Source organism: Hyperolius riggenbachi, chromosome 6 (assembly GCF_040937935.1).
Source record: "Hyperolius riggenbachi isolate aHypRig1 chromosome 6, aHypRig1.pri, whole genome shotgun sequence".
NCBI classification, from domain to species: Eukaryota; Metazoa; Chordata; class Amphibia; order Anura; family Hyperoliidae; genus Hyperolius; species Hyperolius riggenbachi.
The window spans coordinates 89,908,350-90,052,528 of NC_090651.1; positions in this window are offsets into that span (position 1 = coordinate 89,908,350).

The following is a 144,179-nucleotide window of genomic DNA, read 5'->3' on the forward strand; positions in this document are numbered from 1 at the left end:
ATGCTCACCATTTTACATTACCATATCTTTACTGAAAACAGTGGTTTGAACCTTCAAGGTCACTGGTATAAAAATGTGTTCCAAGCAATTTTGGCGTTACAGTCACTGGATAGAAGCCAATGTCTGGATTCAATTCACCGCCATGTCCGTCTCTATTCCGTGTCCATTCCACCTTATTCTATTTTTTGAATGCCTGCCTCTCTCACACTCTGTCTGCAGCCTCTTCACACCAGAGATCCAAATGACATCAGTTGTGTATATAGCTTTCACATTATGCATTATACCAATAATGTTTCAATTTTGTTGGTGAGACTGTTCCATGCCCATTCTTCTCAGTTTCCTAAGCATCATGAGAGTGCCTATCATCCTAGGTCTTAAAGTGGATCCGAGGTGAACTTTTACACATTGCATAATTGTGTTCCTTTCCTATATTTTATAGGGCATTACTCAAGCCAAATAATTCTTTGTTTTTGTTTTAATACTCTAATTCCCTATAAACTAAAAAAAGACACGCCCACAGGTTTTCAGAGAGCCTTGGCAGTAGCAAGGGCTCATGGGAGCTCAGTCTGGGTAGGAGGAGGGGGAGGTGTTACTAGCCATTGATTTCAGAGGCAGAGGGGAGGAGGAGAGGGGATTAGGCTGATGGCTCAAGATACAGATAAGCCTGCCTCTGTGTAATGTTTACAAACAACATGGCTGCTGTCATTGTATCACAGGAATAAATAATCATATTCTATTAAAACTGTTTGCAGCTAGATTTGCTGTGTAAACCATCTACTGTAAACTTTAGATAAGATATATACTGTAGACAAGTTACTTGTTATAGTTAGTTTTTCATCCCGGATCCGCTTTAATTCCATTGCATGATTATCCTTATCCGGATCTTGTGCCTTTCCCATTCTTCAGATCTAAATCTTCAGTGCTATGAATTCTGTTTGCATTTAGGAGTCCTGCTTTGACTTTGACCCTTTTCCTGACTGTCTGCAGCTTGCCCTTCACTCTGAATTGTTTACAGACTTGTCTATGACTTCTGATTTGGTTCCTCACCTAACTTTAGACGTGTCTGTGAGTTTGTTATATGTGACTATCAATTGGCAACCCTATACTGGATTATTGCTGATCCGTAACTCCATTATGCACAAGTCTCTGGGATGTACACCCTTTAGAGTCAGCCCTGTCCACAGCTCCATGGAAACCTCCACCTGCATTGCCATGGCCCGCCCCAGCTTGGAAGCCACCAATAAAGCAGCTGTTGCTGAGCTGGGGGTGGGCGTTGGCAATGCAGATGGGGAGGCAAAGCCTGAACTGTGACTTTGAAAAAAATATCAAGTGCAGCATCTCAGAGGGGAGGCGGAGTTATCACCTGCCTGGGGGGATTAGAAGTAGAGTAGGGACCATTTATATGGAGGAAACCTCAATGCTGGTGGAATGGTTTAGTACATGTTCTTGCATGCAATCCATTTTGAAGGCTAATAGCCTTCATTTTTGCAACTGAATACAATGTTGCAACCTATGTTTTTTTTTTTTTTTAAATACGTTAAACATATTTTTTAGTGTCTCGATAGTGTAATGATTAAGGGTTCTGCCTCTAACACAGGAGACCTAGGTTTGAATCTTGGCTCTACATGTTCAGTAAGCCAGCACCTATTCAGGCAAGACTCACTAACACTGCTACTGCCTATAGTAGAGCATGTCCTAGTGGCTGCAGCTCCGGTGCTTTGAGTCCCCTAGGAGCAAAGTGTGATATAAATGTTATTAGTATTGTCTTGTCTTAACATTTACTTCTATTAATAATTTCACTCAGGAATGTTATGTGCTTGTTATTTTATTATTTTTTTTATTGTACATTTCTTTATTAACCTTTCTTTATTAAAAGTCTTCTGTACACTAGTAGTGTACAGTAACCAAATGTAAAACTATTTTCTTTTTGTTTGTGGATAGTTTCAAATGCTTTGTAGACTTAAAGAAAAGAAAGAAAAAAATGAATTGCACTAAGTGATCAATACTACACAAATAAACATCAAACCATAACTTTTTTCTTTATTTTAGGCATGATTTTAACTTTACTTTGCAACAGGAAAAAAAATCATTATTTAAAAACACAATGTTAGAACTTTGTTTTTTCAAAAAAATTTACTTTCAACCCCTACTTATTAATCATGATTTAAGACATTTCTAAGTTGATCTGCTTATGCTTGATTCGGGCAAAATACTGTGAACTATGAAATTTCTAGCATCATTTAATTCATCCTCATTAAAGAAAAAAATAGCCTCAGTGCATTACATAATCTTCCTCTTGTGTTGGGTAAATTGTTTGTCTCTTTTTGATAGAATTATATTATTTTTGTAATGAATGTGCTTAATGTTCTGGTATGAAAAAATTCCACTGTGAGTATCAGTTTTGTTATTTGCAAGACGCCCGACGCTCAAAACTAATTACAGTTTTCTTGAGTGAATCTATTAAAGTTCTGCATAAGATTGCGCGTTGATTGAAAATGATGGTGCTATATTAAAGTGCATGTTAGTGCTGACACATAAATAAGAAGGTGAACAGCTTTTTACATGATTATAACAAATGTGTCCTGGAAGATTTTCGCTAAATTGTCTCTCACTGCAACCTAACCTTTTGGAGAAAAGGGTGAAGAGCACAAAATATACACTCACAGGCCACTTTACTAGGTACAACTGTTCATTTGTTTGTTAACACAAATACCTAATCAGCCAGTCAAATGGCAGAACTCAGAGTGCATTTAGGTACTTAGACGTGGTGGAGAAAAACCGCTGCGGTTCAGACAGAGCATCAGAATGGGAATGAAGGAATTTAAGTGTCTTTAAAGGGGCACTATTGCAAAAAATTTTAAAATTTAAAATATGTACAAACATAGACAAATAAGAAGTGCATTTTTTTCCAGAGTAAAATGAGCTATAAATTACTTTTCTCCTTTGTTGCTGTCACTTACAGTAAGTGTGACAGAAGCTACATATTTTACATTTTACAATTTGTCGCCATAGTGCCTCTTTAAATGTGGCATAGTAATTGGTGCCAGGAGGGCTGGTCTGAAAATTTCAGAGCTTGCTCATCTCCTGAGATTTTCACATATGACCTTCTCTAATTTTTCAAGAGAACGATGCAGAAAAGAGAAAATATCCAATGACCAGCAGATGCGTGGAAGAAAATGCCTTGTTGATGTCAGAGGTCAGAGGAAAATTAGCAGTCTGTTTTGAGAAGTTGGAAAAGCAACAGTACTTCAAATAATCACTCATTTTCAGTGCTGCTCGGATACCCCTTTTCAAAATCCGAATTGAATTCGGATCCGGATACCAAGATATCCAGATCCGAATCGGATATCCGAATCGGATATCCGAATCCGAATTTTTGGTATCTGAATAGAATCGGATATCCGAACCTAGTATCCGAGATATCCGCCCGGGTTTGTATATCAGGATAGAAAACCGAAAGTGGCCTTTAAATTGCTTCTAAAACTTTTTTTTAGGGTAAATGAGGCATGTAGCATCATGTTTTTTTTTTAAAGGGAAACACTAATTGATTATGTGGGGACTTAAAATCCCCCCCCCCAAAATGGCTGTAAATTAACATCAGGACTAGGGTCCAGACAGCGGTCATGCAGCCCACATTGTGTCCAAAGTCCAACCACACAACTGGGACAGCACTGTTATCAGCCCAGACACCTCCCAAAAATTACAAAGCAATTGTGTTTAGATAATCACCATGGCACCTAGTGTTGGTACCACGGCACAGGTAAAACATTAAAAAGGAGAGGTTCCAGGAAGCGGTCGTACTGCCGCAGTTGGGGCCTCCCCACAACTGGGACAACACAGTTATCAGCCCAGACACCTCCAAAAAATTACACAGCAATTGTGTTTAGATAATAACCATGGCACCTAGTGTTGGTACCACAGCACAGGTAAAACATAAAAAAAGGAGAGGTTCCAGGAAGCGGTCGTACTGCCACAGTTGGGGCCTCCCCACAACTAGGACAGCAGTTATCAGCCCAGACACCTCCAAAAAATTACACTGCAATTGTGTTTAGATAATCACTATGGCACCTAGTGTTGGTACTATAGCTGTAAAAAAAATTGGAACCAGGCTTATTACTGAAGACGGAGCCAGGAGGTTGTGGTGGTAAAGGGTGGTGGTAAGGCAGGCATAGTGATTCCCACTTAACCACTTCATTTCCCCTCTTGCCAACAACAGGGGCCAGGAACTCACCAACCACCCAAGACTGGTTCACTTTCAGAAATGTCAGTCTGTACACAGACTGGCTAGACAGAAAAGAGTGCTTCTTGGTGACCACGCCACCGGCCACACTGAAGCACCTTTCTGACAGCACGCTGAAAGGCGGGCAGTACAGCACTTCCAGGGCGTACTGTGCCAGCTCGCTCCAGATATCCAGGTGCTTGTCCCAGTAATCCAAGGGGTCCATAGGGGTGTCGGAGTCAAGCCCCCTGTAGGAACCCATGTAGTCTGCCACCATCTGGGTCAGGTGCTGGTTCTGGCTTTGAGAGCCAGATGCTGCTGCAGGCACCTTCTCTGTAGGCAGTGGTACTGGTGTGGCGTAGAGCGCCTTTGTAAGAGACAGCAGGTTTGTTGGGTGCCTGCTGCTGCTGAATGCAGGCACCTGCTGCTGTGCTGCCTGGACTGTGACAGCAGGGGGGGTGGGAGACTGGGGAAGGCTTCCTCCAAGCGCTAAACCAGAATCCGCTGCAAGTCCCTCATTCGGCGCACAGGGTCTCCTCCTACAGGCAGGAACTGAGCCAGCTTCCCCTTCAGCTATAGGTCTAACATCAGGGTGATCCAGATGTCCTCCTGAGCATGCATCTGCTTCACCTTTGGGTTACTGCGCAGGCACTGCAACATGTGCGCTGCCATCGGGAAGAGGGATGCCATCTGTGCTGACACATCATCTTCGGCACCCCCCGAGATAACAGTGCTGTCCTCCTCCTCTGACTCCTGGGCCTCCTCCTGCTCTCTCCACCCCTGCACCACTGCAGCTGCACTCCAGCTGTGCCCTCTCCATTGCAGTCCACTCACGCTGGGACAGCGCTGGGAGCATCTCTTTTCACTTACTTCAGATCGTGTTGGTGTTTTTTACGTCCGTGACTTGGGATGTGTTGTTTATGATGTGCCTCTGAGGAAGTGGCTTATGGCCACGAAACACGTGTCAGGCATTTTTATGTGAAGTGAAGGTCTGATGTTGTATCTACACTTATCATCCACTGTCTGAAGGATTTTGGAAGAATAAAAGAGAACTTTGGTTCATGAAAAAACACCGTTGTGCATGTATATATTGGATTGTGGGGTGTAAAACACATTCCCAGAAACGGTCAAAACTAGAACATTGAAAACAAAAATTGCACTATATTATATTTTTTCCCAGAAATACATTTTTAATAATTTATTTCATACCTAATTTATAACCAGCCTTCTGCAACAATTTTAAATTACTTGAAACGATTGTTTTCTCTAAGCTCAATTTTGTGAACTGTAGTTATTTTTTCTCTCTCTGGCTTTTTAATTTGTTATTTATTTATTTTTTTGTGGGGAAGAAGGTAATAGTCTTATGTAGACTGTGCAACCAAGAAATTTGTATGCACAGCAGGAGGAGAATATATCTTCATTATTGAGAGACTCAGAAGAAAAACACCAGCCAAGACCTTAATCTGCATATCAGACATAAGTGTTGTGAATATATGCAGTACTCAGTGTGTTTGTCCTTATTAGAGAGCAATTCCAGGCAACAAATAAAATTAATCAGTGTTCTACTGGTATTATTTAGGAAACACTGCAACTATGCTGAGGCCAGAAAGTTCACTTCATCTGCCTTTAATCTGAGTTTTCCGTTAAATTGTTGAACAGTGCAGGCCAAAGCAACATGCTTAAAACTCCAGCCAAAAGTTTTATTTAAGTTTAGTATTTTGTAAAAAGAACTTTATATCTCTTTAGGGTTTTTACTAGCGTCTATCCTTCTTGGAGATTCACCTTGACTCTAGTCCTAAAAGAAGTGGGTTGATCTCTCCAAGAAGAGGGTTAAGGTAGCCATACATTTGGTGATGATGGGCAAATTGGACCAAGAGACAAATCTCTCTCTAATCGAATCTGATTATAGAGAGATTTATCGGCTTCTATATACCGCAGGCTGATTCCCGATCAGGTAGTGTATAGTGCACTGGGCACATTACACATTAGGAGGGGACAGCGTCAGAGGTTTCTTCGCGTTCGTCGCTCGTCACAATATCGCTCACCGTTACTGCTGCATTCCCGACCAAGCAAGGCAACCCTACATCTTGCGGCATGTCTGACCAATTAACGCAACCAATTCCGGCCTGAAATAGGTCACATAGTCAATCGGGCATGCACTTGGCGGCCACAATTTCAATTTGATTATAATAATTGAATCGGATGGTAGATTAGCCACCATCTGATGTATGGTCACCTTTAGAGATAAAAATAAAAAACAACCTCACACATACTGCTGCAGTTTTAATTGAAGGCATTTGCTGAATAGTCATTCAGTTATTTTTGGTCCAACAAGAATAAAATTGAGACTGACAGTAATTTCTTTAAAAATGTAAAATATATTTGTGTAACCTTGAGGGTTGAGATAAGGTTACAATGTACCTTCAAAAAAAAAAAAAAAAAAAGCACACAGGAGACAAATGTAGTGTAGAAGCTCAGTAAAACAGCGGATTTAAATATTAGCGAATATTGTACTCACAAACCTGGTTTGAGTAATGTAACCCCCATCAGCAGGTGTCGGGAATGCCCGTCGCCACTCGGGTTCATAAATGATTCATGGATAGTGGTCACTCTCACCCAAAACAATCAGCGACTGAGCTCCATGTGGTTGTTAAACAAGCAAATTATTGACCTGAAGAAGTAGAATTGGTGTCCACGATAAATGTTGGCATTTGCTCTGCTAAAATTTTTTATATTTTTTGAAATTGTCAACAGACTTCTGTCTTAGGTAAGCCTAAACTTACTTTATCTTTTAAATAGTTTGAGGTATATATATATATATATATATATATATATATATATATATATAGCCATCCCCACCCCCCTTTATTTGTGTAACCTGTATTTTAACAGAAAGGGCAGGAATGGTAAGAGAGGGAGTGTTAAGGAAGAGGGCAAATAGGCTCTTCAATCAGCTTCAGCAAAACTAAGCTGTAATAGAGCTGCACACATTGCAAGAGGCCTGCCTTTGTTAAACTTGGTGTTGGCCGTCCCTTGCGACTGCAGCATGATGACGAAGTACTATACTGCATGATCTGGCACTATCTCTATTTCCTTCCACGTGAAATCTCTAAGAAACTTTGAAGAAGTCAACAACGAACAGTCAAAGTAACTGTGTGGATTTTGATGGCTGAGAGCATCCAGAGAAACCAAATATTATTAGTGATGATGATGAGATACGTTACCCACCATTTCTTGAATCCAGGTTACAGTAGAATACTGGGAGGGAGAGGATAAAGCAGAGAGGCTGGCAGTCTTATATGATAATAAGATGCATGACCCAACAATGTTAGTTGATACTAGGAACCTACAGAGCAATAAGCAGGGGAAGGAGCAGGGGCATAACTAGGCCCCACCGGGCCCCCCTGCAGAATTTCAGAGCGCCCCCCTCCTTGGGCCCGCTCGGGGCCATTTTGGGGGGCTGGAGGGGTCGCAGCATGAGGGGAAAGCCGTGGCCACAGTCGGCGGGGAGGGGGGACGTTCCCCTCTCCCTCACCTCGGGGCTCTTCCCTCTGCGCTCCCCTCCAGCTTAAAGAAGTGTCCGTGGGCAGCGGTGAGCAGCAAACAGATACATACCTTCCATGCGCTCCAGCCTGCGTTCCTCTCGCTAGCCTCTGACGCGACTTTCTGTTATACCGGAAGTCGCGTCAGAGGCTAGCGAGATGAACGCAGGCTGGAGCACATGAAAGGTATGTATCTGTTTGCTGCCCGCCGCTGCTCGCCGCTGTACGCCGCTACCCACGGACACTTCTTTAAGCTGGAGGGGAGCGCAGAGGGGAGAGCCCCAAGGTGAGGGCCACGGCTTTCCCCTCACGCTGCGACCCCTCCGGCCCCCAAAATGGCCCCAAGCGGGCCCCAGGGGGCCTAGCCCCTCCCCCCCCCCCCGCGGGATCAGGGGCTGCAGGCACTATTGTTACGCCAGTGGGAAGGAGGATCCCGGGAAGCAGGGTGCTCAGCAAGAACAGGACAGTCTTGTTAACAACAAAGACACTATGTGCATGATTGCTCATATGACGTTCCAGCAGCTACGGAGGCCAGAGTAGCTAACTCACACATCTCTCTCTTCCACTGTGGTACCTGAAATTTATTCTATTATGTTATTTTGTGGGATATGCCTGTCATAGTTAATACCTGCATGCCATTGATAGCTGCATTCCATCAATACTTTTCTGCATATCAGTGTCATCTGCCTGTCATATGCCTTTCATGCATCTCTTTGAACTATGCCTGTATTGATTTTTAACAAACAATGTTTGCTTATTCAATCACTGTGTAATTTCATTTGTTTCCTTAAAATTTTATAAATATTTTTCATTACAAGAGGTAGATAAATATGAAAAATAAGAAATACAAATGAAAAAGAAGGAAACAGAAGAATACAGATGAAAAATTAGAGAAAACATTTTTAAAATGTATTTATCTATTTATTTACTTTATATTTTGTTTAGACCAGGGCCAGATTGACCATAAGGCACTCTAGGCACATGCCTACAGGCGCCTGATTGGACAAGGGGTGGGTTTAAATCATGTACCTTTAAAATGAGAAGCCTGAAAAAGCAACACTAATGCCAGCGCCGCCCGCCTCCTTCGCTTTGCATCATGATCCAGCGGCTGCAACTACAGTGAGGGGCGGGCAGCTAGTGACAGTGTTGCTCGGATACCTCATTATCCTATTCGAGTTTGGTCGAATTCGGATAGTAAACTATCCGAATTCACTCGAAGTTTGATATTCGAGTTAATGGAATATCCGATTCGACCTCAGATATCCGACGTCACTATCCGAGTCTGTATTAGAGTAAAATATTCAAGCTGGCCTTAAATAGCTTGTAAAACTTGTATTGGAGGTCAATGATGCATGAAACCACCTTTTTTATGAAGAAAAACATCAAGTGATTATGTGGTGATGTAGTAGTTATAAAAAAGGTATCAAAAATAGTAAATTAACTTCATGAAAAGTGTTGGCATGAGAAGTTGTGTCCAAAATGGTTGTTGGAAGTCTTCATTTACGTCGTCTTCATCTTCTTCTTCTATATCTTCTTCTTCTTCTATATCTTCTTCTTCTTCTATATCTTCTTCTTCTATATCTTCTTCTTCTTCTATATCTTCTTCTTCTTTTATATCTTCTTCTTCTTCTATATCTTCTTCTTCTTCTTCTATATCATCTTCTTCTTCTATATCTTCTTCTTCTTCTATATCTTCTTCTTCTATATCTTCTTCTTCTTCTATATCTTCTTCTTCTTCTATATCTTCTTCTTCTTCTAGATCTTCTTCTATATCTTCTTCTTCTTCTAGATCTTCTTCTATATATTGCGCCAGCAGGATAAAAGATTCTAAAAGGCTTAAAATCCCTCAGGAGGTGGTGGTGGACTCGCCTTCCCGAAGCAGACAAGATACCGTCAGTTTTATGACAACAGGTTTATTAATATACTCCAAAACAAACAGTGCAACGCGTTTCACGGGTATGTTCCCGCTTCCTCAGGCAATAAACAGATAGGAGTACACAGTATAGTCTCAAGGTCACGAATAGCGCCTGACGGTATCTTGTCTGCTTCGGGAAGGCGAGTCCACCACCATCTCCTGAGGGATTTTAAGCCTTTTAGAACCTTTTATCCTGCTGGCGCCTCTGTTCACTCTTACATTATCAATATTCACCTCTGGTGGAGGGGTGTTGCCCCTTATTTCCTTATCTACAGAGAGCGACTTTTAATCCTGAGTGAGGACAGGTCTAATCTCCTCACCTGCCTATACAGTGGTTACCTAGGAGGTAACCCACGTTTGTGAGTATATACATTATATACTTTTCATTTCCAACCCTTTGTTTTGCATACTACACTATATTGGGCTCTCGGTATTTCTTTTGTCTTCTTCTATATCTTTTTCTTCTTCTATATCTTCTTCTTCTTCTATATCTTCTTCTTCTTCTTCTAGATCTTCTTCTATATCTTCTTCTTCTTCTTCTTCTTCTTCTAGATCTTCTTCTATATCTTCTTCTTCTTCTAGATCTTCTTCTATATCTTCTTCTTCTTCTTCTTCTAGATCTTCTTCTATATCTTCTTCTTCTATATCTTCTCCTTCTCCTTCTCCTTCTCCTTCTCCTTCTTCTTCTTCTTCTTCTTCTTCTTCTTCTTCTTCTTCTTCTTCTTCTTCTTCTTCTTCTTCTTCTTCTTCTTCTTCTTCTTCTTCTTCTTCTGTAATGTGTTCCCTGGCAGTGGAGAGGAGACAACAGACAGCAGGAGGAAATATAACAGCAGGCAGCGTGAGGAGGATAAGTGTGTGGCAGGCTGGCATTTGGCAGCAGGCAGGGGGGCAGACAGCATGACATAGTAGGCCCAGGGTCCTAGCGGTGGTTCCAAGGCCGTAAATGAACAGCATGAGGTTCCAGACAGCGGTCGTGAAGCCCACATTGTGTCCAATACACAATTGGGACAGCACAGTCTTCAACCCGGACACCTCTAAATTAATTACATTTTTTTTTTCAAAATAATGCAGCTATTGTTGAGTGTAATAGCTGGTAGCGCATGGGCAGCAGAACCTTGTAATGTGTTCCCTGGCAGTGGAAACACACAGACAGCAGGAGGCAATACAGCAGCAGGCAGCGTGAGGAGGATGAGTGTGTGTGGCAGACTGGCATTTGGCAGCAGGCAGGAGGGCAGGCAGCGAGACATAGTAGGCCCTGGGTCCTAGCGGTGGTTCCAGGGCCGTAAATAAACAGCATGAGGTTCCAGACAGCGGTCGTGAAGCCCACATTGTGTCCAATACACAATTGGGACAGCACAGTTTTCAACCCGGACACCTCTAAATTAATTACAATTTTTTTTTAATAATGCAGCTATTGTTGAGTGTAATAGCTGGTGGCGCATGGGCAGCAGCACCTTGTAATGTGTTCCCTGGCAGTGGAAACACACAGACAGCAGGAGGCAATACAGCAGCAGGCAGCGTGAGGAGGATGAGTGTGTGTGGCAGACTGGCATTTGGCAGCAGGCAGGAGGGCAGGCAGCGAGACATAGTAGGCCCTGGGTCCTAGCGGTGGTTCCAGGGCCGTAAATAAACAGCATGAGGTTCCAGACAGCGGTCGTGAAGCCCACATTGTGTCCAATACACAATTGGGACAGCACAGTTTTCAACCCGGACACCTCTAAATTAATTACATTTTTTTTTTTTAAATAATGCAGCTATTGTTAAGTGTAATAGCTGGTGGCGCATGGGCAGCAGCACCTTGTAATGTGTTCCCTGGCATTGGAAACACACAGACAGCAGGAGGCAATACAGCAGCAGGCAGCGTGAGGAAGATGAGTGTGTGTGGCAGACTGGCATTTGGCAGCAGGCAGGAGGGCAGGCAGCGAGACATAGTAGGCCCTGGGTCCTAGCGGTGGTTCCAGGGCCGTAAATAAACAGCATGAGGTTCCAGACAGCGGTCGTGAAGCCCACATTGTGTCCAATACACAATTGGGACAGCACAGTTTTCAACCCGGACACCTCTAAAATACTTACAATTTTTTTTCAAAATAATGCAGCTATTGTTGAGCGTAATAGCTGGTGGCGCATGGGCAGCAGCACCTTGAAATGTGTTCCCTGGCAGTGGAGACACACAGACAGCAGGAGGAAATATAACAGCAGGCAGCGTGAGGAGGATAAGTGTGTGGCAGACTGGCATTTGGCAGCAGGCAGGAGGGCAGGCAGCGAGACATAGTAGGCCCTGGGTCCTAGCGGTGGTTCCAGGGCCGTAAATAAACAGCATGAGGTTCCAGACAGCGGTCGTGAAGCCCACATTGTGTCCAATACACAATTGGGACAGCACGGTTTTCAACCCGGACACCTCTAAAATAATTAAATTTTTTTTTTCCAAAATAATGCAGCTATTGTTGAGCGTAATAGCTGGTGGCGCATGGGCAGCAGCACCTTGTAATGTGTTCCCTGTGTTCCCTGGCAGTGGAGACACACAGACAGCAGGAAGAAATACAGCAGCAGCAGCAGGTGTAATGTGTGTGTGCGCCACTTCATGTCCCCCTCTCACCGACAACAGGGGCCAGGAATTCGCCTTCCACCCAAGCCTGGTTCATTTTGAGAAACGTCAGTCTGTCCACAGACTTGTGAGACAGACGAGATCGCTTCACAGTGACGACTCCACCGGCTGCACTGAAGCAACGCTCTGACAGTACGCTGGAAGGGGGGCAGGAAAGCACTTCCAGGGCGTACTGCGCAAGCTCGCTCCAGATCGGCAGGTGCTTGACCCAATACTCCATGGGATCAACAGGGGCCACGCTGTCATGCCCGCTGAAGGACCCCATGTAGTCAGCCACCATGCGGGTCAAGCGCTGTCTGTGACTGGAGGAGAAGGATGCTGCTGCAGGCACCTCCTCTCTAGTCCCTGGCAGCTCTACACTCATGTAGAGCTCGTTGGTCAGAGACAGCAGGTCTGTGGTGCGTGTGCGCTTGCTGCTGGTGGATGCAGGCACCTGCTGCTGCCTCTGTGCTGGCTGGACAGTGGGGGTGGATGGCTCAGGGAAGGCTTCCTGCAAGCGCTCAACAAGGGAAAGCTGCAAATCCCTCATTTGTTGTGCACGGTCTCCTCCTGCAGGCAGGAACTGGCTGAGCTTTCCCTTCAGAAGTGGGTCCAGCATCATGCAGAACCAGATGTCCTCCCTCTTCTTCATCTGGATGACCCTTGGCATGTGCGCTGCCATTGGGAAGAGTCTGGCCACGTCTGCTGGCACATCATCGGCAGCCCCAGAGCTGACAGTGCTGTCCTCCTCTTCCTCTGCCCCCTCCACCTCATCCTCTCTCCACCCCCGCACCAGTCCAGCTGCGCTCTGCTGCTCCCCCTCATCAGCAGCATGGTCAGGGACCTTCACCAACTCCAAACCCTCCTCCTCAGAGGTGGCCTGTGAAGCTGCCTGCAGCTCCTGCTGGTCCAAGGCTGGTCCAAGGCTGCCGCTCCCTCTTCCACCAGTGCATACAGGGCCCTGTCCAGCACACACACCAAGGGGACCCACTCGCACACCATTGCATGGTCCCTGCTCACCATGTTGGTGGCCTGCAGGAAGGGTGCCAGGACTGAGCACACCTGCTGCATGTGCCCCCAGTCCTCCGTGGAGATGATGGACGGGAGGTTGGTGGCGGCACGCCCAGTTGCAGTGAGGGATTCAACTGTTGCTCGTGCAACGTACTGGCTGACAGCCTGCCTCTGTTCAACCAGACGCTCCAACAGCGCCAGGGTGGAGTTCCAGCGAGTTGGAACATCGAGCATGAGCCAGTGCTGTGGCAGGTGCAGCTCCTTCTGCACCTCTTCCAGGCTCGCCACGGCTGCAGGTGAGTGCCGGAAATGACGCACAACCTTCCTTGCCGCCTCAAGGAGTCGGTCCATCCCCTGGTAGGTCCGCAGGAACTTTTGGACTACCAGGTTCAGGACGTGCGCCAGGCAGGGGATGTGGGTCAGGTCTCCCCTGCTGATGGCAGCAACCAGGTTTGCCCCATTGTCGGACACCACCTCTCCGACTCTGAGGCCTCTGGGGGTCAGCCAATTCCTCTCCTGCTCTTGGAGTTTGGCCAGGACGTGGTTCGCCGCCAGTTTGGTTTTCCCCAGGCTGACTAATTCCAGCAGTGCTTGGCAGTGGTGGGGGTTCACGCTGCTGCTGAGGCGGGGGGTTTGGGCTGGTGTGCCGGAGGATGGAAGCGGATCAGAGGAACCTGCTGCAATTCCGCTGACCCTGCATGGTGGCACCACCCACTGCGTTGTTGGTGCTGCTGCTCTGACAGTGCCCGATGCTGCTCCCCCCTCCTCACCCCCTTCCAGCAAGCTGACCCAATGCGCGGTGAAGGACAGATAGCGGCCTGTCCCAAACCAGCTGCTCCACGAGTCCATGGTGACGTGGACCCGTTGACCCACCGCATGATCCAGCCCTCTCCCGGATTGGCCATCACAGAGCGGTGAAGTGCAGGGATGGCCGTGCGTGCAAAATAATGTCGGCTGGGGATTGGCCAATCGGGGGCTGCACACATCAGGAGCGCACGCATGTCGCTCCCCTCCTGCACAAGGGAATAAGGCAGGAGTTGGGAGCACATGGCCCGTGCCAGCAAGCCGTTCAGCTGACGCATGCGACGGCTGCTGGGAGGCAGAGCCCTGACCACCCCCTGGAAGGTGTCGCTGAGCAGGGTCTGGCGATGCCTTTTGCTGGCACGGGAATCAGTGGAGGGAGCAGAGGAGGCCACTGAGGACTGGCTGCCAGAACAGGCCTCAGGGTCTGCGGCAGGAGTTGCAGAGGGAGGAGGAACAGTGCGTTGCTGACGCACTCCTGCTGGTGCTGCTGGAGGAGGTGGAGGAGGGCGGGTGGCTGCTGCCGACGGCTTCGCAGTGGTGGCGGGTCTGCCACTGCCACTGCCAGCTTCCTTCAACTTCCCGAACTCCTCATGCTCATGAAAGCGTTTCCCTGCAAGATGGTTGACCAGAGAGGTGGTGCCAAACGCAGAGGGCTCCTTCCCTCTGCTGAGCTGCTTGCGGCACTGGTTGCTGGTGGCATACTTGCACTCCACATATGGCAGGGTGAAAAAATTCCATATTGGGGAGGTGAAGTTGCCCCTTCGGCTGGAGGGTGCTGCTGCCACTGGTCTCCCTGTGGTGGTTGGGGGTTCTTGGTGCGGCTGGTGGTGGCACTGGCAGAACTCGTCTCTTGATCAGCATGCTGTGTGGCCTGCATGCCACGCCCACTTGTGATCCTGCCCATGCCTGCGATGCTGATCCTTCTAGCAAGGCCCACAGACGCATCCTCCTCCTCCTCCTCAGAGCTGATGACATCCCCACTCCCAGGACCAGGCACCCAGTCTCTGTCCTTCACCATGTCATCATCATCCTCCCCCTCTGCAAACATGTCCTGCTGGGATCCCCCAAACTCTCCTTCTGCATGCATGGGCGGATGGACAGTCACCACTGTCTGACTGTCCAAAGCATCATCCCCCAAAGTGCCCACCAGCATTCCTTCCTCCTCCAATTCTGCCGCAACAGCACTCCATAGTCCCGCTGTGCTTGGGGATAACATGAAGGTGCTGCTGAGTGACAGGGTGCTGGTATTGCCCACTGGGGCTGGAGAACTGCACTCCTCCTCCTCCTCCCCCCCAGGCAGTGCTGGGCGGCTGCTGCTGCTCTTGCGAACAGGAGTGGTGGCGGGGGTGGAGGACTCGGTTCCAGAGCTAATGGTGGCCTGCTCATCCACCATCAGTTCCACCACAGCTTCTGCGTCCTTCTCCTCAATAGGACGGCTACGACCTGGCGGTGGGAGGAACATCTGCGCCACATGCTGCTGCTGCTGTGTCTCTGCAGCGTGACTCCCAGCTGTTGGGCGGCCAAGGCGTCCACGGCCAGTGGCTAATGGCGGAATAGCCACTGGTGCAGATGCAGAACTGCGCATGGTGGTGGTGGTGCGGCTGGCACGCCCACGACCTCCTCTCTTGGCGCTGCCCTTGCTGCCCTTGCTGCCCCTGCCCAAACCGCGGCTGCCAGTGCCAGACATCGTATATTTTTAATATTATACAAATGAAAAAAACTTATGTATGTAAAGGTGGGTGGGACAAGTGGGGTACTTTAATGGGGTGGGACTGGTGGTGGTGGGTGTGTGAGGTGAAGGACAGGTGTACTCTACAGCAGAGATCGGTGTAGCGCTAATGAGAGAGTGCGCACTGCGCACACAAAGACCCTAGCTGACGCTGACTGACGGTGTCCCTATACACAGACTACAGTACAGTACAAGTCAGCAAATACACAATAGAAGTAATAGAAAAAAATAGGATGGGTGTAGCACTAACGAGAGGGTGCGGACAGCACAGATGTGCACTGCGCACACAAAGACCCTAGCTGACGCTGACTGGCGGTGTCCCTATACACAGACTACAGTACAATTCAGCGAATACACAATAGAAGTAATATATAAACAATAGGACGGGTGTAGCACTAACGAGAGGGTGCGGACAGCGCAGATATATAGGCTGACCAGCATTTGCCTATATACTTGCCTTTGTGACAGGCAACTGTGCACCACCCTGTACTTTATAAAAGGGTTTGTTGCCTAGGCCTCAATTTATCACTGCTTGTCATCTCTTACCTGCTACCTTCTAAACTAGGGATGATCATTGAGATGCAAATAGTTCAGAGTTTATGCATGATTATCTAAATGTATGCAGCTTGAAAAGGGACCAATCAATTTAATCCTGGGTGGGACTTGATTGGTCCATTTTCAAGCTGCATAAATGTGGGGTGTGGCCTTTGCTGAAGGGCGGAGTTTAGGGTGCCAGAACTTCTGTGCCTATACGCTCCTGAGCTGTAAATCCGGCCCTGGTTTATACTTCAGTATTTCATGCAGAGTGATCTCCTGATTCAGGTCATTACACTGCCAACTATGTGATTGGCAGCTGCTGAATTTGATGGGCCCAATGTATACCTTTTCCTGGGTTAGTGGAAATTTGTATAACAAAATCTTTTGTCCATTGCTAAAAGAGGGTGTTGAGATCTCTTGAGGAAGTAAAATCAAGGTTAATTAAGCATATTTATTACATAGAATTCACTTTCTCTAATAGAAGATATTCTGTGTTCTGGGAGTTTATTGTTCCATAGTCTATTTTTTTTTCACTTCTTTTTGAAAGATATGTCTTTTCCGTTAGACTTTCAGCTTTTACATGGTGTCTGATCAAAGACAGACCTAAAAATAATTCATTAAGTAAGGCCCCGTTCACACTTGCGTTTTGGCAAGTAAACGGACCGGATCCTGATCGGATCCTGATCGGATCCTGACCTGATCCTGATCAGAACCGTGCGGTTCCGATCCGGATCCGGTCCGTTTGTATCAGGCATGCATCAGGCTGCCATCCGGATCCGTGGGCAAAAAATAGTTAAATATAAATAAAAAAATGTTCGGGTCAGCAGAAGGTGCACCTGGTGCACATGTACAATCAGGTTCCTCCGCTGTAGACATCACCTCCACCTCCGATATTCTGCCAAACAGCTCCAGCACGTCTGTCACTGCTGCTCCACTCCAGACATGCTTGCCCATGTGTCCCCATCCGAAATGGCTGCTTGGATACGCATAGGAAGTGGGGTAGAACGTCAGGTTTTTGTAGGTAGTGTTTTCTGTGCCTCTCGTTTCCCATTGGTTTCTGTGTTCCTGATGGTGCTGTCAGGCTCCGGTCAGGATGCGTGGGCCGGAGATCCGGACACAAAAAATAGCGCATGTTGGAAAAGAGTCCGGAGTCCGGATCCGGTCCGGCTCCGTACTGTACGGAACGTACGTATGTGAACGTCCGCATAGCCTTTGCATTGCTATGCGGAACGTACGTTCCGTTTGTACAGTATGCGGTCCGGATCAGATCCGGAAAATCCGGATAGCGAACGCTAATGTGAACCGCGCCTAATATACCGACATGTCATCAGTGTCAGGATTTTAGTCTTGTGAGGCCTATGCATAATGCCTGATGCACAGTTCACTATTTGCTAGTTTGTCAAGTGGAACGTAGAATAAGCTTCATATTGGTTGCTTTTTGGTGTTTTTTAATGTATACAAATTAATATATAATGGGTCATTGTGGCGAGACAGCAAAAAATGACGCAGGGAAATTTGTAGTAATTTGGACGCCGTCAAAAGACAATTGCTCAAAAAGTTGTGTAGAGTCCAAAATTGGCCCCCATTATATGCCCTACATGAGGAGACAGTTGGTTATTGTTCATACATTGTACACATATTTTCTGATATTATGTGTTGTTCTATCATTCACTACAGTGAAGAGGTAATGTTTTGAGCCTTTTTCTGCCTTTGTCCAGTTGAAGCCCAGCTGAAATTGTACCATTACTGCGTGTATCAAAAAAGGGCGCCTGGAAAAAAGGGCGCGGGATATAGCCGAAATTATAGGTTATAACGTAAAATAATAATTGTTGTTTATAGCTTGTAAACGAAAATGTAGTGCTAAATAGGTTAAATAAACGGAAATTAAATGGCAAAATACTGTCTATAACAACAAACGAATTCTGAAATGAAACGTCAAATAGCGTCTATAACAAAAACGATATTTACACTTGTATTAAAGGGAAGGTTCATGCAAAATAAAAAAATGAGTTTCACTTACCTGGGGCTTCTACCAGCCCCATGCAGCCATCCTGTGCCCTCGTAGTCACTCACTGCTGCTCCAGTCCCCCGCTGGCAGCTTGCCGACCTCGGAGGTCGGCAGGCCGCATTGCGTACGTTTTTACTCATTCCCGCTAGTGCAGGAACATTAACACATACATTTTTACGCATTACTGGTTCAATGCGTACATTTTTACGCATTGAACCAGTAATGCGTAAAAATGTATGTGTTACTGTTCCTGTACTAGCGGGAATGCGTAAAAATGTATGCAATGCGTCCCGCCGACCTCCGAGGTCGGCAAGCTGCCAGTGGGGGACTGGAGCAGCAGTGAGTTACTACAAGGGCACAGGATGGCTGCAGGGGGCTGGTAGAAGCCCCAGGTAAGTGAAACTCATTTTTTTATTTTGCTTGGACATTCCCTTTAAGCATAGCAATGCAATGGTATATTTTACAGATATTTTACTGCAATTATACCTAACTGTAGGCTCACACAGATCTCTCCCTATCCCTAACCCCTAGACCCCCTCTTTGTTTAAATATACATAATTAAATAAATTGTATATATTACATATATTGTGCTGTAACTAGTGTTGGGCGAACAGTGTTCGCCACTGCTCGGGTTCTGCAGAACATCACCCTGTTCGGGTGATGTTCGAGTTCGGCCGAACACCTGATGGTGTTCGGCCTTTTTAGTTCGGGTTCGCCCGAACTATTCAATGCCCGCCGAACAGGGCCGAACAGGGCCCCTATTCGGCCGAACAGGGCCCTGTTCGCCCGAAAATGCCACAATACGGCCCCCCTATGGGGTCGCAGGCATAAGGGGAGAGCATGCCCCGATCGCGGGGGGGCGGGGGTCGGAAATTCCCCCCACCCCCTCCGCTAGCGCTCCCCCCTCTGCCCGCTTCCCCATAACAAAAGTTTGTTGAAAGTTAATACTAGTACCGGTGGCTGGCTGCTGGCCTGGCAGTGGAGTGAGTGAGGAGGAGGAGTCCGCCTAGGAGAGTGACGCGTTGAGGCCGGGCAGCGGGCGGTTCAGCGGTAGTACCCTTGTGGTACTTCCGCCCTTTCTCTGACCTCACGTCCTCTACGTTATGACGCATACGAGGGTACGCGTCACCTAACTGTAGGCTCACACAGATCTCTCCCTATCCCTAACCCCTAGACCCCCTCTTTGTTTAAATATACATAATTAAATAAATTGTATATATTACATATATTGTGCTGTAACTAGTGTTGGGCGAACAGTGTTCGCCACTGTTCGGGTTCTGCAGAACATCACCCTGTTCGGGTGATGTTCGAGTTCGGCCGAACACCTGATGGTGTTCGGCCTTTTTAGTTCGGGTTCGCCCGAACTATTCAATGCCCGCCGAACAGGGCCGAACAGGGCCCCTGTTCGACCGAACAGGGCCCTGTTCGCCCGAACATGCCACAATACGGCCCCCCTATGGGGTCGCAGGCATAAGGGGGGAGCATGCCCCGATCGCGGGGGGGCGGGGGGCGGAAATTCCCCCCACCCTCTCCGCTAGCGCTCCCCCCTCTGCCCGCTTCCCCATAACAAAAGTTTGTTGAAAGTTAATACTAGTACCGGTGGCTGGCTGCTGGCCTGGCAGTGGAGTGAGTGAGGAGGAGGAGTCCGCCTAGGAGAGTGACGCGTACCCTCGTATGCGTCATAACGTAGAGGACGTGAGGTTAGAGAAAGGGCGGAAGTACCACAAGGGTACTACCGCTGAACCGCCCGCTGCCCGGCCTCAACGCGTCACTCTCCTAGGCGGACTCCTCCTCCTCACTCACTCCACTGCCAGCAGCCAGCCACTGTTACTAGTATTAACTTTCAACAAACTTTTGTTATGGGGAAGCAGCCAGAGGGGGGAGCGCTAGCGGAGGGGGTGGGGGGAATTTCCGACCCCCCCCCGCGATCGGGGCATGCTCCCCCCTTATGCCTGCGACCCCATAGGGGGGCCGTATTGCGGCATGTTCGGGTCCCCATTGACTTCCATTGAGTTCGGGGTTCGGGCCGAACATGCCGAACATCTGGCCCATGTTCGGCCTGTTCGGCCCAAACCCGAACATCCAGGTGTTCGCCCAACACTAGCTGTAACTACTGTATACCTAACCTTACTCTCACACAGAACCCTCCCTGTACCTATCCCTAACCCCTAGACCCCCCCTGGTGGTGCCTAACCCTAACCACCCCCCTGGTGGTGTATATTGCACTGTAACCATACCTAACCCTACTCTCACACAGAACTGTCCCTGTCCCTAACCCCTACACCCCCCTGGTGGTGCCTAACCCTAACCACCCCCCTGGTGGTGTATAGTGTACTGTAACTATACCTAACCCTACTCTCACACAGAACCATCCCTGTACCTATCCCGAACCCCTAGACCCCCCTGGTGGTGCCTAACCCTAACCACCCCCCTGGTGGTGCTTAACCCTAACCACCCCCTGGTGGTGCCTAACCCTAAGACCCCCTGGTGGTGCCTAACCCTAAGACCCCCCTGGTGGTGCCTAACCCTAAGACCCCCCTGGTGGTGCCTAACCCTAAGACTTTCCTGGTAGTGCCTATCCCTAACCACCCCCCTGGTGGTGCCTAACCCTAACCATCCCCCTGGTGGTGCCTAACCATATATATATATAAGCCAAGGGATGAGCAGCACAAACCGAATTTTATGCAATACTATGCAAAGCATGCACGCAGCACTGGAGAACCCCAATCTCCATAAGAAATATATAAATACAGAGGGTGCTGCAGCACACAACAGGAAAATAGTGACAGGGGCTCTTGGTTACGCTTTAACGCGTTTAAGCTCACCAACTGCGCCAAAGTGTCCCCGATCTGGTGAGTCCTACTCTAACCAGGCAAAAATGCTAGTTTTTATCAGCGTTCTAGTGGGAACCATGCCAAAAGCCCAGGGGTCAGCTAAATGGGAGAAATGAAATTAAAAACACCTCACCTTCTACTAGCTACTAACTGAACTATGAGCACCGCTCATTTATATGCTTAACTGTGCTAGAGATGGGTGTGGTTATGCACGCTCACAGGGGAAAATAATATAAGCCAAGGGATGAGCAGCACAAACCGAATTTTATGCAATACTATGCAAAGCATGCACGCAGCACTGGAGAACCCCAATCTCCATAAGAAATATATAAATACAGAGGGTGCTGCAGCACACAACAGGAAAATAGTGACAGGGGCTCTTGGTTACGCTTTAACGCGTTTAAGCTCACCAACTGCGCCAAAGTGTCCCCGATCTGGTGAGTCCTACTCTAACCAGGCAAAAATGCTAGTTTTTATCAGCGTTCTAGTGGGAACCATGCCAAAAGCCCAGGGGTCAGCTAAATGGGAGAAATGAAATTAAAAACACCTCACCTTCTACTAGCTACTAACTGAACTATGAGCACCGCTCATTTATATGCTTAACTGTGCTAGAGATGGGTGTGGTTATGCACGCTCACAGGGGAAAATAATATAAGCCAAGGGATGAGCAGCACAAACCGAATTTTTGCAATACTATGCAAAGCATGCACGCAGCACTGGAGAACCCCAATCTCCATAAGAAATATATAAATACAGAGGGTGCTGCAGCACACAACAGGAAAATAGTGACAGGGGCTCTTGGTTACGCTTTAACGCGTTTAAGCTCACCAACTGCGCCAAAGTGTCCCCGATCTGGTGAGTCCTACTCTAACCAGGCAAAAATGCTAGTTTTTATCAGCGTTCTAGTGGGAACCATGCCAAAAGCCCAGGGGTCAGCTAAATGGGAGAAATGAAATTAAAAACACCTCACCTTCTACTAGCTACTAACTGAACTATGAGCACCGCTCATTTATATGCTTAACTGTGCTAGAGATGGGTGTGGTTATGCACGCTCACAGGGGAAAATAATATAAGCCAAGGGATGAGCAGCACAAACCGAATTTTATGCAATACTATGCAAAGCATGCACGCAGCACTGGAGAACCCCAATCTCCATAAGAAATATATAAATACAGAGGGTGCTGCAGCACACAACAGGAAAATAGTGACAGGGGCTCTTGGTTACGCTTTAACGCGTTTAAGCTCACCAACTGCGCCAAAGTGTCCCCGATCTGGTGAGTCCTACTCTAACCAGGCAAAAATGCTAGTTTTTATCAGCGTTCTAGTGGGAACCATGCCAAAAGCCCAGGGGTCAGCTAAATGGGAGAAATGAAATTAAAAACACCTCACCTTCTACTAGCTACTAACTGAACTATGAGCACCGCTCATTTATATGCTTAACTGTGCTAGAGATGGGTGTGGTTATGCACGCTCACAGGGGAAAATAATATAAGCCAAGGGATGAGCAGCACAAACCGAATTTTATGCAATACTATGCAAAGCATGCACGCAGCACTGGAGAACCCCAATCTCCATAAGAAATATATAAATACAGAGGGTGCTGCAGCACACAACAGGAAAATAGTGACAGGGGCTCTTGGTTACGCTTTAACGCGTTTAAGCTCACCAACTGCGCCAAAGTGTCCCCGATCTGGTGAGTCCTACTCTAACCAGGCAAAAATGCTAGTTTTTATCAGCGTTCTAGTGGGAACCATGCCAAAAGCCCAGGGGTCAGCTAAATGGGAGAAATGAAATTAAAAACACCTCACCTTCTACTAGCTACTAACTGAACTATGAGCACCGCTCATTTATATGCTTAACTGTGCTAGAGATGGGTGTGGTTATGCACGCTCACAGGGGAAAATAATATAAGCCAAGGGATGAGCAGCACAAACCGAATTTTATGCAATACTATGCAAAGCATGCACGCAGCACTGGAGAACCCCAATCTCCATAAGAAATATATAAATACAGATTTCATTTCTCCCATTTAGCTGACCCCTGGGCTTTTGGCATGGTTCCCACTAGAACGCTGATAAAAACTAGCATTTTTGCCTGGTTAGAGTAGGACTCACCAGATCGGGGACACTTTGGCGCAGTTGGTGAGCTTAAACGCGTTAAAGCGTAACCAAGAGCCCCTGTCACTATTTTCCTGTTGTGTGCTGCAGCACCCTCTGTATTTATATATTTCTTATGGAGATTGGGGTTCTCCAGTGCTGCGTGCATGCTTTGCATAGTATTGCATAAAATTCGGTTTGTGCTGCTCATCCCTTGGCTTATATTATTTTCCCCTGTGAGCGTGCATAACCACACCCATCTCTAGCACAGTTAAGCATATAAATGAGCGGTGCTCATAGTTCAGTTAGTAGCTAGTAGAAGGTGAGGTGTTTTTAATTTCATTTCTCCCATTTAGCTGACCCCTGGGCTTTTGGCATGGTTCCCACTAGAACGCTGATAAAAACTAGCATTTTTGCCTGGTTAGAGTAGGACTCACCAGATCGGGGACACTTTGGCGCAGTTGGTGAGCTTAAACGCGTTAAAGCGTAACCAAGAGCCCCTGTCACTATTTTCCTGTTGTGTGCTGCAGCACCCTCTGTATTTATATATTTCTTATGGAGATTGGGGTTCTCCAGTGCTGCGTGCATGCTTTGCATAGTATTGCATAAAATTCGGTTTGTGCTGCTCATCCCTTGGCTTATATTATTTTCCCCTGTGAGCGTGCATAACCACACCCATCTCTAGCACAGTTAAGCATATAAATGAGCGGTGCTCATAGTTCAGTTAGTAGCTGGTAGAAGGTGAGGTGTTTTTAATTTCATTTCTCCCATTTAGCTGACCCCTGGGCTTTTGGCATGGTTCCCACTAGAACGCTGATAAAAACTAGCATTTTTGCCTGGTTAGAGTAGGACTCACCAGATCGGGGACACTTTGGCGCAGTTGGTGAGCTTAAACGCGTTAAAGCGTAACCAAGAGCCCCTGTCACTATTTTCCTGTTGTGTGCTGCAGCACCCTCTGTATTTATATATTTCTTATGGAGATTGGGGTTCTCCAGTGCTGCGTGCATGCTTTGCATAGTATTGCATAAAATTCGGTTTGTGCTGCTCATCCCTTGGCTTATATTATTTTCCCCTGTGAGCGTGCATAACCACACCCATCTCTAGCACAGTTAAGCATATAAATGAGCGGTGCTCATAGTTCAGTTAGTAGCTAGTAGAAGGTGAGGTGTTTTTAATTTCATTTCTCCCATTTAGCTGACCCCTGGGCTTTTGGCATGGTTCCCACTAGAACGCTGATAAAAACTAGCATTTTTGCCTGGTTAGAGTAGGACTCACCAGATCGGGGACACTTTGGCGCAGTTGGTGAGCTTAAACGCGTTAAAGCGTAACCAAGAGCCCCTGTCACTATTTTCCTGTTGTGTGCTGCAGCACCCTCTGTATTTATATATTTCTTATGGAGATTGGGGTTCTCCAGTGCTGCGTGCATGCTTTGCATAGTATTGCATAAAATTCGGTTTGTGCTGCTCATCCCTTGGCTTATATTATTTTCCCCTGTGAGCGTGCATAACCACACCCATCTCTAGCACAGTTAAGCATATAAATGAGCGGTGCTCATAGTTCAGTTAGTAGCTAGTAGAAGGTGAGGTGTTTTTAATTTCATTTCTCCCATTTAGCTGACCCCTGGGCTTTTGGCATGGTTCCCACTAGAACGCTGATAAAAACTAGCATTTTTGCCTGGTTAGAGTAGGACTCACCAGATCGGGGACACTTTGGCGCAGTTGGTGAGCTTAAACGCGTTAAAGCGTAACCAAGAGCCCCTGTCACTATTTTCCTGTTGTGTGCTGCAGCACCCTCTGTATTTATATATTTCTTATGGAGATTGGGGTTCTCCAGTGCTGCGTGCATGCTTTGCATAGTATTGCATAAAATTCGGTTTGTGCTGCTCATCCCTTGGCTTATATTATTTTCCCCTGTGAGCGTGCATAACCACACCCATCTCTAGCACAGTTAAGCATATAAATGAGCGGTGCTCATAGTTCAGTTAGTAGCTGGTAGAAGGTGAGGTGTTTTTAATTTCATTTCTCCCATTTAGCTGACCCCTGGGCTTTTGGCATGGTTCCCACTAGAACGCTGATAAAAACTAGCATTTTTGCCTGGTTAGAGTAGGACTCACCAGATCGGGGACACTTTGGCGCAGTTGGTGAGCTTAAACGCGTTAAAGCGTAACCAAGAGCCCCTGTCACTATTTTCCTGTTGTGTGCTGCAGCACCCTCTGTATTTATATATTTCTTATGGAGATTGGGGTTCTCCAGTGCTGCGTGCATGCTTTGCATAGTATTGCATAAAATTCGGTTTGTGCTGCTCATCCCTTGGCTTATATTATTTTCCCCTGTGAGCGTGCATAACCACACCCATCTCTAGCACAGTTAAGCATATAAATGAGCGGTGCTCATAGTTCAGTTAGTAGCTAGTAGAAGGTGAGGTGTTTTTAATTTCATTTCTCCCATTTAGCTGACCCCTGGGCTTTTGGCATGGTTCCCACTAGAACGCTGATAAAAACTAGCATTTTTGCCTGGTTAGAGTAGGACTCACCAGATCGGGGACACTTTGGCGCAGTTGGTGAGCTTAAACGCGTTAAAGCGTAACCAAGAGCCCCTGTCACTATTTTCCTGTTGTGTGCTGCAGCACCCTCTGTATTTATATATTTCTTATGGAGATTGGGGTTCTCCAGTGCTGCGTGCATGCTTTGCATAGTATTGCATAAAATTCGGTTTGTGCTGCTCATCCCTTGGCTTATATTATTTTCCCCTGTGAGCGTGCATAACCACACCCATCTCTAGCACAGTTAAGCATATAAATGAGCGGTGCTCATAGTTCAGTTAGTAGCTAGTAGAAGGTGAGGTGTTTTTAATTTCATTTCTCCCATTTAGCTGACCCCTGGGCTTTTGGCATGGTTCCCACTAGAACGCTGATAAAAACTAGCATTTTTGCCTGGTTAGAGTAGGACTCACCAGATCGGGGACACTTTGGCGCAGTTGGTGAGCTTAAACGCGTTAAAGCGTAACCAAGAGCCCCTGTCACTATTTTCCTGTTGTGTGCTGCAGCACCCTCTGTATTTATATATTTCTTATGGAGATTGGGGTTCTCCAGTGCTGCGTGCATGCTTTGCATAGTATTGCATAAAATTCGGTTTGTGCTGCTCATCCCTTGGCTTATATTATTTTCCCCTGTGAGCGTGCATAACCACACCCATCTCTAGCACAGTTAAGCATATAAATGAGCGGTGCTCATAGTTCAGTTAGTAGCTAGTAGAAGGTGAGGTGTTTTTAATTTCATTTCTCCCATTTAGCTGACCCCTGGGCTTTTGGCATGGTTCCCACTAGAACGCTGATAAAAACTAGCATTTTTGCCTGGTTAGAGTAGGACTCACCAGATCGGGGACACTTTGGCGCAGTTGGTGAGCTTAAACTCGTTAAAGCGTAACCAAGAGCCCCTGTCACTATTTTCCTGTTGTGTGCTGCAGCACCCTCTGTATTTATATATATATATATATATATATATATATATATATAATAAAAGTATAATCAACACATTATAAGTGTGAAAAACAATGTTAATACCAAAAGTGATGCATTTCTAATAGAATAAGGTTGAAAACTATATTTAAGCATTATACGTATGAAAACTAATTTTAAATGACAAAATAAGTGTAAACAAAAATTTACTTGTTACAGTCCTGTAAGCGAATTTTTAAAAACGGGAAATAGGTAAAAGCTCCTATAGCGAAATTTAAAAACGGAAAATAAGTATAACACAAAGTCAAAATGAACTTGTAAACTATATTTGTTATAAACCTTATTCTGTAAACGAAAACTTTTGTTAACACGATCCCGACAACCGCTATTATGTAAATAAATTTTAAGTGACAAAATAAGTGTAAACGAAAATTTACTTATTACAGTCCTGTAAGCGAATTTTTAAAAACGGGAAAATAAGTAAAAGTTCCTATAAGCGAAATTTAAAACCGAAAAATAAGTATAACCCAAAGTCAAAGCGAACTTGTAAACGATATTTGTTATAAACCTTATTCTGTAAACGAAAACTTTTGTTAACACAATCCCTGCAACCGCTGTTTCTCGGGTGCCCTTTTTTTCCTTTTTTCCTGTCGGGTGCCCAATAGCCAATATTTTGCATTGCTGTCTATGGCGGCACCCTTTTTGTCCACTAGTCATGTGCGCCCTTTTTTACTGGCCCACCATTACTTACTCCAGGTGCTGTATGTAGTGCATTGAGCAAACAGCACAAATGATGTTGGCTTGGTAATGCACGCATTGCCAGCACAGCCCACATTGTGCTACTTGCACTAGCAAAGCATACATTTCCTAGGTAACACAGGTCACATTTTTTGCACAATGCACACTTCAAAACTGGTATAAGTAACAGTGAAAAAGCTGAGTGCTGCCTATGTTCTAAAAGTTAATAGTTAGGACTTCAGTGTTCAGCATTCAAAGCTACATTTTTTTTACATTTCATTTTCAAGACTTTGCCAACGACCATTCAACATTGTCAGCTTACAAAGCAATTGAAATCACTGCTGTCATGTGCATGTATTTATTGTATTATAATAAAAAACAACTGAAGAGAAAAAAGTAGTGTGAGATCAATGCAAAAATGCCTAAACACCAAAAGAACTTTATAGATATGAAAGTTCTGGTCCGTAAATAGAGGAACTTTTACGGGGGTATGTTAATTCATCCTTTGCAGACTGAGGTAGTCGAAATCTAAGTCATGCTTAGTCATGCTTGTGGCTGTAAGCCTCAGACATGATGTAGATTTCTCACTATGCAGTCCACGCGTTCCTGCTTTGATCGCACCCGCACGAGCTCAGAGATTAAGCTATCAAATGACAGCTTAATCTCCTGGAATAAATCAGGATGACAATTGGCTCCTCATCACATGATCACTATGATTGCTCCTGATCATAGTGATCACAATGTAAACAGACTTCACTCACTCTCCATGTTCCCCTGATTATCACAGCTCCTGACTGTCTCCTTAGGCATCCAGCCCTGTACTGACTGAATTATGGGTCCCAGCTTGATGATGTCATCAAGCCAGGACCCGTACTTGTGTCAGTATGGAGCCGGCTGCTGTGCTGCCGGTCACAGCTGTTTGGTGCTGGAGATAGGAGGAAGGTGAGTAATACTTACCCAGCCACGCTTCCTGCTGCCAATGTCTGCAGGGGGGAGGGAAGGTGGGGCTACTAGACCACCAGGGGAATGTTTAGGGTAGGGGGGACCACTAGATTATCAAGGATTATATAGTAAATGGCAGTGGGGGGGGGGGGGGAAAGGGAACACACTAGAGACTGCTCTGGTCCTTAACAGGACCAGAGTGGCCAGTCTTGAAGGGGTTAATGTATGCACCCAGACCTGGAACAAAAAAGTAGAATATTCCTTGTTCAAAATTTGCTTTAAAAGTCAGAGAACATAAACTCTGAAAAAGCATAAAATACAGTAAATCAACCTTTGGTGAACTGTTACAAGAAGCAGAATAACCCAAAAGGACACTATTTGTTTCTCAGGGGATTGGCTAGATCAAACACAATAGCAGACAAAAATGTTTGATGGTCTGAGGGAAATACATTCGATAATATAATGCAGAATAATACATGAAACAGATTCTTTTTGAGGAATAGAAGTCCACTTTTCAGACAGTTTATGTATTTCAGTATTATTTGTATTTCCCTGAGACCTCCTGACATTTTTGGCTACTGTTGTTTTCGGACTAGGGGATCCCCTGGGAAACACAGAATACTCTTACTCTGCATTACAAGCACTGAATTGTATCAGTAATAGCCCACCAAAGGTCAATGTATTTTGTTTTTATGCTTTTTTCTCTGGCTGTCTTCTCTGCCTTTTAAACCAGCGTTTGAACTGTATTTTTTATTCCATGTTTGAATGCATATATTAATATACACCCCATTAAAGTCTCCCTATATATGTATAATTTCTATAGTTTTTGTGGATTTTTTATGTGGATTTTCTCATGCATTTCTGCTGGCTTCTGCTCATTACTTATTTTATGAATGCCTATTTCATCAGTGGCAGAAAAAAAAAAGCAAGCATAGATAGAACAGACATAATGGCAGTATGGTATGCTGCATGTTGTGAACCAACAGTATTGAACTGAAGACATTTAGGCCAATAGGCCAACCCAGGGCCTACAGGCACCTAATGATGGAAAGGCAGCTCACTCCCCTCTTCTAGTGCTTCCCTCCCTCCTTCCCTGTGCAGAGTCCCGAGCAGAGTGTAAATGAGCAGTGATGCTCGGATACCCCTTTTTATTATTCGAGTTTGGTCGAATTCGAATAGTAAATTATTCGAATTCGGTCGAATATTCGAGTCGAATATTTTTTACTATTCGATTCGACCTCGGACTTCGAGCTCACTATTCGAGTTGGTATTCAAGCTCATTATTCGAGCTGACTATTCGAATTGGCCTTAAATAGCTTCCAACACTTGTTTTGAGGGTGAATGATGCAAGAAACATCTTTTTTTCCAAGTAACAACAGCAAGTGATTATGTGGGGATGTTCCTTTAAAAAAAAAGGTGGAAAGAGAAGAGAAGTTGTGTCCAAAATTCTGTTCAGTAGTGTATATACTTCTTCTTCTTCTTCTTCTTTATCTTCTTCATCTTCTTCTTCATCTTCTTCATCTTCTTCATCTTCATCTTCTTCATCATCTTCTTCTTCATCGTCTTCTTCTTCTTCTTCTTCTTCATCTTCTTCATCTTCTTCTTCATCTTCTTCATCTTCTTCATCTTCTTCATCTTCTTCATCTTCTTCTTCTATATCTTCTTTTTCTATATCCTCTTCTTATTATTATTTTTCTATTTCGTCTTCTTCTTTTTCTATATCTTCTTCTTCTTCTATATCGTCTTCTTCTTCACTTATTTCTCTTTTATATATATTTTTTTAAAGAAATGCAGCTATTTTTGAGCGTAATAAATAGCTGGTGGCGCACGCATGTTGGAAGCGCCATTGTATGTGCTCCCTGGCAGTGGAAACACACAGACAGCATGAGGTAAATTCAGCAGCAGCAGCAGGAGGAGGAGGATGATTGTGTGGCAGCAGGCAGTCAATGAGGCAGGCAGCGAGACATAATAGGCTGTGTGGTACCTAGCGGTGGTACCAGGCCGTAAATACACAGCATGAGGTTCCAGACAGCGGTCGTGAAGCCCACATCATGTCCAATACACAACTGGGACAACACAGTTTTCAACCCGGACACCTCTAAAAATAATATCACAAAGTATTAATAAAAAGAATATATATTTTATTTTTTTTTAAAGAAAGGCAGCTATTTTTGAGCGTAATAAATAGCTGGTGGCGCACGCATGTTGGAAGCGCCATTGTATGTGCTCCCTGACAGTGGAAACACACAGACAGCAGGAGGTAAATTCAGCAGCAGGAGGAGGAGGATGAGTGTGTGGCAACAGGCAGTCAGGTAGGTAGGCAGCATGACATAATAGCCCTGGTACCTAGCGTTGATTCCAGGGCTGTAAATAAACACAACAGGAGGTCCCAGACAGCGGTCGTGCAGCCCACATCGTGTCCAATACACAACTGGGACAACACAGTTTTCAACCCGGGCACCTCAGAAAAATTAAACCTTTTTTTTTTTTTTTTAAATGGTTTACTTTTTTTTTTTTTTTACAGCAAATTACACAGATATAGCTATTGTTGGACGTAATAGCTGGTGGCAGAGTGGCAGCAGAAGATAATTCTGTGTACCCTGGCAGTGGGAAACACAGACAGACAGCAGCAGCAGCAGGAGGAATGGAGGAGTAATGAGAGTAGCTATTGTTGGACGTAATAGCTGGTGGCAGAGTGGCAGCAGAAGGTAATTCGGTGTACCCTGGCAGTGGGAAACACAGACAGACAGCAGCAGCAGCAGGAGGAATGGAGGAGTAATGAGAGTAGCTATTGTTGGACGTAATAGCTGGTGGCAGAGTGGCAGCAGAAGGTAAATCTGTGTACCCTTGGCAGTGGGAAACACAGACAGGCAGCAGCAGCAGCAGGAGGAATGGAGGAGTAGTGTGAGTGTGGCAGCAGGTAGGTAGGCAGCGTGACATAATAGCCCTGGTACCTAGCGTTGATACCAGGGCTGTAAATAAACACAACAGGAGGTCCCAGACAGCGGTCGTGCAGCCCACATCGTGTCCAATACACAACTGGGACAACACAGTTTTCAACCCGGGCACCTCAGAAAAATTAAACCTTTTTTTTTTTTTTTTTTTAATGGTTTACTTTTTTTTTTTTTTACAACAAATTACACAGATATAGCTATTGTTTGACATAATAGCTGGTGGCAGAGTGGCAGCAGAAGGTAAAATCTGTGTACCCTTGGCAGTGGGAAACACAGACAGGCAGCAGCAGCAGCAGGAGGAATGGAGGAGAGTAGTGTGAGTGTGGCAGCAGGTAGGTAGGCAGCGTGACATAATAGCCCTGGTACCTAGCGTTGATACCAGGGCTGTAAATAAACACAACAGGAGGTCCCAGACAGCGGTCGTGCAGCCCACATCGTGTCCAATACACAACTGGGACAACACGTTTTCAACCCGGGCACCTCAGAAAAATTAAACCTTTTTTTTTTTTTTTTTTTTTTTAAAGGTAAATACAGGCAGCAGGGGCAGCTATTGTTTGACGTAATAGCTGGTGGCAGAGCGGCAGCAGAAGGTAAATTTGTGAACCCTGGCAGTGGGAAACACAGACAGACAGACAGGAGAAGGGCAGTACACAGCAGCCCACTGTAGATGTAAAATGTGTGGCTGCAGGCGACGTAATAGTCAAAGTGAACCAGGCTGGCTTAGTGAGCAGGAGCCAGGAGGTGGTAAAGGGTGGTAAGGCACATTAACGATGGTTCTTCCGGCAGCCAGTTCATGTCCCCCTCTCGCCGACAACAGGGGCCAGGAACTCGCCTTCCACCCACGCCTGGTTCATCTTGAGAAATGTCAGTCTGTCCACAGACTTGTGAGACAGACTTGAGCGTTTCTCGGTGACCACGCCACCAGCTGCACTGAAGCAGCGCTCGGACAGCACGCTGGAAGGGGGGCAGGACAGCACTTCCAGGGCGTACTGCGCCAGCTCGCTCCAGATCTCCAGGCGCTTGACCCAATACTCCATGGGATCAACAGGGGCATCGCTGTCAAGCCCGCTGTAGGACCCCATGTAGTCAGCCACCATTCGGGTCAGGAGCTGGCTGTGACCGGAGGAGGATGCTGCTGCATGCACCTCCTCTCTAGTCACTGCTGCCGGAGCCTCTACAGTCCTGTAGAGCTCGTTGCTGAGAGACAGCAGGTCTGTGGGGTGCTTGATGCTGGATGCAGGCACCTGCTGCTGCCTCTGTGCTGGCTGGACAGTGGGGGTGGAAGGCTGGGGGAAGGCTTCCTCCAAGCGCTCAACAAGGGCCTGCTGCAAGCTCCTTATTTGTTGCGCTGGGTCTCCTCCTGCAGGCGGCAGGAACTGGCTCAACTTCCCCTTGAGGCGTGGGTCCAACATCATGCTGATCCAGATGTCCTCCCTCTGCTTCATCTGGATCACCCTGGGGTCCTTGCGCAGGCACGTCAGCATGTGCGCTGCCATTGGGAAGAGGCGGGCCACGTGTGCTGGCACATCGACGGCAGTGCTGTCCTCATCCTCCTCCTCTGCCGCCTCATCCTCTCTCCACCCCCGCACCAACTCAGCTGCGCTGTGCTGATCCCCCTCATCAGCAGCAAGGTCAGGGACCTCCACCAAGTCCTCCTCCTCCTCCCCCTCAGAGGTGGACTGTGCAGCTGCTTGCCGCTCCTGCTGGTCGATGGCAGCTCCAGCTCCTTTTGCACGTCTTCCAGGCTCGCACAGGCTGCAGCCGAGCACCGGAAGTGACGCACAACGTTCCTTGCCGTTTCCAGCAGTTCGCCCATCCCCTGGTAGGTGCGCAAGAACTTCTGCACCACCAGGTTCAGCACGTGGGCAAGACAGGGGATGTGGGTCAGGTTTCCCCTGTCAATTGTGGCAACCAGATTGGCCCCATTGTCGGCCACCACCTCTCCGACTCTGAGGCCTCTGGGGGTCAGCCAAATCCTCTCCTGCTCCTGGAGTTTGGCCAACACATGGGTTGCCGTCAGTTTGGTCTTCCCAAGACTGACCAACTGCAGCAGCGCTTGGCAGTGGCGGGCCTTCACGCTGCTGCTGAGGCGGGGGGTTTGGCCAGGTGTGCCTGAGGATGGCAGAGGATCGGAGGAACCTGCTGCAGTTCCCCTGACCCTGCGGAGTGGCACCACCCACTGTGTTGCTGCTGCTGCTGTGCCCGCTGCTGCTCTCCCATCCTCACCCCCTTCCACCAAGCTGACCCAGTGGACAGTGAAGGACAGGTAGCGGCCTGTCCCGAAGCGGCTGCTCCAGGAGTCCATGGTGACGTGGACCCTTTCACCAACCGCGTGCTCCAGCCCTCGCTCCACATTGGCCATCACAAAGCGGTGCAGTGCAGGAATGGCCTTGCGGGCGAAAAAGTGTCTGCTGGGGAGCTGCCAGTCTGGGGCTGCACAAGCAAGCAGCGCACGCATGTCGCTCCCCTCCTGCACGAGCGTGTACGGCAGGAGTTGGGAGCACATGGCCCGTGCCAGCAAGCCGTTCAGCTGACGCACGCGACGGCTGCTGGGAGGCAGAGCCCTAACCACCCCCTGGAAGGACTCGCTCAAAAGGCTCTGGCGTGGCCTTTTGCTGGCACGGGAATCAGCGGACACAGCAGAGGAGGCCACTGAGGACTGGCTGCCAGAACAGGCCTCAGTGTCGGCAGCAGGAGTTGCAAAGGGGGGAGGAGCAGTGCGTTTCCGCACTCCTGCTGGTGCTGCTGGAGGAGCAGGAGGGCGGGTGGCTGCTGCTGCTGCTGCTGAAGGCTGTGCAGTGATGGGTGTGGTGCCACTGCCAGCACCAGACGCCTTCAGCCTCTGGAACTCCTCATGCTGGTGGAAATGTTTCGCAGCAATGTGGTTGATGAGCGAGCTGGTGCTGAACTTTAAGGGGTCTGCACCTCTGCTCAACATCCGCTGACAGTGGTTGCAAGCAGTGGTGCTCAAATACCCCATTTTAAAATTCGAGTTTGGTCGAATTCGAATAGTAAATTATTCGAGGTCAGTCGAATATTCGAGTCGAATAATTTTTACTATTCGACCTCGGACTTCGAGCTCACTATTCGAGTCGGTATTCGAGCTCATTATTCGAGCTGACTATTCGAATTGGCCTTAAATAGCTTCCAACACTTGTTTTGAGGGTGAATGATGCAAGAAACATCTTTTTTTCCATGTAACAACAGCAAGTGATTATGTGGGGATGTTCCTTTAAAAAAAAAATGGTGGAAAGAGAAGTTGTGTCCAGAATTTTGTTCAGTACTGTATATACTTCTTCGTCTTCTTCTTCTTCTTTATCTTCTATATCTTCTTCTTCTATATCTTCTTCTATATCTTCTTCTTCTATATCTTCTTCTATATCTTCTTCTTCTTCTTCTATATTGTCTTCTTCTTCTTCTTCTTCTTCATCTTCTTCTTCTTCATCTTCTTCATCATCATCTTCTTCTTCTTCTTCTTCTTCTTCATCATCATCTTCTTCTTCTTCTTCTTCATCTTCTTCTTCTTCATCTTCTTCTTCTTCATCTTCTTCATCTTCTTCTGCTTCATCTTCTTCATCTTCTTCATCTTCTTCATCTTCTTCTTCTTCTTCTTCTTCATCTTCTTCTTCTTCTTCATCTTCTTCATCTTCTTCTTCTTCATCTTCATCTTCTTCATCTTCTTCTTCTTCTTCTTCATCATCTTTTTCTTCTTCTTCTTCTTCTTCTTCATCTTCTTCTTCTTCATCTTCTTCTTCTTCATCTTCTTCTTCTTCTCCTTCTTCTTCTCCTTCTTTTTCTATATCGTCTTCTTCTTCTTCACTTAATTCTCTTTTCAATTTTTTTTTTAAAGAAATGCAGCTATTTTTGAGCGTAACAAATAGCTGGTGGCGCACGCATGTTGGAAGCGCCATTGTATGTGCTCCCTGGCAGTGGAAACACACAGACAGCAGGAGGTAAATTCAGCAGCAGGAGGAGGAGGATGAGTGTGTGGCAGCAGGCAGTCAATGAGGCAGGCAGCGTGACATAATAGCCCTGGTACCTAGCGGGTGATACCAGGGCTGTAAATAAACACAGCAGGCAGGAGGTCCCAGACAGCGGTCGTGCAGCCCACATCGTGTCCAATACACAACTGGGACAACACAGTTTTCAACCCGGGCACCTCAGAAAAATTAAACCTTTTTTTTTTTTTTAATGGTTTTGTAGTTTTGGTTTTACAACCAATTACACAGATATATAGCTATTGTTTGACGTAATAGCTGGTGGCAGAGTGGCAGCAGAATGTAATTCTGTGTACCCTGGCAGTGGGAAACACAGACCGACAGCAGCAGCAGCAGGAGGAATGGAGGAGTAATGTGAGCAGCTATTGTTTGACGTAATAGCTGGTGGCAGAGTGGCAGCAGAATGTAATTCTGTGTACCCTGGCAGTGGGAAACACAGACAGACAGCAGCAGCAGCAGGAGGAATGGAGGAGTAGTGTGAGTGTGGCAGCAGGCAGGCAGCGTGACATAATAGCCCTGGTACCTAGCGGGTGATACCAGGGCTGTAAATAAACACAACAGGAGGTCCCAGACAGCGGTCGTGCAGCCCACATCGTGTCCAATACACAACTGGGACAACACAGTTTTCAACCCGGGCACCTCTGAAAAATTAAACCTTTTTTTTTTTTAATGGTTTTGCAGTTTTGGTTTTACAACCAATTACACAGATATATAGCTTAGCTATTGTTTGACGTAATAGCTGGTGGCAGAGTGGCAGCAGAATGTAATTCTGTGTACCCTGGCAGTGGGAAACACAGACAGACAGCAGCAGCAGCAGGAGGAATGGAGGAGTAGTGTGAGTGTGGCAGCAGGCAGCGTGACATAATAGCCCTGGTACCTAGCGGGTGATACCAGGGCTGTAAATAAACACAACAGGAGGTCCCAGACAGCGGTCTTGCAGCCCACATCGTGTCCAATACACAACTGGGACAACACAGTTTTCAACCCGGGCACCTCAGAAAAATTAAACCTTTTTTTTTTTTAAATGGTTTTGTAGTTTTGGTTTTACAACCAATTACACAGATATATAGCTATTGTTTGACGTAATAGCTGGTGGCAGAGTGGCAGCAGAATGTAATTCTGTGTACCCTGGCAGTGGGAAACACAGACAGACAGCAGCAGCAGCAGCAGGAGGAATGGAGGAGTAGTGTGAGTGTGGCAGCAGGCAGGCAGCGTGACATAATAGCCCTGGTACCTAGCGGGTGATACCAGGGCTGTAAATAAACACAACAGGAGGTCCCAGACAGCGGTCGTGCAGCCCACATCGTATCCAATACACAACTGGGACAACACAGTTTTCAACCCGGGCACCTCAGAAAAATTAAACCTTTTTTTTTTTTAATGGTTTTGTAGTTTTGGTTTTACAACCAATTACACAGATATATAGCTATTGTTTGACGTAATAGCTGGTGGCAGAGTGGCAGCAGAATATAATTCTGTGTACCCTGGCAGTGGGAAACACAGACAGACAGCAGCAGCAGCAGCAGGAATGGAGGAGTAGTGTGAGTGTGGCAGCAGGCAGGCAGCGTGACATAATAGCCCTGGTACCTAGCGGGTGATACCAGGGCTGTAAATAAACACAACAGGAGGTCCCAGACAGCAGTCATGCAGCCCACATCGTGTCCAATACACAACTGGGACAACACAGTTTTCAACCCGGGCACCTCAGAAAAATTAAATATTTATTTTTTTTTAATGGTTTTGTAGTTTTGGTTTTACAACCAATTACACAGATATATAGCTATTGTTTGACGTAATAGCTGGTGGCAGAGTGGCAGCAGAATGTAATTCTGTGTACCCTGGCAGTGGGAAACACAGACAGACAGCAGCAGCAGCAGCAGGAGGAATGGAGGAGTAGTGTGAGTGTGGCAGCAGGCAGGCAGCGTGACATAATAGCCCTGGTACCTAGCGGGTGATACCAGGGCTGTAAATAAACACAACAGGAGGTCCCAGACAGCGGTCGTGCAGCCCACATCGTGTCCAATACACAACTGGGACAACACAGTTTTCAACCCGGGCACCTCTGAAAAATTAAACCTTTTTTTTTTTAATGGTTTTGTAGTTTTGGTTTTACAACCAATTACACAGATATATAGCTTAGCTATTGTTTGACGTAATAGCTGGTGGCAGAGTGGCAGAAGAATGTAATTCTGTGTACCCTGGCAGTGGGAAACACAGACAGACAGCAGCAGCAGCAGGAGGAATGGAGGAGTAGTGTGAGTGTGGCAGCAGGCAGGCAGCGTGGCATAATAGCCCTGGTACCTAGCGGGTGATACCAGGGCTGTAAATAAACACAACAGGAGGTCCCAGACAGCGGTCGTGCAGCCCACATCGTATCCAATACACAACTGGGACAACACAGTTTTCAACCCGGGCACCTCAGAAAAATTAAACCTTTTTTTTTTTTTAATGGTTTTGTAGTTTTGGTTTTACAACCAATTACACAGATATATAGCTATTGTTTGACGTAATAGCTGGTGGCAGAGTGGCAGCAGAATGTAATTCTGTGTACCCTGGCAGTGGGAAACACAGACAGACAGCAGCAGCAGCAGGAATGGAGGAGTAGTGTGAGTGTGGCAGCAGGCAGGCAGCGTGACATAATAGCCCTGGTACCTAGCGGGTGATACCAGGGCTGTAAATAAACACAACAGGAGGTTCCAGACAGCGGTCGTGCAGCCCACATCGTGTCCAATACACAACTGGGACAACACAGTTTTCAACCCGGGCACCTCAGAAAAATTAAACCTTTTTTTTTTTTAATGGTTTTGTAGTTTTGGTTTTACAACCAATTACACAGATATATAGCTATTGTTTGACGTAATAGCTGGTGGCAGAGTGGCAGCAGAATGTAATTCTGTGTACCCTGGCAGTGGGAAACACAGACAGACAGCAGCAGCAGCAGGAGGAATGGAGGAGTAGTGTGAGTGTGGCAGCAGGCAGGCAGCGTGACATAATAGCCCTGGTACCTAGCGGGTGATACCAGGGCTGTAAATAAACACAACAGGAGGTCCCAGACAGCGGTCGTGCAGCCCACATCGTGTCCAATACACAACTGGGACAACACAGTTTTCAACCCGGGCACCTCTGAAAAATTAAACCTTTTTTTTTTTTTAATGGTTTTGTAGTTTTGGTTGTACAACCAATTACACAGATATATAGCTATTGTTTGACGTAATAGCTGGTGGCAGAGTGGCAGCAGAATGTAATTCTGTGTACCCTGGCAGTGGGAAACACAGACAGCAGCAGCAGCAGGAGGAATGGAGGAGTAGTGTGAGTGTGGCAGCAGGCAGGCAGCGTGACATAATAGCCCTGGTACCTAGCGGGTGATACCAGGGCTGTAAATAAACACAACAGGAGGTCCCAGACAGCGGTCGTGCAGCCCACATCGTGTCCAATACACAACTGGGACAACACAGTTTTCAACCCGGGCACCTCAGAAAAATTAAACCTTTTTTTTTTTAATGGTTTTGTAGTTTTGGTTTTACAACCAATTACACAGATATATAGCTATTGTTTGACGTAATAGCTGGTGGCAGAGTGGCAGCAGAAGGTAATTCTGTGTACCCTGGCAGTGGGAAACACAGACAGACAGCAGAAGGGCAGTACACAGCAGCCCACTGTAGTTGTAAAATGTGTGGCTGCAGGTGACGTAATAGTCAAAGTGAACCAGGCTGGCTTAGTGAGCAGGGGCCAGGAGGTGGTAAAGGGTGGTAAGGCACATTAACGATGGTTCTAAGTTCCGGCAGCCAGTTCATGTCCCCCTCTCGCCGACAACAGGGACCAGGAACTCGCCTTCCACCCACGCCTGGTTCATCTTGAGAAACGTCAGTCTGTCCACAGACTTGTGAGACAGACGTGAGCGTTTCTCGGTGACCACGCCACCAGCTGCACTGAAGCAGCGCTCGGACAGCACGCTGGAAGGGGGGCAGGACAGCACTTCCAGGGCGTACTGCGCCAGCTCGCTCCAGATCTCCAGGCGCTTGACCCAATACTCCATGGGATCAACAGGGGGATCGCTGTCAAGCCCGCTGTAGGACCCCATGTAGTCAGCCACCATGCGGGTCAGGCGCTGGCTGTGACCGGAGGAGGATGCTGCTGCATGCACCTCCTCTCTAGTCACTGCTGCCGGAGCCTCTACAGTCCTGTAGAGCTCGTGGCTGAGAGACAGCAGGTCTGTGGGGCGCTTGCTGCTGGATGCAGGCACCTGCTGCTGCCTCTGTGCTGGCTGGACAGTGGGGGTGGAAGGCTGGGGGAAGGCTTCCTCCAAGCGCTCAACAAGGGCCTGCTGCAAGCTCCTTATTTGTTGCGCTGGGTCTCCTCCTGCAGGCGGCAGGAACTGGCTCAACTTCTCCTTGAGGCGCGGGTCCAACATCATGCTGATCCAGATGTCCTCCCTCTGCTTCATCTGGATCACCCTGGGGTCCCTGCGCAGGCACGTCAGCATGTGCGCTGCCATTGGGAAGTCTGCTGGCACATCGGCGGCAGTGCTGTCCTCATCCTCCTCCTCTGCCGCCTCATCCTGTTAAGCTTGGAGGTGTAATCTCCACAGTCAGCATACAACACATAAGCTGACGTGAAAGAGGTACACACACCAGCACAAGGGATCAGGATATCCCCAGTTTAGTGGAGGAGAGGACTGACTCCAATAGGAGATTGTGGTGCACAGAGCCGGTGCAGATCCGAACAGCCACAAACAACACTTTCGTAATAACGTCTCAGCGCAAAGTAGCGCTGAGCGCATAAACCAGGACTGAGGAGATCAGGACAGGTAGACAGAATGAACGCTTGCTAGCTAGCGACTACTTAGCGACAGCAAGCGTCCAAAACCAGACAGACTGGAATGAGGCAGCCAATGCGTTGCGGCGATGGCGTGCCTCACAAAGACAGGACAGGAAAGACAGGAAATAGCAGGATCAAGATAGATGAACGTAACACAGATAAATACACAATAAGTATGTTTCCTAGCGTATTACAATTACAGCTATCAATGAAACTATTTGTAACGTCTGACTAACATATGTATATATCGGCAATGAACCGATATATGACATAAGCAGGAACGCTGACTAGGACTGGAGTAATGCAGGGAACAGGACTCAGAAGGATTCGCTATCTCTTCGCAGAGATGAACGCAATCCACAAACGGTAACAGAACAGGATTCAGAAGGATTCGTTATCTCTACGCAGAGATGAACGCAATCCACAAACAGGACCAGGAACAGGATAACTAGCTCAGCACGGGTGCTCACGGTACGCGCAAACTACCAAAACGTGCTGGAATGCTGACTAACGGAACACAGGATATAAACAGTTCGTGTACGTATATATCAGCGACACTGATGTATCAACGTAACACGAATACAAGGAAAATAATAAACGTGCAAGTATGCGTATATATTGGCGATGAACCAATATATGACACAAGACAAGCAAAGTAACAACTACTAGAACAAGAGCAGAACTAGGAGGACTCGCTGACCCCTTCGCAGGAGTCAGCGCAGTCCACACGGACTAGGAACGAGGTGGGGCACGGGCAGAGTAACAGACTGAATCTGAGACTATGGTAGCCCATGAGACATTGCAGGAAGCAGTTCTTTATACTGAGGTCATCCAATGGGAGCAGACCTGCAGATTCCCACACAAGTGAATGGTAATTAATCACAGGCTGATAGCAGGAAAAGGCAGACAATGATATGCAGCCTGCAGGAAAGGGACTGCCCCTCCACTGCAGCAGACAATGTTTGTTTACACAAGAGCATGTTAAACTGTCATTAATTTCAGAGTGACTGCAGATGGAATCAGCAACTAGTTTAAGTGCAAACCAAACTATGCAAGAAAATGCATGTAATGACATCAGAACTGCTTGGGTTACAATACCACTGCAGCCAGCAGTAAACGCTGCAGACATGATCATAACATTACCCCCCCCCCTTAAAAGCGGATACCAGACGCTTTTCGAAACTGAAATTCCCAACAAAACAATCTGACTGATAATTCATGATGACCGGGACAGCCCGGCAAGACCAAATTCCAGAATCAGTCCCCACAAGACTGGACCCATCAGAACCAGAACCTACAAAACCATGCCCATCAGCACTACAAGCCTCAGTGTGATACCCATCAGAACCACGACTTCCAGAGAAAAGCCCCCAGAAACTCTCTGAGCGATACCCACCGCCTTCCCGGGACTGTCCAAAAACGCCAAAGCCTTTGCAATGCCCACCGGAACTGTCCCTACCAACACAAAACCCACCGTTGAACCAGTCCAAGGTACCAGGACAAGTTTCCTCAGAGATCTCCCAGAACACTTGGAAGCTCCAAAGAGATCCCCACAGGTCAGAACGCCCCTTAGGCTCACATGGAGAACCATCAAGAACCCCTATGGAACCCAGGGCAACTCTAGAGTCAGGGTCACAAGGACAAACATCAAGATCAGGGTTTTTAGGGACTAGAACCATCTCCGGGCATGCAGGCCAACCGGCAACATCAGAACATGTCTCCACTAGGGAAGCGTGTGAGCACGCCAACACAGACACACTTGGGCACTCTGGCATACGAAGCACATCTGGGCACACCGGCACAAGAGAGACTTCTGGGCATGTCAAGGAACTGCAAACCTCAAAGTCAGTCAAGGTAGGACCGAAACCAGGACTGGGCAAAAAAAAATCATCATGACTAGACTTCACAGTTACTGGATTCTCACTAAAAATGCAGGATCAGACTTAGATGTCTCTGATTCCAGCAAAGTTATTAACAAATCATGTTCAGGGGCATTTACAAGACAGGACAAATCTTCTGATGTATGCACCGAACTAGACAGGGTTCCCACAACTTCTTCTGGACTAGACAGAGACTCATCAAATACACTGGATTGGAGCTCATGAAGGGCTGCAAAACAAGTCAGTAGTGCAGCAATCCCCACTGAACTAGGCAAAACTGAGTAACTCACTGGACAGAAAGGGGACTCAGGAACTTCTGCCACACCGGCCAGAGAACCAGAATTTTCCAGGATACAGGGCTGGGTTTCAGAAACACTCATTAACCCGGACTGAAATTCTGAGATTTCTATTATTTTTTCCAGCGAGTCAGAATTATCCATGTTACAGGGCAAGACTTTTGAAACATTCAGAGGACAGGGCTGGAGTTCCTCGGCTGTTACAACACTGGAGAGGGACTCAACAACATTGGTTAAATCAGACTGTGTACAGGGCAAGGTATCTAACACACTTGCTGACGAGGACAATATTTCAATGGCTTCTGCTTCGCTGGGCAGAAATTCATCAAGTTTTATTAGAGCAGACTGTAATTCCAAAACAGCTGCTAGACAAGTGAATATTACTGCAACACCAACTGAGGTAAGCAGTGCCTCAGACTGCTCTGCTAGAGGGTTTGAAGTATCCAAAGTATTGGGTGAAGCATAAGACTCTGTGACCACAGCTTCACTGGACAGGATCACCGAACAGTCCACACTGCAGGGCAAAACCATGGAAGCACCTGCTGGACAGCAAATTGATTCTGTGACCTGAGTTTCATTGGAGAGATCTACTGCACAATTCATGGTACAGGGCAAGTTCACTGGAACATTTTCTGAACACGGTAATAATTCTGCGATTTCGGACTCACATAGCAGACGCTCTGAGTTATTCATGAAACTAGAGTGAGGTGTAGAAACAGGAAGATCAAAACACAATGTTTGCGCATCTAAATCACCATTCAATTGTGAAATTGGAAAATTCAGATGCTGGGGTTCTGAGGATTGCTGGGACTCAGAAACTGATGTAGTGCATCTATTGGCATCTGCTGGATCAGACAGGAGTTGAACTTTATTAACACAGGTAATTTCTGCAGAAGTGTTTGCAGAGACAGGCAAGATTTTTCTGGTGTCTGTTGCACTGAACAAAGACTCATGAGTACTGGCTAGGCTGGACTCAGAAGTCAGCAGGACCTCTGGGTCCTCTGCTGAGAAATTTGTGCAGGGCAAGATTAAGGAAGTATTAGTAATTTCTGTCTTACTGGGAAGTAACACTGAGTTATCCATGGTACAGGGTGGAATTACAGGAACTTCAATTTCACACAAAAGGAGCTATGAATCACTCGCTGAATCAGCCAAAGGTGCTGAAGCAGGCGAGTCCTCAGGAAATGAGGAAGTGGAACAATCTCCACTTGACAGTGTGTCTTCCCTGGTATCAACTGATTGAATCGCATAAAAATCGTCCAAAATCATTCTCCACACATCGATCAATGGAGCCACAAAGTCATACCCACACACACCAGTTTTTATTAGGTTATAGGCAGACTTAATGCATGCATTCAATACTAATTCACTTTTTGCACTGTAAAACTGACAAAATGAACTTGCATCTTTCTTCCATTCATAGACCAGGGCTTCCATCTCTCCTTTCTCAAATGGAGGATCCCATGCATATTTAACAGCTGAGCATTCCGGCTGATCATAGTTTGCAAATGTATTAGTGGCAGAAACATACATTGGGTTATTTAGCAGGTGATTGGCCGATTTCTTATTCCTAAGGATCTCCAGTACCTATAGCAAGTGTTGAACTGTAGTGTATGCAAATTTCCCTTGCTGCACGAATAAATTGATCTGTTCAATACTCTGTAATATATCTTCATAATCATATTCAGATAATTCATTTAAACAAGAACTTTTATTTTCCCTGGCTAGCAATGAAAGTTCATTAGTAGTTTCATAGGTCCATTTGACTCCCCTGAATGGTGACTGAATTTCATTATCTGCTACTGGCGGAGTCTCATTACAGATCTGATGCGCAGTCGCCAAGGGCAACGACTCCGCTGATTGTAACGCTTTTCTTTTGGAGCGTTTACGTTTGGCTTTAGACCCTACTGCCTTAGCAGAAGAAAAGTTATCAGAACAATTATCTGCTTGCTGATTATTTTTGTAGGCAGTAGAAGGAGCAGCTGATTGACAAGCTGCCAGGAGCTTATCAAAAGGGCTAGGCAAATCGGTTTTGCGCAGCCAGTTATGGATCACAAACGCTAGAAATTCCAGTGGTCTCTCTTTTAAATTGGTATGATCCAAGACATCGTAGGCCCACTGAAACAATCCTCCCTTAAATAAAACATAAACTAGCTGGGGGGCCCACGTTGAAACAGGAGTAGCCTGGAGCTCGGGATTGGCCAGGAACCTGGTACATTCAGAAAAAAACTCATTTTCTGTTTCAGAATTGAGTTTTTCAAATTTCTTAAAGAAACAGGAACCATAACAAACAGTGTCATTTTTGCTGGGAACCCCCCCCCCCCACAATGGGGATTGGTAATGGGGCTACCATAATGTTAAGCTTGGAGGTGTAATCTCCACAGTCAGCATACAACACATAAGCTGACGTGAAGGAGGTACACACACCAGCACAAGGGATCAGGATATCCCCAGTTTAGTGGAGGAGAGGACTGACTCCAATAGGAGATTGTGGTGCACAGAGCCGGTGCAGATCCGAACAGCCACAAACAACACTTTCGTAATAACGTCTCAGCGCAAAGTAGCGCTGAGCGCATAAACCAGGACTGAGGAGATCAGGACAGGTAGACAGAATGAACGCTTGCTAGCTAGCGACTACTTAGCGACAGCAAGCGTCCAAAACCAGACAGACTGGAATGAGGCAGCCAATGCGTTGCGGCGATGGCGTGCCTCACAAAGACAGGACAGGAAAGACAGGAAATAGCAGGATCAAGATAGATGAACGTAACACAGATAAATACACAATAAGTATGTTTCCTAGCGTATTACAATTACAGCTATCAATGAAACTATTTGTAACGTCTGACTAACATATGTATATATCGGCAATGAACCGATATATGACATAAGCAGGAACGCTGACTAGGACTGGAGTAATGCAGGGAACAGGACTCAGAAGGATTCACTATCTCTTCGCAGAGATGAACGCAATCCACAAACGGTAACAGAACAGGATTCAGAAGGATTCGTTATCTCTACGCAGAGATGAACGCAATCCACAAACAGGACCAGGAACAGGATAACTAGCTCAGCACGGGTGCTCACGGTACGCGCAAACTACCAAAACGTGCTGGAACGCTGACTAACGGAACACAGAGTATAAACAGTTCGTGTACGTATATATCAGCGACACTGATGTATCAACGTAACACGAATACAAGGAAAATAATAAACGTGCAAGTATGCGTATATATTGGCGATGAACCAATATATGACACAAGACAAGCAAAGTAACAACTACTAGAACAAGAGCAGAACTAGGAGGACTCGCTGACCCCTTCGCAGGAGTCAGCGCAGTCCACACGGACTAGGAACGAGGTGGGGCACGGGCAGAGTAACAGACTGAATCTGAGACTATGGTAGCCCATGAGACATTGCAGGAAGCAGTTCTTTATACTGAGGTCATCCAATGGGAGCAGACCTGCAGATTCCCACACAAGTGAATGGTAATTAATCACAGGCTGATAGCAGGAAAAGGCAGACAATGATATGCAGCCTGCAGGAAAGGGACTGCCCCTCCACTGCAGCAGACAATGGGCTTGATTCACAAAGCGGTGCTAACCTACTTAGCACGTCTAAAGTCTTTAGCTAAGTAGGTTAGCACCGGATTTCTCAATCAGATCGCGCACTAACTTTGCGCGCGCAAAGTTTTACGCGCGCAAAGTTTTATGCGCGCTAAGTCCCATAGGCTTTAATGGGCACTTCGCACGGAGCGCCCTGCGCTCTGTGCAGTACGCGCGTAAAGTTTTATGCGCATAAAGTTTTGCGCGCATAAAGTTTTATGCGCGAAAAGCTTGTTTAGACGTGCTAAGGGGGTTTTCACAGGCGTGCTAACAGTTAGCACCGCTTTGTGAATCAAGCCCAATGTTTGTTTACACAAGAGCATGTTAAACTGTCATTAATTTCAGAGTGACTGCAGATGGAATCAGCAACTAGTTTAAGTGCAAACCAAACTATGCAAGAAAATGCATGTAATGACATCAGAACTGCTTGGGTTACAATACCACTGCAGCCAGCAGTAAACGCTGCAGACATGATCATAACACATCCTCTCTCCACCCCCGCACCAACTCAGCTGCACTGTGCTGATCCCCCTCATCAGCAGCAAGGTCAGGGACCTCCACCAAGTCCTCCTCCTCCTCCCCCTCAGAGGTGGACTGTGCAGCTGCTTGCCGCTCCTGCTGGTCCAAGGCTGCCGCTCCCTGTTCCAGCAAAGCATCGAGGGCCCTGTTCAGCAGACAAACCAGGGGCACCCACTCGCAGACCATAGCATGGTCCCTGCTCACCATGTTAGTGGCCTGCAGAAAGGGAGCCAGCACTAAGCACACCTGCTGCATGTGCCTCCAGTCATCATCGGGGACGATGGACGGGATGTTGCTGGTCTTGTCCCTTCTCTGAGCGGCGGAAACAGTGGCCAGGGCAAGGTACTGGTTGACAGCGTGCTTCTGTTCAACCAGACGCTCCAACATCGCCAGGGTGGAGTTCCAGCGAGTCGGAACGTCAAGGATCAGCCGATGGCGTGGCAGCTCAAGCTCCTTTTGCACGTCTTCCAGGCTCGCACAGGCTGCAGCCGAACGCCGGAAGTGACGCACAACGTTCCTTGCCGTTTCCAGCAGTTCGCCCATCCCCTGGTAGGTGCGCAAGAACTTCTGCACAACCAGGTTCAGCACGTGGGCAAGACAGGGGATGTGGGTCAGGTTTCCCCTGTCTATTGCGGCAACCAGATTGACCCCATTGTCGGCCACCACCTCTCCGACTCTGAGGCCTCTGGGGGTCAGCCAAATCCTCTCCTGCTCCTGGAGTTTGGCCAACACATGGGTTGCCGTCAGCTTGGTCTTCCCAAGGCTGACCAACTGCAGCAGCGCTTGGCAGTGGCGGGCCTTCACGCTGCTGCTGAGGCGGGGGGTTTGGCCAGGTGTGCCGGAGGATGGCAGAGGATCGGAGGAACCTGCTGCAGTTCCCCCGACCCTGCGGGGTGGCACCACCCACTGTGTTGCTGCTGCTGCTGTGCCCGCTGCTGCTCTCCCATCCTCACCCCCTTCCACCAAGCTGACCCAGTGGACAGTGAAGGACAGGTACCGGCCTGTCCCGAAGCGGCTGCTCCAGGAGTCCATGGTGACGTGGACCCTTTCACCAACCGCGTGCTCCAGCCCTCGCTCCACATTGGCCATCACAAAGCGGTGCAGTGCAGGAATGGCCTTGCGGGCGAAGAAGTGTCTGTTGGGGAGCTGCCAGTCTGGGGCTGCACAAGCAAGCAGCGCACGCATGTCGCTCCCCTCCTGCACGAGCATGTACGGCAGGAGTTGGGAGCACATGGCGCGTGCCAGCAAGCCGTTCAGCTGCCGCACGCGACGGCTGCTGGGAGGCAGAGCCCTAACCACCACCTGGAAGGACTCGCTCAAAAGGCTCTGGCGTCGCTTTTTGCTGGCACGGGAATCAGCGGAGACAGCAGAGGAGGCCACTGAGGACTGGCTGCCAGAACAGGCCTCAGTGTCGGCGGCAGGAGTTGCAGAGGGGGGAGGAGCAGTGCGTTTCCGCACTCCTGCTGGTGCTGCTGGAGGAGCAGGAGGGCGGGTGGCTGCTGTTGCTGCTGCTGCTGCTGCTGAAGGCTGTGCAGTGATGGGTGTGGTGCCACTGCCAGCACCAGATGCCTTCAGCCTCTGGAACTCCTCATGCTGGTGGAAATGTTTCGCAGCAAGGTGGTTGATGAGCGAGCTGGTGCTGAACTTTAAGGGGTCTGCACCTCTGCTCAACTTCCGCTGACAGTGGTTGCAAGTGGCGTACTTGCTGTACACTGTGGGCATGGTGAAAAAGCGCCAGATTGGTGACAAAAACAACCCCCTACGGCATGGAACTGCTGCTGCCTGTCTCCCTGTGGTGGTTGGGGGGGGGGGGGCTTGGGTGCGGCTGGTGGTGGTACTGGCAGATGCTGCTGCTGCTGCTGCTGAGCCTGAGACACCAGCAGGCTGGGGGACCTGCCTACTGCTGCCAATGCTTGCAATGATGCGCCTCCTTGCAAGGCCCACAAGCGCATCCTCCTCCTCCTCCTCAGAGCTGCTGATGACGACATCCCCTGGAGCTGGTGGCACCCAGTCTCTGTCTGTCACTGTGTCATCATCATCCTCCCCCTCCTGAAACATGTCCTGCTGGGATGATGACCCCCCAAACTCCTCTCCTGATGCATGGATGGGCTGCTTGACTGTCGCCACAGTCTTGCTGTCCAATCCCTCCTCCCCCAAAGTGCCCATCAGCATCTCCTCCTCAAAATCGCCAACAACAGCAGACAATACCCTGATGGTGCCTGGGGTCAAAAGACTGCTGAGTGACAGGTCGGCGACTGACGGTGAACTAGCCTCCTCCCCAGGCCCTGCTGGGTGGCTGCTGCGAACAGGGGTGGTGGTGGTGAGGGTGGAGGCCTCGGATGCAGAGCTGATGGCGGGCTGCTCATCCTCCATCATCAGTTGCACCACAGTGTCTGCATCCGTTTCCTCAATGGGACGTTTCCGACCCGGCTGGAGGAAAATCGGAGCAGGTGCTACACGCTGCTGCTGCTGTGTCTCTTCAGCGTGATTTGCAGATGCTCCTGCTGGGCGGCGCCCAAGGCGTCCACGGCCAGTGGCTATAGAAGGAATGTTAGCCACTGACGCTGCTGCTGCTGCTGCGGAACTGTGCATGGTGGCGCGGCCGCGCCCGCGGCTTGCCACAATGCTGCTCCCTCTCCTCCTGATTCCCTTGCTGCCCTTCCCCTTGCCCAAACCGCGCTGGCTGCCACTTCCAGACATCTTCGATGTTTTGGGCGTAAACACAAAAGTTTTTTAAAAGGGCGGGTGAAAAGTGGGGTACTTTAATGGAGTGGGTTGGTGGGCGAGGTGACTGAGTGAGTGTCTAGTACAGTAAGTAAGTAGTAACAGTCAGGAAGTACAACTAGAAGTTACAATAATCAGTAGTAATCACAAGGAAATAGAGTGTGTGTACACTACAGACAGTGAGTGCACGCACGCGCAAACACGCGCAGGAGCTAGCCTATGAACAGTGACTGAGTGAGTGTCTAGTACAGTAAGTAAGTAGTAACAGTCAGGAAGTACAACTAGAAGTTAAAATAATCAGTAGTAATAATCACAAGGAAATAGAGTGTGTGTACACAGACAGTGAGTGAGTGCACGCACACGCAGGAGCTAGCCTATGAACAGTGACTGAGTGTCCCTACTAGTACAGTAAGTAGTAACAGTAAGTACAACTAGAAATTACAATAATCAATCAGTAATCAGAAGGAAATAGAGTGTGTGTACAGTACACAGACAGTGAGTGCACGCACACGCAGGAGCTAGCCTATGAACAGTGACAGTGAGTGTCCTAGTACAGTTACAGTATATAACTATTCAGAAGGAAATAAAGTGTGTGTACAGTACACAGACAGTGAGTGCACGCACACGCAGGAGCTAGCCTATGAACAGTGACAGTGAGTGTCCTAGTACAGTTACAGTATATAACTATTCAGAAGGAAATAGAGTGTGTGTACAGTACACAGACAGTGAGTGCACGCACACGCAGGAGCTAGTAGCCTATGAACAGTGACAGTGAGTGTCCTAGTACAGTTACAGTATATAACTATTCAGAAGGAAATAGAGTGTGTGTACACTACAGTACACAGACAGTGAGTGCACGCACACGCAGGAGCTAGCCTATGAACAGTGACAGTGAGTGTCCTAGTACAGTTACAGTATATAACTATTCAGAAGGAAATAGAGTGTGTGTACAGTACACTACAGTACACAGACAGTGAGTGCACGCACACGCAGGAGCTAGTAGCCTATGAACAGTGACAGTGAGTGTCCTAGTACAGTTACAGTATATAACTATTCAGAAGGAAATAGAGTGTGTGTACACTACAGTACACAGACAGTGAGTGCACGCACACGCAGGAGCTAGTAGCCTATGAACAGTGACAGTGAGTGTCCTAGTACAGTTACAGTATATAACTATTCAGAAGGAAATAGAGTGTGTGTACAGTACACAGACAGTGAGTGCACGCACACGCAGGAGCTAGCCTATGAACAGTGACAGTGAGTGTCCTAGTACAGTTACAGTATATAACTATTCAGAAGGAAATAAAGTGTGTGTACAGTACACACACAGTGAGTGCACGCACACGCAGGAGCTAGCCTATGAACAGTGACAGTGAGTGTCCTAGTACAGTCACAGTATATAACTATTCAGAAGGAAATAGAGTGTGTGTACAGTACACAGACAGTGAGTGCACGCACACGCAGGAGCTAGTAGCCTATGAACAGTGACAGTGAGTGTCCTAGTACAGTTACAGTATATAACTATTCAGAAGGAAATAGAGTGTGTGTACAGTACACTACAGTACACAGACAGTGAGTGCACGCACACGCAGGAGCTAGTAGCCTATGAACAGTGACAGTGAGTGTCCTAGTACAGTTACAGTATATAACTATTCAGAAGGAAATAGAGTGTGTGTACAGTACACAGACAGTGAGTGCACGCACACGCAGGAGCTAGTAGCCTATGAACAGTGACAGTGAGTGTCCTAGTACAGTTACAGTATATAACTATTCAGAAGGAAATAGAGTGTGTGTACAGTACACAGACAGTGAGTGCACGCACACGCAGGAGCTAGTAGCCTATGAACAGTGACAGTGAGTGTCCTAGTACAGTTACAGTATATAACTATTCAGAAGGAAATAGAGTGTGTGTACACTACAGTACACAGACAGTGAGTGCACGCACACGCAGGAGCTAGTAGCCTATGAACAGTGACAGTGAGTGTCCTAGTACAGTTACAGTATATAACTATTCAGAAGGAAATAGAGTGTGTGTACAGTACACAGACAGTGAGTGCACGCACACGCAGGAGCTAGCCTATGAACAGTGACAGTGAGTGTCCTAGTACAGTTACAGTATATAACTATTCAGAAGGAAATAAAGTGTGTGTACAGTACACAGACAGTGAGTGCACGCACACGCAGGAGCTAGCCTATGAACAGTGACAGTGAGTGTCCTAGTACAGTTACAGTATATAACTATTCAGAAGGAAATAGAGTGTGTGTACAGTACACAGACAGTGAGTGTATGCACACGCAGGAGCTAGTAGCCTATGAACAGTGACAGTGAGTGTCCTAGTACAGTTACAGTATATAACTATTCAGAAGGAAATAGAGTGTGTGTACAGTACACTACAGTACACAGACAGTGAGTGCACGCACACGCAGGAGCTAGTAGCCTATGAACAGTGACAGTGAGTGTCCTAGTACAGTTACAGTATATAACTATTCAGAAGGAAATAGAGTGTGTGTACAGTACACAGACAGTGAGTGCACGCACACGCAGGAGCTAGCCTATGAACAGTGACAGTGAGTGTCCTAGTACAGTTACAGTATATAACTATTCAGAAGGAAATAGAGTGTGTGTACAGTACACAGACAGTGAGTGCACGCACACGCAGGAGCTAGTAGCCTATGAACAGTGACAGTGAGTGTCCTAGTACAGTTACAGTATATAACTATTCAGAAGGAAATAGAGTGTGTGTACAGTACACAGACAGTGAGTGCACGCACACGCAGGAGCTAGCCTATGAACAGTGACAGTGAGTGTCCTAGTACAGTTACAGTATATAACTATTCAGAAGGAAATAAAGTGTGTGTACAGTACACAGACAGTGAGTGCACGCACACGCAGGAGCTAGCCTATGAACAGTGACAGTGAGTGTCCTAGTACAGTTACAGTATATAACTATTCAGAAGGAAATAGAGTGTGTGTACACTACAGTACACAGACAGTGAGTGCACGCACACGCAGGAGCTAGTAGCCTATGAACAGTGACAGTGAGTGTCCTAGTACAGTTACAGTATATAACTATTCAGAAGGAAATAGAGTGTGTGTACAGTACACAGACAGTGAGTGCACGCACACGCAGGAGCTAGTAGCCTATGAACAGTGACAGTGAGTGTCCTAGTACAGTTACAGTATATAACTATTCAGAAGGAAATAGAGTGTGTGTACAGTACACTACAGTACACAGACAGTGAGTGCACGCACACGCAGGAGCTAGTAGCCTATGAACAGTGACAGTGAGTGTCCTAGTACAGTTACAGTATATAACTATTCAGAAGGAAATAGAGTGTGTGTACAGTACACAGACAGTGAGTGCACGCACACGCAGAAGCTAGTAGCCTATGAACAGTGACAGTGAGTGTCCTAGTACAGTTACAGTATATAACTACAATCCAAAATACAATTAATCAGTAGTTAAGGACATCAGAAATACTGGTATAGATGAGAAATAAACAGAGGACAGGAGAGAACAGCTGCCCACACAGGCAGGCCCTGAGGCCTAAAGCTGTAAGCCTGCAGCAGCTGTCTCTCTCTCTATGTAACACAAAAGCTACTAACTAAAATACAATGTCTATCTAACTAACAACAATATAGGTGTATATAGGAGGTGTATGTGAGCAAAAACGCTAGGGAAATGACCACAATAAAGCTCTTGCTAAGCCAACGCACAAAGGAGCAGATCTCTCTCTGTGCAAAGTCAGGCAAGGACGGAGAAACAGAACATGGCGGCCACTATTTATAGGGTAGGGGCTGGCCAGGGTCCCCCTCTGTGATTGGCTGCCGTCAGAGGGCCTGGGAGCCCTCTGATTGGCTCTAAGGACATCAATCTGGGCTATGACGCTATTCGAGCTCGGTATTCGAGCTCGAATAGAGCTGTTAGCTCGAATAGCGCGAATAGTGAATGGGCTATTCGAGATCACTCGAATAGCCCATTCGAATAGCTCCAGCTATCCGGAGCTCGAATACCGAGCTCGAATAGCTAAAAAAGAGCTCGAATATTCGAGCTCTGCTGAGCACCACTGGTTGCAAGTGGCGTACTTGCTGTACACTGTGGGCATGGTGAAAAATTGCCAGATTGGTGACAAAAACAACCCCCTACGGCCTGGAGCCGCTGCTGCCTGTCTCCCTGTGGTGGTTGGGGCGGGGGCTTGGGTGCGGCTGGTGGTGGTACTGGCAGATGCTGCTGCTGCTGCTGCTGAGCCAGAGACACCAGCAGGCTGTGGGACCTGCCTACTGCTGCCAATGCTTGCAATGATGCGCCTCCTTGCAAGGCCCACAAGCGCATCCTCCTCCTCCTCCTCAGAGCTGCTGATGACGACATCCCCTGGAGCTGGTGGCACCCAGTCTTTGTCTGTCACCGTGTCATCATCATCATCCCCCTCCTGAAACATGTCCTGCTGGAATGATGACCCCCCAAACTCCTCTCCTGATGCATGGATGGGCTGCTTGAATGTCGCCACAGTCTTGCTGTCCAATCCCTCCTCCCCCAAAGTGCCCATCAGCATCTCCTCCTCAAGATCGCCAACAACAGCAGACAATTTACTCATGATGCCTGGGGTCAAAAGACTGCTAAATGACAGGTCGGCGACTGACGGTGAACTGGCCTCCTTCCCAGGCCCTGCTGGGCGGCTGCTGCGAACAGGGGTGGTGGTGGTGGTGGTGAGGGTGGAGGCCTCGGATGCAGAGCTGATGGCGGGCTGCTCATCCTCCGTCATCAGTTGCACCACAGTGTCTGCATCCTTTTCCTCAATGGGACGTTTCCGACCCGGCTGGAGGAAAATAGGAGCAGGTACTACACGCTGCTGCTGCTGCTGTGTCTCTGCAGCGTGAGTTGCTCCTGCTGGGCGGCGCCCAAGGCGTCCACGGCCAGTGGCTATAGGAGGAATGTTAGCCACTGACGCAGCTGCTGCTGCTGCAGAACTGTGCATGGTGGCGCGGCCGCGGCTTGCCACAATGCTGCTCCCTCTCCTCTTGATTCCCTTGCTGCCCTTCCCCTTGCCCAAACCGCGCTGGCTGCCATTTCCAGACATCTTTGATGTTTTGGGCGTAAACAAAAAAGTTTTTTAAAAGGGCGGGTGAAAAAGTGGGGTACTTTAATGGAATGGGTTGGTGGGTGAGGTGACACTAATCACTAAGTGATTAGATCGCTAAGTGATTACTAGTACAGAACTAATACAAAATACAATAATTCAGTAATCAGTATAAGTGTGAACAGTGAACAGTGAGTGTGTCCCCTAGTACACTAACTAGAAAATACAATAATCAGTAGTAATCAGAAGGAAATAGAGTGTGTGTACTGACAGTGCACGCACACACACAGCGCAGGAGCTAGCCTATGAACAGTGACTGAGTGTCCCTAGTAGTACGTAGTTAGTAAGTACAACTAGAAATTACAATAATCAATAGCAATCAGAAGGAAATAGAGTGTGTGTACTGTGCGCGCACACACGCAGGAGCTATGAACAAACAGTGATAGTGAGTGTCCTAGTACAGTTACTACAAAATACAATCACTCAGTAGTAAAGGTAGGACAGCAGAAACACTGGTATAATAAACTAACAGAGAACAGGAGGACAGCTGCCCACACAGGCAAGGCCCTGAGGCCTAAAGCAGTGTAAGCTTGCCTGCAGCAGCTGTGTCTGTCTCTATGTAACACACAAGCTACTAACTAAAATACAATGTCTATCTAACTAACAACAATATAGGTGTGTATAGGAGGTGTATGTGAGCAAAAACGCTAGGTAGGTGACCACAATAAAATATATTGGCTAGGAAGGAAAGGTAGGGCAGGTGATACACACCAAAACTACACACAAAAATTGAACTTTATCAAAAATACTTTAATGAATTTATAAAATACAAAAAATATTTAAAATCGCCCAAATCACATGGCTCTGCTGATATGGAACACTACCCGGGAGCTCCCTACACGCCTCCAGCCATACACACCATACAACACCATACAACCCGTTGGATAAAGTGCACTGTTGAGTATATCAACCGTGAGGTCTGGAATTGTAATCCGTATATTGCCGCCTAGAAAGCGCTTGACATTAAGTAGTCAGATGTCATAGAGACCAATTGATGTCACACAGTCACTGTTGTTGGAAACCAGAGTGCTCCACTCTTCTACACGCTAGAGAAAGCAGCAAGCCCACTTTGACCAGCTCATGCTACACATACGATTGTATGAAGCACAGTGTCAGCATAGGTTAGTAGCAAAACAGCATTGGGCATAGCATTAGAGATGAAAATTTGGAGTTAATAGATTGCAGCACATGCAAAGCATCGATGTCCTCCAAAGCGATCAGCATGCAGCACACAGCTCCATGTCAAGAGCAAACAAAGGCATAGTATCGCATGTCCCATAAACATCATGAGCACACTGTCGGTGTGCAAGCAAATAGTAACTGAGTACTTCTGGTGCAGGCATGGATGCCTTTAGCCCACAGCTGACAGTCTTTTAACACAAAGTACCTTACATATGGCTTCTCCAAGGAGGATTGCTGTGTGCTTTTATATATTGGAAAGTGCACAGATGTTTCCTGGATCGTGAGGCAATGCTGTCGTTCAGGGCCCTAGGAAGTGGCTGTAGCGGGCGTGTAGAGGGAGTCCAGGCAGTCAATGCAGCAAAGGTGTGGGGCAAACACGCGGTGATGCCACCTACAGCCCCGACATGTTTCACGAGCTTCCTGCTCGTTTCCTCAGGGGGCGTGGCTCACCGCTAAGCAACCATCCTATCATTAAATTGGCTTCTCCAGCCTATCACTGGCCGAGGGGGCGTGATTTTCCGATCGCACCCCCCATCCAGATAACGGCGGCGCGCGCCGTCCATCCACACACACCCACCTCCTGTCGCAGCAAACCGGCGTACAGGGAGGGGAGGAGGACGACGCGCGTCAGCCGCGCAGTGCCGCCAGGAACCCAGCCGCCCAGACCAACAAGGGCAGTACGGAGTTCCGCATGCACATACGGAGGGGGGCACAAAGCGGAGCACACCGCCTCTAAAGGTACAGAAACTGCCAAAAGGCAATCAAATAGCATATAATATACACAGATCTCACACAATGCCCGCAACAAACAGCCATACATCTACCTGAAATAAGGATATATATCTAGATTGCTACATAAAGCGGCACCTAGAAATGACAAAGGCTGAAATACACGCCTCAATCTCTAACCTGTATAATATCAAAAAAAAATAGTGTCCAGTGCAGTGTCGGGGGAGCAGCACACAAATAGAACACCCCACTACCCAGGCAGTATAGCAGGACAGTATCTTGAGGGAAATGGGCAAAAGCTTAAGGACATTTGTCCACAAGCTAATGACCGAATTATGTAGGCAAAAAGGATGCAAAGCCCTCCAACTCATTCAAGCCAGGGGGGGCTGTTGCCTTTAAGTCGAAAATCCATCGACATTCCCTCTGTTTAAGCAATTTATCCTGGTTACCGCCCCTAATTGACCCATGTATGCGGTCCAGACCTACGACTCTGAGGTCGCTGTAGCTGCCGCCATGGCATTGTCTGAAATGAAGCTCTTGCTAAGCCAAAGCACAAAGGAGCAGATCTCTCTCTGTACAAAGTCAGGCAAGGACGGAAAAACGGAAGATGGCGGCCGCTATTTATAGGGTAGGGGCTGGCCAGGGTCCCCCTCTGTGATTGGCTGCCGTCAGAGGGCCTGAGAGCCCTCTGATTGGCTCTAAGGACATCAATCTGGGCTATGACGCTATTCGAGCTCGGTATTCGAGCTCAAATAGCGCTGTTTGATCGAATAGCTTGAATAGTGAATGGGCTATTCGAGTTCACTCGAATAGCCCATTCGAGTAGCTGCAGCTATTCGAGCTCGGTATTCGAGCTCGAATAGCTGAAAAAAGAGCTCGAATATTCGAGCTACTCAAATATTCGAGCTCTGCTGAGCACCACTGTAAATGAGAGGTTACTCACCCAGCTCTAGGCATATAACTGATGAGATCTCCCTTCAGTCGGGGGCACCACTAGCTACTTAATACCGAAGGGACCTCTGGTTACCTAATGCTAAGGGACACCTGTACCTACCTATGATGGACAATGGACGTAAGGGAGGAGTGACAGCTGGGGCAGCCAGCACATTTGTGCTGTGGCGGGGGTTTGTGCTTTCGTGGACTGCATAGCATAAGGTGCCAGGACATCTGTGCCTATAGGCTCCCATGATGTAAATCTGGGCCTGGAGAGCTGGGTGTAGTGCATCATCATCAATGCCACCACCAGGAATAGGGATGGTAGAACTGTTCTCCGGGCAAACAGTTCCCGGCAAACAGTCGCCCTTCACCTGTTTGCGTCTAATGTGAACTATACGGGTCATTTGCAACTTCCCTATTCTTTCAGATGGAGGCATTTTGGACCCTTCACTCTTAACTCACTTGGGACAGGACGGTCAATCAGATAGGATCACCGTCCAAGCCATTCCCCCTTCCCTATAAAAGGCATGATGCCAGAGGCCATTTTTGCTCTGCCTCTAATCAGTTTAGGGAGAGGAGCTGCTGCTGCAGATACAGATACATGGACAGTGTTAGATAGGCTATATTGTGATATTGTGCTGTGCAGCTACTTCCTAGGTGCTCTGCAACTTGTAGTACACAAGCTGGGACTTTTGAGGACTCATCGTGACCACAAAATAGATAGGCTGTATTTGTGATATTGTGCAGATTAGTTGCTTTCTACGTGCTCTGCTACTTGTAGTATACTAGCTAGTGACCCCCAATAGTCCTTTTGAGGACTCATACTGGCCTCAAAAGTCATTTTGTGCACTAATATTGATCCTGCTGCTGTACTGATATTTAGTTGTTGCATTGTGGTGTGGTGTGTGTTATAACAATACAACACCTGTTTTCAGTGTAGTGTACGGATGGCTGCGTCACTGTTCTAACCTGATGTCACTGTGCATAAGTTATTGGTTGTCAGTGACTCCCACACAGCGTCACCCATTTTACCTTACTGTGAGTTACTGTTAGTGATATCAGACAGTCCCTTAAAAGAAAAATATACAGTGCCACAGACCTTTATGTCACTGAATGATTAGTGAGGTACAGTGTTATACACACCTGTGTCACCTAACGTTACTGTGAGTTACTGTGAGTAATATCAGACAGCCAGTGTGTCCTTAAAAGAAAAATATACAGTGTCGCGGTCAGGCACTTGAGTGATTAGCGCACAGTGTTATACCAACTCACCTGTCAACCTAACCTGATTGTGAGTTACTGTTGGTGATAACAGACAGTCAGTATTCCGCAGCAAAAAAAAACATAAAAATTGCGGGCATTAACCATGATCGCGAATGCAATTAAGTAGTAGGGAATTATAACTGTTACTGTTTGTTACAGTAATCATTCACAAAAAAAGGCACAGATTGGGTCAGGGAACACTTGTTCCCTTGTACCAATCATGCTGCCTAAGTGGTCCCGGGAGCATGCATGGATGTGCATGCACTGACGCACTTGCACGCATGCAGACAGGGCCGGATTATCAACCAGGCAACAAAAGCAGTCGCTTGGGGCCCCATTCAGAGTCAAAGGGGCCCCATCAGCACATAAACCAGCCATCCTGTCAGCAGTGGCTGGAAGGTATAATGGTTAAAGGGACTCTGAGCAGTGCAGTAACTATGGAAAGATGCATATCATTTTAAAGCTCTCTTTCTCCTCTTTCCAATGATATATAAACCGCTGCCCTGTGCCTTTCAGTTGTCGCTATTTTCGCGATCGAAATTGCGGCCACGGCAATTTCGACGAAAATGGCAAAAACTAAAAGGCGTAGGGTGGCGGTTTATCTATCATTGGAAAGAGGAGAAAGAGAGCTTCAAAATGATGATATGCATCTTTCTATAGTTACATTGTATTACAAAGGACGACTTTTCTTCAAAGTCGGCAGCTTGATTCAGCACAATGCAATGAAATATAAGGAACCCAGGGGGATATAATTACAAACATCATGCTGGTAGGTGTGAGGATGTAATTAATTAGTTGTGGTATGCTTAAAGGCATACCCACAGGCACTGCTCGGAGTCCCTTTAAGGGCTCTGCCTCTGGCACAGGAGACCAGGGTTCGAATCTCGGCTCTGCCTGTTCAGTAAGCCAGCACCTATTCAGTAGGAGACCCTAGGCAAGTCTCTCTAACACTGCTACTGCCTATAGGGCGCGTCCTAGTGGCTGCAGCTCTGGCGATTTGAGTCCGCTAGGAGAAAAGCGTGATATAAATGTTATTTGTCTTGTCTTGTCAAATGATGCCGTGCGCTGCTGATTGTCTTCAGAGCCAGGCTCTCCTCCTAGGTCTCCCTTTTGCTACTGTGCGCTCTGCCGCTGCCCACTCCTCCCTCCCTTCCCACAGAGAACCACAGCTGCAGCAAGAATGATAGCAGCAGATGGCAAACGCTCACTCACCTATCCATGATCCAAGCAATAGAGATCCCGTCATCTGAAACCGATCTGTCTCCTCTACAGTGCAGCCGCACGCTCTGAACTTCCTGATTCTCAGATCAGACAGGAAGTAGGAAGTAGTAATCGTAGTAGTAACAGTGCGGCAGCACTCTAGAGGAGACAGATGGGCTCCGGATGACCGGACCTCTATTGCTTGGATCGCAATAGGTGAATGCGAGTCATCTGGTGCTGTCATTCTCCCCCGCTGCAGCTGCCTTCTCTGGTGGACTATCGTATTCACTGGGATGGAGACTGCATGGTGGCTGTCTAGTTTGGGAGGAAATCGGTTGTTCGGTGGTGGGGGTGGTTATGTATTAAGTTATGTACTTCTGTCTGGGGAACGGCTTCCGGTTTGGCGGTGTCCAGAGCTTTCTGCTATTGCCAGGCTGGAGATGCAGGGGGAAAGTGCTACTGCTGTGATATCTGGCGCCCTCTTCACAGGGGTGCCCCAGCCGCTGAGTGCAAATGTCCCAGCCATTCATCTCTCACTCTGCATTTTGCCGCTGCTATTCCCTGCATTGTACACACACAGAGGAAAGCCCATAGCAAGCAGTAGCTCGGCTGCCCCGGTGTGTACGGCATGTTGCTGTGCAGCTGCATCTTCTGATTCTATTACGACATGATGGGGGGCCCCAAATCAGTTACTTTGCTTAGGGCCCCATTTAGCCTTAATCCGGCTCTGCATGCAGAGGACACATGGGAGCGTGTGCACAAAAGTACAAGGACGTGATACTCACGTCCGTGCGGCTGGCTGTACTGACAGCTGCTCAGGATGTGACTACCACGTCCATGTGGCTAAAGTAGTTAACACCTGAGTAAAGCAGGTGGTTAGAGGAGTTCTCATTTGCACTCATTCTGAAGTTAAACAACAGCTCTCTACATCTAATCCACTGATTGAATCAGATGAAAAGAACTCAAAACGAAAAACATTTCTTTTTCACACTGCTGGGCAAGCTAATAACTGTCCGGCAGTGCAGTGTTAATTGAATCATACACTTCTCAAATTGCACGAGTTAAACAATTGCCAGCACTTAATGCTGGCAGTTATTGGAATTGAATTGGGCCCATGGAGAGCTCTATAATTTTAGTTTAGTTTTTTTCTTATTATTATTTTGTAAAAAGGAAACTGCAATTACTCCAACTGAGCAAAAATTTTGCTCTGGACCACCTAAATGACTTTCTATGTGTTCCTAGATTACGGCATTAATCTGCAACTTTTATCTTTCATCAAAGCGAAGGGTTTGGAATGCTAAACCTGGGCATGTATTTGGAGTAGCCTGTTTAATTCCAAGTTATATATTGGAATAATTGACCTACTTGTTATTTTCTTTTAGTAGCTGCAGTTTTAATTAAAACTCCTCTGATCGTCATTTTTTGTGAGCTGTCTATAGAATCCCAGGCACAATACAATCACTCTCATTGTGCAAAAAAGAAGTCATTCCAATTAAATCATTATTAATTTTAGGATTTGTAGAGGTGAGAAAACGACAAAGGGACACAGGGAGCCCAATCTAGTGTATTACCGTAGGTTCCAAGAGAGATATATAGGACAGAAGATAATTATACTCACAAGGCTGGGTTGCACCAGAGACAACCACTCATATCAGCATGTGGGGAAGTACCATCCCACTCGGCTTTGTAGGAGTATGGTGTTGGTTGCAGCTCCTTGGAAAAACCGCTCACATGAGTGGGATCCCCTAGTAGGGAAGGGTTAGGCAATTGAGGCAGGGTAGGAGGGTCCCAGTGTCATCCAAAAAGTAGGTATATACTGTATATACTATTGTATGAAATGTAGGTTTTGGAAAGTAACACAAATATGGTAAGATAGTAAATTGGTCCTATCTTAACTAAGTAATACTTTAGTTAGAACAAAAAACATTTAAAGGCCACTCTATTTTGACTAATAATAAGTCTTAATAAAATGCTTATTAAAGGTTTTTTTTTGTTGTTCTAATTAAAGGACTAGTTATTTTTGTTACTTTCTAAAATCTACATTTCATACATTAGTTTAAACCTACTGTTTTTGATTACCCTGTGCACTTCCTGTCATGAACGATACGGAAAGTTGTGCGTAATCGACAACAATTTCCGTATAGTCCAGTAGAGCTAATGTCAGTTTCACTTGTAAATGGACGTTGAAGGTTTTTTTTTTCCTCTTTTCTTCTTATGCTTCCCCATCACCCACACTGAATGTGAGCAGAATTCCTCACCCACTTCACACCTAAGTGAGAGCAAATAGTCTTTTTAATAGTAACCAGAGACTGTTCCCAAATGCAGTTTAGAAAACTTCCCTCTCAAAACTTCCCTCCAAATTGCTGATTTAGAACAATAGGCAGATGCCATTTATTAATAATTTGAGGGTTATCACAGACAGAAAACGAATACATTTTCCCATTTCTAAAAATTAGAATAATAATTCAGTTAACTAATAGCATTCTAGCATCTATGGAAACCGAGTTATTCAGCGTTCGCTGACCACACATGATAACCTACCCAAATTTAGTGTCATTTGATGAAACATCGGCCGCAGTTTACAAATCTGCCCTTGGATTCGTTGTGGGCCAATCCAGACAGAAATGGCGCAAGTTATTGGTAAATTGTGTCATTCTTTGATTGTAAATCAACTCTGCCTACCTTCTCAACATGGGTACGGTACACACGCCCATCTTTTACTAAAAGACAGCCCACCATGTCAGATTTTATAAAAGTTTGGTCCCTCAGCGACTATCTTTGTCTTCAACAATTCCACCGAAAAAAACTTTCTTCCGGCATGTGTTCCAATGAAGACCGAGCTCATGCTTTGTTTCAAAGACTTTTTTATATCAATACCTGCATTCGAACTGGACTTTATTTCATTCAATATCTCACAAGGACTGCTAAGCTAAGTAAACCTCACAGTTATCTCCCTTTTATTTCAAGCTTTGTGTTTATATGTTAATTAGTGCATGTAAATGTGTGTAATGCATTTTTGTTATTAAACGTCTAAAAATCGTTTTAGCGGTTATGGCCTGTTCCTGAACATACACAATCATACTTGCTCCTCCGAAAACGTTACCTTGTCTTCTATAGTATTTTGCATCTACAACCCGTATGTTTGAATCAGGTACAGATAGACAGATCTGGCGTCGATCCCTGCATAAAGCTAAGGGTTACGTTACAGTGTTCTCAGTGTGTTAAATAGTTACAGTCGTGTGCTGACTCGCACGTGGTGGCAAGCATTTGAATTATATGTGTGTGGTGAATACTTTAGAGTCAGAGCGCTCCTCTCAGCTAGTCGGTTCATAGATTGCGACTATGGGCATCTATTCACAAAATTACAGCGAGACCAAGTTTCTGAGCGATTAAACCAATCATGGATTGGCTATTGCGGTCCTCGACACTTCCTACCAGCGATAATGGAAAATAAATGCTAATATTTGTTTTACATTCATTTTAGTAAAAATAATGTAAAATTCCATTTTCGACCAAAAAGTCCATCGGAAATACATATTGTTATTTTTTTGTGGTTTTTGCTAATTTTCATGGTAAAAATATTGTTTTCGCATTTTTGTGTAAAAATAGTCACGATAAAAAAGCAGTTTTTCACGTTTTCACAGAAAAAATATTGTTTTTTATGGTAAAAATAGCATGTTTTCATGAATAACACGAAAACACAAAAATTAAAACACTTTTCGCAAAAGTTTTCTCGAAACAAAAATAGGATTTTCGATTCAAAAATGACTTTAGTGAAAATTCGCAAGAAACTCTGCCTCCTACCCTACCTCTTTTATTAGATTTACTAATCATTTAAAAGCAGGTTATTTATTTTTTACTTTAGTTATTTCTAGAAAATCTTATTCAAAGGCCTCTCACTTTGATCCTACCCAAGGTGGAAGCCAACCAGTCAAACCAATGTACTTCTGTATGTTCAGTATTTCAGCAAAGTACTGCAGTAGTAAATATGTAATCTAACTTACAGTATCAATCTTGGGGTTGGAATAATGTATGTATTCTTCCACTTCGAAGTCATGCACTTTCCAGATATCCACTAGCTCAAATTGATTATATGCTTAGGTTGCATAGGTTGCAATACAGCTCTTATCCATATCCAAACACAGCATCACATTAAATTCCTGTAATACAAAAAATGGCTGGGGTGGGGGGTGTTCTTTCATTTTATACATTGCATCTCTAAAAATTGTGCCTGGGATTTTAATCATACCCACTGGAAAATATATGTTTTTTGTCAATGTTACCCTTAATATAAAGACGGTCCCTATAGACATTTAACACATGCCAATATTAACCACTTGCACTCGCACAGAGCAACCTGTAATGGAGACAACAATATAAAAAAAAATCCCCAATGTTGTTAAAATAGAGAACTTTCGTTTACAAAAACTGCAGTAGTATTGTGCACCAAGCCAGTTCACCAGCTTTATACCTTCCTTTACCAAACAAGTCACTTCACTACCCCATGCCGATAAGCACAGCTAGCTAATATATCAAGCATGCAAGGTTCTTTTACACTATGGTGTTGCAAGAGGCTATGGTGTTACTGCAAGAGACTGCTAAGTCAAGGAAAGTCTATAGAGACTTTAAAATGTAATGTCACACAAGGCAATGCAATGGAAGTAGTCAAAACGCCACAATCCTGTCGCACAGTCAACAATGCGTTACCACATGATCCATGCCTACTGCATGGATTATACAGTAATGCAAGTCTATGGGGATGCAGTAAGTAAAAGTAACCCAGCATGTTGTGACATGGCGCCCCTCCGCAGACCGACGGGAATCCCAGTGACATGCTTCCTGTCCAGCAGGGAGTACGTCACTGAATGGGGCAGGCCTATGCATTTAACCCTTTCTGCAGGCTCATTTAAGATACTTATCAGTGCATTGATCCCATGGCAGGCCATAGGATCACTATTAACAATGTCATCAATGATTTTTAAAATCTGAAAAATTCCAATGAAAATTTTCAGTTGCCTGACTGCTGGGCAGTTAACCTCTTGAGGACCACAGGCTTACACCCCCCTAGTGACAAGGCCATTTTTTACAATTCAGCACACTGCATCTTTAACAGTGTGCTGCACGGCCAAACAACTTACCACCCAAATGAATCTGGCCTCCTTTTCTTGCCACCAACAAAGCTTTCTGTTGGTGACATCTGATTGCTGCTGCAATGTTGTTTTTTGTTTTTTTTAATTTATAAAGTTTTTTTTTTTCTTCATAAAAATGTCCTTTTTTTATTTCTTTTCTTCCCCCTGAGAGCCAATCAGTGTGATCGGCTCTGATATGCATCAGTCTATGCAGGGGCGCCTTAACCTACTGACCACCCAGGCAGCGGCTTGGAGCGGGCTTTGATGGGGAAGGCGCAATAAATTACTGTCAGTCCAAGGGGAAATAAAAATTCCTGTCCTGAAAGACCGTTGTAAGGGACTGGAGAGAAATAGATTTCCTTCTGTTTTAAGAAGGCAAATTACACCAAGCTTTGCTTTTTTAGTAAGAGGGCATTTTGGTTACTTTTATCTCCCTATACATTCCTAGTAGCTTGGGTCACCCTGCGCTGCTTGGATACTCTGCTCTTTTCACAAATAGCATTCTGCTAAGTCAGGGATAAAGAATCATTCAGAGTTCAGATTTATAGATACTCCCTAAGAAGAAGGTGTCTGGTTTATAACTGTTCTCTGCCCCCACCTTTCTGAGCCTGAGTGACTGACTGCCGTTTAAGGGTATGTAGAGAACGTTTTCTACTCTCTGTTTTAAGAAGGCAATTACACCTAGCTTTGCTTTTTTAGTAGGAGGGCTTTTTGGTTCCTTTTATCCCCCTATACATTCCTAGTAGTTTGGGTCACCCTGAGCTGCCTGGTTACTCTGTTCTACTCTCACAAGTGTTTTTAGGAATGCATCTAATAAGGATTCATAGAAAGATTGGAGACAGTCCCTCACTATTCAGTGTACAGAGGTGACAGCGCCCTACCCCCAAATGTTACTGAGTCTGCAGAGCGAGCAAGACAAACAAACAAACAGTAAACTCTGCAGACAGCCTGTGTGCTCTGCTAGAATGTCCTGCATGTCTAGATGTCAGGACGCTCTCCAGCCATGACTACCTATGGAGCGGTAGGATCATCTGATGCTCTTTCCCTCTGACTGGGACACACACAGCCTGCACTTCTCCCTGAGTTCCCAAGGACAGTGTTTGAAGTGTGTAATGGACACAGTGGGGGTTGCAGGTTTTGTCTTTCATTGTGAGAGAGTGAATAGGAGGGCAGCATCTAAAGCTCAAACAATGATAATCAGAGCCGGATTAAGGCTAAATGGGGCCCTAAGCAAAGTTACTGATTTGGGGCCCCCCATCATGTCGTAATAGAATCAGAAGATGCAGCTGCACAGCAACATGCCGTACACACCGGGGCAGCCGAGCTACTGCTTGCTATGGGCTTTCCTCTGTGTGTGTACAATGCAGGGAATAGCAGCGGCAAAATGCAGAGTGAGAGATGAATGGCTGGGACATTTGCACTCAGCGGCTGGGGCACCCCTGTGAAGAGGGCGCCAGATATCACAGCAGTAGCACTTTCCCCCTGCATCTCCAGCCTGGCAATAGCAGAAAGCTCTGGACACCGCCAAACCGGAAGCCGTTCCCCAGACAGAAGTACATAACCACCCCCACCACCGAACAACCGATTTCCTCCCAAACTAGACAGCCACCATGCAGTCTCCATCCCAGTGAATACGATAGTCCACCAGAGAAGGCAGCTGCAGCGGGGGAGAATGACAGCACCAGATGACTCGCATTCACCTATTGCGATCCAAGCAATAGAGGTCCGGTCATCCGGAGCCCATCTGTCTCCTCTAGAGTGCTGCCGCTCTGTTACTACTACGATTACTACTTCCTACTTCCTGTCTGATCTGAGAATCAGGAAGTTCAGAGCGTGCGGCTGCACTGTAGAGGAGACAGATCGGTTTCAGATGACGGGATCTCTATTGCTTGGATCATGGATAGGTGAGTGAGCGTTTGCCATCTGCTGCTATCATTCTTGCTGCAGCTGTGGTTCTCTGTGGGAAGGGAGGGAGGAGTGGGCAGCGGCACAGCGCACAGTAGCAAAAGGGAGACCTAGGAGGAGAGCCTGGCTCTGAAGACAATCAGCAGCGCACGGCATCATTTGACAAGACAAGACAAATAACATTTATATCACGCTTTTCTCCTAGCGGACTCAAATCGCCAGAGCTGCAGCCACTAGGACGCGCCCTATAGGCAGTAGCAGTGTTAGAGAGACTTGCCTAGGGTCTCCTACTGAATAGGTGCTGGCTTACTGAACAGGCAGAGCCGAGATTCGAACCCTGGTCTCCTGTGCCAGAGGCAGAGCCCTTAAAGGGACTCCGAGCAGTGCCTGTGGGTATGCCTTTAAGCATACCACAACTAATTAATTACATCCTCACACCTACCAGCATGATGTTTGTAATTATATCCCCCTGGGTTCCTTATATTTCATTGCATTGTGCTGAATCAAGCTGCCGACTTTGAAGAAAAGTCGTCCTTTGTAATACAATGTAACTATAGAAAGATGCATATCATCATTTTGAAGCTCTCTTTCTCCTCTTTCCAATGATAGATAAACCGCCACCCTACGCCTTTTAGTTTTTGCCATTTTCGTCGAAATTGCCGTGGCCGCAATTTCGATCGCGAAAATAGCAACAACTGAAAGGCACAGGGCAGCGGTTTATATATCATTGGAAAGAGGAGAAAGAGAGCTTTAAAATGATATGCATCTTTCCATAGTTACTGCACTGCTCAGAGTCCCTTTAACCATTATACCTTCCAGCCACTGCTGACAGGATGGCTGGTTTATGTGCTGATGGGGCCCCTTTGACTCTGAATGGGGCCCCAAGCGACTGCTTTTGTTGCCTGGTTGATAATCCGGCCCTGATGATAATGGACATGTAAGCAATGTGTGTAATTACATCCATCACTACTTATAATTGAAGATGGCATAATAATGTATTTCCATTAATGCTGTCTGTTTGCCCTCTCTCTAATGCTATGTACCCACCTCACGATTTTTCCAACGATTTTCCCGATGTCCATTCATTTTTTTTTTTTGAGCGACAAGTAGTCATTTACACGATGTCGTGACATCCCTTAGCGTTGTGTGGTGAAAAGTGACCGTCACTGAGGACCGGATCTTTAAGATCCTTGACGACACCCCGTAAAGTACTGCGGTCGCTTGACTTCTCGTTCGCGCCCGTCCTGTAATGTCACGTGACATCTCGCATACCCGCTGGCAGGAAGATGAATCGCTGGACGCTTGTCATGAGGGGACACCTCGCTGGATCCATCTTCCTGTGTTGTTGCAGTCACTGTGGTGAGTGTGGAGCTTAACTTTGCTCGCCCTCACCCTCTGCTCATGCTCCCTCTCCCACTGTCTCTCTGACCAAACAACTGCTACTTGGGGAACAATGTGCACAACTATGTACACTAGTCTGAGCACTCTTCAGAGGAGCCAGTAGCATTTGGAACTATTATTGTGTATTTATGTAGCACTGACATCTTTAGCACTTTACAGAGTACATAGTCATGTCACTGACTGCTCACTGGAGCTTACAATTTAATCCCTACTATAGTCAAACTGTAATGTCCTACCATATTATTATTATGTATTCATAGAGCACTGACATTCTGCAGCACTTTACAGAGTACATAGTCATGTCACTGACTGTCCTCAGAGTAGCTCACAATCTAATCCAACCATAGTCATAGTCTAATGTCCTACCATATTATTATTATGTATTTATATAGCATTGACATCTTCTGCAGCACATTACAGAGTACATAGTCATGTCACTGACTGTCCTCAGAGTAGCTCACAATCTAACCCTACCGTAGTTATAGAATAATGTCCTACCATATTATTATTATGTATTTATATAGCACTGACATCTCCTGCAGCACTTTACAGAGTCATGTCACTGACTGTCCTCAGAGGAGCTCACAATCTAATCCCTACCACAGTTATAGTCTAATATTTTCAATATAGGATTGTTTTGGGGTAAACCAGTTGACTTATTAGTATGTTTTTTAGGATGCAGGAAATGTCTGAAGTGTCTGAAGACAGAAACTCCATGCAGATTTTGTCCTGGCCAATGTTTAAGCCTAGGACTCAGCACTAAAATGCAGTAGTGCTACCCACTGAGCCTCTATTCTACTCATAGATATCTGCTCATCCATGTCATCAATTCTGACCCTCTACTACCCTTCCTCCCTCCATTCTACTTCTCTTCTCTTGTATCACTTACACTACAAACACACTGTGCTTATCTCCAGAATGGATTATGAATCAAACCATTAGGCCCAGTGCACACCAAAACCGCTAGCAGATCCTCAAAACGCTAGCGGTTTTTGGAGCAGATTTCAGAGCGATTCTAGGCATGTTTAGAGACATTTTCTAAACATGCTGAGCGTTTATGTGAAGCAGATTACAAATCTTGTTACAGTAAAAGCTGTTACTGAACAGCTTCTGTAGCAAAAACGCCTGGAAAACTGCTCTGATCTAGCGTTTTTTCAGAGCGGTTAGCATTTTTCCTATACTTTACATTGAGGCAGAATCGCTTCTGCAAACAGCAAATGTGCAGCAGGAGGCACGTTTGCGGTTTGCTAAAAACCTCAAACTGCTGGTGTGCATCATCCCATTGAAATACATTAGCCAAGCGTTTTCACAGACAGATGTGGTTGGCGGATCGCTGCTAAAACCGCTCGGTGTACACTGTGCCTTAAACCACCTTACCATATCAGCCCTTCAATGTCATGATATACCCACTCCAGTCCTACCCCAACAGGTGGTAACATATCTGCATATCTCATAATGTTTGTGAAAAATTATTCTGAAAGGAAGAATGTCTTGCTTGATAATCCAATCTTGCAATGTGACTGACATTGGAACTTGTAGCGTGGGTGTTGTATTTATTTGAGGTGCATACTGGCAGCATGTGCTGTATGGCATACAATGCTGATCATCCACAAGGTAAACTTAGGCAGCTGCCTAGGGTCTAGAGAGAGTTTAGGGGCCTGGTGGTTGCTAGCCCCCACCAAATCTAACTAAATGAGCCAGGTGACCATCAGTGGAGGGCAAAGTGTTATCTTGCCCAGGGCCCCGTTTCATAGTTATCCTTCTCTGATGGCTTATATCATGTGTGAAGTGTTCTATAATGTATATGATTTTTGTTTTATTTTTATGGGGGGGGGGCGCCACAGGATTTCTTGCCTGGAGTGACAAGAAGGCTAGAGGCGCCCCTGAGTCTATGAGAGGCGATCACTTTGCGAGCCACTCGATTGATAGAGCTGCAGTAGATTACAACACTGTACATACAAATAGCAGCTTTTTCCCCAATCTTCTGCAGCCTGTTAGCCACGAACAAGGCTGGCAGGCTGAACACGGAGCTCCGCTCTGTGTCTCGGCACACAACGATCGCACTTGCGGGTTCGCGTTCCCTGCTAATCTCTGCCCCTAGGACTTGACGAGTCGCAGAGTGGTTAAAGAGGATCCGCAATGAATTATTGCATACTGCATAGAAGTCTCTCCAACCACCAATATTATTCCCTGGTTAGCAAGTGGTCCCCAACACGAGGCCTGCCGGAGCCATCCATAGTCTGCTGCTTGGAAGGGGTAAGGGCCTCACTACTCTTGTTGCCTATGACGTGCATGCTATCACACCCCTTGTGCTGATCCCTTTGGGCCCAACCTGCTTGCTTCTCAGTCCTCTAAGCTGGACTCTCTGCCACTGTCACTGCTGGTCCTACTGCTGCTGCTCCCAGCCTCACCCTCCTGTTGTGCTCCCCTGAGCCCGCTAGCCGCCGGCTCCACCTGGCCCCAAATGAAGTCCTGTATTGTGTCTGGCCAGCTTGCCCCATGCTGAACTCTTTTGCCCCTTGTGCGGATCTTCCTGGGCCCAACCTGCTTGCTACTCTGCCTTCAGGCTGAACTTTTTGCCGCTTACACTGCTGGACCTACTGCTGCTTGCTCCTAGCCTCACCTCCTGTTGTGCACCCCGCTGGCTACACCTGGCCCCTCTGATCGCCCTGTGCTGTGTCTGGCCAGCTTGCCCTGTGCTGAACTCTGCTCTGATGCCTGGTCCACTAGCCAGTTGATTGAGGCTCAGGCAATGCCATGCTTCACTACCCCCCGCTGGCGCTCCACCTCTTGCCCTCTCACAGGAGACCGGGGCCCACTCTCCCCACCCCCCGCCACACGCACTACATAAACCAGGGAGCAGCTCCTACAGTGGGAACCTTGTGGCCCCTCTCCCCCTGTAGCCAGGCTTCTGTCCAAGCTGGTCTGGAACCACATCCAACTGGTCCCGGATCTGGCCTTTTGCCCTCGTGCAAGCCAGAGGCGGAGAGGCTGTCGGGCAGGCACCCGCGAGAGACTCAAGACAAGAGGAAGGGCCTACGATCAGCTATCCCCTCAGTCCTCCTGGCGAATGTCAGCTCCCTCCCCAACAAGCTGGACGAACTGAGCCTCCTCTGTGACAGGACGACGACGCCAGTCCTCTGCTTCACGGAGACTTGGTTACACGAGGACATCCCTGAGAACTCTCGACACCTCCCAGGTTTCAGCCTCACCCGTGCAGACCGGGACTCTGTCCTCTCCGGGAAGAAAAGAGGCGGCGGTGTCTGCTTCTATATCAGCTCCTCATGGTGCACCACCACGACAGTACTCACCAGGAAGTGCTCCCCCGACCTCAAACTCATACTCATCAACTGCAGGCCGTCATACTCGCCACGTGAGTTTTCCTCCTATGTTCTTGTCGGTGTGTACATTCCTCCCGACGCTGACGTCAGAGGTGCCTTATTGGACCTCAGCGAGACCAACTCACAATGGGAGACGTCCCTCCCAGACTCACTATTCATTGTTATGGGCGATTTCAACAAGGCAAATCTTCACCAGGAGATGCCACGTTACCACCAGCATGTGGAGTGCCCCACCAGGGGCGTGAACACTCTGGACCACTGCTACACAGCACTGAAGGGTGCTTACAAAGCAGTCCCAGGGGCAGCTCTTGGCTCCTCTGACCACTGTGTCATACACCTGATCCCCACCTACAAGAGGCGCCTAGAATCTGCTAAACCGACTCTTAAATCTGCCAAAGTATGGTCGGACGAGGCCAAGCTCTAACTCCAAGCCTGTTTTGACTGCACTGACTGGGAGTCCTTGGAAGCACCAAGCATAGACGAGTGGGCAAACAATGTTGCCTCATACATCAGCTTCTGTGAAGACTCGTGCGTACCAACCAAATTCTTCAAGGTCTACCCGAACAACAAGCCGTGGTTCACCAACAAGCTACGGCATCTGCGGAGGTGAAAAGAGATCGCACACAAGACAGGCAATCAGGAGGACTACAGGAAGGCGAGGAATGACCATAATCGAGAACTGAGGGCTGCCAAAAGGGACTATGCTGGGAGGATGGAACAAAACCTGCGCTCAAATGACACTCGAGCTGTGTGGATGGGGCTTAGGACTGCCACCAACTACAAGCCCCCCCCCCCAACATGCAACTCCCAGTCCGGAGCTAGCCAAAGAACTCGGCAAGTTCTACTGCAGGTTTGAGAGTCAGGAAGAACTGAGGGTACATCTGGAACCGCAGAATCCCCATCCTCGTCCCACGGAGAACATCAGTAGCCCACCTCCTTCTCCAGTGGCGAGTGAGGCTGATGTCCTGCAACTCCTGTCAAGGTTAATCACCAGGAAAGCCCCAGGACCGGACGGCGTGTCTCCAGCCTGCCTGAAAACCTGCTCCAGGCAACTCGCTCCCATCCTCTCCGCCATCTTCACCAAATCACTAAGTGAAGGCACAGTCCCCAGATGCTTCAAGAGGTCGACCATCATACCGGTCCCGAAGAAACAGGGAGTCCCTGACCTGAACAACTTCAGGCCAGTAGCCCTTACGTCCATCATAATGAAAACTCTGGAGCGAGTAGTCCTATCCAACCCCAAGATCTCCACCTTGCCCCTTCTAGACCCCCATCAGTTCGCGTACAGGGCGAACAGGTCCACTGACGATGCTATAACATCTGCCTGGAGTCCATTTATGACCATGTTCACAGACCAGGCACGTATGCCAGAATTCTTCTCCTGGACTTTAGCTCGGCATTTAACACTATTTGTCCACGCATCCTACAGGAAGAACTAGCCACACTTGGTGTGCACCCAAGCTGCGCCTCTGGATCACAGACTTTCTCACCAACAGGACCCAAACTGTCAGGCTGGTTGGCATCCACTCACAAACCATGATCACGAATACAGGTGCCCCTCAAGGCTGTGTCTTGATCCAAAGGCAGATCCAAGGAAGACTCGGTCAAGGTTATCAAGTTCGCTGACGACACCACCATTGTTGGTCTCATCACCAAGGACAACATCCAGGAGTACAGTCAGCAGGGGGAAAGAATCTCCCAATGGTGCAAGGAGAACAAGCTAGTGCTGAACACCACAAAAACTGTCGAGCTAATCGTTGACTTCAGGAAGTCCACACCCACCCCACCAGCAATTCACATTGATGGTACGGAAGTGGCCAGAGTGCCTTGTGCCTGCCTCCTGGGCACTACCATCTCCAGTGACCTCAGCTGGAGGCCTAACATCACTGCCATCCAAAGGAAAGCCCAGCAGAGACTCTACTTCCTTCATCAGCTGAGGAAGTTAGGCATGGCCCCAAAGATCTTGACCAGCTTCTACTCCGTCATCATTGAGTCGATTCTCTGCTCCTCCATCCTGGTCTGGTACACTGGCACCACCGCCAGCAACAGGCTCACACTTCAGAGAGTCATCAGGGCAGCGGAGAGGGTCATTGGTAGACCTCTTCCCCCACTCGACCTCCTACACAAGAGAAAGCTGAGATCGAGGGCTCTGAGGATCGCTAACGAATCCACTCACCCGGGCCACCGCTACTTCCGTCAGCTCCCACTGGGACGGAGGCTTCGGGCCATCCCCACAAGGACTTCCAGACACAGTAACTCTTTCTTTCCCTTGGCCATCAGTCTCCTCAATTCCCTCCATATATTCCCATCAGCACACAATAACTAATGATAGGCCATTCTATGTCTTTTGACCTGTTACGGGTACTGTATAACTGCTGCTCTTGCATGTAATGCAAATGTTAGTGCAATATAATGTGAATGTAAATGCTTGTTATCTGTGTATAACTGTAATGCAATTTCTGTTCTGCTGTTTTATGCTACTTATCGCTGTCTCTTCTGAGCTATATGTACTGTGCCAAACCCAATTCCGGGCATGACCCAGTCATGCTTGGTGAAATAAAGAATTCCTGATTCCTGGTTCCCTCACTTTCCCCAGTAGTATTCCCAGAAGACTCTACTGTTCACCTTCTCCAGCTGATCTCTGAGTCCAGAGATATCTTCTATGGCTAGCTGTTCTACCCCCAGCATCTGAAAATCAGATGCTAGAGCTTTAGTGTCATGCAGAGACACTAGGGGGAGAAGCCTGGTAAAGATGTCTCTGGACTCTGGAGACCAAGTGACTGGGATAGGTGAGTAGTGCCATCTGTTGTGCTACTGTAACGATTGTGGAACTTTCTCCATGAGCAGCGCACAACGCGTGCGCTGATACGGCGGAAATCCTCCACAAGCGTATAATTGCAGGCACCCAGCAAAAGGTGCTACGCACCCGTAGAGGGAAATTCCTGTCGGCAGATGGCACTGGGGAGTGCAGAGGAACCAATCCTCTGTACCTCCACAAATGTCAGACAGGAATTGTACGAAGCGCAGAACGCAATCGCAAGAGAAGCGATTGCGAATGAGAACAAGCAAAGGGACAGATTGTATGTGTGTGCGCCAATCTAGTCACCACCCCGCGACCGCGCACACACAACAGCAGATACGAAACAGAAACGCAACCGCAAGAAAGGCGATTGCCAGAAGTGACACAAGGCAGATCAGAATAGAATATGAGGATAGCAAAGGCACAGCAAATCATACCATGAGGAGATGCGGAAAATAACAAACGCTAGCTAACCGCGAACACCGCACTCATTCGCAACAGTGCACGCGGTTATGCGCAGTCTCCACGGGATAAGCACAATAGAGACAAGCACGCCTAACTAACCATCGACAGACAAACATGAAACAGAGGACGCGAACGCTTGCTTAACGGTTACCTCACCGAGCCTCCAGCAAGCGGTCGTAGCAGACAAGACAGACACACGAAAACAGGGACAACCGAGAGATAGGATCCACAGCACTAGCGAAAGTGGCTAGCGCAATCCAGGAAGACAGAACAGAAGGATCCACAGCACTAGCGCGAAGCGAGTGCGATCCAGGTACAGAGTAGCAGAACAGAAGGATCCACAGCACTAGTGCAGGATGCTTAGTTCGATCCAGGAAGGCAGAACAGAAGGATCCACAGCACTAGCGGAAAGTGGCTAGCGCGATCCAAGGAGACAGAACAGAAGGATCCACAGCACTAGCGGAAAGTGGCTAGTGCGATCCAAGGAGACAGAACAGAAGGATCCACAGCACTAGCGGAAAGTGGCTAGCACGATCCAAGTGAGACAGATCAGAAGAGATAGCTGGTAGCAACCGCTGCACCAGCTATACTCCAAGAACAGAGATCAAAACCATTTCCTGTCGACCACCGCTGGGACAGGACAATAGCAACAGAACAAACAAACAGATAAGCAATCCTAACTGCACTAAGGAAACCTGCCTAGTGCAGTTTTCCAGGAATTACTCTAAGCTGATCTTCAAACAGAGAGTAAGGCTGACACTCCTCCAGAGTGTTTCACAGGAAGACTCCTTATGACCAGCCAAGCATTGTGGGAAAGACATAGTACTTATAGTACACGCCTCCAATGAATGTGGCCAGGCAATTTGCATGACAACGTATGCAAATTCCTCTGCAAGCACAAGCTGCAAAACTGACAGAAGCTCTTCTTTCCAGAGTCCTGCAGCATGCAAACCTAAACAATGGTCAAAAAGCTGCCTGCCTGCACAGGCAGCTAAGCGGATTCTCACAGTTACTCTGACAAGAGGGTCCAGGGAGGGTCCGGTAGGTCAGTCACCTGACATCCTGAGCACCCCAGCATAGATTCTGGGCTTAGGCCACCAATCTTTACCTCTAATGTAGTGCTTGCAACTTGGAATTAGATCAGTCCAAATCAACAGGAAGTGCATATGATTGACTCAAACTTCATACAAATTTCATTAAATTTACATGCACATTTCTAATTTTGAGGCTTATTGGATTTCTGTGTGTGAGTGAATATATATATATATGTTTTTTTCTTATTGGATTTTCCTATAACACAGCTTGGAGACTACACTTTCCCTATCCATGTAAGATTAATTTGGTGCAGTAAATGGCAGTAAATCACTGATATTGGTTTGTTTTAGATATAGTGTGCTTACCTAGCATCAGCAATACTCACGGTTCTTTACTGACTTACACCACAAGGGAGCAAAATAAACAATAGACTTAAAAAGGCCACTAGATAATAATGTCAGGGAAAAAATGGAGACCCAGCCTGGAGTATTTTTCATTCTAGCAGTATAATGAGAGAGTATCAGGCACTGTGGAACTCTGAGAACATTGATTAAAAAGTCTTAGCTGAGTAGACTGCATGCAGCTGGGGTCAGATACGAGGCTGTAAATAATTTAATCAATTTTTTTCTTTTTTTTTTAAGAATGCAAATTTCCGCCACATTGGGAAAAAAATGGTGAATTTCTTATACTGAACAGCAAATGATTCCATATATTGGAGAGATTAGTGGAAAAGCAGGAGGGAACGGCGGAGATATAAAAGGTTTTTTAATATTATACAGGTCGGTAGTGCTGGTGTATAAAGAGAGATTTGAGAAATACATATATTTAAATAAATAAAGACCCTCATCATTATGTAAAGAAAGAACATTACTGCACTGGGAACTTGGAATCTACATTTAGACCAGATGGATAATCTGTGGAAAATTGCAGAAGTTACTTGTAAAATAAGGTATGTGTACCTTGCTATGATAGTTCTTCGGGTGAGATGCTTGGGCAGCTTACAGTGAGCAGATTTATTTCACAAAGCAAAGATAAAGCTAAACATCTAGCACAGAGCTACAAAAACATCTTAATAGGCAAGACAACTTATTGTCATGTTTTACATTTTCATTAAAGAGGAACTGTAACCAGGCCCGGATTTACCTCACAGGAGCCTATAGGCACAAATCCCCTGGCACCTTAGACTTTGCCTGCCACGAACCTACAAACTCGCGACGAACCGCACCACAAGTGCGCTGGCTAGCCCAGCTGTCACTTCTCCCTTAGTCCCCTTGCCTACCATAAGTAGCTACAGGTGCCCCTTATTATTATGTAGCTAGAGGTTCCCTCAGTATTAATTTGCCCCCCACTGAAGGGAGATCTCGTCAGTGGAATGCCGAGAGCCTGGTGAGTAGCCTCTCATTTACATTCTCATCAGGAGTCTGCAGAGGGGAAAGATAGTGGGCGGTGCTTGAGGAGCAAAGTGAGCCACCTTTATATCATCAGGTGCCTGTAGGCATGTGCCTACAGTGCCTTATGGTGAATCGGCCCTGACTGTAATGACATGTAGTAGAATGCAGTAAATTATTCAGGATACTCACTTTTATGCTTAATGTTCCGGTTTTAGCATCAGAAACACTTCCCTTATCTATATATTTGTCAGGCACTTACTTCAGTTGCGTTCCCATGGAGACTCTGAGAGCAACTGCCTCCTTTCTCCTCTGGCCGCGTTTTCCCAAGAGGCCATGCATGCCTGCAGATGGGCATTGCAAGATGTTCCCATATGCAGGCGCGTGCAGCCATGTGCTAGACACTGGAGTGCAAGATAAATTTAAACTCATAGTGTGACCAATGGGTCACTTGCTTGTTGTAGCAGTGAGGGCTGCTGGGAGGTGTAAGTGGGTCCATAATAGGCTCTAGTCAATATATGTCTGCTTCTCCCAGAGTCCCTCACCCATGAGAGAAGTAACTGCCTTGTACTACTCCGCTGGGTGTGACATTACTTATGAGACACAACATTGCTTCGCCTATGAACCTAGTAATTGGATTGCTGTCTGGACCGACCTTGGGACTGTTTTGACCTGATTATGCCTCATCCTCTGGTGCCATGTTCTTATGAGCTACTGTGTATGACCACTGGATTGCTATTGGATTGACTTACATTTTGAGATTCTGTACCGTGCTATTGTGACCACCTGTTGCTGACCTAGACTGTTTTAACTTCCTGCCTGTACCTGTCTAGTGTGGTTCTGGTGGTACTCCCGTCTTTCCGGACTCAGTCCCTATACCTTGCACACAGAAGTCCTGTTGGTAACTGTAGTTGGGTAGGCGTAACTCTGTCTCCCGTACATATGGGGGCTCGACTATAGGTGAAGAGCATGGGATCAGATTGGGGCATAGGGACTGAAAGAAGATGGGAGATCTGCCAGGTTTCACAATATTGATGTATATTGCTATGTAACACTACCCTCCCACCATGGAAAAGCCTAGGCTGGATTTTATGTGGAATTGTCACTCCCAGAGCATTCTGGGAGACTAGAGTTTTTTTGTAGCCAAATATCATTATCGACTGGGATGGAGGGTTATCATTTGTGGCCCTTGAAAGACCAATGTTAGACTTAGTTATAGAAGAGTTAGTGTCAGGTTATAGGGTTGGAGCTTAGTCTTAGGCTTAGTTATAGGAGGGTTACCGTTAGGTGTTAGGCTTGGTTATAGGAAGGTTAGTGTAAGGTCATACGGTAGGCACAGGTATAGCAGGTTTATTGTTGGTGGAAATGCTAGGGGAGGGTAGATTTAATAGCGTTAAGAGGTTAGGATTTGGTTAACATTAAAAACCACCACTGATAGCAGCGCTGGCATGCGAATTCCCAGCGCTAAACTGTTATAAGAATATTATTATCAATATTCACAATAACGGTAATCCTGGAACCAAAATTAACATGCACCTGTAACGCTTGGTGGTGTATTCTCCACAGTCAGTATGCAACGCATGAGCTGGCGTGGAGGAGGTACACACACTAGCACCAGGAAACAGGCTATCCCTAGTATAGTGGAGGGGAGGACTGACTGCAATAGGAGATTGTGGCGCACAGAGCCGGTGCAGATCTGACAGCCACAAACAATGCTTTCGTTATAACGTCTCAGCGCAAAGTAGCGCTGAGCGCATAAACCAGAACTGAGGAGATCAGGACAGGTAGTCAGAATGAACGCTTGCTAGCTAGCGGCTACTTAGCGACAGCAAGCGTCCAAAACCAGACAGACTGGAATGAGGCAGCCAATGCGATGCGGCGATGGCGTGCCTCACAAAGACAGGACAGGATAGTCAGAAAATAGCAGGATTGAGATAGATGACCATAACACAGATAAATATACAATAAGTACGTTTTCCTAGCGTATTACAATTACAGCTATCAATGAAACTATTTGTAACGTCTGACTAACATATGTATATATCGGCAATGAACCGATATATGACATAAGCAGGAACGCTGACTAACACTGGAGCAAAACAGGGAACAGGGCTCAGAAGGATTCGCTATCTCTTCGCAGAGATGAACGCAATCCACAAACGGTAACAGAACAGGATTCAGAAGGATTCGTTATCTCTTCGCAGAGATGAACGCAATCCACAAACAGGACCAGGAACAGGATAGCTAGCTCAGCACGGGTGTTCACGGTACGCGCAAACTACCAAAACGTGCTGGAAAACTGACTAACTGAACACAGGAAATAAACAGTTCGTGTACGTATATATCAGCAACACTGATATATCAACGTAACACAAATACAAGGAAAATAATAAACGTGCTGGTATGCATATATATTGGCAATGAACCAATATATGATGCAAAGACCAGCAAAGTATCTTTAACAAGAAACACGATCGGGGGCTAAAGCGACAGCAAGACAGGCTTAAGCTGAAGCTATGAAAACCCAAGGAAACCCTGCAGGAAGCAGATCTTTATACTGAGGTCATCCAATGGGAGCAGACATGCAGATTCCCACACAGGTGAATGATAATCAGTCACAAGCTGACAGCAGGGAAAGACAGACAAAGCTATGCAACTTGCATGGAAATAGATCAGAACTGCCTGAGCTGCAGCACTAATACTTCCAGTAATAGCTGCTGCAGCAGCGATCATTACAGCACCTCTTTTAAATGGATGGGGTTGTGGTGCTCCTTTTAAATTATTATGCATGGAGTACTTGAGGGGCCCAATGTAAAACTCACACTTGTTCCTTAGCGACATCACTGTAAGTTCAGGTTTCCCTTAACCTCCTTAGTGTTACGCCGCTCAGGAGGTTTTGCAGCTAGAGTCCCCCAGGAAGAATAGATGTAATGCCCCCACAAGATTTAGCTAGCACTAGGCTAGCTAGTATAAGTAGCCGGCACCCTCTGATCGCCGCCGAGCCCCCTGATTATACTTTACCCAGCCTGGGTCCAGCAATCGGTGCAGCCTCCCTGCACAGCTCCGATCCCTCTATGGGAAGGATCGTACATGACGTCACTGACGTCATGCGCAGACCCGATCCTCCCCATAGAGAGACCGGAGACGGAGTTGTGTGGGGAGGCTGCGCCGATCACTGGAGCCAGGTTGGGTAATGTATTAAGTGTCCGGGTCGTGGGATCGGCGGCGATCGGAAGGTGCCGGCTACTTATACTAGCTAGCCTAGTGCTAGCTAAAGCTTGTGGGGGCATTACATCTATTAGAATCTTCCTGGGGGACTTGTAATTCTAGTGAGTGGTATGCCCGACACAGTGTCGGGCATATCGTTCAGGTTAAAGTGAACCTCCAGACTAAAAATCTACTCAGCAGCACTGAAAAGGTTTGGTATTTCTTTAACAGTTTCACAGCATCAGAACTTTGTTTTTCTTACCCAGGCCCCATTTTCAGTTGCACAGAAGCTAAGGTGCGCCCCATCAAAGAAATCTGCCCGAGCATTTTTCCCCTAATGCTGTGCAAAGCATGATGGGATTTCTGATGTTGTTGTTCTCCTTCTGCTGTTTTGGTGCAGATTTGTTTTTATAAATTTTGAATTTGAGATTTGAAGCCTAGCATGTGCAGCTGGGAGGAATGATGAGGACACAGGACAGTTGGAACTGTGTCTCATGCTCCCTGTCACCTCCTTTCAACCAAAACCAAAAAGATGGCTGCCCCCATGAAATCACAAACATTTGCCTGTTCTTTTAAAATAGGGTGTGTAAGAGATTATATTACCTATCTATTTTAATTAACATAGCTACGGATCAGCTGAATTTGGCGCGCAGCTCTGAGAGCCGAGCACCGAAACTGGGCGCCCCATAGCAGCAATGCTATGCTGCGCGGGGAGTGTAGAGATAATTCGGGGCTCTGGCGGTTGCCAGACCACGAATTACATCTCCCTCCAAGTTGTGACAACTCAGAGGGGGAATAGTATTTAACGCCACCTCGGAGGTTAGCGGCAGCGGTGAGAGCCGTCATTCGGCTCTCACCGCGCTGAACTGAGCGGTGTCGAATTAATATGCACCCAACATAACTAATGTAACCTAATGACAGTATGTTTATTTAGGCTGAAGATCCCCTTTAACTCCTCTTCAGAGTTTCTATAATGGTTTTAGCATCTTGCCCATTGACTTTACTTGCCTTCTTATGTTTCATTGTTAAATAGTACACTTCCCGGAAATTGAACCTTTACATTTTCCCGTGTGTAAGCAACTTTATATCCATGTAATATCGTTGATACCCTTTAATCCTCATCCTTTTCTTTATCCCTCATATGTATAGCTTTCCATCTAGAAAATATCAGGATTCTTTTGTTGTTATTATTATGTCCTTTACACCTTCGTCTTCTGGGAACCCGTTCCATAATTCCTTCACCCTTTCTAAAGAGCCGAAGCTTCTCTGACAATGATCTGTGCCGGATGCCACCTCCGGAACACAATATCTTGTTCTAACATTTTCCTTCTCCCAGATGTGCTTTTGTGTGCGTTATGTGTGTGTATGTGTTTAATCCCTTCATGTATTTGAAAAGTTTTCAATCACGGTCTTCATTCTATAAATATAGAGGTGCTGGCGACGGAGGAACCTGGAGGGAGAGGAGGGGCATTGTGCGGCTTATGCAGAGATTAATAGGAATCCAGCCGAGAAAGTTTAGGAGGTCAGAAATACACACTAGTCAGGAAAGGCGAGAGATTTAATACCACTATAATTTATTTATAAAGCGTCACTGCGTTCCTCTGCACAGTACAGGTAAATGTGGAGCAATTACAGATGCAGCTTGTTCAATGAACAATAATGATATTGGATGGAAAACAAAGGAAAAAACTTGTCTGGTGGGAAATAGCAGATCAACAAAGGAAAGAGGCATAAAAAAATACGTAAAAAGTCTTTGAACCAGCCGCAGAGTATAATGCGTGTTTTGAGTGCTAGGAATACTAAATTGCTTATTTTCTGGAACCACGGAATCCGTTTCACACTAGCTGTGGTGCTAAAAGTCAACACAAGTTCACACTCTGCCGTTGCCTGAAGCTTTCGGCGGCTCCGAGATGGAAAAACAGACACAAATAGGACAATTTATTCCGTGCGGCACACGGGAGTGGGATGTTTGAATAATCTTAATGGCTTGAAGTCTCCTGTCACACATGACACCTTTAAAGCATAACTGCTCTTTCTTTGGGAAAACGTGGCAGTAAGCCCTGTGACCGACAATGCAAATCTATTGCATCATTAATTTTGTCCCAAGAAAAAGATGTGACATAGACCTTTTTGCTTCTATACAGGTACTGCAGAGGGCTGTATATGCATTGCTTGTCTGTAACCCTCCCATCATGGGCGTAGCAATCACCCCTGCGACCCCTGCCATTGCAGGGGGGCCCAGAGGCCCCTCCTCCCTCTGCTCTACTGCAAGTGCAGCCAGTTAACAAAAAAACCTTTCTGTTCGCTCACAAAAACTGTGTGCAGGAACATGTGTAATTTTTTCATGCTTCCAGATGCTGTTTCACAGCAGAACACTCTCTGCTGTCATTCGTCGGGTCCCAATCATGTGACCTGCATGGGGTTCAGGGACCAAGGGGCCCCATGCTATCATTTTTGCAGGGGGGCCCTATTAAGTCTAGTTACGCCCCTGCCTCCCATTCTCTGCTCCATGGCTCACTCTGCTCTGCTTTACCATTGCCTGTGGTTTCTTTTACATGTACTGTCCACATCATAATTAATGTGTGTGGCAGAATTTGACACAGTCCCTCATCTAATTACAAACAGTGGGGCTGTGCCAGAGCAGGCTTACCCACCAGGCAATCTAGGCAAGTGCTTGGGGCCTAGTGAGTGCCAAGGGGCCTGCCTGACACCTTCCTTGACCTCTCTCCACTTCAGGTTACCAAAAGGACCACAGTTGGGGCCCAAATCTACTACCTAGCCAAGGGCCCCATTACATCTTAGTCCATCTACATGCAGAACTACACCCTTCCACAGGCAGTATTATTTATATTTATTTAAGTATTTATATAGCACCGACATATTAAGCAGCGATGTACAGAGTATATTGTCTTGTCACTAACTGTCCGTCAGAGAGGCTCACAATCTAGTCCCTAGCATAGTCATATGTTTATGTATGTATCGTGTAGTGCATGCATCATAGTCTAGGGCCAATATAGGGGGAAGCCAATTAATTTATACGTATGTTTTTTGGAATGTGGGAGGAAACCGGAGTGCCGAGAGGAAACCCACACAGATACGGGGAGAACATACAAACTCCTTGCAGATGTCGACCTGGCTGGGATTCCAACCGGGAACCCAGCGTTGCAAGGCAAGAGCGCTAACCACTATGCCACCTAGTATGTCATAGTCCTGATATACTGAACAGGCCAAGATGGTGCCTATGTACAAAGGAATCTGTAAATACAAAGGATTTTTTAGACAGTTATATTCTTTTTTAGGCCCTTTTCACAGAGTTTGTATAGTTGCACCGCCTGGTGGGTTAGGCGATTGGTAATGCTGATAGGAAAAATTTGGGTAATCTCCTCTTACCACTATTTTCCTATTGACTTACTTGACACCCATTCTTACATAAACCTTCCCTCCTAATGCCTAATACTATCCCACCCCTTGTACTGCCTAAAACTAATGCCCTTCTAGTACCTAACACTAACCCACCCCTCCTGATGCCTAATATGAACCCTCCCACTCCTAATGCTTAACACTAAATACCGTATATACTTGTGTATAAGCCATCCCATGTATAGGCCGACCCCCCAACTATTGCCCTTGAAAAAAAACTAATAATGTGTGACCCGTGGATAAGCCTACCCCCCAATGTCTCCCCCCTAGCTGCCCCCCCCCCCCATGTGAGGCAGAGTGCTGCCCCCTGTATGTGGTACAGAGTGTGATGCATATGATGCAGAGTAAAGCATGCTTGCAGAGTGTATGTATGTGATGATGCTGTGTATGTATAGCAGAGTGCATGTATGTTATAATACAGTGTATGTATGTGATGATGCTGTGTATGTATAGCAGAGTGCATGTATGTGATTATACAGTGAATGTATGTGATGATGCTGTGTATGTATAGAGTTGGGCCAAACGGTTCGCCGGCGAACGTGGTGCCGCACGCGAACGTTTTGCGGAAGTTCGGTTCGCCCCATAATGCACCTGAGGGTCGACTTTGACCCTCTACATCACAGTCAGCAGGCCCAGTGTAGCCAATTAGGCTACACTAGCCCCTGGAGCCCCACCCCCCCTTATATAAGGCAGGCAGCGGCGGCCATTACGGCCACTCGTGTGCCTGCATTAGAGAGAGTAGGGCGAGCTGCTGTCTGTCTCTAGGGAAAGATTAGTGAGGCTTAGCTTTTCCTGGCTGCATACCTGTTCTGTTCAGTGAGCCCTCAGCCCACTGCATACCTGTACTGTGATCCTGCCACTGCATACCTGTTCAGTGATCCTGCCAGTGCATACCTGTTCAGTGATCCTGCCACTGCATACCTGTTCAGTGATCCTGCCAGTGCATACCTGTTCAGTGATCCTGCCACTGCATACCTGTTCAGTGATCCTGCCAGTGCATACCTGTTCAGTGATCCTGCCACTGCATACCTGTTCAGTGATCCTGCCACTGCATACCTGTTCAGTGATCCTGCCACTGCATACCTGTTCAGTGATCCTGCCACTGTATACCTGTTCTGTGAACCCGCCACTGTATACCTGTTCTGTTCAGTGGACCCGCCACTGTATACCTGTTCTGTGAACCCGCCACTGTATACCTGTTCTGTTCAGTGGACCCGCCACTGTATACCTGTTCAGTGATCCTGCCACTGCATACCTGTTCAGTGATCCTGCCACTGTATACCTGTTCTGTGAACCCGCCACTGTATACCTGTTCTGTTCAGTGGACCCGCCACTGTATACCTGTTTAGTGAACACGCCACTGCATACCTGTTGTGTTCAGTGAACCTGCCACTGCATGCCTGTTCTGTGAACCCGCCACTGTATACCTGTTCTGTTCAGTGGACCCGCCACTGTATATCTGTTCTGTGAACCCGCCACTGTATACCTGTTCTGTTCAGTGGACCCGCGACTGTATACCTGTTCTGTGAATCCGCCACTGTATACCTGTTCTGTTCAGTGGACCCGCCACTGTATACCTGTTCAGTGATCCTGCCACTGTATACCTGTTCTGTGAACCCACCACTGTATACCTGTTCTGTTCAGTGGACCCGCCACTGTATACCTGTTTAGTGAACACGCCACTGCATACCTGTTGTGTTCAGTGAACCTGCCACTGCATACCTGTTCTGTCAACCCGCCACTGTATACCTGTTCTGTTCAGTGTACCCGCCACTGTATACCTGTTCTGTGAACCCGCCACTGTATACCTGTTCTGTTCAGTGGACCCGCCACTGTATACCTGTTTAGTGAACCCGCCACTGCATACCTGTTCTGTGAACCCGCCACTGTATACCTGTTCTTTCAGTGGACCCGCCACTGTATACCTGTTCAGTGAACCCGCCACTGCATACCTGTTCTGTGAACCCGCCACTGTATACCTGTTCTGTTCAGTGGACCCGCCACTGTATACCTGTTCTGTGAACCCGCCACTGTATACCTGTTCTGTTCAGTGGACCCGCCACTGTATACCTGTTCAGTGAACCCGCCACTGCATACCTGTTCTGTGAACCCGCCACTGTATACCTGTTCTGTTCAGTGGACCCGCCACTGTATACCTGTTCTGTGAACCCGCCACTGTATACCTGTTCTGTTCAGTGGACCCGCCACTGTATACCTGTTCAGTGAACCCGCCACTGCATACCTGTTCTGTCAACCCGCCACTGTATACCTGTTCTGTTCAGTGGACCCGCCACTGTATACCTGTTCTGTGAACCCGCCACTGTATACCTGTTCTGTTCAGTGGACCCGCCACTGTATACCTGTTCAGTGGACCCGCCACTGCATACCTGTTCTGTCAACCCGCCACTGTATACCTGTTCTGTTCAGTGGACCCGTCACTGTATACCTGTTCTGTGAACCCGCCACTGTATACCTGTTCTGTTCAGTGGACCCGCCACTGTATACCTGTTTAGTGAACACGCCACTGCATACCTGTTCTCTGAACCTGCCACTGTATACCTGTTCTGTTCAGTGGACCCGCCACTGTATACCTGTTCAGTGAACCCGCCACTGCATACCTGTTCTGTGAACCCGCCACTGTATACCTGTTCTGTTCAGTGGACCCGCCACTGTATACCTGTTCTGTGAACCCGCCACTGTATACCTGTTGTGTTCAGTGGACCCGCCACTGTATACCTGTTCAGTGAACCCGCCACTGCATACCTGTTCTGTGAACCCGCCACTGTATACCTGTTCTGTTCAAAGGACCCGCCACTGTATACCTGTTCTGTGAACCCGCCACTGTATACCTGTTCTGTTCAGTGGACCCGCCACTGTATACCTGTTCAGTGAACCCGCCACTGCATACCTGTTCTGTGAACCCGCCACTGTATACCTGTTCTGTTCAGTGGACCCGCCACTGTATACCTGTTCAGTGAACCCGCCACTGCATACCTGTTCTGTGAACCCGCCACTGTATACCTGTTCTGTTCAGTGGACCCGCCACTGTATACCTGTTCAGTGAACCCGCCACTGCATACCTGTTCTGTGAACCCGCCACTGTATACCTGTTCTGTTCAGTGAACCCGCCACTGTATACCTGTTCTGTGAACCCGCCACTGTATACCTGTTCTGTTCAGTGGACCCGCCACTGTATACCTGTTCTGTGAACCCGCCACTGTATACCTGTTCTGTTCAGTGGACCCGCCACTGTATACCTGTTCAGTGAACCCGCCACTGCATACCTGTTCTGTCAACCCGCCACTGTATACCTGTTCTGTTCAGTGGACCCGCCACTGTATACCCGTTCAGTGAACCCGCCACTGCATATCTGTTCTGTGAACCCGCCACTGTATACCTGTTCTGTTCAGTGGACCCGCCACTGTATACCTGTTTAGTGAACACGCCACTGCATACCTGTTGTGTTCAGTGAACCTGCCACTGCATACCTGTTCTGTGAACCCGCCACTGTATACCTGTTCTGTGAACCCGCCACTGTATACCTGTTCTGTTCAGTGGACCCGCCACTGTATACCTGTTCTGTGAACCCGCCACTGTATACCTGTTCTGTTCAGTGGACCCGCCACTGTATACCTGTTCAGTGAACCCGCCACTGCATACCTGTTCTGTCAACCCGCCACTGTATACCTGTTCTGTTCAGTGGACCCGCCACTGTATACCTGTTCTGTGAACCCGCCACTGTATACCTGTTCTGTTCAGTGGACCCGCCACTGTATACCTGTTTAGTGAACACGCCACTGCATACCTGTTCTGTGAACCCGCCACTGTATACCGGTTCTGTTCAGTGGACCCGCCACTGTATACCTGTTCTGTGAACCCGCCACTGTATACCTGTTCTGTTCAGTGGACCCGCCACTGTATACCTGTTCAGTGAACCCGCCACTGCATACCTGTTCTGTGAACCCGCCACTGTATACCTGTTCTGTTCAGTGGACCCGCCACTGTATACCTGTTCTGCGAACCCGCCACTGTATACCTGTTCTGTTCAGTGGACCCGCCACTGTATACCTGTTCAGTGAACCCGCCACTGCATACCTGTTCTGTGAACCCGCCACTGTATACCTGTTCTGTTCAGTGGACCCGCCACTGTATACCTGTTCAGTGAACCCGCCACTGCATACCTGTTCTGTGAACCCGCCACTGTATACCTGTTCTGTTCAGTGGACCCGCCACTGTATACCTGTTTAGTGAACACGCCACTGCATACCTGTTGTGTTCAGTGAACCTGCCACTGCATACCTGTTCTGTGAACCCGCCACTGTATACCTGTTCTGTTCAGTGGACCCGCCACTGTATACCTGTTCAGTGAACCCGCCACTGCATACCTGTTCTGTTATCCCGCCACTGTATACCTGTTCTGTTCAGTGGACCCGCCACTGTATACCTGTTCTGTGAACCCGCCACTGTATACCTGTTCTGTTCAGTGGACCCGCCACTGTATACCTGTTCAGTGAACCCGCCACTGCATACCTGTTCTGTTAACCCGCCACTGTATACCTGTTCTGTTCAGTGAACCCGCCACTGTATACCTGTACTGTTCAGTGAACCCACCGCATCAGTGCGCATACCTGTGCAATTAAGTGAACCCACCTACCTACGTGAGTGCACGCAGTGTGATATACCACTCCGTGCATACCCGATATGGACAAAACAGGTAGAGGAAGAGGTAGTGCCAGAGGCAGAGGAAGGCCACCCGGCAGGTCTGCGCGAGGTCGTGTAAATGTAATTTCGTGTGGACCTGGCCCACAGTACAGTGCTCGGAAGAAGGCACGTCCCATCACCTCCCAAGATTGTCAGGACGTGGTTGAGTATTTAGCGACACAGAACACCTCATCTTGCTCAGCCACCAGCGCTACTACTAGCACCACTTCCGCTGCATTTGACACTTCGCAAGAATTATTTAGTGGTGGTGAAATCACTGATGCACAGCCATTGTTGTTACAGCCAGATGAATTTTCGCCAGCTCATATGTCTGCGTTACGCGGCAACACTATGGATGTAACGTGTCAGGAGGATGAAGGACCTACACGTTTGGATTTTTCTGAGGCAAGCGAAGCTGGGCAGGATGATTACGATGATGACGATGATAGGGATCCTCTGTATGTTCCCAATAGAGGAGATGAAGAGGGGGACAGTTCAGAGGGGGAGTCAGAGAGTAGTAGGAGGAGAGAAGTTGCTGAAAGAAGCTGGGGCAGCTCTTCATCAGAAACAGCTGGTGGCAGTGTCCGGCACCATGTATCGCCACTAGAGTTGGGCCGAACCTCCGATTTTAGGTTCGCGAACCGGGTTCGCGAACTTTCGCGGAACGTTCGGTTCGCGTTAAAGTTCGCGAACCGCAATAGACTTCAATGGGGATGCGAACTTTGAAAAAAAAAAATAATTATGCTGGCCACAAAAGTGATGGAAAAGATGTTTCAAGGGGTCTAACACCTGGAGGGGGGCATGGCGGAGTGGGATACACGCCAAAAGTCCCCGGGAAAAATCTGGATTTGACGCAAAGCAGCGTTTTAAGGGCAGAAATCACATTGAATGCTAAATGACAGGCCTAAAGTGCTTTAAAACATCTTGCATGTGTATACATCAATCAGGTAGTGTAATTAAGGTACTGCTTCACACTGACACACCAAACTCACCGTGTAACGCACCGCAAACAGCTGTTTGTACTAGTGACGGCCGTGCTGGACTGGTGCGCACCATGGCGAGAGTGCAGGTTTTTGTGGCTTTACAGCCCATATGGTCGGCCTGGCTGATGTAGCTGAATGACAGAACAGTGACTGTCCAGCTGATCAAATTTGGTCTGACCACAATGAAGCAACGACCTTATTATCTTTTGTGTGCCCCCCGAGACACTCATCTAGGCGCCGGTCATTGCTTCATTGTGATACGCAAGCCCCTTCACCACGGCAAGGTAATGATCACGAAGGGGAATGGGCGCATGTACATGCCTTTTCTTTTGTTGTTGCAGCTGCCCTCAGTGCAGCCAGAAAAATTAGGCAGTCATGTACACGCACCATAAAAATTATTACAGCGGCCGCTGCTAGCAGCGGCCTAAAAAATTCAGCAATCCGCCTGGAGTCCCGGACCCTGTTGGTGGTGGCGGAGAAGGTAGTGAAGCGGCCTGCAGGCAGACATGCTGTGTGGAGGGACTGGGAGCGACTTAGTCTTTTTGGGGCAGGCCAGGCAGCCAGTCACACGGCGTGCAGGCAGAGATGCTGTGTGTGCGGGGACTGACTTAGTCTTGGGGCGGGCAGCAGCCCTCCGGGATCCATGCCTCATTCATTTTGATAAAGGTGAGGTACTTAACACTTTTGTGACTTAGGCGACTTCTCTTCTCTGTGACAATGCCTCCAGCTGCGCTGAAGGTCCTCTCTGACAGGACGCTTGCGGCAGGGCAGGAGAGAAGTTGGATGGCAAATTGGGACAGCTCTGGCCACAGGTCAAGCCTGCGCACCCAGTAGTTCAAGGGTTCCTCATCGCTGTTCACAGCAGTGTCTACATCCACACTTAAGGCCAGGTAGTCGGCTACCTGCCGGTCGAGGCGTTGGTGGAGGGTGGATCCGGAAGGGCTACGGCGAGGCGTTGGACTAAAGAACGTCCGCATGTCCGACATCACCATGAGATCGCTGGAGCGTCCTGTCTTTGACTGCGTGGACACGGGAGGAGGATTAGTGGCAGTGGTACCTTGCTGGCGTTGTGCCGTCACATCACCCTTAAAGGCATTGTAAAGCATAGTTGACAGCTGGTTCTGCATATGCTGCATCCTTTCCACCTTCCGGTGAGTTGGTAACAGGTCCGCCACTTTGTGCCTGTACCGAGGGTCTAGTAGTGTGGCCACCCAGTACAGCTCATTCCCCTTGAGGTTTTTTATACGGGGGTCCCTCAACAGGCAGGACAGCATAAAAGACGACATCTGCACAAAGTCGGATCCAGTACCCTCCATCTCCTCTTGCTCTTCCTCAGTGACGTCAGGTAAGTCAACCTCCTCCCCCCAGCCGCGAACAATACCACGGGAAGGTTGAGCAGCACAAGCCCCCTGCGACGCCTGCTGCGGTTGTTGTCCTGCCGCTGTCCCCTCCTCCTCCTCCTCCTCCTCCCCCAAAGAAACACCTTGCTCATCATCCTCTGAGTCTGACTCGTCTTCTGCACACGACCTCTCTTCTTCCTCCTCCTCCCCCCTCTGTGCTGCCGCAGGTGTTGAGGAAACAGCTGGGTCTGATGAAAATTGGTCCCATGCCTGTTCCTGCCGTAACGGTTCCTGGTCACGCTCATTCGCAGCTTCATCCGCCACTCTACGCACAGCACGCTCCAAGAAGTACGCGTAGGGAATTAAGTCGCTGATGGTGCCCTCACTGCGGCTCACCAGGTTGGTCACCTCCTCAAACGGCCGCATGAGCCTGCATGCATTTTTCATCAGTGTCCAGTTGTCGGGCCAGAACATCCCCATCTTCCCAGACTGTTTCGTTCTACTCCAGTTGTAGAGGTACTGGGTGACGGCTTTCTTCTGTTCTAGCAGGCGGGAGAACATGAGCAGGGTCGAGTTCCATCGAGTGGGGCTATCGCAAATGAGGCGTCTCACCGGCATGTTGTTTTTACGCTGAATTTCTGCAAATCGTGCCATGGCTGTGTAAGAGCGCCTCAAATGCCCACAGAACTTCCTGGCCTGCTTCAGGACATCCGCTAAGCCAGGGTACTTTGCCACAAATCTTTGAACCACTAGATTCATGACATGTGCCATGCAGGGTATGTGTGTCAGCTTCCCCATATGCAAAGCGGCAAGCAGATTGCTGCCGTTGTCGCACACCACGTTGCCTATCTCCAGGTGGTGCGGGGTCAGCCACTCATCCACCTGTTTCTTAAGAGCAGCCAGGAGAGCTGCTCCAGTGTGACTCTCCGCTTTGAGACAAGCCATGTCTAAGATGGCGTGACACCGTCGTACCTGGCATGCAGCATAGGCCCTGCGGAGCTGGGGCTGTGTAGCTGGAGAGGAGAACTGCCACTCAGCCAAGGAGGAGGAGGAGGACAGCGAAGAGCATGTAGCAGGAGGAGAGGAGGTGGCAGGAGGCCTGCCTGCAAGCCGTGGAGGTGTCACAATTTGGTCCGCCGCTTTCTGCTTGCCATCGTTCACCACCAGGTTCACCCAATGGGCTGTGTAGGTAATGTAGCGGCCCTGCCCGTGCTTGGCAGACCAGCCATCCGTGGTCAGGTGTACCCTTGACCCAACGCTCTTCGCAAGAGATGACACCACTTGCCTCTCAACTTCACGGTGCAGTTGGGGTATGGCCTTTCTCGAAAAATAAGTGCGGCCTGGCATCTTCCACTGCGGTGTTCCGATGGCCACAAATTTACGGAAGGCCTCAGAGTCCACCAGCCGGTATGGTAACAGCTGGCGAGCTAACAGTTCCGCCACGCCAGCTGTCAGACGCCGGGCAAGGGGGTGACTGGCCAAAAGTGGCTTCTTCCGCTCAAACATTTCCTTCACGGACACCTGACTGCTGCTGTGGGCAGAGGAGCAGGAACCGCTCAAGGGCAGAGGCGGAGTGGAGGAGGGTGCCTGTGAAGGTGCAAAGGAGAAAGCGGCAGAAGCAGATGATGCACCTGAAGGAGGAAGAGGAGAAGGAGGGTGACTTTTCTTTTGTGTGCTGCTGCTGCTTTTGCTCAGGTGGCCATCCCATTGCTGTTTGTGCCTTTTCTCCAGGTGCCTTCGTAAGGCACTTGTCCCTACGTGAGTGTTGGCCTTTCCACGGCTCAATTTTTGTTGGCAGAGCGAACAGATGGCTTTGGTCCGATCTGAGGCACACACATTAAAAAATTTCCACACCGCTGAGCCACCCTGGGATGTGGGCACTATGGGGACCTCAGCAGCTGATGCTGAAGGGCAAGTTGGCTGGCTGTACATAGGTGGCGATACATGGTGCCGGACTCTGCCACCAGCTGTTTCTGACGAAGAGCTGCCCCAGCTTCTTTCAGCAACTTCTCTCCTCCTACTACTCTCTGACTCCCCCTCTGAACTGTCCCCCTCTTCATCTCCTCTATTGGGAACATACAGAGGATCCCTATTACCGTCATCATCGTAGTCATCCTGCCCAGCTTCGCTTGCCTCAGACAAATCCAAACTTGCACCATCAGTAGGTCCTTCATCCTCCTGACACGTTACATCCATAGTGTTGCCGCGTAACTCAGACATATTAGCTGGTGAAAATTCATCTGGCTGTAACAACAATGGCTGTGCATCAGTGATTTCAACACTAAATAATTCTTGCGAAGTGTCAAATGCAGCGGAAGTGGTGCTAGTAGTAGCGCTGGTGGCTGAGCAAGATGAGGTGTTCTGTGTCGCTAAATACTCAACCACGTCCTGACAATCTTGGGAGGTGATGGGACGTGCCTTCTTCCGAGCACTGTACTGTGGGCCAGATCCACACGAAATTACATTTACACGACCTCGCGCAGACCTGCCGGGTGGCCTTCCTCTGCCTCTGCCACTACCTCTTCCTCTTCCTCTACCTGTTTTGTCCATATTGGGTATGCACGGAGTGGTATATCACACTGCGTGCACTCACGTAGGTAGGTGGGTTCACTTAACTGCACAGGTATGCGCACTGATGCGGTGGGTTCACTGAACAGAACAGGTATACAGTGGCGGGTTCACAGAACAGGTATACAGTGGCGGGTCCACTGAACAGAACAGGTATACAGTGGCGGGTTCACAGAACAGGTATGCAGTGGCAGGATCACTGAACACAATAGGTATGCAGTGGCGTGTTCACTAAACAGGTATACAGTGGCGGGTCCACTGAACAGAACAGGTATACAGTGGCGGGTCCACTGAACAGAACAGGTATACAGTGGCGGGTCCACTGAACAGAACAGGTATACAGTGGCGGGTTCACAGAACAGGTATGCAGTGGCAGGATCACTGAACACAATAGGTATGCAGTGGCGTGTTCACTAAACAGGTATACAGTGGCGGGTCCACTGAACAGAACAGGTATACAGTGGCGGGTCCACTGAACAGAACAGGTATACAGTGGCGGGTCCACTGAACAGAACAGGTATACAGTGGCGGGTTCACAGAACAGGTATACAGTGGCGGGTCCACTGAACAGAACAGGTATACAGTGGCGGGTTCACAGAACAGGTATGCAGTGGCAGGATCACTGAACACAATAGGTATGCAGTGGCGTGTTCACTAAACAGGTATACAGTGGCGGGTCCACTGAACAGAACAGGTATACAGTGGCGGGTCCACTGAACAGAACAGGTATACAGTGGCGGGTTCACAGAACAGGTATACAGTGGCGGGTCCACTGAACAGAACAGGTATACAGTGGCGGGTTCACAGAACAGGTATGCAGTGGCAGGATCACTGAACACAATAGGTATGCAGTGGCGTGTTCACTAAACAGGTATACAGTGGCGGGTCCACTGAACAGAACAGGTATACAGTGGCGGGTCCACTGAACAGAACAGGTATACAGTGGCGGGTCCACTGAACAGAACAGGTATACAGTGGCGGGTTCACAGAACAGGTATACAGTGGCGGGTCCACTGAACAGAACAGGTATACAGTGGCGGGTTCACAGAACAGGTATGCAGTGGCAGGATCACTGAACACAATAGGTATGCAGTGGCGTGTTCACTAAACAGGTATACAGTGGCGGGTCCACTGAACAGAACAGGTATACAGTGGCGGGTCCACTGAACAGAACAGGTATACAGTGGCGGGTCCACTGAACAGAACAGGTATACAGTGGCGGGTTCACAGAACAGGTATACAGTGGCGGGTCCACTGAACAGAACAGGTATACAGTGGCGGGTTCACAGAACAGGTATGCAGTGGCAGGATCACTGAACACAATAGGTATGCAGTGGCGTGTTCACTAAACAGGTATACAGTGGCGGGTCCACTGAACAGAACAGGTATACAGTGGCGGGTTCACTGAACAGGTATACAGTGGCGGGTCCACTGAACAGAACAGGTATACAGTGGCGGGTTCACTAAACAGGTATGCAGTGGCAGGTTCACTGAACACAACAGGTATGCAGTGGCAGGTTCACTGAACACAACAGGTATGCAGTGGCGGGTTCACTGAACAGGTATACAGTGGCGGGTCCACTGAACAGAACAGGTATACAGTGGCGGGTCCACTGAACAGAACAGGTATACAGTGGCGGGTCCACTGAACAGAACAGGTATACAGTGGCGGGTTCACAGAACAGGTATACAGTGGCGGGTCCACTGAACAGAACAGGTATACAGTGGCGGGTCCACAGAACAGGTATGCAGTGGCAGGATCACTGAACAGGTATGCAGTGGCAGGATCACTGAACAGGTATGGAGTGGCAGGATCACAGTACAGGTATGCAGTGGGCTGAGGGCTCACTGAACAGAACAGGTATGCAGTGGCAGGATCACTGAACAGGTATGGAGTGGCAGGATCACAGTACAGGTATGCAGTGGGCTGAGGGCTCACTGAACAGAACAGGTATGCAGTGGCAGGATCACTGAACAGGTATGCAGTGGCAGGATCACTGAACAGGTATGCAGTGGCAGGATCACAGTACAGGTATGCAGTGGGCTGAGGGCTCACTGAACAGAACAGGTATGCAGTGGCAGGATCACTGAACAGGTATGGAGTGGCAGGATCACAGTACAGGTATGCAGTGGGCTGAGGGCTCACTGAACAGAATAGGTATGCAGTGGCAGGATCACTGAACAGGTATGCAGTGGCAGGATCACTGAACAGGTATGCAGTGGCAGGATCACAGTACAGGTATGCAGTGGCAGGATCACAGTACAAGTATGCAGTGGGCTGAGGGCTCACTGAACAGAACAGGTATGCAGCCAGGAAGAAGTTAAGCCTAACTAATCTTTCCCTATATGAGAGACTGCAGCAGCTCGCCCTACTCTCACTAATGCAGGCACACGAGTGGCCGTAATGGCCGCCGCTGCCTGCCTTATATAAGGGGGGGTGGGGCTCCAGGGGCTAGTGTAGCCTAATTGGCTACACTGGGCCTGCTGACTGTGATGTAGAGGGTCAAAGTTGACCCTCAGTGCATTATGGGGCGAACCGAACTTCTTCCGCAAAAGGTTCGCGTGCGGTACCCGCACGCGAACCACCTACGTTCGCGCGAACCACGTTCGCCGGCGAACCGTTCGGCCCAACTCTAATCGCCACCTATGTACAGCCAGCCAACTTGCCCTTCAGCATCAGCTGCTGAGGTCCCCATAGTGCCCACATCCCAGGGTGGCTCAGCGGTGTGGAAATTTTTTTTATGTGTGCCTCAGATCGGACCAAAGCCATCTGTTCGCTCTGCCAACAAAAATTGAGCCGTGGAAAGGCCAACACTCACGTAGGGACAAGTGCCTTACGAAGGCACCTGCAGAAAAGGCACAAACAGCAATGGGATGGCCACCTGAGCAAAAGCAGCAGCAGCACACAAAAGAAAAGTCACCCTCCTTCTCCTCTTCCTCCTTCAGGTGCATCATCTGCTTATGCCGCTTTCTCCCTTGCACCTTCACAGGCACCCTCCTCCACTCCGTCTCTGCCCTTGAGCGGTTCCTGCTCCTCTGCCCACAGCAGCAGTCAGGTGTCCGTGAAGGAAATGTTTGAGCGGAAGAAGCCACTTTTGGCCAGTCACCCCCTTGCCCGGCGTCTGACAGCTGGCGTGGCGGAACTGTTAGCTCGCCAGCTGTTACCATACCGGCTGGTGGACTCTGAGGCCTTCCGTAAATTTGTGGCCATCGGAACACCGCAGTGGAAGATGCCAGGCCGCACTTATTTTTCGAGAAAGGCCATACCCCAACTGCACCGTGAAGTTGAGAGGCAAGTGGTGTCATCTCTTGCGAAGAGCGTTGGGTCAAGGGTACACCTGACCACGGATGCCTGGTCTGCCAAGCACGGGCAGGGCCGCTACATTACCTACACAGCCCATTGGGTGAACCTGGTGGTGAACGATGGCAAGCAGGGCGCAGCGGACCAAATTGTGACACCTCCTCGGCTTGCAGGCAGGCCTCCTGCCACCTCCTCTCCTCCTGCTACATGCTCTTCACTGTCCTCCTCCTCCTTGGCTGAGTGGCAGTTCTCCTCTCCAGCTACACAGCCCCAGCTCCGCAGGGCCTATGCTGCATGCCAGGTACGACGGTGTCACGCCATCTTAGACATGGCTTGTCTCAAAGCGGAGAGTCACACTGGAGCAGCTCTCCTGGCTGCTCTTAAGAAACAGGTGGATGAGTGGCTGACCCCGCACCACCTGGAGATAGGCAATGTGGTGTGCGACAACGGCAGCAATCTGCTTGCCGCTTTGCATATGGGGAAGCTGACACACATACCCTGCATGGCACATGTCATGAATCTAGTGGTTCAAAGATTTGTGGCAAAGTACCCTGGCTTAGCGGATGTCCTGAAGCAGGTCAGGAAGTTCTGTGGGCATTTGAGGCGGTCTTACACAGCCATGGCACGATTTGCAGAAATTCAGCGGAAAAACAACATGCCGGTGAGACGCCTCATTTGCGATAGCCCCACTCGCTGGAATTCGACCCTGCTCATGTTCTCCCGCCTGCTAGAACAGAAGAAAGCCGTCACCCAGTACCTCTACAACTGGAGTAGAACGAAACAGTCTGGGAAGATGGGGATGTTCTGGCCCGACAACTGGACACTGATGAAAAATGCATGCAGGCTCATGCGGCCGTTTGAGGAGGTGACCAACCTGGTGAGCCGCAGTGAGGGCACCATCAGCGACTTAATTCCCTACGCTTACTTCTTGGAGCGTGCTGTGCGTAGAGTGGCGGATGAAGCTGTGAATGAGCGTGACCAGGAACCGTTACGGCAGGAACAGGCATGGGACCAATTTTCATCAGACCCAGCTGTTTCCTCAACACCTGCGGCAGCACAGAGGGGGGAGGAGGAGGAAGAAGAGAGGTCGTGTGCAGAAGACGAGTCAGACTCAGAGGATGATGAGCAAGGTGTTTCTTTGGGGGAGGAGGAGGAGGAGGAGGAGGAGGGGACGGCGGCAGGAGAACAACCGCAGCAGGCATCGCAGGGGGCTTGTGCTGCTCAACCTTCCCGTGGTATTGTTCGCGGCTGGGGGGAGGAGGTTGACTTACGTGACGTCACTGAGGAAGAGCAAGAGGAGATGGAGGGTACTGGATCCGACTTTGTGCAGATGTCGTCTTTTATGCTGTCCTGCCTGTTGAGGGACCCCCGTATAAAAAACCTCAAGGGGAATGAGCTGTACTGGGTGGCCACACTACTAGACCCTCGGTACAGGCACAAAGTGGCGGACCTGTTACCAACTCACCGGAAGGTGGAAAGGATGCAGCACATGCAGAACCAGCTGTCAACTATGCTTTACAATGCCTTTAAGGGTGATGTGACAGCACAACGCCAGCAAGGTACCACTGCCACTAATCCTCCTCCCGTGTCCACGCAGTCAAAGACAGGACGCTCCAGCGATCTCATGGTGATGTCGGACATGCGGACGTTCTTTAGTCCAACGCCTCGCCGTAGCCCTTCCGGATCCACCCTCCACCAACGCCTCGACCGGCAGGTAGCCGACTACCTGGCCTTAAGTGTGGATGTAGACACTGCTGTGAACAGCGATGAGGAACCCTTGAACTACTGGGTGCGCAGGCTTGACCTGTGGCCAGAGCTGTCCCAATTTGCCATCCAACTTCTCTCCTGCCCTGCCGCAAGCGTCCTCTCAGAAAGGACCTTCAGCGCAGCTGGAGGCATTGTCACAGAGAAGAGAAGTCGCCTAAGTCACAAAAGTGTTAAGTACCTCACCTTTATCAAAATGAATGAGGCATGGATCCCGGAGGGCTGCTGCCCGCCCCAAGACTAAGTCAGTCCCCGCACACACAGCATCTCTGCCTGCACGCCGTGTGCCTGGCTGCCTGGCCTGCCCCAAGAAGACTAAGTCGCTCCCAGTCCCTCCACACAGCATGTCTGCCTGCAGGCCGCTTCACTACCTTCTCCGCCACCACCAACAGGGTCCGGGACTCCAGGCGGATTGCTGAATTTTTTAGGCTGCTGCTAGCAGCGGCCGCTGTAATAATTTTTCGGGTGCGTGTACATGACTGCCTAATTTTTCTGGCTGCACTGCGGGCAGCTGCAACAACAAAAGAAAAGGCATGTACATGCGCCCATTCCCCTTCGTGATCATTACCTTGCCGTGGTGAAGGGGCTTGCGTATCACAATGAAGCAATGACTGGCGCCTAGATGAGTGTCTCGGGGGGCACACAAAAGATAATAAGGTCGTTGCTTCATTGTGGTCAGACCAAATTTGATCAGCTGGACAGTCACTGTTCTGTCATTCAGCTACATCAGCCAGGCCGACCATATGGGCTGTAAAGCCACCAAAACCTGCACTCTCGCCATGGTGCGCACCAGTCCAGCACGGCCGTCACTACACAAACAGCTGTTTGCGGTGCGTTACACGGTGAGTTTGGTGTGTCAGTGTGAAGCAGTACCTTAATTACACTCACTGATTGATGTATACACATGCAAGATGTTTTAAAGCACTTTAGGCCTGTCATTTAGCATTCAATGTGATTTCTGCCCTTAAAACGCTGCTTTGCGTCAAATCCAGATTTTTCCCGGGGACTTTTGGCATCTATCCCACTCCGCCATGCCCCCCTCCAGGTGTTAGACCCCTTGAAACATCTTTTCCATCACTTTTGTGGCCAGCATAATTATTTTTTTTTCAAAGTTCGCACCCCCATTGAAGTCTATTGCGGTTCGCGAACTTTAACGCGAACCGAACGTTCCGCGACAGTTCGCGAACCCGGTTCGCGAACCTAAAATCGGAGGTTCGGCCCAACTCTATGTATGTATAGCAGAGTGTATGTGGTGCAGAGTGTTCTAAAGTGTACATATAGCTACCTCTCCTCGTCAGCCATCTTCCCATCTCCATTGCAGCTCTGTACTTGTTACACATCCAGGCTTCAGTGTCTTCTGGTCTCTGGGCAGCCATCTTCTCATTACCCCTGCAGCTTTGTACTTGTTGCTGACAATGGCCGAGTACGGAACTGCAAGGGAAACAGGAAGTGGCTCCCTTGGATGAGAAAAAAGTGAAACCTTGACATCTAGCAAGGGGAGCTGCATGGGAGAGGCTGGCAGGAATGGGGAGAGGTAACTATATCTACTATCTACTATCTACTATATTCTACTATCCACCACTGTAACCTAATTCCCATTCTAATCCTCCCCTTTCTACACTTAATACAAACTGTCCCCACCTAACCCTAACCCTAGCCTTTGCTCTATATACGCCTAACACTAAACTTCTTACTCTGCATTCATTTGAAAAGGCACCTGGAAAAAAGGGTGCCTGGAAAAAAGGGTGCCTCATATAGCTGAGAATTAGGCTATAAAAGGGTGCTGGATAAAGCCAAGGGTTTTTTTGGCTATAAAATGGTGCTGAATATAGCTGAGATTTTTTTCGATATAACCAAATTAACTGATACAGCCAAACTTAGTCACCTGCTGATATAACCGATCTTTTAGCCGCATTTATATAGCCCAAAAAAATCACAGCTATATTGAGCACCCTTTAACAGCCGAAAAAAAATCTCTGCTATAAAAGGTCTCCCTTTTATAGCCGTAAAAAAATGTGGGCACCTTTTAGCCGAAATCTGCAACAAATAACATTGAAGTCTATGGTGGCGCCCTTTGTACACAGATGGCTCAGGAGCCCTTGTCAACTGTTACCCTTGCACCTAATACTAATTTTCCCTTTATATATGCGTAACACTAATCTACTCCCACCTACTCCTAACACTAACCTTCCCTCTATATATGCCTAACACTAATCTCCCCCCACCTACTCCTAACACTACCTTCCCTTTATATATGCCTAACACTAATCTCCCCCCACCTACTCCTAACACTAACCTTCCCTCTATATATGCCTAACGCTAATCTCCCCCACCTACTCCTAACACTAACCTTTCCTCTATATATGCCTAACACAAATCTCCCCCCACCTACTGCTAACACTACCTTCCCTTTATATATGCTAGGGATGGGACGAATCCACAATTTCTTCGAATCCGAATCCGGATCCGAATCTAAAAATGTTCTCGAATATCTCGAACCTTTCGAATCTCGAATCTAACGAATCCTGCACATAAGAATTGTGCAATCCATGGTATAGTTGCCCGCAGTATAGGTACCCAGGCATAGATGCCCGCACTATAGGTAGCTAAGTAAAGTGGCTTCAGTATAGCTAGCAAGGTATAGGGGCCTTCAGTATAGGTTGCAAGGTATAGGGACCTTCATTATAGGCAGCAGGGTATAGGGTCCTTCAGAAAAGGTAGCTAAGTAAAGTGGCTTCAGTATAGCTAGCAAGGTATAGGGGCCTTCAGTATAGGTTGCAGGGTATAGTGTCCTTCATTATAGGCAGCAGGGTATATGGTCCTTCAGTATAGGTAGCAGAGTATAGGGGCCTTCATTATAGGTAGGAGGGTATAGAGGCCTTCAGTATAGGCAGCAGGGTATAGGGGCCTTCAGTATAGGCAGCAGGGTATAGGGACCTTCAGTATAGGTAGCAGGGTATAGGGGGCCTTCATTATAGGTAGCAGGGTATAGTGGCCTTCAGTATAGGCAGCAGGGTATAGGGGCCTTCAGTATAGGCAGCAGGGTATAGGGGCCTTCAGTATAGGCAGCAGGGGGCCTTCAGTATAGGCAGCAGGGTATAGGGGCCTTTAGTATAGGTAGCAGAGTATAGGGGGCTTCAGTATAGGCAGCAGGGTATAGGGGCCTTCAGTATAGGCAGCAGGGTATAGGGGCCTTCAGTATAGGCAGCAGGGGGCCTTCAGTATAGGCAGCAGGGTATAGGGGCCTTTAGTATAGGTAGCAGAGTATAGGGGCCTTCAGTATAGGTAGCAGGGTATAGGGGCCTTCAGTATAGGTTGCAGGGTATAGTGGCCTTCAGTATAGGCAGCAGGGTATAGGGGCCTTCAGTATAGGCAGCAGGGTATAGGGGCCTTCATTATAGGTAGCAGGGTATAGTGGCCTTCAGTATAGGCAGCAGGGTATAGGGGCCTTCAGTATAGGCAGCAGGGTATAGGGGCCTTCAGTATGAGGGGCTTCAGTATAGGTAGCAGGCTATGAGGGGCTTCAGTATAGGTAGCAGGGTATATGGGCCTTCAGTATAGGTAGCAGGGTATATGGGCCTTCAGTATAGGCAGCAGGGTATATGGGCCTTCAGTATAGGCAGCAGGGTATATGGGCCTTCAGTATAGGTAGCAGGGTATAGGGGCCTTTAGTATAGGTAGCAGGGTATAGGGGCCTTCAGTATAGGTTGCAGGGTATAGTGGCCTTCATTATAGGCAGCAGGGTATAGGGGCCTTCAGTATAGGCAGCAGGGTATAGGGGCCTTCATTATAGGTAGCAGGGTATAGTGGCCTTCAGTATAGGTAGCAGGGTATAGGGGCCTTCAGTATAGGTAGCAGGCTATGGGGGCCTTCAGTATGGGGGGCTTCAGTATAGGTAGCAGGCTATGGGGGCGTCAGTATAGGTAGCAGGCTATGGGGGGGCTTCAGTATAGTTAGCAGGCTATGGGGGTGCTTCAGTATAGGTAGCAGGCTATGGGGGGCTTCAATATAGGTAGCAGGCTATGGGGGGATTTGGTATAGGTAGCAGGCTATGGGGGGATTTGGTATAGGTAGCAGGCTATGGGGGGCTTCGGTATAAGTAGCAGGCTATGGGGGGCTTCTGTATAAGTAGCAGGCTATGGGGGGCTTATGTATAAGTAGCAGGCTATGGGGGGCTTCTGTATAAGTAGCAGGCTATGGGGGGCTTATGTATAAGTAGCAGGCTATGGGGGGCTTCGGTATAAGTAGCAGGCTATGGGGGGCTTATGTATAAGTAGCAGGCTATGGGGGGCTTATGTATAAGTAGCAGGCTATGGGGGGCTTCTGTATAAGTAGCAGGCTATGGGGGGCTTCTGTATAAGTAGCAGGCTATGGGGGGCTTCTGTATAAGTAGCAGGCTATGGGGGGCTTCTGTATAAGTAGCAGGCTATGGGGGGCTTCTGTATAAGTAGCAGGCTATGGGGGGCTTCGGTATAAGTAGCAGGCTATGGGGGGCTTATGTATAAGTAGCAGGCTATGGGGGGCTTATGTATAAGTAGCAGGCTATGGGGGGCTTCTGTATAAGTAGCAGGCTATGGGGGGCTTCGGTATAAGTAGCAGGCTATGAGGGGCTGCAATGTAGGTAGCATATCCTCCTCCCTCCCCCCGCAGCCTCCTCCGCTCGCCCCCCTGCATAAATAAGGAGAAGCAGCCTCTCACCTCCAGCATCAGCGTGGAGCCCGGAGCGGCAGACTTTTCCCTTCACTTCCTGGTTCCCCCTAGTGGCCACCTGACCGGCTCTTACTGATGACGCGTAGTAAGAGCCGGTCACTAGGGGGAATAAGGAAGCCTGGAGGAGGTCTGCCGCTCCGGGCTCCACACTGGAGGTGAGAGGCTGCTGCTTCTTATTTATGCGGCGGGCGAGTGGAGGAGGCTGCGGGGAGCGGGAGGAGGACACTTGCGAGCGGGTTAAGCGGCGGATGCGCGGCGATGCAGCGTCGGGATTCGGCGGATTCGGCGAGCGGAAAATGGCGTCGGGATTCGAGTCCACGAATCTCGAATATTACCTAATATTCGAGAGATTCGTGGATTCGCCGGATTCGTCCTCCCATCCCTAATATATGCCTAACACTAATCTCCCCCACCTACTCCTAACACTAACCTTCCCTCTATATATGCCCAACACTAATCTCCCCCACCTACTCCTAACACTAACCATCCCTCTATATATGCCTAACACTAATCTCCCCCCACCTACTCCTAACACTAACCTTCCCTCTATATATGCCTAACACAAATCTCCCCCCACCTACTCCTAACACTAGCTTCCCTTTATATATGCCTAACACTAGTGTTGGGCGAACATCTAGATGTTCGGGTTCGGGCCGAACAGGCCGAACATGGCCGCGATGTTCGGGTGTTCGACCCGAACTCCGAACATAATGGAAGTCAATGGGGACCCGAACTTTTGTGGTTTGTAAAGCCTCCTTGCATGCTACATACCCCAAATTTACAGGGTATGTGCACCTTGGGAGTGGGTACAAGAGGAAAAAAAAATTAGCAAAAAGAGCTTATAGTTTTTGAGAAAATCGATTTTAAAGTTTCAAAGGGAAAACTGTCTTTTAAATGCGGGAAATGTCTGTTTTCTTTGCACAGGTAACATGTTTTTTGTCGGCATGCAGTCATAAATGTAATACATATAAGAGGTTCCAGGAAAAGGGACCGGTAACGCTAACCCAGCAGCAGCACACGTGATGGAACAGGAGGAGGGTGGCGCAGGAGGAGAAGAAGGCCACGCTTTGTGAGACACAACAACCCCGGCCTTGCATGAGGGCAAGAAGCGTGCGGATAGCAGGCTTTGTACCGCCATGCAGTCATAAATGTAATAAAGATAAGTGGTTCAATAAACAGGGACCACGCGGCAACGCTAACCCAGCAGCAGCAGACGTGATGGAACAGGAGCAGGCGCAGGAGGAGAAGGCCACGCTTTGTGAGACACAACAACCCAGGCCTTGCATGAGGGCAAGAAGCGTGCGGATAGCATGCTTTGTACCGCCATGCAGTCATAAATGTAATAAAGATAAGTGGTTCAATAAACAGGGACCACGCGGCAACGCTAACCCAGCAGCAGCAGACGTGATGGAACAGGAGGAGGCGCAGGAGGAGAAGGCCACGCTTTGTGAGACACAACAACCCAGGCCTTGCATGAGGGCAAGAAGCGTGCGGATAGCATGCTTTGTACCGCCATGCAGTCATAAATGTAATAAAGATAAGTGGTTCAATAAACAGGGACCACGCGGCAACGCTAACCCAGCAGCAGCAGACGTGATGGAACAGGAGCAGGCGCAGGAGGAGAAGGCCACGCTTTGTGAGACACAACAACCCAGGCCTTGCATGAGGGCAAGAAGCGTGCGGATAGCATGCTTTGTACCGCCATGCAGTCATAAATGTAATAAAGATAAGTGGTTCAATAAACAGGGACCACGCGGCAACGCTAACCCAGCAGCAGCAGACGTGATGGAACAGGAGCAGGCGCAGGAGGAGAAGGCCACGCTTTGTGAGACACAACAACCCAGGCCTTGCATGTGGACAAAAAGCGTGCGGATATAGCAGCAATGCTTTTTGCCGCCATGCAGTCATAAATGTAATACAGATGAGAGGTTCAATAAACAGGGCCCGGAAACGCAACACCATCCCAGATGTTCATTGGTCATGTTACTTGGTTGGGGTCCTGGAGTGTTGCGTAGTCATTTCCAATCCAGGATTGATTCATTTTAATTTGAGTCAGACGGTCTGCATTTTCTGTAGAGAGGCGGATACGCCGATCTGTGACGATGCCTCCGGCAGCACTGAAACAGCGTTCCGACATAACGCTGGCTGCCGGGCAAGCCAGCACCTCTATTGCGTACATTGCCAGTTCGTGCCAGGTGTCTAGCTTCGATACCCAATAGTTGAAGGGTGCAGATGGATGGTTCGACACAGCTACGCCATCTGACATGTAGTCCTTGACCATCTTCTCCAGGCGATCGGTGTTGGAGGTGGATCTGCACGCTTGCTGTTCAGTGGGCTGCGGCTGCATGGGTGTCAGAAAATTTTCCCACTCCAAGGACACTGCCGATACCATTCCCTTTTGGGTACTAGCTGCGGCTTGCGTTGTTTGCTGCCCTCCTGGTCGTCCTGGGTTTGCGGAAGTCAGTCTGTCTGCATACAACTGGCTAGAGGAGGGGGAGGATGTCAATCTCCTCTCTAAAGTCTCCACAAGGGCCTGCTGGTATTCTTCCATTTTGACCTGTCTGACTCTTTCTTCAAGCAGTTTTGGAACATTGTGTTTGTACCGTGGATCCAGAAGGGTATAAACCCAGTAATTGGTGTTGTCCAGAATGCGCACAATGCGTGGGTCACGTTCAATGCAGTCTAGCATGAATTGAGCCATGTGTGCCAGAGTCCTACCAGAATCCTCATCATCCTCTTGTGAGCGTTGTGATAGTTGTTGTGATGCATCATAGTCGTCACCTTCCTCCTGGTCTGCTTCTGCTGACCATTCGCGTTGAATTGTGGAAGTCCAACGTGCACCGCTCTGGCCCTCGTCAGTGGTGGCATGAAATTCCTGCTCCAACTCCAGCTGTTCCTCCTCCTCTTCTTCGTCATAGCTGCTGGGGCCAGCGTTCCCTGAGGCGGATGGCCTGATGTTGGTACCATCACGCTGATCGTTTTCTCCTTCAGATTCCCCCAGTTGCATCATGACAGCTGTTTCCTTGATTTTTAACATCGACCTCTTCAGTAAACACAGCAGTGGTATGGTAATGCTGACTGAAGAGTTGTCACTGCTCACAAGCAACGTGGATTGCTCAAAATTTTGGAGGACTTGGCAGAGGTCCAACATGTTGGCCCAATCGGATCCACAGAAGCTTGGCAGCTGGCCGGATGCGCCTCGGTACTGCGCCGTCATGTACTGGACCACTGCACTCTTCTGCTCGCAAAAGCGGGCTAGCATGTGCAGCGTAGAATTCCAGCGCGTAGGGACATCACACAGCAAGCGATGGTGGGGGAGATTGAAGCGCTCCTGCATCTTGGCGAGTGCCCCCGAAGCAGTACTGGAATTTCTACAATGTTTGGACACTCGACGCACCTTCAACAGCAGATCGGGCACGCCTGGGTATGTCCTCAGGAACCGCTGAACTACTAGGTTCATCACGTGCGCCAGGCAAGGGATGTGTGTCAGCTTAGCCAACCTTAAAGCGCGAATGAGATTACTCCCATTATCACACACAACCATGCCCGGTTTCAGGTCCAGCGGTGCCAGCCACAAATCCGTCTGTTCCTTTATTCCCCTCCAAATTTCCTCCCCTGTGTGCTGCTTATCCCCAAGGCAGATTAGCTTCAGCAACGCTTGCTGACGCATGCCAACAGCTGTGCTGCACTGCTTCCACGATCCTACTGCTGCTGGGTTAGCGTTTCCGGATGAGGTACAGCTTTGAGATGCGTTGGAGGAGAAGGAGTCAGAGAGGTAGGTGCTGCTGTTATCCAGTGGGAGGGACGGCGGTGCAGCTGTTTGTGGCGTGGGCAACACCCGTGCCGTAGCAGGTGAGGAATCGCTGCCAGGCTCCACAAGGTTCACCCAGTGCGCGGTAAGGGAGATGTATCGACCCTGGCCGAACGCACTCGTCCAGGTGTCAGTGGTGAGGTGAACCTTGCAGGCAACGGCATTCTTCAAGCTTCGGGTTATTTTGCTGACCACGTGCTCATGCAACTCAGGCACTGCAGAGCGTGCAAAGTGGTAGCGGCTGGGAACCACGTAACGTGGGATGGCCACTGACATCATGCCCTTGAAGCTGTTTGTCTCCACCAATCGATATGGCAGCATTTCGCAGGCCAGAAGCTTGGCTATGCTGGCTGTTACTGCCACGGCCCGGGGGTCATTTGCTGGCAATTTCCTCTTGCGCTCAAACATCTCCGACACAGACAACTGAACCGTAGCGCTGCACACGGAAGGGCTGTTGGTTGTTGTGTTTGATGAACACTGGGAGACCTCAAGAGCACTACTCCGGAAAGTGACAGTGTCAGCGTCGTCTGATGTTTGTGAATGTTGTGAACCACGCAATGGCTGGGCTACTGCTGCTGCTGAGGCGGGTCTGGTGGTGAGTCTGGTGAACCCAAGGGAGGCAGTGTTGTTTCTGGTACCCTGTCCTGACGCGTTTGCCCAAAGAGTGGGATGTTTGGATAGCATGTGACGGCTCATGCTGGTGGTGGAGAGGTTGTTAATATTTTTCCCCCTGCTCAGGCGGGTCTTGCACACCTTGCAAATCGCCATGGTAACATCCTCAGTGCAGTCTTCAAAGAAAGCCCAGACTTTGGAGCACCTGCCTCCTTGCTGGCGATTTCTGTTTGCTCCTCTTTTGCCTCTCACTTGAACTTCCACGCTTGTGGTGCCTGAAATTGCGCGCCGCCTACCTTGTGGCACAAGGCGAACTCGTGCAGCAGTGTGTTCTTCAACAGACTCATCTGTGCTGCTGCTACGACGGCGATGTTCTCGTTCACAAACAAAATCTGGGTCTCTGTCCACATTGTCCATACCCTCCTCTTCCATCTCCTCAAACTCGTCATATGTCATTGTGGGCCACCGCCGTGGAGTAGAGCTCCCCACAACAACCTCTGCGCAGCACACTCCAACGTCGTCTTCCAGATCTTGTCGGCCGACCTCCTGCAATTGCAACCCCTCCTGCCCAAATTGCTCTGGGATTTGGGTTTCCGAGTCCTCTTCGGACTCGCCTTGTATTTCAGTGCGCGGTGCATTTCCCACAGTTAACGGTTGTGAATCCAGGCACAACATTTCTGGCTGTTCCTCCATTGACCTTTGAAAGGTGGAAGTTTGTTGGGCTGGGAATAGCTCCTGCGAATACCCCATTGTGTCCTGAGGTAATTCATCGGACTGGTTATCTGGCAGTTGTGTGCGTGGTGTCGCTGCCGGTTGTGTCAGCTTTGTGCCCACTGGCTCCTTGTAACTGGCTGAGGACTCGGACCTCGTGCGTGATGTGCTGGTGCTGCTTAACCCACTGCTGGACGCTTGAGAGGTCATCCAAGTAATTATCTGGTCCTGTTCTTTTGGATTTGTGAGGGTTGTTGTCCTGGACAACATGGGCGGTATTGAGTGGGTTTTCTTGGGTGCTCCCCTGTGGCCTGTACGTGAACCGTCAGGGGAAACACCTCTTCCCTTGCCCCTCCCTCTTTCACCGGATTTCTTCCTCATTTCACTTATCCTTACAGTACACGCTGACTGGCAGCAGTACAGTGGCAGTACAGAAATGCTATACAGTACCACTATTCCCAGCAGCGACACAGAGCACAATGCTATACAGTGACGGGTGAGCGGTGTACCACTATTCCCAGCAGCGACACAGAGCACAATGCTATACAGTGACGGGTGAGCGGTGTACCACTATTCCCAGCAGCGACACAGAGCACAATGCTATACAGTGGCGAACGAGCGGTGTACCACTATTCCCAGCAGACACAGAACAGTACACAGAATGCTATATAGTGTGGCTGAACGAGCGGTGTACCACTATTCCCAGCAGACACAGAACAGTACACAGAATGCTATATAGTGTGGCTGAACGAGCGGTGTACTACTGTTCCCAGCAGACACAGAACAGTACACAGAATGCTATATAGTGTGGCTGAACGAGCGGTGTACTACTGTTCCCAGCAGACACAGAACAGTACACAGAATGCTATATAGTGTGGCTGAACGAGCGGTGTACTACTGTTCCCAGCAGACACAGAACAGTACACAGAATGCTATATAGTGTGGCTGAACGAGCGGTGTACCACTGTTCCCAGCAGACACAGAACAGTACACAGAATGCTATATAGTGTGGCTGAACGAGCGGTGTACCACTATTCCCAGCAGACACAGAACAGTACACAGAATGCTATATAGTGTGGCTGAACGAGCGGTGTACTACTGTTCCCAGCAGACACAGAACAGTACACAGAATGCTATATAGTGTGGCTGAACGAGCGGTGTACTACTGTTCCCAGCAGACACAGAACAGTACACAGAATGCTATATAGTGTGGCTGAACGAGCGGTGTACCACTATTCCCAGCAGACACAGAACAGTACACAGAATGCTATATAGTGTGGCTGAACGAGCGGTGTACTACTGTTCCCAGCAGACACAGAACAGTACACAGAATGCTATATAGTGTGGCTGAACGAGCGGTGTACTACTGTTCCCAGCAGACACAGAACAGTACACAGAATGCTATATAGTGTGGCTGAACGAGCGGTGTACTACTGTTCCCAGCAGACACAGAACAGTACACAGAATGCTATATAGTGTGGCTGAACGAGCGGTGTACTACTGTTCCCAGCAGACACAGAACAGTACACAGAATGCTATATAGTGTGGCTGAACGAGCGGTGTACCACTGTTCCCAGCAGACACAGAACAGTACACAGAATGCTATATAGTGTGGCTGAACGAGCGGTGTACTACTGTTCCCAGCAGACACAGAACAGTACACAGAATGCTATATAGTGTGGCTGAACGAGCGGTGTACTACTGTTCCCAGCAGACACAGAACAGTACACAGAATGCTATATAGTGTGGCTGAACGAGCGGTGTACTACTGTTCCCAGCAGACACAGAACAGTACACAGAATGCTATATAGTGTGGCTGAACGAGCGGTGTACCACTGTTCCCAGCAGACACAGAACAGTACACAGAATGCTATATAGTGTGGCTGAACGAGCGGTGTACCACTGTTCCCAGCAGACACAGAACAGTACACAGAATGCTATATAGTGTGGCTGAACGAGCGGTGTACTACTGTTCCCAGCAGTGACACACAATGACTGGGGGGGACCCTGGCTAGCGTGGCTGGAGCGCGAACTACCCTGCCTGCCTACCCAAAGCTAAACCCACAGACAAATGGCGGAGATATGACGTGGTTCGGGTATTTATTTACCCGAACCACGTGACAGTTCGGCCAATCAGAGCGCGTTCGGGTCCGAACCACGTGACCCGTTCGGCCAATCACAGCGCTAGCCGAACGTTCGGGGAACGTTCGGCCATGCGCTCTTAGTTCGGCCATATGGCCGAACGGTTTGGCCGAGCACCGTCAGGTGTTCGGCCGAACTCGAACATCACCCGAACAGGGTGATGTTCTGCAGAACCCGAACAGTGGCGAACACTGTTCGCCCAACACTACCTAACACTAATCTCCCCCCACCTACTCCTAACACTAACCTTCCCTCTATATATACCTAACACTATCCTCCCCCCACCTACTTCTAACACTAACCTTGCCTCTATATATGCCTAACACAAATCTCCCCCCACCTACTCCTAACACTAACCTTCCCTCTATATATGCCTAACACAAATCTCCCCCCACCTACTCCTAACACTAGCTTCCCTTTATATATGCCTAACACTAATCCCCCCCCACCTACTCCTAACACTAACCTTTCCTCTATATTTGCCTAACGCTAATCTCCCCCACCTACTCCTAACACTAACCTTCCCTCTATATATGCCTAATACAAATCTCCCCCCACCTACTCCTAACACTATCTTCCCTTTTTATATGCCTAACACTAATCTCCCCCACCTACTCCTAACACTAACGTTCCCTCTATATATGCCTAACACTAATCTCCCCCCACCTACTCCTAACACTAACCTTCCCTCTATATATGCCTAACACAAATCTCCCCCCACCTACTCCTAACACTACCTTTCCTTTATATATGCCTAACACTAATCTCCCCCCACCTACTCCTAACACTAGCTTCCCTTTATATATGCCTAACACTAATCTCCCCCCACCTACTCCTAACACTAACCTTCCCTCTATATATGCCTAACACTATCCTCCCCCCACCTACTTCTAACACTAACCTTGCCTCTATATATGCCTAACACAAATCTCCCCCCACCTACTCCTAACACTAACCTTCCCTCTATATATGCCTAACACAAATCTCCCCCCACCTACTCCTAACACTAGCTTCCCTTTATATATGACTAACACTAATCCCCCCCCCACCTACTCCTAACACTAACCTTCCCTCTATATATGCCTAACGCTAATCTCCCCCACCTACTACTAACACTAACCTTCCCTCTATATATGCCTAATACAAATCTCCCCCCACCTACTCCTAACACTACCTTCCCTTTTTATATGCCTAACACTAATCTCCCCCACCTACTCCTAACACTAACCTTCCCTCTATATATGCCTAACACTAATCTCCCCCCACCTACTCCTAACACTAACCTTCCCTCTATATATGCCTAACACAAATCTCCCCCCACCTACTCCTAACACTACCTTTCCTTTATATATGCCTAACACTAATCTCCCCCCACCTACTCCTAACACTAGCTTCCCTTTATATATGCCTAACACTAATCTACCCCCACCTACTCCTAACACTAACCTTCCCTCTATATATGCCTAACGCTAATCTCCCCCACCTACTCCTAACACTAACCTTCCCTCTATATATGCCTAATACAAATCTCCCCCCACCTACTCCTAACACTACCTTCCCTTTTTATATGCCTAACACTAATCTCCCCCCACCTACTCCTAACACTAACCTTCCCTCTATATATGCCTAACACTAATCTCCCCCCACCTACTCCTAACACTAACCTTCCCTCTATATAGGCCTAACACAAATCTCCCCCCACCTACTCCTAACACTACCTTTCCTTTATATATGCCTAACACTAATCTCCCCCACCTACTCCTAACACTAACCTTCCCTCCATATATGCCTAACACAAATCTCCCCCCACCTACTCCTAACACTAACCTTCCCTCTGTATATACCTAACACTAATCTCCCCCACCTACTCCTAACACTAACCTTCCCTCTATATATGCCTAACACTATCCTCCCCCCACCTACTCCTAACACTAACCTTCCCTAGCTGTGAAGCAGCAATTTACCCAAGTGGCTTAAATCCTCTAATTATGGCTTCCTTAAAATGACAGTTTGCCCAAACATCTGTAAAGCCACTAATTACAGCACCTACAGCAGCTATAAATCAGTATTTTACTTAAAGCCGGTAAAAGCCGCTAATTACAGAAGTCGTAAAGCCGCAATTTACCCATGCGGCTACAAAGCCGCTAATTAAAAGAGCTGTAAAGCTGTAATTTAACCGAGGGCTCATATTATGCAGTTAGCTCCATTAAAGAGATTTGCATTGCCGCAAATCAAGCGCCCAAATAACAGGTGCTGTTTTCCAAAGTCTTGCTTGGCACTATATTAATGCAATTACTGAAGCAGGTGCCTAAATGGACTGCTTCACTTTTCACATTACTGTTACTTAGGTGATAGCAGCTGCTATCACTGTTACCCAAGCAGTTGCCAATAACTATGACAGTAGTGCAGCAGCAACTAGTTTTTACCGTGTGACATAGTAGTTTGATAACATTAATCCTGGCTGCGTAACATCTTAGTACCTGTGACTAAAAGCAACTCTAATAAGGCCTGGAACCCGCAGCAGAGCTTTCTAAGCACCAGTGATTTGTAAAACTCTTGCTAATGCAATGACTCCTATAGGGGATTTATTAAAAGCAGTGGTGCTCAGCAGAGCTCGAATATTCGAGTAGCTCGAATATTCGAGCTCTTTTTCAGCTATTCGAGCTCGGTATTCGAGCTCCGAATAGCTGGAGCTATTCGAATGGGCTATCCGAGTACACTCGAATAGCCCATTCACTATTCGAGCTATTCGAGCAACCCGGCGCTATTCGAGCTCGGTACCGAGCTCGAATAGCGTCATAGCCCAGATTGATGTCCTTAGAGCCAATCAGAGGGCTCCCAGGCCCTCTGACGGCAGCCAATCACAGAGGGGGACCCTGGCCAGCCCCTACCCTATAAATAGCGGCCGCCATGTTCCGTTTCTCCGTGCTTGCCTGAGACTTGTACAGAGAGAGAGTTGCTCCTTTGTGCTTTGGCTTAGCAAGAGCTCTATTGTGGTCATTTACCTAGCGTTTTTGCTCACATACACCTCCTATACACACCTATATTGTTGTTAGTTATTTAGACATTGTATTTTAGTTAGTAGCTTGTGTGTTACATTAGAGACAGGCAGCTGCTGCAAGCTTACAGGTTTAGGCCTCAGGGGGGCCTTGCCTCTGTGGGCAGCTGTCCTCTGTTTATTTCTCTCATCTATACCAGTATTTCTGCTGTCCTTTACTAATAGTATTGTAGTTATACTGTACTAGGAGTAGGACACTCACTGACTGTCACTGTTTATAGGCTACTAGCTAGCTCCTGCGTGTGTGCACTCACTCACTGTCTGTGTGTACACACACTCTATTTCCTTCTGATTACTGATAGATTATTGTTAGTTAGTTGTACTTACTTACTACTTACTCTTACTGTACCCGTAGGGACACTCACTGTCACTGTTCATATAGGCTACTAGCTCCTGCGTGTGCGCACTGCACTCACTGTCTGAGTGTACACACACAACACACACTCTATTTCCTTCTGATCGCTGATTGATTATCGTAATTAGTTAGTTGTACTTACTGTTACTACTTACTCTTACTGTACTAGGAGTCTAGGACACTCAGTCACTGTCCATAGGCTACTAGCTCCTGCGTGCGTGCACTCACTGTCTGAGTGTACACACACCCACACTCCATTTCCTTCTGATCGCTGATTGATTATCGTAATTAGTTAGTTGTACTTACTGTTACTACTTACTCTTACTGTACTAGGAGTCTAGGACACTCAGTCACTGTCCATAGGCTACTAGCTCCTGCGTGCGTGCACTCACTGTCTGAGTGTACACACACCACCCACACTCCATTTCCTTCTGATCGCTGATTGATTATTGTAATTAGTTAGTTCTACTTACTGTTACTACTTACTCTTACTGTACTAGGAGTCTAGGACACTCAGTCACTGTGTTCATAGGCTACTAGCTCCTGCGTGCGTGCACTCACTGTCTGAGTGTACACACACCACCCACACTCCATTTCCTTCTGATCGCTGATTGATTATTGTAATTAGTTAGTTCTACTTACTGTTACTACTTACTCTTACTGTACTAGGAGTCTAGGACACTCAGTCACTGTGTTCATAGGCTACTAGCTCCTGCGTGCGTGCACTCACTGTCTGAGTGTACACACACCCACACTCCATTTCCTTCTGATCGCTGATTGATTATTGTAATTAGTTAGTTCTACTTACTGTTACTACTTACTCTTACTGTACTAGGAGTCTAGGACACTCAGTCACTGTGTTCATAGGCTACTAGCTCCTGCGTGCGTGCACTCACTGTCTGAGTGTACACACACCCACACTCCATTTCCTTCTGATCGCTGATTGATTATTGTAATTAGTTAGTTCTACTTACTGTTACTACTTACTCTTACTGTACTAGGAGTCTAGGACACTCAGTCACTGTGTTCATAGGCTACTAGCTCCTGCGTGCGTGCACTCACTGTCTGAGTGTACACACACCCACACTCCATTTCCTTCTGATCGCTGATTGATTATTGTAATTAGTTAGTTCTACTTACTGTTACTACTTACTCTTACTGTACTAGGAGTCTAGGACACTCAGTCACTGTGTTCATAGGCTACTAGCTCCTGCGTGCGTGCACTCACTGTCTGAGTGTACACACACCCACACTCCATTTCCTTCTGATCGCTGATTGATTATTGTAATTAGTTAGTTCTACTTACTGTTACTACTTACTCTTACTGTACTAGGAGTCTAGGACACTCAGTCACTGTGTTCATAGGCTACTAGCTCCTGCGTGCGTGCACTCACTGTCTGAGTGTACACACACTAAATTTACTTGTGATTACTACTGATTATTGTAACTGCTAGTTGTACTTCCTGACTGTTACTATTTACTTACTGTACTAGGGGACACTCACTCAGTCACCTCACCAACCAACCCACTCCATTAAAGTACCCCACTTTTCACCCGCCCTTTTAAAAAACTTTTGTCTATACGCCCAAAACATTGAAGATGTCTGGAAGTGGCAGCCAGCGCGGTTTGGGCAAGGGGAAGGGCAGCAAGGGAATCAGGAGGAGAGGGAGCAGCATTGTGGCAAGCCGCGGCCGCGGGCGCGCCACCATGCACAGTTCCGCAGCAGCAGCAGCAGCGTCAGTGGCTAACATTCCTCCCATAGCCACTGGCCGTGGACGCCTTGGGCGCCGCCCAGCAGGAGCATCTGCAACTCACGCTGCAGAGACACAGCAGCAGCAGCGTGTAGCACCTGCTCCCATTTTCCTCCAGCCGGGTCGGAAACGTCCCATTGAGGAAAAGGATGCAGACACTGTGGTGCAACTCATGACGGAGGATGAGCAGCCCGCCATCAGCTCTGCATCCGAGGCCTCCACCCTCACCACCACCACCACCACCACCACCACCCCTGTTCGCAGCAGCCGCCCAGCAGGGTCTGGGGAGGAGGCCAGTTCACCGTCACTCGCCGACCTGTCATTCAGCAGTCTTTTGACCCCAGGCATCATGAGTAAATTGTCTGCTGTTGTTGGCGATCTTGAGGAGGAGATGCTGATGGGCACTTTGGGGGATGAGGGATTGGACAGCAAGACTGTGGCGACAGTCAAGCAGCCCATCCATGCATCAGGAGAGGAGTTTGGGGGGTCCTCATCCCAGCAGGACATGTTTCAGGAGGGGGAGGATGATGATGACCCGGTGACAGACAGAGACTGGGTGCCACCACCTCCAGGGGATGTCGTCCTCAGCAGCTCTGAGGAGGAGGAGGAGGATGCGCTTGTGGGCCTTGCAAGGAGGCGCATCATTGCAAGCATTGGCAGCGTCCCACAGCCTGCTGGTGTCTCAGGCTCAGCAGCAGCAGCAGCAGCAGCATCAGCCAGTACCACCACCAGCCGCACCCAAGCCCCCCCCCCAACCACCACAGGGAGACAGGCAGCAGCGCTTCCATGCCGTAGGGGGAAGTTTCTGTCACCAATCTGGCGGTTTTTCACCATGCCCACTGTGTACAGCAAGTACGCCACTTGCAACCACTGTCAGCGGAAGTTGAGCAGAGGTGCAGACCCCTTAAAGTTCAGCACCAGCTCGCTCATCAACCACCTTGCGGCTAAACATTTCCACCAGCATGAGGAGTTCCAGAGGCTGAAGGCATCTGCTGCTGGCAGTGGCACCACACCCATCACTGCACAGCCTTCAGCAGCAGCAGCAGCAACAGCAGCCACCCGCCCTCCTGCTCCTCCAGCAGCACCAGCAGGAGTGCGGAAACGCACTGCTCCTCCCCCCTCTGCAACTCCTGCCGCCGACACTGAGGCCTGTTCTGGCAGCCAGTCCTCAGTGGCCTCCTCTGCTGTGTCTGCTGATTCTCGTGTCAGCAAAAGGCCACGCCAGAGCCTTTTGAGCGAGTCCTTCCAGGGGGTGGTTAGGGCTCTGCCTCCCAGCAGCCGTCGCGTGCGGCAGCTGAACGGCTTGCTGGCACGGGCCATGTGCTCCCAACTCCTGCCGTACACGCTCGTGCAGGAGGGGAGCGACATTCGTGCGCTGCTTGCTTGCGCAGCCCCAGACTGGCAGCTCCCCAGCAGACACTTCTTTGCCCGCAAGGCCATTCCTGCACTGCACCGCTTTGTGATGGCCAATGTGGAGCGAGGGCTGGAGCACGCGGTTGGTGAAAGGGTCCACGTCACCATGGACTCCTGGAGCAGCCGCTTCGGGACAGGCCGCTACCTGTCCTTCACTGTCCACTGGGTCAGCTTGGTGGAAGGGGGTGAGGATGGGAGAGCAGCAGCGGGCACAGCAGCAGCAGCAACACAGTGGGTGGTGCCACCCCGCAGGCTCAGGGGAACTGCAGCAGGTTCCTCCGATCCTCTGCCATCCTCCGGCACACCTGGCCAAACCCCCCGCCTCAGCAGCAGCGTGAAGGCCCGCCACTGCCAAGCGCTGCTGCACTTGGTCAGCCTTGGGAAGACCAAGCTGACGGCAACCCATGTGTTGGCCAAACTCCAGGAGCAGGAGAGGATTTGGCTGACCCCCAGAGGCCTCAGAGTCGGAGAGGTGGTGGCCAACAATGGGGCCAATCTGGTTGCCGCAATAGACAGGGGAAACCTGACCCACATCCCCTGTCTTGCCCACGTGCTGAACCTGGTGGTGCAGAAGTTCCTGCGCACCTACCAGGGGATGGGCGAACTGCTGGAAACGGCAAGGAATGTTGTGCGTCACTTCCGGCGCTCGGCTGCAGCCTGTGCGAGCCTGGAATACGTGCAAAAGGAGCTGGATCTGCCACGCCATCGGCTGATCCTTGACGTTCCGACTCGCTGGAACTCCACCCTGGCGATGTTGGAGCGTCTGGTTGAACAGAGGCACGCTGTCAAACAGTACCTTGCCCTGGCCACTGTTTCCGCAGCTCAGAGAAGGGACAAGACCAGCAACATCCCGTCCATCGTCCCCGATGATGACTGGAGGCACATGCAGCAGGTGTGCTTAGTGCTGGCTCCCTTCCTGCAGGCCACAAACATGGTGAGCAGGGACCATGCTATGGTCTGCGAGTGGGTGCCCCTGGTTTCTCTGCTGAACAGGGCCCTCGATGCTTTGCTGGAACAGGGAGCGGCAGCCTTGGACCAGCAGGAGCGGCAACCAGCTGCGCAGTCCACCTCTGAGGGGGAGGAGGAGGAGGACTTGGTGGAGGTCCCTGACCTGGCTGCTGATGAGGGGGATCAGCACAGCGCAGCTGAGTTGGTGCGGGGGTGGAGAGAGGATGAGGCGGCAGAGGAGGAGGATGAGGACAGCACTGACGTCGATGTGCCAGCAGACGTGGCCCGCCTCTTCCCAATGGCAGCGCACATGCTGACGTGCCTGCGCAGGGACCCCAGGGTGATCCAGATGAAGCAGAGGGAGGACATCTGGATCAGCATGATGTTGGACCCACGCCTCAAGGGGAAGTTGAGCCAGTTCCTGCCGCCTGCAGGAGGAGACCCAGCGCAACAAATAAGGAGCTTGCAGCAGGCCCTTGTTGAGCGCTTGGAGGAAGCCTTCCCCCAGCCTTCCACCCCCACTGTCCAGCAGCCAGCACAGAGGCAGCAGCAGGTGCCTGCATCCAGCAGCAGCAAGCGCCCCACAGACCTGCTGTCTCTCAGCCACGAGCTCTACAGGACTGTAGAGGCTCCGGCAGCATTGACTAGAGAGGAGATGCATGCAGCAGCATCCTCCTCCGGTCACAGCCAGCGCCTGACCCGCATGGTGGCTGACTACATGGGGTCGTACAGCGGGCTTGACAGCGATGCCCCTGTTGATCCCATGGAGTATTGGGTCAAGCGCATGGAGATCTGGAGCGAGCTGGCGCAGTACGCCCTGGAAGTGCTGTCCTGCCCCCCTTCCAGCGTGCTGTCCGAGCGCTGCTTCAGTGCAGCTGGTGGCGTGGTCACCGAGAAACGCTCACGTCTGTCTCACAAGTCTGTGGACAGACTGACGTTTCTCAAGATGAACCAGGCGTGGGTGGAAGGCGAGTTCCTGGCCCCTGTTGTCAGCGAGAGGGGGACATGAACTGGCTGCCGGAACCATCGTTAATGTGCCTTACCACCCTTTACCACCTCCTGGCTCCTGCTCACTAAGCCAGCCTGGTTCACTTTGACTATTACGTCGCCTGCAGCCACACATTTTACACCTACAGTGGGCTGCTGTGTACTGCCCTTCTGCTGTCTGTCTGTGTTTCCCACTGCCAGGGTACACAGAATTACCTTCTTCTGCTGCCACTCTGCCACCAGCTATTACGTCAAACAATAGCTATATTGGTTGCAAAACCAAAACCAAACAAACCATTAAAAAAAAAAAAGGTTTAATTTTTCTGAGGTGCCCGGGTTGAAAACTGTGTTGTTCCAGTTGTGTATTGGACACAATGTGGGCTGCACGACCGCTGTCTGGGACCTCCTGTTGTGTTTATTTACAGCCCTGGTATCACCGCTAGGTACCAGGGCTATTATGTCACGCTGCCTACCTGCTGCCACACTCACACTGCTCCTCCATACCTCCTCCTGCTGCTGCTGCTGCTGTCTGTCTGTGTTTCCCACTGCCAGGGTACACAGATGATTTACCTTCTGCTGCCACTCTGCCACCAGCTATTACGTCAAACAATAGCTGCTCGCCTACTCCTCCATTCCTCCTCCTGCTGCTGCTGTCTGTCTGTGTTTCCCACTGCCAGGGTACACAGATGATTTACCTTCTGCTGCCACTCTGCCACCAGCTATTACGTCAAACAATAGCTGCTCGCCTACTCCTCCATTCCTCCTCCTGCTGCTGCTGTCTGTCTGTGTTTCCCACTGCCAGGGTACACAGATGATTTACCTTCTGCTGCCACTCTGCCACCAGCTATTACGTCAAACAATAGCTGCTCGCCTACTCCTCCATTCCTCCTCCTGCTGCTGCTGCTGTCTGTCTGTGTTTCCCACTGCCAGGGTACACAGATGATTTACCTTCTGCTGCCACTCTGCCACCAGCTATTACGTCAAACAATAGCTGCTCGCCTACTCCTCCATTCCTCCTCCTGCTGCTGCTGTCTGTCTGTGTTTCCCACTGCCAGGGTACACAGAATTACCTTCTTCTGCTGCCACTCTGCCACCAGCTATTACGTCAAACAATAGCTATATTGGTTGTAAAACCAAAAACCAAAAAACCATAAAAAAAAAAAAGGTTTAATTTTTCTGAGGTGCCCGGGTTGAAAACTGTGTTGTCCCAGTTGTGTATTGGACACAATGTGGGCTGCACGACCGCTGTCTGGGACCTCCTGTTGTGTTTATTTACAGCCCTGGTATCACCGCTAGGTACCAGGGCTATTATGTCACGCTGCCTACCTGCTGCCACACTCACACTGCTCCTCCATACCTCCTCCTGCTGCTGCTGCTGCTGTCTGTCTGTGTTTCCCACTGCCAGGGTACACTACACAGATGATTTACCTTCTGCTGCCACTCTGCCACCAGCTATTACGTCAAACAATAGCTGCTCGCCTACTCCTCCATTCCTCCTGCTGCTGTTGCTGTCTGTCTGTGTTTCCCACTGCCAGGGTACACAGAATTACCTTCTGCTGCCACTCTGCCACCAGCTATTACGTCAAACAATAGCTATATTGGTTGCAAAACCAAAACCAAACAAACCATTAAAAAAAAAAAAAAGGTTTAATTTTTCTGAGGTGCCCGGGTTGAAAACTGTGTTGTCCCAGTTGTGTATTGGACACAATGTGGGCTGCACGACCGCTGTCTGGGACCTCCTGTTGTGTTTATTTACAGCCCTGGTATCACCGCTAGGTACCAGGGCTATTATGTCATGCTGCCTACCTGCTGCCACACTCACACTGCTCCTCCATACCTCCTCCTGCTGCTGCTGCTGCTGTCTGTCTGTGTTTCCCACTGCCAGGGTGCACAGATGATTTACCTTCTGCTGCCACTCTGCCACCAGCTATTACGTCAAACAATAGCTGCTCACATTACTCCTCCATTCCTCCTGCTGCTGTTGCTGTCTGTCTGTGTTTCCCACTGCCAGGGTACACAGAATTACCTTCTGCTGCCACTCTGCCACCAGCTATTACGTCAAACAATAGCTATATTGGTTGCAAAACCAAAACCAAACAAACCATTAAAAAAAAAAAAAAAAGGTTTAATTTTTCTGAGGTGCCCGGGTTGAAAACTGTGTTGTCCCAGTTGTGTATTGGACACAATGTGGGCTGCACGACCGCTGTCTGGGACCTCCTGTTGTGTTTATTTACAGCCCTGGTATCACCGCTAGGTACCAGGGCTATTATGTCACGGCGAGCTGCCTGCCTCATTGACTGCCTGCTGCCACACACTCATCCTCCTCCTCCTGCTGCTGAATTTACCTCCTGCTGTCTTTGTGTTTCCACTGCCAGGGAGCACATACAATGGCGCTTCCAACATGCGTGCGCCCACCAGCTATTTGTTACGCTCAAAAATAGCTGCATTTCTTTAAAAAAAAAATTGAAAAGAGAAATACGTGAAGAAGAAGAAGACGATATTGAAAAAGAAGGAGAAGGAGAAGATGAAGATGAAGAAGAAGATGAAGAAGAAGATGAAGAAGATGATGAAGAAGAAGATGAAAAAGAAGAAGAAGATGAAGAAGATGAAGAAGAAGAAGATGAAGAAGAAGAAGAAGAAGATGAAGAAGAAGAAGATGAAGATGAAGAAGAAGAAGAAGATGAAGAAGAAGAAGAAGATGAAGAAGATGAAGAAGAAGAAGAAGAAGAAGAAGATGAAGAAGATGAAGAAGAAGAAGATGAAGAAGAAGAAGAAGATGAAGAAGAAGAAGATGAAGAAGATGAAGAAGATGAAGAAGATGAAGAAGAAGAAGATGATGAAGAAGAAGAAGAAGATGATGAAGAAGAAGAAGAAGAAGAAGAAGAAGAAGACAATATAGAAGAAGAAGAAGAAGATATAGAAGAAGAAGATCTAGAAGAAGAAGAAGAAAGATAAAGAAGAAGAAGAACAAGTATATACAGTAACACTACTGAACAAAATTAAGGACACAACTTCTCTTTCCACCTTTTTTTTTAAAGGAACATCCCCACATAATCACTTGCTGTTGTTACTTGGAAAAAAAGATGTTTCTTGCATCATTCACCCTCAAAACAAGTGTTGGAAGCTATTTAAGGCCAATTCGAATAGTCAGCTCGAATAGTGAGCTCGAATACCGACTCGAATAGTGAGCTCGAAGTCCGAGGTCGAATCGAATAGTAAAAATTATTCGACTCGAATATTCGACTGACCTCGAATAATTTACTATTCGAATTCGACCAAACTCGAATTTTAAAAAGGGGTATTTGAGCATCACTAATTAAAAGTCACATCCCTCAAGTGGGAACAAACACATAGCATTACATTAGCAAGAGCTTTTCAAATTACAAGCGCTTAGAAAATCACTGCTAGTGGGTTTCAGGCCTAAGTCTCTCATGTGACATGGGTCTCAATGTCAGTGTAGCCACACACAAACAAATTATTGGTAATGTATAACTATTTTATTTTATTTATGTTTATTCTTTTGTTCACAAATAATTTACCACTCCATTCTAGAATAATTTCATCCAAATTGCAGGCAGCTGTATCACGCCATCATCAGAGAAAGGTGAAGATTTTATGACTGTTTGAACTGATCTTGTAAGGATAGTCCAGCAGGTCCCTTGTATCAGGGTCTCCTCGGTTCTGCTGTCATGCCCACTGCACATGTGTGGTTTCGTCCGCACACGCTCCATGATCGCACTCCGATCTCCTAGGAACAGAATACTAGGGGGGTCAGAAGCGCGATGCGCGGATGGGACCTTGCATGCACAGTTGAGCTCCAGACCGCAGAAATTTTAAAGGATAAGCGGTGTCCACACTTGTGACTGCTGCAACTTAGACATTTTATATTGACACGAGGAAGCAGGCCAGCACCCGTGAAACGTGTTGTCTGTCGTATGTGAATCAAATAAATATTATATTCCACCTCATGTGGTTGGTTCCCAGAAGGAGGTAAGACCAAACTACTCCTAATATTGTTACCATACAAATTGCAAGTATATCTAAGGGCACCTCATACAGTTTATCCTTAGCAGGAAGCTGACAGCGGGAGAACAGAGGGGATCCAGAGGATGCTAAGGGATCTGACGGGCTATGGAGAGCTGGAAGAAACCCCAGGTAAGTTAAAATCTCCAGGTTTGCATCCACTTCAGGTGAGCTCTAAGACTCCATAGCATGTAGTTCTGTTGTAAACAAGTGGTTCAGAATGCACATTTTGCTTACAAGAGGATGAAGAATTGACTTGCATGGCTCCACCCATTAGTGTAATTGCAGTGGAAGCAGCAACTCCAGCCACAAGAGGGGCCCAATGTCTTACAATCAATAAGGAAAAGGCACTCCACAGGCTTCAAACTTCCGTTTGTTTTATTGCGAGCAAGGATGTTGTAATGATGCACTTGGGTGGGGCAACCTGTAAGGGTGGGCCTTTAAAAGGGAAGGAAGTGTTGTGGGTGCTACACTTGAGGAAGGGTCAGGTGACCCGTAACATGTATGTGTCCTTGCTCGCAATAAAATAAACGGAAGTTTGAAGCCTGTGGAGTGACTTTTCCTTATTGATTGGGGATCTTATGGAGCAGGAGTGGTGAACCTGCAGGGAAAGTGCACCGGCCAGCTACCTTATTCAGGTGAGCTACTTTGAAGAGCATTAAGGGGATCTTTTGAAGGGCCCAATGTCTTACCCTCCCTTTTTTATTTTTCTGCTTGAAAGAGTTCATTTTCAGGCATGCAAGTGACAACTTGCCAGTCTTGTCAGTACCTTGTCAGGAATATAGTAAACATCACTTATAGTAAACATCACTGCAGCAAACTACAGCCGTAAAAGTTTACCTGGCCGAATTCAACTTCTAAGGGCGGGGAGAGATAGACAATGGTTGATAGTTCATGTGTTTAACTCTAGGACATTTAATAGGCTGCCATTCAACAGAGACAATAAAACATTCATTTGTAAATACATATTGTTCATTCTACTTTGTAAATGGTTAAATATAAAATAAAACCAGGGAATAACAAAAAAATTTAATTTTTAGCACTAGGAGGATGAATACATTTTTTTATCTCATCAATTTATTTTCACCTGAGGTTCACTTTAAATGCAGCTTCAGTTTCTTGTGTAATGCTGATATACACTGTGTTGGATTCTATAGAATATCTATGTTGGGAACCTCCTACCTTCTGTGGTCTAGGCATCTGCGGTATTTTCCTTTAGCCTCAATTCCCAAGAAGCGAATTCTATTTTTACACATTCGTAGAAACATCTACAATGGGAAAATGGGGCTTTGTTAAAAAAAAAAAAAGCTTACATATATATGTTTACTGGTACACCAGACATTATGTACAGTTTACTGTTTAACTGTAGTTTATTACATCAGTTTGTAGTAGGTATATCATGTGACCACTATTAAAGAGACATAAAATGGTATTTAAACAGCATTCATTTTGGCATAAATACAATATCTCCACAAATACCATTTACCTCTTGTAAAGGGAACTATGTATGTGGCATTTCTGCTTGAATGTTTTTTTTCCATGAAATAACAATCACATATACCAGTTGCTTAGTATTAGGCACATGCTGAAAGTGAACTAAGATAATGCTAACCTGTGATAAAATGGGAAGTATGGAAATGAAATACTGGAGTGTCTAAAATAATCCAACTGTTGCTAATATAGCTGTGCTCATGCCATTCTGCTCCTTACCCCACCCTCTTCCTGTTCCCTATTGACGGGTTTCCAAGGTGATGTCGTTCAGTACTGCATTTTGCATATGACTGTTCAAAGTAAAGAAAACGGATTGATTGGTGGTTAATTGGATAAATCCTGTCACATTGAGAGGCTAATGACCCTCAATAGCTGGTCAACAGTCCTGGATTATAGGCTTGTGCGGTCACACAAAGTCAGAGCCTCCGTTGAAGAATTTCTGTCATGACACGCTAGTCTCTGTGCTTCAGTCACTGGCAGTTCCCCTGGGTGTAGAAGTGTTTGATTATTTTAACTTCTCCTTTTTTTTTTTCTGTGACTTGCTTCATTGTCACTTTGTATATTCCAGACAAGTTTTTCTCCTCAGCAGTTAATTTGTTACCATAATTTCACAACTATAGCAATCATTTCTGTATCACTGATATGATTTTCTTCACAATTAACTAAGGATAAAAAAACACCTAAGAACAGAAATGATTCAGAAAACCAGCCCTGGAATTCAAACTGAATGTTTATTATTAGGTGTCTAACGTTTTCCACTCTCTCAGGGGTCAAAGAAGACCCTAGTAGGGTAGCTGAAATATCCTTTTTTTTCAGGTGGGCTTACACTTGATAAAGTTAAGTTTATTCTGGTTTTGATAAAATAAGTTCAACCTGTGATTCAAAGTATGCAAATGACAAAAGTACAAACTCAAATTCAATAACCTTCTCTAGTAATCTTTACTCATTTATGATATGACCCAGTGAGGGTCTTAAGCCTCATCTACACGCGTAGATGAGGCTCCGATCCGGTGGCTCGATTAGCCGCCAGATCGCCTCTTCCGCGTTCCCGCCGCGTCCCCGCTCGCACGCCGGATTCAATACCCGCTCGTCCCCGCGTCGTGCCGCTTATCTTCCGCTCGATTCCCTGCCATTGTCTCCTCGTGGGGAACGAGCAGGGAATCAGTGGTAGCAAGATCCGGCTCGCGGCTCGATTGATAAGGCACATCGGAGCTTCATCTACGCGTGTATATGAGGCTTTAAGGTGGCTGTCCATGCACTTATAGATTTGCAGCAGATTCGACCATCAGATAGATTTCTGTCAGATGCTTGTCAAGTCCAATCTGACAGGAATTTATCTGATGTGTGCCACACACTAGGAACAGATTACCAATAGATTTCATTCTGAAATCTATTGGAAATCGATCTAAATGCATTATTGGATCATTAGATCCAATGCAAATCTATGGGCCATTGATCTGCTGCCATCAGCAAATCAACCTAGATTTTCCATCCTGTCAGATAGATCAAATCGATCGAAATCGGCCGCAAATCGATTGATCAATTCCATGGCTGAAATCAAAGTGTATGGACCCCTTAAAGCGGAATATAACCCAGCATTTCATCTTTGCTCTAAAACATTATTTACAGCATATTATATGCAACCAACATTTTTTTTTTTACTATACCAGTATTCGAAGGGTTACACACAGAGTGAAAGTTCAGTGCAGTGAAATGTGGTCCCATCCGAAATTGTAGATTATGTTATCTTGTGTTTACTTAAATGTATCAAGGGAGGAATGTGACACATTCTCTGACTGTGGAGAAGCTGCTGGAGACAGAGAGACACTGAAAGCATGTCTGCCTGCAATACAGCAATGAATAAAACCAGTTACTAATAAAATGCAAAGTCAGCTCACAAAGCAAAAAAACTGTACTTTCGGGAACCTATAATTTCTAAATGAATTATAATACTTATGCACAAATGCAAATATGATAACCGTATGGCATATAGAAATTAGGAAAACATGTTTTTATTGAATATTATGTCAGGGTTTTAAACTGCTTTAAAGGAATCATCAGGCGATTTTACAAAAATCAGCTTTACTCACCTGGGGCTTTCTCCAGCCCCTTGTTGCCGACTGTCCCATGCTGTCACCTCCGCTCTCCGCTGTTGCCCCGCAGTCGCTGCACGGTGCAGAGGACAACCGCGAGGTTGCCCTTACTGCGCTTGCGTCAAGTGCCTCTGTCAATCACGGCCATGATGTCCGTGGCTTACTGCGCAGGTTCAGAACTACTGCGCCTGCACAGTAAGCCGCGGACAACGTGGCCGTGTTTGACAGCGGCGCTGACGCAGGCGCAGTAAGGGCAACCACGCGGTCATCCTCTGCACCGTGCGGCGACAGCGGGGCAGCGGCGGAGAGCAGAGGTGACAGCGTGGGACAGTCGGCTGCAAGGGGCTGGTGAAAGCCCAAGGTGAGTAAAGCAGGTCTTTGTAAAATGGCCTGATTATTCCTTTAAGGTTTTGCCAACAGGCTACGCTAGATCTTCTATGTTCTCCAGTGTTTTTCAACTAATTTGTTCTTTCATCTAATTTGTTTAATTAAATACCTAATTCTTGTGCAAACTTTAGCTTTTCAGTTGTATTACTAATTGCATGGCCTGTGATCTCTTTCTGATTGTAAGCTCATTGCTAGTCATGGGAAAAATTTTGCGGTACCCTTTCCACAAAGAAGGAAGAACCAATAAATAAGGTGGGCGTTCGAATTCGGGGTCAGCCTTAAAGAGAAACTGTAACCAAGGATTGAACTTCACCCCAATCAGTAGCTGATACCCCCTTTCCCATGAGAAATCTATTCCTTTTGAAAAACGGATCATCATAGGGCTCTGTATGGCTGATATTGGGGTGAAACCCCTCCCACAGTGTGATGTCAGCACCAGGTTGCTGACATCACACTGTGGGAGCCTTGTTGCGTTGTGGGTATTAACAGCTGTTTCCAACTGCCAAAAATGCATCACCTCTTTCCACAGACATCACCTGCCAGCAGTAAAAAATGTTGCCATGTAATAAATGTCAGAATATAAATCAGGGAGAGGAAAGATTTTACAATGGATAAACACTGACTAAATCATGTATAAATAATGATTGTAAACATTAAGCACTTTTTTTCATTAGGTTATTTTCACTGCAGTTCCTCTTTAAGTTCGAGCCAAATATGGCTGTTGGAATTCAGCCCTGCCTAACCCAAAAACTGATGATGTTCGATAGGCTCTTTTGGCACAACTCCTACAATGCCCAGGGGCCTAGACAGGCTTCCCCATAATGCCTAGGGCCCTGCAATCATGGGGAGGGGTAATCCTCTCCTTCATCTTTGTGGTGGAAGGCAGCTAATAGGATGTCTAACATCACAGCCATGGCCCTATAAAAGCAGGGCAGCTTGCAAATGCAGCAATGCAGGGAGATCAAGCGACTGCCTGATCATGGTACTCTGCTGCCTGCGGCCTGTGCAAGTTTGCATTGTGGCGGCCGGCCGGCTATAGACTTGGGCAGCATTGGAGATGCAGGGGAAGAGGAAGCTTCTGCACTGGAGACGAGCGGAGAAATGAGTGACACTGATGGCTGCTGTGGTGTGAAGGCGAGCTGGCTACCTATACTGAAAGAAGGGAAGTGGGAGAAGGAGGGATTAAGGGATCTGGCTACATATACTGGAGGGAAAGGAGGGAGGGGTCTCATCTGGCTACCTATACTGAAGGGGGTTATCAGGCTACCTATACTAGAGAGAAGGGAGAGGGGCCACCTGGCTACCTATACTAGAGGAAAAGGGGGGAGGGGTCATCAGGCTACCTATACTAGAGGGAAGGGGAGGGGTCATCAGGCTACCTATACTGGGGTGTCATCAGGCTACCTATACTAGAGGGAAGGGGGAGGGGTTATCTGGCTACCTATACTGGAGGGAAGGGGGAGGGGTCATCTCACTACCTATACTGGAGGAAAGGGGGAGGGGTCATCTCACTACCTATACTGAAGGGGCGCGGCTGGTAACAGTGGCCTTGGGCGGTAAAGAGTACAAATCCGGCCCTGCGGACAGACGGACGGACGGACAGACAGACAGACAGACAGACAGACAGACAGACAGACAGACAGACAGACAGACAGACAGATAGATAGATAGATAGATAGATAGATAGATAGATAGATAGATAGATAGTTTAATTGCTGTTCCAGCGGAAGTACTACCTACTATGCCACCATGCTGCTTGCTTATGAATAGTAAAGGCTTATCCACACAATTGCCCTTAAAATGGTATACTTTTATTATTAAGTTCGGCAATAAGGCATTATGGCACAAATGTTTCAGAACCACATTGGTCCTTAGTCACAGCTTTCACTTGGCATCAATGCGGGTCCAAAACACAATAGCTGCATTGCCTTGTTCCTGTACTTGCTAATAAAGCATGATGTTGGTGTCTGGACCTGAGTAAGGGTTGATCATGCACTTCTGAAGACATGGTGACTGCAGGAGACTGAGCTGTGTTTTCTTTTTGCTCCTTTTTACCCAGACACAGCTTGGAGTTTAGCTTGTACATCTTTGTAAGCGTTTTGTTTATTCATCTCTCTCTTGCCCATCTTGGGTTGATTTCCCTCTGGTGGCCACAATCCCATGGACTTTCCAAATAATTTTTCCAAGTGTTTTCCAAAGGATTATCAAGCTTCTATGAGATGGTCGTATTGCTGTTTCCTTTATAGATAGATGCCTATCTATCTATAATGTACTTTCTCATTTGGAGTACCTAAAAAGCCTATAATGTACTTTCTGATCTCCTCAGACAATGCTCTTCTTGCTTTCTCTGGCTGACGGTCAGTGTGGAGCACACAGTGATACCAAACAGCAGGGGAACTACTTTTCTCAGTTTAAATGGCCTGAATGAGTGATTGCATAATTGGAGATGCGTGATACTAATTAAAGAAAACAGCTAGTTTGAAAAATCACTCTAATCCAATTATTTATTATCTTCATGAATAAGCATGCAGGTATACATGGGATAACTGTTTTTCATTTAATTACTTTTCTGGGAGACATTAAAAATGAGCTATAAGGTGAGCACTTCCTTTTTTGTTGCATGGTACTTACAGATTTCACCATGGCTGCAGAGGTTTGGACAGTGCCGTCCCACCCATGATGACAAGTGATGCAATTGCGTCAGGCGGCATTGGCGCTGGTCCCGCTGGAGCGGAATCTTGTCCGCCTTCCTCCCACCCCATTCGATCATCTTACTTTCTCAGTGGCTGTTTACTCTGTAACAAACCCCATCCTCCTTGGCCTTGCTTGCTGCCCCTGCCTCTAAACAGACCTCAGATCAGAGTGACCTGCTGTGCCGCCTATCAGCGCGTATACAGGAAGTACTTGGAAAGAGGGAATGTTTGGACAGAACACTGACTGTTAATCAGCCTAGCCAAGCATCATCTGACATAAGTCAGCATTGCAAATCCCTCCAGAAAAGTAAGTTCTATCCCGAAACCAGGCGCCCCATAGCAGCAATGCTATGCTGCTCGGAGTCGGAGTGCGTAGTGGTAATTCGGGGCTCCAGCGGTTGCCAGACACTGGATTACATCTCCCTCCATGTTGCGACATCCCAGAGAGAAAATAGTATTTAACACCACAGGGGAGTTTTGCAGCAGCAGGGAGAGTCATCATTCGGCTCTCTCGGTGCCCAACTCACCGATGACACATACATACGTACGTAGAATAATGGTCTATATGCAATTCACAAAATGTTGTATGTTGTAAATTATGATTTACTCCACACAATATGCATTTAAAAAAAGAGCTTGAACTAGGGCTTAGATCTCATGTCCAGACTGCTATTTTGAAGTGTTTTAACTTTTGTCAGTGTATGGATTTGTTTTAACTCTGTATATGTAGGACTAAATGCAAACTGGCTCAGAAAAAGTAAAAAAAAATAGATAATTAAGTAGTGGGAAGCCTCTGGATTGTCCAAAGGCTTCCCAGATCTACCTCAAGACTACCGTTGCTGCTGTCCAGGACACTCTTCCTTCTGGTGGCCATACTACTGTGCGAGTAGAGCTTCTCTGTACTGGGCATGTGTGAGTAAGGTCTGCACATGCCCAGTAGAACAAAAACGTCTCATGTATGGTGGAAAAAGCAGTGCATGAGTGACTTTGTTTGTGGGCCATACTCGCAAATGCCTGGTACAGAGAAGCTAATACATGGACAGAAGTGTGGCCAAAAGAGCAGATTCAACAAGCTCTTGATGGATATGTTCAGAGACAGCCAGCAATAAACAAAAAAGAAGGAAAATCGGAGAGCCAAAATGTAATGTATGCAACTCCCATGGAGGAGCCTGCAATGATCCAAGATATAATCTAGAGCACAAAGTTAACAAAACGTGCAGTCTCTTGCATATACAAATATCAATTTATTAATTGCCTTGGAACACACATAAGCTTCACCACACACATTTAAAAACTGACACATACATTTTAAATTCACGAGGTCCCTGGCCAGGAACTACCTATTTCCTAAACGGGGGGCTGTTACTTTTGTATACAGCTCTATGAGAGAGAGCGTGTGATTGAAGCATTACCCAAAGGAATATGGAGGAGGACTAGCCGAGGCGCAACACAGGATAAGACGTTGGATGCGTGGACAGCATACGTCATCTTGAGAAAATCCCAGGAGGTGGGACGAAACGTGTCGATGGGCGTGGTCTCTGGCTGAGAGCGGAGCCTCCAACCACACATCCCTGTCCGCGTGCAAGCCGTCAGTATTAGTACTAGAGGCACAGGATCAGCAGGACAGCCAGGCAATGTGCATTATTTAAAAGGAAATAAACATGTCAGCCTTCATATTCCTTTTACCTCGGGCTCCCTTTAACAGCTGAAGCATGATTGAATGTTACAGGCAGATGCTTCAGATTTACTTCAGTTTTAATTTGTACTCAGATGAACTGCAAAAGCTAGTAACCCCCCAAAAAGCAGCACGATAGCATGGTTGTAATGGCATCCTCCGTACTCCTCTTACTCCAAGGTTTACTTTATAAAAAAAGATGAGATGAAAGATGTGTTTACTATGCCTAATGCTGACTATACAGAACTCCATATACTAAGATTAAATTGTCATTTTTCATCATACAGCAAAAGTGCATTTCCCTATCTGTCAGGGCTCTTAAATACAATAAAAATAAGAACTGGGAAGCCAGAGCTAACTTCGAAAAAAGCATCTTTCATATTTTATGTCTTTTTCTTCCCTTTCACCGATGATAGCTGACAAAACTTCACACTCAAAGAGCTGAATCTAGGTCTACGTGCGTCTAGGTCTAATTGCCTGCCCAATATGCGTTTCATCCAACCAATTAGCCATTCAGCGAAGATTCTGCCGTACTCTCCTTATCTTCTTAAATGTGCTGTGCCGTTCCATTCAGCTGAATTTGTCATGGATTTGTAGATGGACAGACTGATGAATCTGCATTCTGCCGAATTAAGAGCTTGATTTGCATATGCGCGGACTATAAAAAGAAGTGTCCTGCCTAAATGCAGGCGGCAGGATGGATTGTCATGTCCTGAAAAGTGATCAAATTCAATATGATAGGTTCATTTATTTGGGATTTATTTTTCCCCGCTAAGCTTACTGTAGAATGAAAATGTGGAGAAATGTATTATTAATGCACTGGGTATTTGGAGTTTATTTTACCATTTTATATGTGTGTGTTTGATTTGGATGGTTGAGCTTTGGGGTGCTTTGTGGTAGTTGCTTCTCAGGACTCCCCAGCTAGACATAGTATACAGTATTATTTTTGTGTTAAAACACAGGAAGTGCTGATCTGTTTTATGAAATTGATTTATTCTGGATGGTCCCACAGTCAGTGCGACAACATTATTAAGATGATGACCTTTTGAGTGATAGATTTTTTGCAAAATCCTCATAGGCTGTGGCCCAGGGCAGCTGCTGTCTGAGGGGACATCTGAACAAGGAAAGGGCAGCTGCTGCATATGGAGCAGGGGGTTAAGATGGAATAGGAAGGCTGCAAATGGGGAGCGAAAATAAACTTATGATTTAATGAATTGTATGTTTAGTAAGAATAATAAATAGAACAGTAGCAGTGAAGAAAAGAGTCTTATAGGTAGCAGGAAAAAAGGGCGCCGTCGGCTAATGGATGATTTGGGCGTTGCCACAGACACTACACTAAAGCATTTATGGGAATTACGGCACCCAAAGCAGAGAAACTGGCATGCGATAAATATTGTTTTCAAAATTAGAACATGAAAGTTTTTGATATATGTTATTGTTTTAGAAGCTTGCAATGTTATAGCTTTTGTCATATTATTTCATTTGTATCTACAGATTTTACATTAGCGAATATGTTATCATTTCTATGTTTGTAAAGGTGTTTGTGCAGGGGGGTGGTTAGGGTTAGGTGCCACCACAGAGGTGGTTTGGGTTAGGCACCAATAGGTGGGGTCTTAGGGTTAGGCACCACCACGGGGATCTTGGGGTTAGGCACCACCACAGGGATCTTAGGGTTAGGCACCACCAGGGGGGTGTTAGGGTTAGTTACCACCGGGGGGTGTTAGGGTTAGGCACCACCAGGGGTGGTCTTAGGTTTAGGCACCACGAAGGGGCTTAGGGTTAGGCACCACCAGGGGGGGTTTAGGGTTAGGCACCACTGGGCAGGTCTTAAGGTTAGGCACCATCAGGGGAGAGGGTTTTGTGTGAAAGTAGTGTTAGGTTAAGCTGTATTCTTGAATTATGTAACGTTTTTAAAGTAAAGATAATTTTTTTTTATTTCCTGTCTGTTTTAAAACAGTACTTATCATTTATATTTTTTCATTTTCACTTCGCACCCACTTGAAAACTAACTTTTCTGTTAATGAGATTTCGTTATCGAGACGCGCCAATTTGTTAATCAGCCTTTTTTTCCTTTCGCCTTATTTTTATTTATTTATCTTTATTTATAACATTGCACCATACTGTCACAGTTGCAGTTTAGAATCCACACTCGACAGTCCATGCTTATGAATGAACTTGTCATAAGACGGTGGCCTGACCGCATTCAGCAAGCGGAACGCGAAGGTTTTTCCGCGTCCACATCAGCGGCCTCTCGCCGTACTTTACGTCGAGGCTGTGGTCCGGGTCTTCCCTCACAGGCCTCAGGGCCTGTCACACACCAACGCTATCCTCAATCCAGTCTGGACCCAGTAGGGGCTGCGCGCGTGTGCAATAAAGCCTTTTATACTCTTAGAAGGAGAGTCAGCTGACCAGCTGGTCAGCTGACCTCTGTAAGGTCCTTGAGCTGTGCTGCAAGGTCCTTGAGCTGTGTTGTGATTGGCTGATTGGCTGGGCGGGCTGTTTGAGCCCAGCAAAGTATAAAAGCAGGCATTCTGTCAGTTGCAAGTTCTCTGCAGTAAGCGTTACTTTGTGATAGCCCTCAGACCTTAGCTAGATCCGAGAGAGACAGTCCTAGCTGGAGCAAGGCTCCTGTCTCTCATCAGTCAGTCTTTGTTGTTTTCCTGATTATTGTATATTTGTATGTAACCTGATCTCTGTTATAGTCAGCCAGTCAGTTGATCTAATAGTCAGCCAGATAGTGATCTGACAGTCAGTACCATCGTGGGCCAAGTGCGGCTTGCCGTAACTAGCCCACAACAGTCAGATTTGTTATTTTCCTGATCTGCAACATATATTGGTTTTGCCAATATATTCGCAAGCACTATTGTTATCTGTGCCATTTTCTGATCTCCCGTTGCCGAACCTCTGCTTGTCTATTTCACTACGAGTTCGGCTTTCTGACTTGGTACCTCCGCCTATCTGATTTCCGTTACTGACCTTGGATAGATTTCTGACTCTGCTCTCTGTTTCACGATTCGGTACCTCGCAGCCAGTTTGTTACCGAACCGTTTCCATCTGACTTTGCCCCCTTTAGTGGTTCTCCCACTAAAGGGTTTATTCTGCTGAATCCCTCCTTGCGGAGGTCTCAGTGGTTCCCCAGTATAACATTGCTGCTGGGGAACGCGATTCTAGTGTTACGTCAACTAGTCGCAGAATCGCACACACTGCGTTTCTCTTTTAGAGGTAACCAGTCCTCTTTAAGATATCAGTGTGGTGGGTTTTCCACTGTCGTTATACCCGGTATCCAGAGTTACAAATAAATATCCGCATTATTGGCGATTCCGCAGATCGCCACATAATCGGATATATCAGCATTATTGGTGATACTGCGGATCACCAACAATCTGAATACTCTGAGTGTGCACCAAACACCACACATTGTTACAGAACTGCTACAGGCACTTGTTTTTGACCTAAGGAAGCGGGCTAAGGAAGAAGTTGCTTCTGCAGCGTGAGGCTAGGTGGATCAGGGGATTTAATTGTGTACAGCCGAAAGGGCTGAATGAATGTTTAAGTTTAAGTTCTCTACTAGGCTCGACTTGACTGTTACGAAAATCCTACATAGGACTTGATAGCGATTGGTATCATTAAAAATCGAAAAATTTAAATTTAATGTATTGCTAAATATATGAAATGATGATAATTGTTTGCTATAAATGTTCCGGGCTTTCCATGTTTTGACTGACCTCAGTGATTTGGCTGCGGTAGACATTTATGTGTAGTTCCCCGGATGTAGAGAAATTGTAATATTTTGTATTTTTGTATTTTTCTTATCCTTGTGATCATGTGATATGAGTTGTTCCTTTGAGTGGGGTATAAAGATGTCAGTGGGAGTGGGTGTGGCCACCTGAGGAAGGGCTCTTCTGAGTGCGGTCTCTATTTGCTCTATAGTTTACTTTAAAATAGGTAGAGACATTAGATTTTGTTTTGCCTAATCTGACTGTGGTTGAATTATGCAACTATCTTATGTCTGTATATGCTTCTTCTTTCCTCTGGGAGATACCCAACTCAAGGTATTAGTACCACTATGCAGTTGATTCTTTTTAGTTAATAATCAAACTATGGGTCAGTTGCTTCTGCACAAAAAGCACCACAATTTAACAGAATGTTGGCCATGTGTTCGCCTTGCCGCCTTTCCAGTGTATCCGCTCTGTGTGCCATAGCATTGTTGTCACATGAACCCTTGCAATGTGTTAATATGAGCACAGCTTCATGTAATTCTATAAATGCTGCTTAACAGCTGTGAAATTTATGGAAATACACAAACACACATTATAGAAGAGAAATGGATGGACAAAACACATTCAGGATGACCCCGATACAAGCAGAAAGGTTTATTTAATTTCCAGACACATATTGTCTATTCATCAGCGCTATATAAAAAAAAATATAACTCTATGCAAATGATCAAATATAAATTATATTTATTATGGAAAATAGCAGCTTTATAAAAGAGGCAAAGGGGGATGGGAGTTTCAAAATAACAATCAGTGTATTTCCTTTTCCATCTTTCAGTGAGAACATAATCATTCATTTCCATCTGCATGTAAAGAAATAGATTATAATGTGCAGGGACACATTATAATAATTCATACATTTAGTAATTATATACAAGCTGAATACCTACGAACTTGAATTTTACTCTATCAGCCATTAAGAGGAATGTAGAAAGGAATGAAATGTTTCATAGGCAGGGGTCATTTATTTTACACCTGTTTCAATCTGTGCTGCACATTCAAACAGATGGATTCAAATACGGGTAGTCCTCGGTTAACGAACGAGATAAGGACTGGAGGTTCGTTCTTAACCTGAATCCGTTCTTAAGTCGGGATGCTGTGCCATTTCTGTCCTTTATGCCTCCAGTGTCCCCCTCTGGCTCATCTCTGACCCCCGTGTCTCCCTTTTGTGTCTCCCATGTGCCTCCTTTGTCCTCTGTCTCCTCTGTCACCTTTGCCCCCATTCTTTAAGCAGAGTTGGTGCAGCGGAAGCCATATCAGGTACTCCCCGGTTTACGAACGCCCGCTGATACGAACTCCCGCGGACCCGCCGCAATGACGTCACGCAGCCGGGGACTACCTCTTCTGCTGGCGTTCCTTCAGCAGAGTAGGTGCAGCGGAAGCCAGATAGGGGACATCTCACCTGTTCCATGGTGGTGTAACGTCCTATCGTGCTAACCGGAAGCTGCACGGCCCATCCTCTCTCTCCGTTCACTGTCGCATAATGACGCATCAGGAGGAGCCGCCACTAGGGGGCTTCTCCTGATTGCGTCATTATGCGATGCATGAAAAGCCGCCAGGGGGACAGTGAATGGAGAAAGGACGTGCTGCGCTGCTTCCTGGCAGCACGATGGGACGTTACACCACCATGGAACAGGTGCGATGTCCCCTATCTGGCTTCCGCTGTGCCTACTCTGCTTAAGGAACGGCAGCAGAAGAGGTAGTCCCCGGCTGCTTGACATCATCGCGGCGGGTCCGCAGGCATTCGTATCGGCGGGTCATTCGTAAGTCGGGCGTTTGTAAACCAGGGACTATCTGTACATACAAATTGACTACTAGTGACATACTGGATCTACAGAATACCCAGATACTGTAGTTGATGGTGTCCCAGAGACCCACTAGGAAAGTATAAGGGGCTAAAGAGTCCGAAAAACCCTCTTACACTGAATACACTTGTGCCTTCTTAAAACAGAAGGTATTTGCCATAATTCAGCTTTAATTGAGCAACTGTGGTCTCCCCCAATGCATCAGTGATCACTCCCAAATATGCAAATCATATCTTTATGCCGCTGAAAGCCAGGCACTTATCCAGTGCTGCTGATGTATTTTGAGCCTATAGCTTATACATTACAGAGCCACATCAATGCACTGATGAAGACTAGAAAGTCTGGAGCAGGCTGTATGCATGTTGAATTGGTGTGACTCTGTAGAATGTATGAGCTATTGGCTCACTATACACCGTCGGCTCTGGATGTGTGTCTGGCTTTCAGGAAGTGATGCAACATGAGAGACCACGGTTGCTCACTTACAGCTGAATTATCACAAATGCCTTCTGTTTTGAGAAGGCAAAATTATATTTAGCATACTGAATCTGTAATTTAATTATGCCCCCTTTGATTATTAACCAACTAATATGGAAGATGTGATCATCTGACACCTGCTTTAATACATGTGACTCTCATATAATTAGGTCAGTTGTCTTTCAAATGTTGTAAAGCAGTAATTGTCAGTGAGCCAGGGGATTGACAGTGGTGGGGGGTTTGGCTATCGAGGCACTCGGTTACAGTATAGCTGAGCGCTGGCTGTGCACAATGAGAAGGTATTCAATGGGTCCGCACACTCTCATAGACAAGTGTGATTTTTATTATCTCATGCACCAGATGTCCATTTGATCACCAATGTCACCAATGACCGTTTCAGGGCCAAAACATCTCCCCTTTGCAAAGGCATGGAACAGAGTGGTACATACATCTTGTGAACAACCAGCCTTAAATGCATTTTCACCCCAATTATCCACATCCCCTTTCCTATTACAATATTACTACTGCTGAGGACCATGTCAGCCAGCACCACCATTGCCCCATCCCCGGATCAGCGGCCCCCGGTTCAGCAGCAAGAGGAGATCCGGACCTCTCGAGCGCTCGTCATCAACCTTCACCCGCCACATCACCGGACTGATTGTCGGACTGTACCTAGGGGTGTTTCAATCTGAGGCCCTAAAAGGACTCTGCCTCTGTCTCTCTCCTCTTGCTTTGGTTCTCTCTTTTCTTTCCTCAGTCTCTCTTAGCTACCCCTTCTCTCTTTCTCTCTCTCTTTCTCTATCCACTCTTTTCCAGGACACATTGTGGGGCATCTGGAACTGCTGCGGAGCTGAGCGAGCGCAGCCGGTAGATGTGGCTGCTCCCCTCACATAGCACTCCAGACCCCCCCCCCCCCCCACGCATCGTTCACTATAGTTATGTGCTGTATGTATATATAGGTATATGCTTACTTTGTACTACTGTACATGATTGTGTGTGTTGGATCGCATGTATGTGTTTGTACCATCACCGACCCCCCCGTATGAGCCAAAAACAATTCCGGGTACAACCCCTGTTGTATTTGGCAAAATAAATAATTCTGATTCTGATTCTGAAAACAATCAGCATGTATAAACAACATAGTGTAGATGATAACTTCAACAATATCAGCATAGATCACTGCCAATTCAATTACCTAAGTGCTGCTGGCGTATTAGCACGCGTTTTCCACATTAACGTATTGATTTATGCTCTACTTATAGTGTGTAAGACTTTATGCATGCTATTTTCATTTCGGCAGTTTAGTAAATATACCCCATAGGGTGGATTAAAGGACCATTACCATAAAAAATTGTAACATTTTACATTCATATGTACAAAATGTACATTTCTTCTATAAATTACTTTTTACATATGTTGCTGTTAGATACAGTAGGTAGTAAAAATCTGACAGATCCAACAGATTTTGGACTAGTCTATCTCCTTATGGGGGATTCTCAGTATTACCTTTATTCTTTACAAAAGCAATTCCTGGGAAGGATCTATATAAAAACATCAGCCAGCTTCCCTACTCGCATGCACCCTAGTTCAGCAGTTGGACTGAGCAACTGAAGCTCAGTAAGTGCTTTTGTAAATACAGAAATAACTGAACTCCCCCTCCCATGAGAAGATGAACTAGTCCAAAACCTGATAGAATTGTTAGATTTTGACTACCTACTGTAAGGCTAGGTCCACACTAGGCCCGTTTGTAAAATGGAGCCTGCGGTCCGTGATCCTAGGATTAAAAACCTGAACGCAAACGGATCTGTGCTGCCCTTTTGCAGCAGTAAATCCAAGAGAAGAGACCCAGCACCGTCTTCAAGTGTATTTCAAGAAATACACTTGAAGACGGTGCTGGATCTCTTCTCTTGGATTTACTGCTTGCTGTTCCTGGAGACAGAGGGACATCGACCATAAGCACGTCGCACTTTGATGGTCGGGTGCTGCCTACCACCACCTTTCTGCCCTTTTGCAGCAAACGTTTTTGATCCATTTGTGTTTTTGTTTTTTTTCCTTCCCCCAAAAACGGATGGCTGCAGTCAGGACCCCAATAGGTGTCCTCCAGGTAGCCTGAGGGGGTAGCAGCTAGGTCGGGGGGCAGTGGGCACAGTGGTGGAGAGGGGGTCGGCCCCTCCCCTCCCTAACCTGGGTCCGTCGCCCCTGCTCCCCCTCCAGCTTTTTGCGGCAAAAGGAAAGAGCGAGGGAGCAGGGATGCACCTTACTTATTTTGCTCGCTTCGACTTCCTGCAATGCCGCCTCTAGTGGGCGGTATTGCCGGAAGTTACGTGGCGAGCAGAGGAAGAAAGGTAAACTTCCCCTCTTGCTTGCGGTGTGCAAGAATAGCCTGTGTAGAGGGAGATCCATTTGTGCACTACCCTCCACTACTCCTCCGTGTATCCGGCTCCATGTGCGGTCCGTGAAAATGCTGCAAATCTGGACCGTCCGTTCAGGTTTTCATAACGGATGCCCCTGAAAGCAGATGGATCCTTTTTTTTTTTGGAGTGAAGAAGGCTGATATTTTCAACATTGGTATCCGTTGCTCCGTTTTTGATCAGGGCCAAAAAACGGAGCCACAAATACGTTTTTAAAACAAGTGTGAACCTACTGTAAGTGGCAGTGAAATAGGGAAAAAAAGATAATTTATAGTGCGTTGTACATTTATATGTATGTATTTAAAACGTTATAATTTTTCGCGATAGTTGTCCTTTAACCTTCACAAATGCGTGATCTTACAAACTCAGTACCCCGCCTTGTGTTTAGCCAGTTGGGTATATCTAGTTCACATCCTGTGATGTCCCTCTGTTCTCGCATCTCAGTAGAATCCTTATGGTCTGATAATAACAACTACAGAAATAACAAATATTTCAATTTGGCACAATCTATTTATGTGGTTTGCATGGAAGAAACCGCTGCAGCTCCCAACACACGAGCAATCTATTTAAAGGCAGCGACAGCAGAGAATTCCATAGCATAGTCTCCTGATAATCTCTTCGGATCAATCCCAGAAGGAGAGGCTGTCAATTTGTCAAACACACTATTGAATTTGTAAGGATATATATTGTGAAAATAATCCCAGAGGCCCAGGATAGAAGTCTGGAATTTGATATTATGTCACTCCTATTGTGACTAATTAGGGGAGATGTTCAGTTCTTCTCTTAGATAAAGATATTAGGAATGTCAGGCTAAAATCTTACAGGATATACTAGTTAAATATTGAATTATTTTATTTGGGGTTTTTTTTTAGAACTCTAATCATATTTTGTCTATACCATTTGCAGGATTTGTTTGTTCCCCTAACATTTATTTATGGTTTACTTAAAGAAGAACTCCAGGCTAAGTTAAAAGGAAGAATCTCAGCTCTTTTATCCATCATTGCAATTCAATTTTTAAAGGAAACCCAAGTTAAAAATAAACTAAGAAAACAACTGTACCTATCTTCCTACTCCTAAAAATGATTTTTTTTTTTTTTTTTTTTTTTTTTTTAGAATCCTGCAGTTTTATTTTCTGTGTATCAGCTAAGAAAATGTTTAATGTTGTACTGCCTCATATGCTGACAGTCTTTCAGTGCCCCAGAAGCTAAAATATATGAACTAATTACCTTTTTTTATCTATCCTCTGCTTCCAAAAGCTGTTCTCAGCATGGAAAAAGTTTTATTGCTGAAATTCCTTATCAGTGAGGGTTACAATATAGTTCAAGTGAGAGAAACTGTGACTTGTATACCTTAATGTTCAGGCAGTAAAAGAAAAAAAAGCAACACATTCTAGTTATTTCTATGCTTAGCACTGTACATACATACAGTATTTGTATCTAATTATGTTACATGTTACCTTGAGTATCCTTTAAAATCCGTATTCCCTTTATAGTAACCTGGTTTAAATGACTGCTAAAAAGTCACTAAAACATAATTTCCTGCCTCTATGTGGAGTAAGTTGTTATTATGCCTTTTGATGGATTCAGCCCAATAAACCCATGTAGATGGACTCATCAGCCCACTTCCTAGGTGTATGTCTGACCTTTTAATGTTTCTTCTGTGCAATAATTACCACACTTTTCAGTTTTCCACTAGATACTTACTATATATATCCAACTCTGCCAGCTTATTGTGTAATTCTGGGCTGGCCTTGTATGCTTGCTACTGCACGCTTTGTGATGAGTGGTGGGATCACCAAATTTTGGTATTTTGATATTCCCTTGTTTGTTTGGTTAATTGGTACCTCTTGTAGTATTACCTCCTCCAACTTCCAAGACCCTCCAACTACCGCCCAATCATGGGCGTAGGGCCCGTGGTCGCAGGGGTCGCCGTCGCGACCGGGCCCGCATGGGCGTAGGGCCCGGGGGCTGTGTGTTGCAGGGCTGCACGCATGTAATGCTGATAGCGGCTAATCACGCGGATGCAGAAACACAGCCAGCGCACGCTACCCGCACTGAACTTATTCCAACTGCGGAAGGAACGTCATTGACCTATGCCGTCACTTCCGCATTTTGAATACAATGAGCGCGGGTAGCGTGATGGGCTGTGACTGCAGTTGCCGTGATTTTTTAAGCAGAGCTTGGAAAGGCTACAGGCAGCCTATGAGCGCAGGTCTGCTAGGGCGCAGGTAAGAGGCCTGAGTCTGACTAGCCCCTCTTGTGTCTGTGCAGTCTAATCCTGTCACTACAACCTCCCCCCTCCCTGCGCGCTCCGGAGCACAGCAGACTTCCACTCCCAGGAGAGTATGTGTTACAATGCTATCTCTCGCTGTCACTGAACTCTCCGGCCTTCTGTGGAAGGAGCTTCAGGGGCTGCGGAGTCAGGGCTTGAGGATGAGACAGGCAGAGGGGAGGTAGGAAGGACCATCTGGCTTTGTTGTAGTATGGACGAAGGGGGGGGGGTGAAAATGGGAGGGCAGAGAGAGAGCCTGTACTTGCTACTGTTGTGCTGTGCAGTCCAGGTGAGCTGCTAAAAACTTTGTTTCCTCTGTGTGACATGCTGTCTAATGTAATACACTGATCACAGATGTGGGAGATGTGTCTGTGTTTCTAAGTGCTGTAATCAGTTAAGGCATAGAAAAGTTATGGCTAATCTACAGTTTCTTTCATCAGATACTATACACTTGATGTGTCATGGCACTTGGGGCTCGTTCCCACCATAGCGAATCCGCATGCGGCGACGAGATGCGGATTCGCTTGTTACACTGAAGTGGCCGGGGCTGTTTCCACATGTGCGGCGTGCGGGAGCCATTTGGCGGCGGGCCAAATCTGCACGACGAGACCCACAGAATTCGCCTGCGTCGGGAATCCGTGCGAATCGCCGCTAATGTATTTAATAGTAAAAACGCATGCGTTTGTTACATGCGTTTTTAGCCGCGATTTCGCACCTTTTTCAATGTTATTTTGCCCTGGCAGTGTCATGGTTAATTTCGCATGGCACCCTGCCATGCGAAATCGCACGCGAAATCGCGGGTAAAAACGCATGCGGAAACGCATCCGCATGCGTTTTTACAAGCGTCGGAATGCCGGTGAAATCGCGTCGCAACAGTGGAAACGAGCCAAGTGATTTAATCCTCTCTGCTGGAATGCAAAACTGGCAGAAACAAACATGGCATATATTTGTGTCTGTTAAGGTACACAGTGAAATATGGGGAAAGCATCACTGATATGGAGTGAGGACACTCCCAAATAGAAGTGCTGTACACTTTACTGAGGTCATGTAAGGGATTTTGGGCTGTAGGATGGTAATTGAATTGTTCTCCCAGATAGCTGACTCATCAGTGTATTCTACCGTGTGTGTGTGCAGTGTGTGTGTGCAGTGTGTGTGTGTACAGCGTGTGTGTGTACAGCGTGTGTGTACAGTGTGTGATTTAAAGCCAAGCTGCAATTTGAAATAAGTGGCAGGCCTTTTTTTTTTTTTTAGCATGCTCAATCACTGATGACATATCTGCAGTCAAAACATTTCTCTATTCATTTGTGGATGGAAATGCATAGAAAGAATGGCCCTAATTTAAAAAAAAAAAACTTGTCTCTGGAGTTCTCACATTATTATTATTATATTATATGCCATGTATACTGGGGGGCTGCCCAATACTTGGGGGACCTACCTAATACTCGGCACCTATGGCTACCTATATTGGATTGAAGGGGTCTACCCAATATTGAAGGCACATCTGCGTACCTATGGGGAGGGGGCGTGTGTGTGTGTGTGTGTGTGTGTGTGTGTGTGTGTGTGTGTGTGTGTGTGTGTGTGTGTGTGAGTGTGTGTGTGCGCGCGTGCGTGTGTGTGTGTGTGTGTGTGTGTGATTTGGAATCCCTGCCTCTGTTGCTGTAGAGCCTTGTCCCGGCCCTGATTTGAAGTGTCGCACTATGACAAGATGATCGGGGACAGGCGGCGGGGACGGCACCAGGAGGAGACCCTTCCCCATGATTAGCCTGACTGACACACTAGCTGGCTACCTGTGGCCACTCTACTCTTCAATGTATCTGCTTAATGAGGGACAGTTACCTGCTGCTGTTCTGATCCCCATGGCGGAGCTACCAGTCCTGCTGCTGCCCTCCACTGCAATGGGACGCACAAGACTCTCCAGGAACAGCTGAACGGATTATCCAAAAACAGCTTCTCCAAGACACTCCAGGTGAGATGCAGCCTGTCTGATCTCCCCTGTGCAGCCTCATCTGAGCTCTGATCATTATACTGCACTGATAAGTTTGTTTAGAAAAACTCCTAAAAACTGATGTCAGTGGTTTATCTGATAGCTGCTTGGTTATATATCTCAGTTGCTCAAATAGTAGTTACTGCTGTTCCAGTGACTGCTGATCTCCCAACAGCCAATCAGCAATTATCTTTCA